Consider the following 117,726-nt stretch of genomic DNA (forward strand, 5'->3'; position numbering starts at 1 on the left):
TACCCATTACTTAGAAAAATCACGGAAACCCTCAATTTGTTGTTTCCCTCTCAAACATGATTGGATTGTGCAGGCGCCACTGATTGAAACAGCCTATCAGCAATCACCTTCAGCTTTCCGCCAAAGTCAACTCTATGGTCAGATTTAGATAAGAGACGAAGCCATAGACGAAACAATGGATGAAGACGCAGCAGGTCCATCCCGGGAACCTGAGGCCCCACTTCTCCAGACTATTTCAATTTTCTGAATAAGTTAATGATAGTTTTTACTTCAAGTGTTTCAATTACAAAATAGTATTTTGTATTTGAAATACGTATTTTAAATACATGTATTAGAAATACTGCCCATCCATGGCAACATGGTGAAAAGATGAAAATGACTTCTCCTAGGTATTAACATTAACATTTTTCATAACTCCATGTCGGACGTTTCTGTACATAAATGTGAGCACTGTGGCAGTAGTAATGCAATATTTAGAAAATGTAGGCCACTGTTGTACTCTTGATACTCAAGTACTTTTAAAAACAAGTACTTCAGTACTTTTAGTTAAGTAGACATTTTACTGTTGTACTTTTACTTGTACTTGAGTAAAATTTAGCAAAGGGTATCTGTACTTGAAGCATGAAGCTGTGTACTCTGTCCGCCTCTGCATATAGATAGAACACACTTTCCAATGGAACATGGAACTGGTAATTTATTTAATTAAAACAGTATCCCATTATTTATGCAAAGCAAATCTTTGCTCACAGATGTGGTCCACTTTTGGAGTCTCTGCAGCCAGCAGCAGTCTTCAGCCATGAGTGGCAGCTGGTGGCAAGAATATTTCCTTCATCCCATCTTTGCTGCTTTCTACTACATACAGGGTGGATACATTTTCTCCTTTTGATAACAACTCTAATGAAAATGTTCATAATGTCTGTATGTAAAGCTGGTTAGTGCATGGTAAATATACAGTGCCTATAAAAAGTATTCAGCCCCATGCTAAAGTTGACTAAAAAGAGGAATTAAAAAATCATCTTTTGTAAATGGATCTTAATGACTTCATTTAAAAAATGAGGAAAAATCCAACCTTTAAGGACACCAATTTTCTTTGTGAATGAATAATGTATCGTAAATAAATAAATGTTCTTCATTAAAATACAGGGTGCATAAGTATTCATACCCCTATGTTAAATTTCCATAGAAGCAGACAGATTTTTATTTTTAAAGGCCATTTATTTCATGGATTCAGGGTACTATACATCCTGATAAAGTTCCCTTGGCCTGGATTAAAATAACCCCACATCATCACATACCCCTCAACATACTGTACCTAGAGATTAGGATGGTTTTTGTTATGTGTAGCAAAATGTTGTGCTATATAAATAGTGACCACTAGGGCGCATCAGTGTTCTGTAATTGGTTGAGTTCTCGTATGTAATAAACCAGTCTAGAAGAAGTGAGTGAACCAGCAAGCGTGTGAGTGTTGCTCTTTGTGCGAATATAGAACTGTCTATATAAAGACAGTAGGAAGCAACATAACAGTTTTATTTCAGTTAGCCTAATAGCTGGTTTGATTTGCATTGAGAGATGATCTTGAAGTGGAAAGTACCCCATGCCAATCGTGAGATATGGTAAAGGGTATGCGATGATGTGGGGTTATTTTAGTTCCAAAGGCCAAGCGAACTTTATCAGGATGTATAATACCCTGGATCCATGAAATGGCCTTTAAAAAAAAAATCTGCCTGCCTCTATGGGAATTCAACATAGGGGCATGAATACTTATGCACTATGTATTATAAGAAGAAGATTTTTTTATTCCTCTTTTAGTCAACTTTAGCATGGGGCTGAAGACTTTTTTATAGGCACTGTATAGGCTAAACTCACCGACGCTTCTTCCCGTTCGAGTCAGACACACTGTCACGGAGATTTGTTCGAAGGATGCCTTTCAGCTGTCGACCCTGTGCATTAGCGACATCAGTACCACTGCTGCTCTGCAGGTTGGTCTGAGGTAGGCCAGCCGAAGATGCGCTCATCGGACAGTCCATTTGGTGCACGGTGGGCTCTTGCTGACGGGACGTGCCCTTGAGAATACCTTTCAGGGGTTTCGATGGTCCAGGGTCATCCATTCCCATGGACAACAGCCTGTCAGAAAGAGAAAATTTTTTTTCGTTTTCTTTTGTTGTTGTTGATGGTTTTTTTTTAACGTTTTATATTAATAAGTAGCCTATGGGTTGATAATTATTTAACTTACCCACACAGTGATTCATTTAGGATTTGTGTAGCTTTATGTCTAGACTGAAATATAGCGTAATAAGCATGTCAAGGCCCAAGCACAGCTAACAATTAGCCGTTGTGACGTTGCCTCATGAGATTATGACGTTATGACCTCTTTGGTTATGAGTCAGAGTAGGCCCGATCTGCTCAGTCTGCTCTGTTTACATAGGCTATTGAGCAAATGTAACCTTTCTGGAAATAACCGCACTCTAGTTTTCACCTGGATTTTCTGCTGGCCTAGGCCTAAATGCAACAAGTTTGCAGTTTAGGTCCATGTAATAGGCTAGTATATCGGTTTATATACTTAACATCAGACCTTATCTAACACAATATGCCACACAACTTCTTAATAGGCCATGGTTCTTTCCTAACTGAGCTATTGCATTTTGTTAGCTGGCTTGCCTGGTTATGTAGACCAGGTTCAGAATGCTGCAGCGCGCCTGCTTTTAATCAGCCAAAGAGGACACGCGACTCTTACTCTCCATTAGATTTCTATAGCAGCTAGAATTAAAATCCTAAATTGAAATCCTATCAAGGCCTATAGGACACTTTAGGCTACATCCACAATCCTCCACTGCGGTTCACTGAGCGTCTGCTCGAACGAATTATAATGTTAAGAGGTCACATTCAACACTCTTTTCCAAGGTTCCTCCTTGTGGAATGAGTCGCCTAGTTTTCTGAGTCCCTGTGGTAGTTTTGGGTCTTTCAAGAGGGGTTTTAAGACAGACTTTTAATGAATTAATATGATTTGTTGTTGATTGATGTTTATTTTATGTTATTGATATTATTGTTATTATTACTGTGTTGCTTAATGTAGGATTACCAACATTTAAAATTAATTAATTCAATTATAAATACATAAATAAATAAATAATTTCTAACTATTGTAATTCTGTAGGTCACTTGGACATAAGCATCTCCTTAATACTATAACCATAATAACCCATGAACTATTTTATTTCTATTTACCATTCTTAGGCCTACTGATATATGGAATACCTATTTGTTTCATAAATACTACCATGATATAGCCTGACAAGCCAGACCCACATTAAAATGTAATTTGCTGCCGCTAGGATGCGTCTAGATTTCTAGGCTAACCATGATACATATTCTTAATAGAAACTATGTCGTCTAAGCAAGACATAAAAAGAGTCAGCCACTAGAGTGCAGCACATAGACAGTAAAAGAAATAACAAGCTCATAGCAATCTCTTACCTCATATCCGTGCGACGCATGTGTCTGATGCTGATGGTTTGAAGCGCAGACATGTGTAACATTGTGATCCTGGTAAAGTAATTACACGTTAGTTTTTTTTTTTTTGCTGCCGTAGTAACTTTTCTTGCAATGTTTTACAATGACATATAAGGGATACAGTACAAGACAGATTCCGACTCTAGTATTTGACATCTTGCTGATGTTTTGTAGCTAAGATAGCGACTATGCTAACCTAAATTACTTGTCAATGGTACTTACTTGCAAACATGTCACAACACAGAGCTTTGTCGTGTATCTAATGTGTACTTGGTGTTCTTAAATAGAGGAGCAAGTGTGATGTATCCTGACCTAATAAGTATGGTAGTCATTAGACTTAAAACTATATATAGAACTATATATAGTTCTATACAGTATATGGTGTAGACACAATATTGTCCGGTACTGACATGGATCGATCTTACTGTAATTGCCCCAAGTTGAGACTTATTTAGGCCTATACTTTTAGTTTTCATGTTAGCTGATTCCTGGAAGATGACAAGGCACCTTACATTCCACTGCGTCTGGAACCTGCAACTCTGTCCGAGAAGTAACCACTTCTAAAAGAGCAGTGAGATGGCTCGGCCACTGTTTGGAGGAGCCTTGTCAGCCACTTTCCCGCCCAGTGCTCAAGATATCAGGTAAGTGTAGCATAATTATATGGTTTTGTGTTACCTCTGCTGACAGATCAGATCAAATTTCTTGTAAATTGGAATCCAATACTCATGACAGTCACATTACTATGGTTAATGATCCTGTTTTTTGCTGATATGACTCCTGTTGATCTGTTTGTGAGAGCAGTGAGCTACGGGAGATCCCAGACAACCAGGAGGTGTTTGCTCATCGGGACACTGACCAGAGCATCATAGTTGAACTGCTGGAGTACCAGAGCCAAGTGGAAAATGAAGATGCAGCAAAGTAATTATTAAAACAAACTATAAAGAATCATTGTTGAGGGGTGATAACTAAGTGACCTAAGCTATTCTAAAATTTGAAATGATCTTTACAGCAAGTTAGGTATATTTCACATCAGTACAAAAGGTTTTGGTTTGTCACCCCAAAACATCAAAAACAGGATGATTCTCCAATCATCATATTATGTTTACTCTTATGTTTAAGACTACCAAGAGGGTTCAGAATTCTATTACTATACATTCATGATGCAAATGTTTGAATTAAAAGCCAATGAAAAGTTATTTAGATAGATAGATAGATAGATAGATAGATAGATACTTTATTGATCCCCAAGGGGAAATTCAAGGTCCCAGTAGCTTAAAGACATCTCACACAACATACACTTACAACATAAACAGTATGATAAAATAACTTAATCCACCTAAATAATATGGATAGTAAAAGATACTAAATCAAAAATCCACATGAATGTACTAAGGGATGTATAGCATGAGACACTTTGACCCTGTGATTCAGTATGCATGTAAGGTGCTCTATGATAGTGTGTGCACCATGGTGGCAGTGCAAATAAGTTCAACAGTGCAAGGATAGAGTCTAGAGACCAGCATTACATATGGCCAATATAAAAGAGTAATGTAGGCATAGTAATGTAAAAACTATAGCAGTGCAATGATAGCAGTGCATATGGGATAAAGTTTAGTAGAAAGTATGAGAGACACAAATCAACAGTCAATATTAGAGGTTTGAAGTAATAGGGTTACAGCCAGCCTCAGTCCAGGCTGGGGGAAGGAGTTGTGCATATGGGCTAATATAGCCAATAGCGCAAGCAGCAAACAGTGGGCCAGTGGACAGTCAGTACCAGAGGTGGGACCAAGTCACTGTTTGGCAAGTCACAAGGAAGTCCCAAGTCTTAGCAGTCAAGTCCAAGTCAAGTCCCAAGTAAATACAGAGAAGGGCAAGTCGAGTCCAAGTCCAAGTCACATCAAAGCCAAGTCGAGTCCAAGTCCAAGTCCCAATCTTTTTCAAGTCCTAAACAAGTCATCAGGTACTCTTCACTTAATAATGCCATTATTAGACTATCGATCATAATTTTAGCACTTACATCTAATCCACAGTATTTTTTTTTATAAATACAGATTAAAACATGTTCAATGTTTCTGTCTTGCAATCTTTTACGACATGCGCATACCTGTGTAATATACACATGTGCATACCTGAGTAATCTGTACAAAACGTATAGCTACATGACACTCAGCACAGCTGCAAATATATATATTGTTTTTCCAAATTGCGGAGCCCTCTGTAAGGATGAGTAATAATTTGACTGATGGCATTTCACTGCGCTATGCCACAGATTTGCCTGCAAACAATTATTATTATTATTATTATTATTATTATTATTATTATTATCGGTATTATATTATTATTAGGCTGTCTGCCAGTGGCGACTCATAAGGGAAGCCAAGGTCAACACTTTTATATTATTTAAAAAATAATAATGACAGTAATTTTGTTTTAAAGTATTAATTTCTTAAGAAATACTACACATTTGATGCTGTTTATCTCATTTGTAAATGGTGCACTGTCACTTTAAGCCCATTTAATTGTGCCACTGTCCACACATTCTCATAATGATCTTTTTTTACCAGCTCCATTCAGCCTATGGCTAGTCCACAAACTCAAAAATTGTTTGTGCCACATGTATAGCACAATATTAACAATGATAAGCATGATATTAAGTTGGCACAAACAGCTTTCATTCCTTTGGAAAGAGAAGCATGTATGACATGACGCTTGCTTGACATTTTCTGTTTGCAATTAAAAGTGAATTAGCCTATGAGCCTGGTAGCCAGTAGCCACCTAGCTACAGTAGCTGAGTGGAATGCGTTTCAATCTACATATCATGTGCTTCATGTAAATAAATTATACAATACTTCAAGACTCACCAGTTCCATTACACAAAGGCAAAGACAACTCTTCATATTCTTGTCCACTTTCCAAATCACAGTGAGTGCAGCTAGTATGTCATAGTGACCTGGATCTCATAGTTTATAACAGTAGGCTAGTGAGAACCGGATAAATTCGCAATCTCCTCTAATCTCGTATTTGTTGCCTTCACGATTTCCTTTTATCATCAACAATGACAAGCCAGCTGGAACCTGCTCGTTTTCTCTCCCTCTCGTGCGTGCTTAGATGCGTTCTCAATTAAATGCAGTAGGCTAGCATAAGTTCAAGTTGGATCTTCATGGAGAGGTCTTGAAAAGTATCATCTTTATGTAACATGCTGTTGGTGCATTTTAACATTAAACATTCTCTAACAAGAGTGCAAATCCGTTTGCAGTAAAGCTACTATTTATTGGCTAAATGTTGGTCCTTCCTCGGTCTCTTGGTGCCCTACACACAGTGCGTAACACGTGTGGGGGTAGCGGCAGCACTGAACTGTGCTCTGACCACTTGTCTCCGCTATTTTTATTTTAATTTTTTTTTAAAGCGTCTCTGGGGTGACTGGTCCACGATCAGGAAATTTAGTTTTTGATTCGAGACATGTCAAGTCATTACAAGTCAAAGAGGCAAAGTCCAAGTCAAGTCTCGAGTGAATAGTATTCAAGTCCAAGTCGAGTCGCAAGTCATGCAGAATTTTATCAAGTCAAGTCTGAAGTCATTAAAATCATGACTCGAGTCTGACTCGAGTCCAAGTCATGTGACTCGAGTCCACATGTCTGGTCAGTACACACACATTGTTATAGGTGGTAGTGGAAATGGTGGAGAGGGTGGAGAGGCAGACAGACTATGCAGAGAAGTCTATCGCTCCTCTTCCCTTGAAGCATTGTAGAGTTGTATGGTCCTTTGGACAAATTCTTCAGTTTGTCAGTTGTGCATGGCAGTGTGCGTAGTCTTGAGCTGATCATGCTCTTCTGCTTTGTGATAGTGCCGTGGAGTGGATGACAGTCATTGTCCAAAATGTTGATTAGTTTGTTGAGGGTACTTTTATCTGATATTGAAGGTATGCACCCGCGACTTCAGCGAGTTCAGCGCCCACGACAGTCCCAGCTTTTCTTACCAGCCTGTCCAGTCGCCCAGCATCCCTCTTCTTAGTGGTTCCTTCCCAGCATACCACAGCATAGAAGAGGATGCTGGCAACAACAGACTGGTAAAACATTCAGAGGAGCTTGCTGCAGACATTAAAAGGGACACCAGCAACGTTTTCGTGTTAATTACTCATCTTCGTAAGTCGGTATATGGTTAAATGACTCATTACAGGGCGAATTAAGCCTCTCTCGCCCGCCCCTACTGCCTGTAGGAAGAATATCCCGCTTGCAAGTTCAGTGTATCGTACCCGCCGACCAAAGCAGGATCAGTTTACATCCTGCATCCACAGCACAGAGGCAGGCTAACGAAACGCTAGCGATTGTTGCAAACGTGTGTATACTGGCAGAGCCGGCGAAAAAGCAGCGAAAACCCTTGACAGAAGATGCAAAGAAAAGGAAAAGAGCTTCAGACCGAGCGAGGGGGAGTTTTGTAGAGAAAAAGCATCAGGCTTGCCTGGTGTCCCTTTAAAAGACCGCAGCCTCCTCAGGAAGTACAGCCAGCTCTGCCCTTCAGTGTTTCCCACAGAATTTAATTCTATTTGTGGTGGTAGGTTTGCAGAATTAACTTGAATGCAACAGTTTTTAACAAATTAGTGTAGCGCGGTTATGATTCTAACCAGATTTAAGCACAATTTATTACAACCTGGAAAATCATTGTGTGGTGGTCAATGTTGATATTGTGGCAGGCCGCCACTACGGTGTTCATTTTAGGACATCCTCAGACTCAGGTGTCAGACTCAGAAAAACATCGGTCATCTTCAGACAAAACAGCCTCAGCGTCAGAAAAACCTGTCATCTTCAGACAAAACTGCCTCAGCGTCAGAAAAACCAGACTCAGGTGTCAGACTCAGAAAAACATCTGTCATTTTCAGACAAAACTGCCTCAGCTTCAGAAAAACTTCTGTCATCTTCAGACAAAACTGCCTCAGCGTAAGAAAAACCTCTGTCATCCTCAGATAAAACTGCTTCAAACCAAACTGCCTCAGAAAAAGTGGAGTCAGGTCTCAGAAAAAACGCTGTCAGAAAAAGTGGAGTCAGGTCTCAGAAAATCAGGTCTCAGAAAAAACGCTGTCAGAAAAAGTGGAGTCAGGTCTCAGAAAATCAGGTCTCAGAAAAAACGCTGTCAGAAAAAGTGGAGTCAGGTCTCAGAAAAAACGCTGTCAGAAAAAGTGGAGTCAGGTCTCAGAAAATCAGGTCTCAGAAAAAACGCTGTCAGAAAAAACAGAGTCAGACGAAAAAGTCTCAAATGAAAAGTTATTGTGACAACAGAAGAAGACGACGGATACAGAACGGTGAGTTTAATATGCTTAATACATTATTCTGTCACTGGCAGGGTAGGAATTTCGCGGCGGCCACGACGGCCGTGGTAGCCCCTTGCGTTGGCCGTGAAGCCCCTTTGAAAATCATAGGTTTACAGGCCACGGTGGCCTTGGTGCCCCCTTCTTTCAATATTCTGCTTTGTGTCCTACTAATAGCGATTTTTATTTAGCCTGCGGCCTGTCAAAATAATCTTAGCATTCACAGCGCAAATTAATTTAGTCTTTTACGCAGTGGAGAAAGTGACATCGCAAGAAAGTGCGTCCAAATTCACCCATTCTTCTCAGTTGAACTACTCGCGAAGTAGCCTATTCATCACACAGACATCACAAGTGATGTCACATGAAAGAGCTTTTTCTCAGCTTTTAAACGATGTTAGCCGATAATTGCTGTGAACGGTTCGCGAGAAAAGTAAATAATGTAATTCAATTTAATCATACATTCTACTGAAGGTTTTGTGTCCATGATCTCCCTAGCCGTTCCAGAGTAATCCAGTTTTGAATTTGCAGTACATTTCGACATGCATTGATGTCTCCAAATTTGGGCTTTAAGTTTTACAATGTGTTTAAATTGTTCCACATGATTTCATAACGGGCCAAATACAAAATAAATGTCACAAATGTCGCCTAGATATTGGTAAATCAGAGGACAGCTGACTAAGAGTTTGTGAAAGCCTGATCACAAAATGCTAAGCATGCATCTAGGCTATTTGAGTTTCTTAAAAATGAGCTGTGCTTAAATTTAAATTGTTCAATACATGATTTCATAGCAGGCCAAATATAAAATAAATGTTATATATAGCCTAGATATCTGTTTTTATTAGATGATCAGATGATTTACAGTTATATGTAATATGTCATGTTTCATGTTTTTGTAATGTTTCATACAATGATGCAGGTCTACTGCAGTGAATATGCTAAATACAACTTCAAACTTGATCATTTTTATAGCCTACTACTGTATAGTTAACTTTGGCCTTGGTGCCCATGTGGCCTTTGTGCCCCCCACCAAATATGCCCAACTGAAGGCCAAGTGGCCTTGCCCCCAGAATGGTGAAATTCCAAGCCTGGTCACTGGCATGTTATATTTGGTGCTTGGTTAGATGTAGAAATTATAAGTAAAGGTAGAAAGTGATCCAATGGTATACACATTGTAGGAAATCCATGGATGTAACTTAGCTAACCTCACTTCGCTAGTAACATTAGCAGCTGCTGTAAGGCACATACCGGAGTAAGCTACGTATACATACAGCAAAATAATTTGTTTTTCGTAGGATTACGGTACATTCAATGAGCTAGGGAAAAGTGGGTTAAACATTTTTCCATCACGAAAGTCCAGAACGACACCTGGACCATTATTTCTTACTTTTGCTAACCGTTTCCCAGTTGTACAGTACCTACCAGTAAGAAACCTGCATCATTATCATCACATCATTATTCCCAAACCCCCATAAAGACAAATGTGCTATGTCATGATGTAATACCATATAATACCATTATGATAATACATGAAATAGCAGGTACCAACAACAAGGCACATTTCTCTAAATAAGTTAAGATAACATCTCATATCAAATGAATTCAACAACGCTGCAGTTATTGTCCCCTGGGGATTACATTTCAAGTACCTGTCTATCTTTATGTCTGTCTATTATTGTTGTGCAATGACAATGACAACTGCTAACGTTTTATAATGGTATTATATGGTATTACATCATGGCATAGCACATTTGTCTTTATTTAATACTTAATACTTTTCTGAGACCTGATTTTCTGAGACCTGACTCCACTTTTTCTGACAGCGTTTTTTCTGAGACCTGACTCCACTTTTTCTGACAGCGTTTTTTCTGAGACCTGATTTTCTGAGACCTGACTCCACTTTTTCTGACAGCGTTTTTTCTGAGACCTGACTCCTTAGAGATGTTTTTCTGAGGCAGTTTGGTTTGAAGCAGTTTTATCTGAGGATGAGAGAGGTTTTTCTTACGCTGAGGCAGTTTTGTCTGAAGATGACAGTTTTTCTGAAGCTGAGGCAGTTTTGTCTGAAAATGACAGATGTTTTTCTGAGTCTGACACCTGAGTCTGGTTTTTCTGACGCTGAGGCAGTTTTGTCTGAAGATGACAGAGGTTTTTCTGACGCTGAGGCAGTTTTGTCTGAAGATGACCGATGTTTTTCTGAGTCTGACACCTGAGTCTGAGGATGTCCTAAAATGAACACCGTACGCCACAAATAAGTCAATGTATGGAAAACACTGCCCTTTCTTGTAGAGTGCTTCAGTGTTGGCTGACCAGTCCAGTTTATTGTCCAGGTGTATCCCCAAATACTCGTAAGTGTTTACCACCTCCACATTGACCCCCTTAATGGAGACTGGCAGCAAAACGGGCTTAGACCTATGGAAATCCACCACCTCCTCTTTGGTCTTAGCAGTGTTGAGTTGTAGGTGATTGAGTTTTCACCATTGCACAAAGTCCTCCACCAGGCTCCTGTTCTCCTCCTCCTGCCTATCCCTGATACACCCCACCATTGCAGTATCGCCCAAAAATGTCTGCATGTGGCATGACTGCTGTTTTGTAGCAGAAGTCAGACATGTACAGTGTGAACAGGACTGGAGAGAGCACAGTTCCATGTGAAGCTCCGGTGCTGCTGATCACAGTGTCAGAGAGGCTCACTTGCGTGTGGCTTTTTTGGGATGGGGATGACTGTCTTAAACAGGGTTGGGACTCTTCCGAGACGGAGACTCAGGTGGAAGATGTGCTTCAGTGGCTCCCCAGTTCAGCGCAGCATAGACCCTGAGCAGCTATGGACACCGTCTGTCAGGGCCTATTTTCTTTGCATTTGTACTGTGTTGGTAATTTTATTGTCAATGCAATGCTCTTACACACTAGATTACATTGCTGCTTCAATCCGGTCACTAATTCATGCATTGCACGGTCTTGCTGTGCGTGCAATACAATGTAACGATTTGTTTTACAGCCGGTTTGCTAAAAAGGCTACATAAAATAATAATGCCCCTCGTGGCTCGACAGAAACGCGACAGCACTTGTTTAAATTGAAATAGGCGAAATTGAGTTACTAAAAAAAGTTTTTATTATTAATTCACATTGACCATACCCAACAAGGGAGAATGAGGGATGTGTTCTAGACCAATGTCCAGACAGCTGCTGCCCTGGTGGCACCCAAAAAGACTACAAACCCCAGGGTTCGCACTAGCAACTCATTCGTACATGGGCGTACGAGACTAATAGAACGGGGCATTATGGGTCTTTCCATTTGTCTTTTTAAGTCGTTTTCCGAGCTGTTTTTGGTTCAAACTTGCAAAGGAAACGCTCAGGGAACGCCCTCTGAAGTTCAAACACGACTCGTCAACTTGATCGAACCCAGAGTACAACGAGTTTGAATTTCCAAGATGGCTGCGCCCATTAATAGTAAATGCGAGCCTTATATGAACTGTTTATTAGCAGTTCTGTTGGATTTGTGGCACATTAAATCAGTCGTAGAAACAACAGTGTCCAACCTCTATCTGTCGCCATGATGCTATGACGTTTGTTTCGGTAAAACACTGTGCAATGCTTCGTTACATACTGGTTGTAACAACTGCTAACAGTAGCCAAATGCTAACACACGGTAGCACAGCTGGTTGACAAACAGAACATAAACAGCTCGTATGACATGACGTCACTGACGAGCTCCGAGTTTGCAAAGACCAATCGAATGGGGCATGAGTCACCTTGTGGGGGAGGGGTGCATCAGCCTTTGATGGTGGGGGTGAGTGTTGCACTGAGAGTGAGGGGGGAGGTGTGGGTTGGGCAGGCAAGCAAGCGAGTCAGCAGAGGGTGGTGGACAGACCACTGCCGCTGGGGCTGGGCAGTTGAACCTGTTGTAGAAATGATACAACTGGTTCGCCTTGTCCAGACCTCCCTCCACAGAGCTCCACAGAATTCATTACAATTAAGTGTCAGTACATTAATGAACATTGAAGAACATAAATGAGAACATAAACATAAAAGCCATTCTACTGCTCTTCATTTTATTCTTACTGTTCTGTTTTCTTTATTTTTTTTATTCTTATGTTAAGTGAGTGTTGTACTTGCAAACCTGGCCAATAAAGCTGATTCTGATAAGACTGTTTCTTTGATATCCCAGGTATCACTTTGAAGATGTGGCGGGAAGCAACAAAGCCTCTGAGCCAGGGACCTGTGAGGTGCGGTCGGTCCAGGCCATCCCCAAGGCAGAGCTGTCGCTGCAGCAGTGCGCTTCCGCCTGGCTCCTGACGGGGGGGCAGCTTGTCTCCAAATTCAACGAGGAAGTGAGTTAGGCTGCAGAGTGCAGACTGTAATGTCTTTTCCCAGTGAAATTGATTGTTAACGGGTGTAGAGCTTTTGTTTGAAGTACTGGAACTGACAAGGGAGTCATTTTGTAAAATGCTATAACAGCAAACAATATGCTGGCGTAGCTTTTGGTAAGGTGAAGTCTTTGATTTTGACAAAAGACTGTTGATATTTGGGCTCCAATATAATTGCACCCCTCTTTTCTGTGCTCCTGGAGCAGCATATTGACTGTCTGCAGTAGTATATTCCTCAGTTCCAGCCACTTTGGAGCAAGGAGGGTGCAGGAACACCTTTTTGAGTTTTGAACGCATACACACAGACTGGATCGCTAGGCCACAATGAGGAACAATCAGCTAAAATTTAACAAAATGTGTGCAAAATATGTTTAACGATAAAAATAAATCTGTTGTAAATCTGTTGTAACTTTAACCTGGCTATGATAACAGGACTGTAAAATGCAATCATTTAAAAGCCAGTATCAACACAGAATATCTCTACTATCACAGACAGTTTGAACTACTTGAACTTGAACTACTGGATGTTTGAACTACCACAACTGAACCAATTCACCGAAATATTTGTACAGTGGAATGCTTAATTACAAAACAATATGATTGAAAATGGTGCATAAGACATTTGAAGCACTTTCTCTTTGAGGCCTGCCTGTTATCTGATTGACCTTGTGTGACCATCTTTAGGCGAAAAACACAGTGAATATCCACATGTGCCTCTTTCGGCTTCCTCAGTTCTCCACAGATGTCCTTGTAACCTTCAATGATCCAGTTATCATCAAGTGAGTGTCTTTCATGTTCTCATTCATTTTTTATGTCACAGTCAGTGAGTTGTTGTTGTAGAGGTGAGCCCTCACAGCTATCTATCTGTGAGGGCCATCCAATATAGAATAGGCATGGGAGTAGACCGTCTACAAGAGTCAAATGAGGGCATTTAAACTTAATTATCATATATCATATCATGGAAAGGAACTTACAGCATCAGTGTCCTCTGAGGAAGACATAGTAGTGTCGAAACATTAGTCAAGTGTTTGCACTGAAATAAAAGACTGCAAGCGATCAGTGTGCTCCAGCTCCCTCTCTTTATCTTAAAGTCTGCTGTCCTACTGAGAAGCACCTGACTGCACAGTTTCCTAAGGATGATGCGTGGAATGCCCTACTTTAATTAGAACTTACAGAATCCTTTGTTTACATTAAGATCCATTTAGAATTTGGTTGCAAAATGGTACCTTTAAGGTTAAGAGTAAAAATGTAGCAGGTCTTTAGTCTAGGGCTGCACAATACGGGATCATTCTGACAGATATTGCAATCAGAAGTGCTCTGCTTCTCATGCACTGGGCATGCTCACCAATCTGATTTTTATCAACACAAGACTGGATTGTGCTCCAGGCTTGCAACATCATTCCCTTACAATGTGTCTATTTTAATATATATATATATATATATCAGGTCAAAGTACAGTGCATACGGAAATGTCATAGCGCTTCACTTTCATAGCTGCAGCTATCGATTATTTTTGTAATCGATTAATCTAGCACTTTATCGATCGATTAATCGCATTTTTTTTTTTTGCATTTTTAAACAACCAAAACAAATAATGCATAACGAAAATGATGTGGCTGTAAAATTATCAAGCAATTGGCACAGAAGTATTTATTCTAACTCCAACATTTGGTTCCAAAACTAAGCCCATTTATTGCAATTTACCCATTTAGTGTTTATAAGTGCCAGTGCCAACAATTAAATAATGTTCAAAATGCTCTCTGTAAAATTGCAGCCTCTTGTGCATGACTGAGCTGGGCGAACAAAGCTGTCCATACTATGTTGTGAAATGCTGAGAGGGAGAAGAAGAGGGAAAGCAATTTAATTTATTAATATGCACAACAAGTTTCATGCTGTAATCTAGCCCTGACATCAAAGTAAATATCTGTACCTATACCTGCAGCATTTACCATTACCATTGTGTGCACGCGTGCGGTGCGTGAGGGAGAGTGAGCAAGACAAGATGAGGGTGCATGCATGTGTGTATGTGAAGGGGTTCTTTTTTTAGGCATACTCTCTTGCAATTGAACGTGAATAAGTTTACTATCTAGTCAAACTGCATCACGGCATCGCTACAAATACAGTATGCGATTAAAATCAGCGAACATCAATGTATAGGCTACGTAGATAGATAGATAGATAGATAGATAGATAGATAGATTGATAGATACTTTATTGATCCTTTATTGATTGTTTCAGCGACGCTTGGTGAAACAGCATGCATTGGATGTTTTCGGTTCAGATACTTGTTCTCTTCCTTTTTGAGTATGTAATGATCCCAAAACTTTAGACATTCTCTGCCATTTATGGACATGAAAAAAAAAAAAAAACACCTAACCTCAAAAAAATTTATACAAAAGGTTTTTCAACTGATTATGATACCTTTAGATGTACTTAATAACATATTAAAAATCTAGTAAAATCTGACCCCAGTAAAGGGGTCATTTTCAAGATGGCGTCCAAGATGGCCACCAGAAGCTAATTTGAGATATCTGAAGCATTAATCAGCCTAGGAAAGTGTTTTTCGTGTTTAATCAGATTTAGAGGTCACTGATTCATATATGTCACACCAAAGTATCAGTTCATAATTTTCAAAGACTTATAATTTTCAAGACAGCGTCCAAGATGGCCACCAGAAGCTAATTTTGGCTATATCTGACGCATTATTCAGCCTAGGAAAGTGTTTTTCGTGTTTAATCAGATTTAGAGGTCACTGATTCATATACGTCAGCCTAAAGTATCAGTTCATCATTTTCAAAGACTTGTCATTTTCAAGATGGCATCCAAGATGGCCACCAGAAGCTAATTTTGGCTATATCTGAAGCATTATTCAGCCTAGGAAAGTGTTTGTCGTGTTTTATCAGATTTAGCGTTCACTGAATCATATATGTCACACTAAAGTATCAGATCATCATTTTCAAAGACTTAGAATTTTCAAGATGGCCACCAGAGGCTAATTTTGGCTATATCTGAAGCATTATTCAGCCTAGGAAAGTGTTTTTCATGTTTTATCAGATTAAAGCGATGGTTCGGAGTAATTTTACCCTAGGGTTCTTTGCACCATGACCCCGAGCCAAACACCCTCCCAGAACCTTTTTTCCCTTGGTCGAGCCCTGGTCGAGTAGCGCCGTCAGAAACGAATGACGTTCTGCAGTCATGATGGAACCAACTTTTATCTCGTAAATTACCCCACTAATAATGCCCTGAATGGTACGAAACTTCTGCAGTAGTACAACTACGACATTTAGTCCAATAACGAGGCATTAGAAAGTTTGTAAGTGCGAAACGTCGATGCAGCGATATAGTAGCAGATAATCAGGCAAGTCTTATTTAAATAAACTCCTGGTGCACTTACAAACTTTCTAATGCCTCGTTATTGGACTAAAGGTCGTAGTTGTACTACTGCAGAAGTTTCGTACCATTCAGGGCATTATTAGTGGGGTGTTTTCTCAGTGTCACCATGCCTTCAAAACCTTTCCCTTCTGTGAAACATATGTCATTCCCGTACCGCTCCCTCAGTTTAGCTTTCAGATACTGATTACCGAATGGAATGGAATCAACCTCAATCAAATACTCTTTCATGTTAGATCCAAGTACAGAGACAGTCAACTGTTCTTAATTGTGTGCATTTCTGCAAGACACTCCGCTGTTTGTGTAGAAGATATGGATTACCTTGCACTGCTGCCTGTGGAACGTGTCAAAATGAACAATGTGACAATCCACACAAGTTCCTTTCAGAGGAGTCAGAGGATGATGAATAATGATATAATAATTATTTCTGATCTACTTATGCATATAGTTTAAGATTCAGTTTAATTAGCTCCCCCCTAATGATAGATGCCAACAATTATTGATCTACACAAATATACAATGCATGCCTATACAGTACATGGGTCACGGTTCATTAAAGTCATAAAACAGCCACTTACTCGCAAACTCTACTCTACATATTGTAAAAGCATATACCCTGTACATAAAATATAACATTAATCAACAAAATAACATTTCCATCTTCCTCCACACCAAGCATAATACATACTCTATTCTGTATAGGCAAATATAGTGTAAAGCCGATACATTTTGGCATATACAGTCCAGGGAAAACAAATGAAACACCCTAAAATATATATTTTCTGAAAGCATATAATCTGTAGATAAGATATAGCACCATTTAAAACATGTCCCATCTTCCTCTATGCCATGAACAATGCATTGCCCTCTATTCTGTATAGGCAAATCTAGTGTAAAGGGGATACATTTTAGCCTATATTGTCCAGGCAAAACAGATTAAACACCCAAAACCATATATTTTCTAAAAGCATATAACCTCTAGATGAGATATAACACCAGTTAAGACATGTCTTATCTTCCTCCATGCATGTACAATACAATGCCCTCTATAATGTATAGGCGAATCTAGTGTAAAGGGGATATATGTTGCCATGTACAGTCCAGGAAAAACAAATTAAACACTCTAAAATATATATTTTCTGAAAGCATATAATCTGTAGATAAAATATAGCACAATTTAAAACATTTCCCATCTTCCTCCGTGAATGCACAATACAAAGCCCTCTATAATGTATAGGCGAATCTAGTGTAAAGGGGATATATGTTGGCATGTACAGTCCAGGAAAAAGAAATTAAACACACTAAAATATATATTTTCTGAAAGCATATAATCTATAGATAAGATATAGCACCATTTAAAACATGTCCCATCTTCCTCCATGAATGCACAATACAATGCTTTCTATTCTGTATAGGCGAATCTAGTGTAAAGCGGATACATTTTAGCCTATATTGTCCAGGCAAAACAGATTAAACACCCCAAACCATATATTTTCTAAAAGCATATAACCTCTAGATGAGATATAACACCAGTTAAGACATGTCTTATCTTCCTCCATGCCATGGAGATGGTTAATAATCCTGTATTGCATTTGCTCTGTATTAAAACGCATTGATTTTAATTTATGGCTGAAAAAGGTAGAGCATTGAAACATTTTCAATTTTAACATTTAAATCCTATTCTTGTTTAATTTGACCATCATTTGATATCAATTTCACCCCTGTAGGCTGAATAGTAATTGAGATATAGCCATTCTAACCTGTTGACAGCCATTTTGGCGGCCATTTTGAAAATGACCCCTTTCCCAAGGTCAGATTTTACTAGATTTTTAGTATGTTATTTAGCATGTCCAACAGTACCAGAATCCACAAAAAAACCTTTTGTATCAATTTTTTTGACGTTGAACCCTATATTGACCCGCCTAATGAGTTCAACGAGTTCTATTACATCAATTTCCGCCATAATGGATTTTAGCGAAAGTGAAACTAAAGCTTCACAGGTCACAAATTTTGTCCGATCGTCACCAAACTTGACACACGGGATCTTCAGACCAAGCTGCAAAAAAATGATCAGCTACATTCTTTATTACAAAACACTCCAAACATTTGCTTTTTTGTGGGGTGTTTTCTGTGTAGATTGATAAGAACAAAAACATTTTAATCCATTTTAAGATGAGTCTGAAACATAACGAAATGTGGAAAAAGTGAAGCGCTGTGAATACTTTCTGTATGCACTGTAGATCATATATATATATGAAAACCTCATTTCCTCCTCCTGGCTGAACTCGGTGTGTGTTTGTGTTTGCCCTCAGCCCTCTCAGCAGCAGTAAAGGTGCCAGTGGAGTGGCTGGGCCGGCTGCAGAGCCCTGGACAGTGCAGGACTTCCAGTGTGTGATGACGTCCTTACAGCTGCTCGACCCTGGAGTATTTGGATAGCTTATCGGGCTGGACGCAAAGCCAAATGTTATGTAAAGACTTTTAGTGTTACTGTGAAGTGGATGTCCTATCAAAGATTGATCTGGAATTAGGGAAAAATTAAAACAAAGGATGACTGAGGTGTTATTCAAATATATTTAGTTTCTAGAGGAATTTTATATTCAACAGTGACACTGTGTGTCAGTTTGAGACAGATGAATTAATGAACTATTAAAAGTGTTGCATAGTTCCTTCTTCCGTCTGCCTGGTTAAAGAATGCAAGTCACATTCACACAGGGGGGTTTCCTGACTTACACAAGTTTGTCCACAATAAACGGCACTGTACCTTGTGACTGACTGGTCAGCCTCATGACTTTTTGACATTGACTAAATTTACATTTATAATTTGAAGTTAGATGATGGTCTGTTCATCTTTTAGTTAGTAGTTAATAACATGTTTGAAAACATTTGATTGTAAAATAAAAAAATGTGCTTGTTTGTTTTGTGTTTTAATTACATTAGGGAAACGGCTTATCGCTTACCCACCAAATGTACCTGAGGAGAATGTGTGCTCATACTGGTTGAAGTGTTGGCTGAATTACTTATATGGTTTGTTAAACATTACCTGACATTTAAACGTGGAAGTAATTAAGAGTGTCCCCGTAAAACCTTTTTTTCTTTGACTTACATGCTTCTTACCACCCTAGACTCATATTCCCATGGGTGTTTCTCTTGAATTGTTTGTGAGTCTGGTAAACATATCAAGTGTGACGGAACATTATTCTTTTCAGGTTGTCATAGAAACCAGGCTCTTTTCATTCATTGTAATGCAACAAGGCCACAGTGTCTATGTAATGTTTAACAGACGCTGAGACACTTGGGCAGAGGATGTTTCAGTACTCCTAACTTTGTTTTCCCTTAACATCTGTATAGTGAATAGACCAAGTCTTTTATTTTAACACAATTTATTGTTGATTCATTTTGGTCAGTTATAAATACCAGTTCAATTAATGCCAATATATCTGCTGTATTTGCAGATTTACAATATCTGTATCAGTACATTTCCTATATCAAGCATCACAAAAAAGCGCTATACTCTGTATCAAAAGTTATTCTAAAGTAAGGCAAAGGGTATATGTTTTCTTTCAGCACAATCCACTTGTCACCTTCAAACCACTGACATGCAAATTATCTCTTAAGGACAAGGACAAAGCAAGTGTCATTAGAAACAACTCTGTACTGTCAACATTGACTATTGTTTCTCAGTCTTACCAATGTAAGACCAGTTTGTCTTTCATTTAAGTTGGGAATGAATATGAAGAGGGCCCCTGCACTGCAAAACACAAAAAAAACAAACGAATGCCGGTATGAGAAGAACCACGACCATTATGTGAGCAATCCTCCCATATGTTTTGGTTGCACTACTAGCTTCCGAAATGGCAAACCTTCGCACTGGTTTTCTAATCTTGAGTCCCATCAACAATCTTTGTAAGAATGACTGTGGAATGTCTAACCAGAGTCATAAGTCAGTAATATGTCTAACCAGAGTCATAAGTCAGTAATATTGAGTAACAGTTTGTTCATAAAGACATTACATCACACCCCTTCCTCTTTCCTTTGCCTCTACTGTATTCAGAAATGTTATTTGCTTACTGTTCCAGTTACATCATGGAATTTGAAAATATTTATTTAAAATATAATACATTTTAAAAACTAAAACTTGTGAAACTATTTGGCATCCCACTGCAAGATAGCATATTTAATGTACACATTTTATAGGTGCTTAAACATTTTAAGCAAAATGATTCATTATTTCCCGTTAGTAATCTGAGAAGATGTAACTTGCTATATATGCATCATGGCCTTGTTGTATGCCTAAAGGACATGCTGTCCCTTTGCATATCAGAAGGTCTATTTAAAAAAACACTCCTCATACCATATACTTCTATTCTCCTGTGGCATACTGTATACACTGGCCTCCTCTTTTAAGTAACTAGCATTGCATCCATTGCAAATGAGACATCTGTTTACCTGAGGGCTTTGTGTGTGAGTAGTTTTGTCCTATCAGGAGTGATCTCTACACTCTCCCTTCCTCCCTCACTTGCTTGCTCGCTCACTCACATACACACTCACACATTTCCCCTTGAGGTACTAACTGTGTTTCTGGTAAACCTTTCGCAGCTCATTCCAGAAGACCAAAGAAAGGATGGTGTGTGGACCGAGGCGGAAGTATGAAGCGCCCAGGCCCTTGTAGAGGCCCGTAACTCCCTCCTTCTTCAGTGTTTTGGAGAAGCAGTCGCTAAAGCCCCGGTACAGTTCGCCCTGTGGATGAGAAGTGCCAGACACTCATGTCATGAATTCCACACGCAATTCACACATAGGAGGTGAGCTTGTGTAACTTGTGTAGCGTTTTCAACGACCATCAGGGTTCCCCCGGGTCATGGAATTTCTGGAATATCATGGAATTTTGGAAAGTCTATTCCAGACATGGGAAGTCAGGGAATTTGATCATTTTTGGGACAAAGTCATGGAATATCAGGGAATTTTGTTGTAGCCGTTTAAAATGTACTTGCCGAAAATAATACATTAATTCAAATATTTCCAGGCAGAATTGGAGTATATCTGATTATTCGCTTTACTGCTTGCTTAAGTAGCCCAAATTTATTTATTCAATGCCCATTTATTCATCTCCCGCTCTAAAGAAGTAAAAGATGGAACACTACGCGGCTGCTCTGAACTCATTGGTTGGTATATTGTACAATTAAAGCGATGGTTCGGAGTAATTTCACCCTAGGGTCCTTTGCACCATGACCCCGAGCCAAACACCCTCCCAGAACCTTTTTTCCCTTGGTCGAACCCTGGTCGAGTAGCGCTGTCAGAAACTAATGACGTTCTGCAGTCGTAATGGAACCAACTTTTATCTCGTAAATTACCCTCGTAAAAAAGCCCGTAAAAGTCCTGGCAGGAAGTGATTACATCAAAGTTTTTTGGTATATCCAGTTTTTAATATTTTTTCCCCCGAAGTGTTTACAACTTAGTGTTAACTAATAATTGTTGCAAACTGGACTACGCACAAAATATTAGTGCATTCCTGGATCTACATCCTTATGCATCCTTCTGCCAGGACTTTTACGGCTTTTTCCAAATCACGGAAGAAACGTTGATGCAGCGGCATAGTAGCAGATAATCAGGCAAGTGTTATTTAAATAAACTTCTGGTGCACTTACAAACTTTCTAATGCCTCGTTATTGGACTAAAGGTCATAGTTGTACTACTGTAGAAGTTTCGTACCATTCAGGGCATTATTAGTGGGGTAATTTACGAGATAAAAGTTGGTTCCATTACGACTGCAGAACGTCATTAGTTTCTGACAGCGCTACTCGACCAGGGTTCGACCAAGGGAAAAAAGGTTCTGGGAGGGTGTTTGGCTCGGGGTGATGGTGCAAAGGACCCTAGGGTGAAATTACTCCGAACCATCGCTTTAATTATATAGTTAGTCATGGAAATTCAGGTTTTTTGTCAGGGAAAAGCCATAGAATTTTACATTTGACTTAGAGTGGAAACCCTGGACCATGTCTTCTTACCTTGCCGAGGTGGTCCACTGGCTGGTTGTAGAGTCGTGTGCTGACCACATCAAATGGAGTCATGGCCATAACCACCGCCACACTACTGACCATTCCAGCGGTTAAGCCTATCAGCCAGCTGCCTTCTGGAAACAGCTTAGAGATAACAAGATCACAGGTTGAGTCTGGGAGACATTTAGCAAGTGAAATCAAAAGTCAAACATTCCTGAATAAGCCAGTATTCCTCTTATGTTGAAATAAGACCACTGAGGGTTTTTTTCTGTTCCTCATTTGCTGTAAGAGAGTGTTATGTAATGTGTGTATTCACATAGGAGTTTCCGGTGGAATTTCTCCATATCTACCTACACAACGTGTGCACTGATAGACATATGCAAATTCCAAGAACTAATCTATATTAAAATCAACTATAGCAGTCAATATCATTAATCTGGAATGCATGTAGAAATGTAACTATTCAACACCATATATAACAATGTATAATTCAACAGTGAAACTTTTAATATTATTCAATCTTATTTCCCTCTGTGGCTTCAGACCCAACCTGTAGATCTGTTACAAGCTCCTTGGAGGAGGAGAAAGTGGAGAGTTGGGCAGCTGAACCCACGCTGACCCTTGGAATAGCAGCACTGGAACCCCTCCACAATCCCATCATGCCATGCTTTTTGTGGATGGCCGCCAGTGCATGAAGCATCCCCTGACACAGTAGCAAGAACACTTGTAAATCTTGGGGTTCGAAATGAAGACTGAAACTTGAAATAAAATAAAAAAACATACAAAATGGCAAACGTAATTAACCCACCCTATGTCTGTGCTGATGCCCAACGGCAATGGAGGACGTTGCCTGGCTCTGTAGATGTGTCTTGACCTAGACACGAGAACATGATCATCTCAGAACCATTAATTGATGCAAATCGACTGAAGCAAGTGCATACAAAGGCACTCCTATTCATTTGGACCCCTAAATTCACTATTGTAAGCATTCGCTTTCCCTTTTCACTCTTGATTCTGGCTCATATTAACAATGTAATGTCGATTGCACCCGTCATTCTGTCAATCAAAACAGATTAGGTTATCACACTAACACGGGTAGTAATCCGTACTAGGAAACATACCCAGCTAAAGCGACATTTTGGACTTACCAGGTAAATCGGGCTGCCCATGTAGGCACCGACGACCCCAGCAATAGCCCCTGCCAATATGCTCTTCACCGCGCTGACCTTGCCGTCAGTTTGAATGTAACCGGCGGATTCGATGATGGCATATGAACCGAGACGCACCCCATTCATAAAGAACTGATATATGAGTCCTGGTACCAAGCCTTTTTGTAATCCCGCAAGTCCATCGACTTTGCCAATTGTGTAGAAGGCATGAAACACATTTCGATAGTAGACCTGGTACGTTCCCCGGCTCTTCAGCTCTCCTTGAAGTTGCATCCGCGTCTTCACTACCTCGAGTGGGTTTGTAAATAAACAAGCCCCACAAGCAGCCATCCCACTCAAAACGAAATCCATGATTAACTATGTTGTTGTAGGGCGCTACAGTTGTCGACAGATGCTATTAATGAATTTAGCCGCGATGCTAACGTTACATTGTTTCATTTGACTGATTTCACCACTCTTGTAAACGTCTGGGGGTGATACAAAAAAGCAAAGGTATTCAGCAAAAGTCCCGTATAAAGTCACTACATTGCATAACGATAATATACAATTCAAAGCCTAGGTACGTCCCTTTACGCCATTCACGACGACAGCGCGTAGGCATCATTGCTTGCACATTATGTCAACGTACGATTCTCCGACCAAACCTGAGGCTTTGCGTCTTATCCAATTAAAATCGAGATGCTGCTCCAACCTTCATCGTGCCCCCTTTGATTGGATATCCAAAACACGGTCTATTTCCACGTGACTTTAGTAACGTTACATATTTGCATCGTGTTTTGAGCTATGGCTACCAACAGATGTATCATGCATTTTTATAACATGACATGAGTGTTAAAAAATAGGACATAGGCCTTTGTATAGTCACTGACATTATTTTTTTTTTTTTAATTGCTCCTTTAAATAAATTAATCAAATGTCTATGATATCATAGGCTACATACGTCTAGCGCACGAAAATGTAGCCTATAGCGAGGTGACTGTAACTTCAGCCTGCATTTGCCTTCGGAAAAACCATGTGATAGGGTTAGCCCAGAGGGCCCTCTTTGTCTTGTGCAGTTCATCCAGTTGTACTTGCTGTGTCAGATAGTCCCCATTGTTATGAAAAGGCTATTCTGAGGGCTGACTGTGAACGTTTAACTTGGATCATGACTCACGAGTTTGGCTCTCAGTTGGTATCCGAGGGGGGTCGGTGGGAAAGGGGAATGCAAGAGCAAGAGCTGCCTGTAAAGCCTATAGGATGTTAATATATTTTCTATTGCTCCATTAAATAACACAATTAAGCAAATATGGATTTAACTCCATTTAACACACAAATAAGCATGTTTAGTAGCCTGGAGAGGTTAACGGTCAACCAGGCTATATATTTAGAAAAGGAGGAGGTCTGAGAATGGTATGAGTGAATGAAACCCACCCTCTCAGTCCTACAGTACAAGGCTCCCTCTGTAATTATACCGCCCCTACGCTATCGCAGCAAGAATAGAACCCCCACCCACCCACATAAGTATCAAAACTGCAGTTCATATGCAAGAAATGCAACATGTTTTACAAGGAAAACTGCATTACACTACACTGCATTTTACTACACAAATGCAATATTTTGGACACAGAAATCCACTGCAGTATAACTGTCCCATAACTCCCATAACCATTTTTTTGGTAGTATGTTGGTCTGAATTTTTATGAGTTTGACGAAGTAGGAATCCCAGATTGGGTGTGATTGGGTTAGGCTGCGGGCAACGCAAAGTCTACCCTCATTACGATATAGAGTTGGAAACACTTCCCAATGGAGAGAGTACCCAGACTCTATCACAAAGTAAAATTAAACGAGTGTGTCTGGTGAAACCAGGCTGGCATCAACCCGGCCCAGGCCATAAGCCCTCGGTTTAGTGTAGCGCCACCTATTGAAAGATGTAATGCAAAAATCTGGAGCTTCAAATTGCAGTGTAGGCTATCGTGTGTGGGGAGAAGGTGTGAATCGCACAAAATTTGACATGTAGAATCATGACAACAACCTTTGGCTGGTTATGTGAAGTTTCAAAATGAATGAAATGTGACATGCTGCATCCCTGCTGCAAAATTTCATTTCATTTCGCCCGTAGGGGTTGCTGCAATTGACATATTTTCCTATCTCAAGACATGCATGTGCCAATATCTTGTGAACATTGATAGTTTTACGAAATTTGACAAGGTAAATCACTATGCACACAGACACATATATATTGCAATCACATATCCAAGGCCATAATTATAATACTTTGAGGGCAAGGATTAAAGTTCTCCGTAGAAAAATAGGAGGGGGGGGGGGGGGGGAGACTATGACCTTTTCTTTTCCTTTTTTAAGGCAACTACAAATATTAGGTCAGATGAATTAATGTGTGTGATGGTAAATGTTTAAAGACCTAATATAGTGCTCTTGAGAACTTTATGTGTGTCAATCAGTGACCGCTCAAGAAGATAGCCTACATCAGCCATGAATTTCGCTAATATTGTACACGCTTACTCATTGGCCTGGGGCGTTTGCTTAAAAAAAAAACACACGTATGGAGGACTAATAACGGTCTAAAAGTTGGATTATAGTGACACAGTCGAGACAGCTGATGAGGTTGGCCAATCCGTTTAACTTTTTTGGATATGATATTGTGAGCTCTATGTGCGAATTTGGAGAAGAAGCGTAGGCTGTGTTCTTTCCCTGCATCAATGTAGACAATTTCTTACTATCACAAACTCTTGTCAGGGGAGGTCATTCATTTTGGGTGTCACCTCTGACTTGAACAGATAGCCTGCTATACCACCCGATGTAGGCTACTATTATTGTTACAGTTTTTAATCAGTGCAACTAACATTATGTGTAAAGCGACGTAATATAAACCGTAGCCTATGCAATTTATTATCCCGTCTGTTAGGCTATTACATGTCCAACAATGTTTTTCACAATTTGCGATGGAAGATAATAATAATATTGTCATCATCGCAAACTGTTTAGTAAGGGGGTCAGTCGTGTTTGTGACACACAGACAGCCTTGTAGCCTAGGCCTATTTAGCTTAGGCCTCACTTTTAACGACAGTAGGTTGTGAGTGTATGTTGACAAAAAATAACCATGCAATTAAAATAGTCAACTTAAAACTTTGCTATAAAATATTGTTAATTTATAGCACAAAACCATAACCAGTAGGCCTACCAGAACTTCGTATATTAGCGTAATTTGTGTGCGTCTATTTGGCAAGGCCACTATAGCTGTCATGGATGCGTTGTTGCTAAAGGAAGGCAGGTGTCAAAAGTTAAAAAAAATAATGGAGATGGGCGGCTGTTGGAAATGGGGGAGAACTAACAAGCCATGGTGTAAAAAAATTAAAGTGCCAGGGGTTTGCTTTTGCGCCGGTTTGCTGCAAGAAAATTGTTTATGGATGCAATAGGGAAACGTTTTAGCACGCCACCAATCAGAAGACCGCCATAAGGTTAACGTTTGTGCACTTCAGGACATCTTCTCTACTTGGTGCAACTAGACACCATGCACGCCAGAGGTAGGCTACGTTTATGGCTGACCGTTTTTGTTTAGAAAGTAGGCTACGCATGTTCTTTCATAGCGCAACACGACCTGTCCCTCACCATATCGCAACCTCTTGTCAACCTTATACAATCTGTTGCTGAAGACGAAAGCGCCCTCTCCAGATTGTCGTTATCAAATCCGCAGACCTCCTGCATGAGCACACACAGTATCGCTGCTCATTGGAAAACTTGAGTTGTCTGTAAAACTCAAAATTACCATGTTTTCATTAAATGCGGATGAGGCAACAAATGGAAATATGATGAGGAAATTGGAAGTCTTGCACACTTGATTTTATAGATGTTACTTGTGTTTAATTGCATATTAACAAAAAAAAAAAAAAATCTCCCTTCACTTTTGGCCTGAAGTAATTAAATAAGAGTGTAAGTTAAAGCCTTTCTACAATATTACTGCAGTAGAAAAGAACAGCAATGGCTAATCAGCAATGGTCAGGGATGGTACTTAAATATATTTTTCTTCATCAGGAAAACTCAATCTCAATCAAGAACACTCTCAATTCGCCTTATTCACATGGCGGCCATTGGCGGCTAAAACGATGCTACAGGGTACACAAACCATAGATTTGTTATGTTCTATGCATTCAACTGTAGGTGGCATTAATTATATAGTAAGTGTACCCTGTAGCCTCCTTTTGGTTTAAACAATGGCCACCGTGTGAATAAGGCGAATACTCCCTTTACTTTGCTGTTTGCATCTTTTTGTACATTAAAAACCAATAGGTTGCGACCGCAAAAGGGGTGCTATCTCTATAGGTAGATATGAGCAATGTATGACTTATGGCCTAAAAAAGGTTCAGTCAAACTATTTTTTTTTTCACTTTAATCCCTGTGAGGGGGACATTTGAACATTCTGTGAAATATACATATGCATACATAAGCAGAGTTTCAACAATTATTGAGCAACCAAGGGGGAGAGCATGTCAGACTTGTGGTTTACAAGGAATTGCAGGAGTAGGGGATGGAGAGAAGTTAAGAAGTGTGATTTTCTTCAGATACATGCAGCACTGTACGGCAGTCATATTATGTTCCTCTATGAGGTACACCAAGCGACTCTCCCACAAATCCCAAGATAAGCTTTCTCCGTATAACCAACCTTCCTGGAGTTCTCACTCACCACTACCCTCCTTTTCCAAAGAAAATGTCACAGCATCACAGTGGTAGAAGCAGAAGCATCTTTAGCCTTTTCCCCCTACATCACTTGGATTGGCTATTATAAACAATATATAGTCACATTTCACACTGGCTATCCCTGGACTGCCCTTTTAGGCTGTTTATAATACCTGCCTGTGTAATTAGTTACACAAGTTTCTCTGCTGACCTTTGCCAGTCTTGATTTTCATTAGGCCAAATACGGCCTGAATGATGAAAATACAGTGAGATCTCCCCCTAGTGGCAGTATTTAGCAATTTACTGTATCAAAGTGTTCCGTACCATTATGTCTTTCCATTACCTGTTTTCCAATGCTGAATTCTATTCTGTATTACTTGGAATAAGGAGTTGCCTGATTATTTCTGCTGATGATTAATTAAACTTTACATAATGCAAACAATGGTTGAACAATACTGTGTATAGCAGTGTTGTTATCATCAATCCATTGCAGGTCTGCATTTACTTTTGCACCAGGCAGGATAAGATAATGAATTAATTTCCATTCCATGTTTGTTTATCCAAAGAGAATGCATGTTTACAGGTGCAAAGAAGTAGTGAAACATAATCTTCCAAAAATATGGACAGAAAACCTTTCTTGGACTAACATGTGTGGGAGTTCTGGTCCACTGGAGGTATGATGCACTGTATGGCCTGTGTCTCAGTCACTGCACTTGCCTTTCAAAACTACTGAGCTGGATGATGACTTCAGGAAACCACTGGGGAAGTCAATTTTCACAATAAGTAGTACTGTGAAACGGTAACACACACCACAGTCTAATCTCTGAAGTCTGAAGAGGACTAGAAGTTCAAGAGGATAAACCACAAGGTAGGAAAACCTCAAATCAATCTGTTGCTGGTTGGAGTCCTTATTGCCAAAACATTAGATGACCTTAAGTTACAATATATGAAGTTGAATCAATAGTATATTTGTGACATCATACTGATAGTAAGGATATTTGGTTGTCTGAAAGATGCTTTCTGTATGCTAGAGCTAGACTTAACATGACACGAAGGAAGATTTAATGTTGACCAGTAATGACAACAAATCTGGTGAATTCGACTGAGGAAATACTATTTTTTTTAAATATTTAGGAGCCATTCTAAAAGGCACACATCCAACTTCTGGACCTGGTGGCTGTGTGATAGACAAGATATGATCGTAAACAAGAACACGTGGATCTGTATTATGAAAAATTATGAAATAAACCAAACTTGATGAGAATAAATTATTTTGTAAAATCATAAATAGCAACACATTGAGCAAAGCCTTTGAGTAATGCCAGAAAGGGGAAACTGTGGGATTTATGGACATCTCGTGCCTCTTGCGCTCTTCCGCAGTTTGGCGCCATTGCCCCCTCACCTCTCTAATCTCACTATGATTTCAGCATCGGCTTGCCTCATGAATTATTTGCCCTGTCCAATCGCGTCTCATTTTACGCTGCCATTATGCCCGGATTCTCTGCTCTCTCACCTACCGTCCTTTCCCTTTTGTCTTCCTCTAATGGACCCACCACACCCCCCTTCTTGCCTTTCTTTTGACCCCATCTCTCCTTCCCCTTCAGTGTACCCCTTCAAGTCCGCTCAGTGTTTTTTTTGTTCTTGCTCTTCGTGTTTGTCATCCTTTTCTTCTTCACTTTTCTCCCCGGATACTCTTCATTCCTTTTCTGGCCCTCGTCGTTAATCTGAAATGTATTCGATGCGGCTTTCCTTTCATCATAATTATTTTCCTAATTACTTCCAGCTTTGACACAGCGCTTTCTTTCGCGTTCTTGGACTCCCCTACCAGCTCACCTTACCTGTTGACCCCTTTCATCTGCCCCGGCAGGATGCTTCCTCTCCGGGCTGTGCCGGGTCAGTTTGGCCCGGAGGTCCGCGAGCCGGGCCTGCGCGCGTGGAGGGTGGAGAAGATGAAGGCCGTGCCTCTTGAGTCGGAGCGGCTGGGGGTGTTCTTCAACGGGGACGCCTACCTGGTGCTGAGCAACCGCGGAGAGGAGGGAGCGGACCTGCACATGTGGATGGGTGTGTAGGGTTCGTTCTGAGACAGAGAAACCGAGAGAGAGAGAGAGAGAGAGAGAGAGAGAGAGAGAGAGAGAAAGAGTGTGTGTCCTAGTGGAGGCTTTGGTTGGAAACAGACTGACTGGATTAGACAGGATTATAAAGCACAATTGAAATTTGGGGGGATTTGTTGGAGTGAGATTAGGCCAAAATCAGATTAAGGCAGTTGCCATACACATTGATAGTTTTTATGAATTATTTTTTGTTGTGCTATTTTTTTACATTTCAAAAATGGCAAGTCAACTGAGTCAAGAGGGCCAGTGTTTTTCCCGAGTTTAATGGCTTTGTTTCAATTTGTGTGTATGTGTGTGAGAGAGAGTGCCAGAGAGAGAGGACAAGAGATTACAGCATTTACAGCACTGCTGGGAAATAACCTCATTGAATATGATGACTATAAGGTTGATTTGTAAGGTCTTGAAGTGGAGATAGAGGGTGAAGGAGATTGAGGATTAGAAGTTCTTTCTTTTTCTCAACATTCTAGTCTAGTATTGGATTTTGGATTTCGACCTCTCCAATATGGCAACTGCAAATACCACTTGTATAACACAGCAGCTGTTCCCCTCCTCAGTTGCCATATAGAAGAGGTGAAAATCGGCTAACTGTTTTCTTGTCAGCCACAGTCTGTAACAGTCTCGCTATGTAAGTTGACACAGTGTTTACACTCGCCAAGTGTGAACGGTATATGCGAAGAACACAGAGACAGACACGGATGTACAGAAGGAGATCCCTGGCTTCTTAGTTACAATATGTAGATAATCATAACTTTATGTCCTTATCCCACCACCACTAACAGGTGAGGTGTGTGTGTGTGTGTGTGTGTGTGTGTGTGTGTGTGTGTGTGTGTGTGTGTGTGTGTGTGTGTGTGTGTGTGTGTGCGTGTATGCGTGAGACTGAAACAAACCCTGACAATGTGTCACCATGATACAAGTTTATTAGCTTGCCAGCGAGTTCAGAGAGTTCAAGAAAGGCTCCAACCAACCATATCCTAACTGCAACCCAACCTTGCCCTTCAGGAGAGAAGTCCTCACGGGATGAGCAGGGGGCGTGTGCCATGCTGGCCATCCAGCTGGACCACTTCCTGGGCGGACACCCAGTCCAGCACCGGCAGGTCCAGGGCTACGAGACACTCGAGTTCATGAGCCTCTTCCCCAACGGAGTCAGCTACAAGGTGAGCTACGCTGACCAAGATAGACTTTATTCTTTGTGTCCTTTTCCGCAGGGGCACATTGATTACATGAAGCCCCAAGGAGAGTAGTAGGCGACCAGCCCTCTACCATGAAGGTGGAAACTAATTGAGCAATGGTGGCAAGCAACCACATGACCGATCTCATGTGGTCTGATTGAATGATCATGACAGTTTGCCTACTGACGATTAAAGTTCTCCAGGAAACAAATTGTTACCCAATATGAATGAGAACAACACCAGAACCAGAACAACAATACTCAGGAACAAAGCCCAGCCTCGTTGCTCCAAAGGTTGCCCTCTGTATCATCAGCTTAAGAGGGACATAGCCTTTTATATTTATATTTGTATAGATATGCGAACATATAATTATGTCATGTTACTGTGTTAGGTCATGCTCTAGGCATGAGGGTGACAAATGTTCATACACTGTTACAGCACCAGACATTCAGAATACTGTCAAGGCCGTTACCAATAGTGATCACATGATAATATAATTCTCAAAATAATCAGATTTACCATCTGCACTCAATTTATTGAAGTCTTACATTACATTTACAGATCTTAAGTCCTATGACAAGTGTCAAGTAAAATGATACACAGTGAATCCTTTTGATGTATCTGCTTGTGTTCTGTTCTGTTTGCAGGAGGGTGGTGTGGAGTCTGGCTTTAGGAGGGCCCAGAGGGCTTCTGGTCTGGTCCACCGTCTCTACCAGGTCAAAGGGAAGCGCAACGTCCGAGCCAAGGAGGTTGAGCTGAGCTGGAAAAGTTTCAACAAAGGGGACTGCTTTGTCTTAGATCTGGGGGAGGTGTGTGTGTGTGTGTGTGTGTGTGTGTGTGTGTGTGTGTGTGTGTGTGTGTGTGTGTGTGTGTGTGTGTGTGTGTGTGTGTGTGTGTGTGTGTGTGTGTGTGTGTGTGTTGAGGCACATGAAAAGGTTTGAATGGGCGAATCTTGGGTGTGAATGGGCGTAATGGGGGTGTGAAGACTCATTGATAGCTGGGGAGATAAGGCTTTGAAAAAGTGTATGATTATGTAATGTATTCATCATGCACCTGTGTGTGTGTGTGTGTGTGTGTGTGTCTTTGTGCACTTGTTCAGACCATTGTATCATGGAGCGGATCAAAGGCAAACATGTTTGAGCGTCAGAAGGTACGGGAAATCGCTGCACTCATACGTGATACGGAGAGAAACAGCAAAGCCCAAATCATCGATGTCAGAGAGGGAGAGGAGCCACTGGAAATGGTTGAGGTCAGAGGTCAACACCAGCAAAAATAAACAGGATAATATTATTGACAGTCACATTACTGACAGACATGTAACTGATACTGACACATTACTGACACAGACACAGACGCTGACACTGATCAATAACTCAAACACATTACTAACACAGACAAATGACCAACACAGATGTTAGTGACACTAACATGTTACAGACACAGATACATTGACACTAAGGTTACTAGAGCATGTAGGCAAGACAATGGACTTCTTCAATTACAGGTTCTTGGACCTATTCCACGTTTGGGAGAGAGTACACCAGAGGATGACACCCACACAGACGTGTTGAACTCAGCCACTTTGTACAAGGTGGGGGGACTCAAATAGCACTGTTGTACTTTCTGCCTCATGATTGAGCGTCTCTAAACTTGTCAGTCATCCTCCAGTCACCTTGGAACCTCTCTCTCTCTATCTCTATCTCTCTCTTTCTTTCTTTTTCTTTCTTTCTCTCTCTCTCTGTCTCGCTTTTTCTCTCTCTCTCTCTCCCTCCACAGGTGTCTGATGCCACAGGATCCATGGCACTGACCATGTTGTCTGACAAAAGCCCTTTTTGTCAAGAGCTGCTAGAAAGAGACGACTGCTTTATACTGGACAATGGCTACAACGGCAAAATATATGTCTGGAAAGGTGTGTGCAGGGATGGGCAAAAATCCATCAAAATGTATTTTAAAATAAAATATCAAATACCCTAATTTTAAGTGTATCAAAATAAACTACTAAATACAGTAGCCACACCATGTATCAAAATAAAATACTGTAATTGAGAGTAAGTACAGTCTATTTGATCTATTCCTTCATCAGTACACTGACTCGATTAAGTGGACAGTGTTTGAGAGCAACAGCTTTACTCTGGCATGCCATAAATCTGCAAATGGTCAACAGATCAACTATGCTGACCTGCCTGTTACATCTTATAGCCTAAATACTGAATCGGAGATGTACTCAAAAAGTCACAACCTAATTTGTCAAGTGGCTCAAACTAACGACCGAACCTGAGAGATACAGAATGTTTGATTAAAGGAGAAATCCGGCGAGTTTTCACATATGTGAAAACTCGCCGGATTTCTCCTTTAATCAAACATTCTGTATCTCTCAGGTTCGGTCGTTAGAGTGAGAGCTATGTGAAAAACCAATATCGAGTTGTTTAAGTCGATAAAGTTCTCAAGAAAAAGCTGATGGTTTTGTGGTAAAGTTCTCAAGAAACTTGAGGTTGGTGCGACGAGAGAGGAAATGTACAGTACAGTGTGTGTGAGCAACCTGCATGATCTTGCAGTGGAGCATCTTCCTGAATCTCAATACTCTGACCACAACAAGTCAGCACCAGTCAGAGGCTACATTAACTGTTTTGCACTTTTATGATGTCATCACATCTACCAAAAGTATTGGTTTTACCCAAAAATATTTGGCAGTATTGTTAAACTACAAAAATACACACCTATGAAGTATTTTGATACAAAATACGAAGGCATTTTCTTCAACTCAATAAAATAAAAATGACAAAATACATATTTTAAATACATTTATCATAAATACTGCCCATCTGGGTGTGTGTGTGTGTGTGTGTCTGTGTGTGTGAAGATCAAGTATGCTTTGCAGTGAGTTTACTTTTGGTGGCTAATGAAATGATTGACTGACCAGCAGGGCATGGAGCCAACTCTGAGGAGAAGATGATGTCTCTGAAAATAGCTGACCAATTTATCCAGCGGATGAGCTATCCCTTGGAAACACAGGTAGGACACAGGTATTTTATATCACTGTTAACTCAGAAAGTAAAAGTAAAACCACATCATGGCATGGCACCACAGATTTTTAGAAAGTCAAACCACAGAAGTTTTGTGCTGACAGTAGCACAGGGCTTAAAGTTCTCAGGCACGGTGACAGCATTTAGGCGTGGACCTGGCCATTTATGATTTTAAAATAGATAACTTCAGACACAGAAATGTTCCTTGCTTTTAAGCCCTGGCAGTCTCCTGTTAAGACTGCGACTGTGTTTGCCTATGATGACATGGGTGTATACCAATGTGGGCATTTCAGTAACAGGTACAACAATTACATACAATCCACACTTTTAAAAAGGCTGCATGCTGATTCAAAAATGTTAAACTTAAAGTATAAAGTTATGGAATAAACCACTAACCATCTAACTCCCATGTGATTTAAAAATGTAAGTGCTCTGTAAAACAAAATGAAATCACATGGGAGCTATATGGTGTGCGGTTCATTCCATGCCTTGAGACATTTCAGTAACAGCCTCCTCTGTAAAGAGTGTACATCTGAACAATGTAAGTTAGTGCCCATATTAAGCTTATGTAGTAATTAGTAATTATGCAAATACTACATACATAATGGAAGAGTCCAGGGTATTCACTGTTTGGGACTACTTCAAGAATCTCCATATAGTACCAATACTTTTGGTAGATGTGATGACATCATAAAAGTGCAAAACAGTTAATAGCCTCTGACTGGTGCTGACTTGTTGTGGTCAGAGTATTGAGATTCAGGAAGATGCTCCACTGCAAGATCATGCAGGTTGCTCACACACACTGTACTGTACATTTCCTCTCTCGCACCAACCTCAAGTTTCTTGAGAACTTTACCACTTAAAGTATAAAGTTATGGAATAAACCACTAACCATCTAACTCCCATGTGATTTAAAAATGTAAGTGCTCTGTAAAACAAAATGAAATCACATGGGAGCTATATGGTGTGCGGTTCATTCCATGCCTTGAGACATTTCAGTAACAGCCTCCTCTGTATAGAGTGTACATCTGAACAATGTAAGTTAGTGCCCATATTAAGCTTATGTAGTAATTAGTAATTATGTAAATACTACATACATAATGGAAGAGTCCAGGGTATTCACTGTTTAGGACTACTTCAAGAATCTCCATATAGTTCTGCTGTTCACTGGGTGCTTGACTAGTATCACTATCTCTGAGTAATCATTCTGTGTTGTTTTTTTATGTCTTTTAATGATTACTTTTTAAACACTTTTAAACTATTGCCCTTTTATACTTTTATGTACCTTTACCTTTGTGTTTTATGTTTTCTTTTTATTCTTTACTTTTTAAACTATTCTTTGACTTTTGTCCTTCAAGCTATTCCTGTTTGCTGCGTTTATGTAAAGCACATTGAATGACCTCTGTGTATGAAATGCGCTGTATAAATAAACGTGACTTGACTTGACTTGACTTGACTATGTTCCACATTCTCCAGTTCTCTCGAAAGTCCTTTTTTACGAACTTCTAGTTAAGCGCTTTTGAGTTACGCACATGGGAGTATTTCCCCCATGAGAGCAAGAACCATTATAATTTCCCAAGAAAAACTCAGACTGCTAAGTGCTGACTAACACCTGTTTTTTCCTTTCTTGTAGGTGGAAATTCTCCCCCAGGGCCGCGAATCAATCCTCTTTAAGCAATTTTTCAAAAACTGGAGTTAAAAAAAACTGGAGTGACATACATACACTGAACTGGAGGGACACAAAATGGAAACTGGAGTGAGAAAAAAACAGATCGATAGTCTAAACTATAGATCTATCAGTGCTAATAGTCTAAACTATAGATCTATCAGTCCCAATAGTCTACTCTAAACTATAGATCTATCAGTGCTAATAGACTATGATAGGCACCACTTTTGTCTATTATTATCTAATCAAAGCCAATAGTTCACAGTTTGTATATTGATGTGTCTCCAACATCTCTGGGGCTTCCTCATGTATTTACTGATGTACAATTAGAAAAATGTTGATAAAACACTGTGGTTGTACTAAAGTATAAGAAATCCATTTACTTCTTCTTGGTTGAGAAACAAGATAAACAGCCTTGGATCCTGATCCCATCATCACCAACAGAATCAATCACCACCATCTTTCTAAACAATACTTTAGCTAAAGCTAGAAAAAACATAATAAAGAATACAAAAGGGAAAATGTCAGAAGTACATTTTCTTAAAGCAGATCATTGATCCTTGGTAAGTAGGCTATCCTGTTTTACTGCATCTCCTGACTTAAGGCCCAAATGTTGGCACCGACTACTGTAGATAGCAACTGTAGACAGAGGGCAGGCTTATTGACCATAAACAGCCTTCCCGTAATTCACTAGAATGACCACGGTGCCAGCAATGCTAAGGTCACAGTTTTAGTTTCCACAGAATTGAAAAAAAAAGTTTTTACTGATGCTGACACTGAGTCAGTTCTCCATAAGTATAAGTATATACAGTACCCTCCAGAATTATTGGCACCTCTGCTAAAGTTGACTAAAAACCGGTATAAAACATAATCTGTTGGTGATTTGTTGTAATCTCACAATGAAAATGTTTTATTTCATATTTAATTTATTTTCAGAAAAAGGAAAATCTCATAAAGAAAGAAATATTTTTAACAAAAACACATTGCTCACAATTATTGGCACCCCTGCTTGTAATACCTTCTTAAGCCTCCCTTTGCCAATAAAACAGCTTGTAATAATTCTCCTATGACACCCCATAAAGTTAGATAATACAAAGCAAGGGATTAAAGACCGTTCGGCTTTACAAAATCTCCCAGATCGTCCAGATTCCTAGGTCCACACTTTTTTTCTCCTCTTTGACTCACTCCACTGTTTTCCCGTGGAGTTTAGATCAGGGGACAGAGATGGCAATGTCAGGCAATGTCAGCAAACAATATTTGTTTTGATCTCGACGTTTGTTTTGGTTCATTGACCTGATGAATGATCCAATTAAGACCAACTTTTAGTGTCTTGACAGAGATTGACAGATATCCTTTTGAAAATGTTCAGTTTTTTTTTGGTGTTCATGATACCATGCACCTTAATTAGGTTCCCAAGGCCTTTGGGAATAAAAACAGCCCCACAATAGCACAGCCCCTCCACCATAATTCTTATTAGGCATGGGGTTCTTTTCAGTATAGCCATTCTTCTATGTACGCCAAAAACACCAGTGTTTCTAGCCAAAGAGCGCAATTTTCATTTCATCTGACAATAGACCACACTTCCAGACAAAGTCATTGTACCATTCGGTAACGACTCATACACACAGTTGTGTTCCGTCAACGCATGCCAGTGGGTGTTCCCGACGGTAGCTATGCAAATGACTTGAAGTATAGACCTTTTCAACAAGAAAAACAAAAACAATGCTTGAACGTTCTATTTTGTTCCCAATCTACTTCCGTTTCATTGAGATAACATATGGAATGTTAAAACGGAAGCCTTGTGGGAACAATTATGATGCTGATAACGGAACTCTCTTGAAACGGTCAATAACCGTAATTTGATTGGCTGGTACCGTCCGTCGATTGGCTTGATTGGCCGGTATCGTCCGTCGGTGCAGCAACAGCTGAACTTCTCAACGCGAGCGACGGGAGCAACGCGACGCAATGGACCCACAATTCAGTTTGGCAACGGATGACGTAAGCCCATGTAAAGTGAACAGGATGCGTCTCCAGCACTGCAACACACGCAACTGTGTATCGCCACATTGGTAAAATGACTGGACATGCCCTCTAAATAATCTGTTATCAGTTTGTGACTTTATTTCCATACCATGGAAAAGAAAGTCATGAACTACTTCTGAAAGTTCACAGACAGTCTGATTAACTTAAATAAATTGAAATTAGGTAGGAAAATGCTTCTGTTAGGTTTTGTATATAAGATTTTTCAGGGGTGCCAATAATTGTGAGCAATGTGCTTTAGTTAAAAATATTTATTTCTTTATGAGATTCTCAAAATAAATTTGCTTCCCTTCAAGGTTGGATTTTCCCTAATATCTTTCATTGTGAGATTACAATAAATCACCAACAGATTGTTTTTTATACCGTTTTTTAGTCAACTTTAGCAGAGATGCCAATAATTCTGGAGGGTACTGTATACTCTTTTGATCCCATGAGGGAAATTCACAGATTGGATTTCTGCATTTATCCCAATCTGTGAATTAGTGAAACACAAACAGCACACAGTGAACACACAGTGAGGTGAAGCACACACTAACCCAGAGCAATGAGCTGCCTGCTACAGCAGCGCTCGGGGAGCAGTGAGGGGTTAGGTGCCTTGCTCAAGGGCACTTCAGCCATGAATGTGGGCATGGGAGAGCAGTGCTTAACCACTTCACCCGCCCACATTGTTCCTACTGGTCGGGGATCAAACCAGCAACCCTTCGGTTACAAGCCCGAAGCCCTAACCAGTAGGCCACGGCTGCCCCCCATAATGTCATCGGCCCCAAATGCGGCAATAATGTTTATGCATTGTTAATACAGTGCTCTTTTAACAAGGCATGTGACATATGTGGACTAACTTTGAAACACAAAGCGCTTTCAGACATACGTGTAAGACCGGAGGTTCTGCGGATGTTAAACGGTGGGGCCGTATATCTGAACGACATAACCGGTCATACATTACACAGACAGGACATTATGAGTCAGTCATCCTCCAGTCACAATTTTTGTGTTTGTGTCAAGCATTAGTTTTGTCTGTGCTATATTTTACAGTCTATGTTTTACACATTGCATTGCATTGCATGTCAAACAAAGTTTTTTCACAATTATGAATTCAGTTAGATGTCAGTAAATCATCATGAGTGTTTCTGACAACATGGCAAAACCTCCAGGCAGGAGAATCTCTACCTGACTCAGGCCTTCCTTGTAACCTCTGTGATGATCCTGATGTGTTATCAGGACCAAATCAATAGATACAGTCACCGTCATGGGTGTGGCATTATCATTTGTGCATGCAAAACAACAATACCGTTATGACTATGGTTTGATAATCAACCAGTCTTTATGATTTATAACAGCGTCTTCATCAATTCTGACCCGATATTTTTTTATTTACTGGACGGCACTCTGAGATACAGAGATCAGACGGAAGCAGTGACCGTTTAAGGGTTCAAAAAATATTTTGTGGTGCTCATATCCAAAAAACAGTTGCAGGATCAAAAAGTATTAACATATACAGCATTAAACAGCAGGGAATGTCTGCTCACTTGCTCCCCTTGCAATTCTTTTATTAGAAGTTTCACCAGCAAAGCTTATAAGGGTTACATAATAATTTAACAATTAGTAACCATAATAATAGAACGGCATTTGGACAGTCTTAAAGGCTTATGTCCTGTTCCAATAACAAACAAACAACCCATAGATAGCCTCCTTGGCAGTTTCAATCCGCTAATCAAAAGACCACCTCTCCACAAGTAAAACTGATTACATAAAGTCATAAAATGTGCTGGTGCTATCTCCCTCTCCCTTTCCAAACCATGATATGGCAATAAAATAAACTACCAACTGATGAACCTTCCTTGTATGAAAGCACAAAGGTTGGTGAGATGACAAACAACACAAAAAGAAAATCGAGCTGACCCAGGAAGACCGGTGTCTTTCCTCGCTGCACCATCTGGAATGCACTGGTCTCTGAGGCTCCTCGTAAAGGTAAGGCATTTAACTACGAAAATATTATGTTCATATAGTTTATAGTATAAGGTTTACATTACAATATACTAAGCTAAAATTATCAAAAAGTTTTATTGTTATTATTATTGTTATTATTATTATTATTATTATTATTATTATTAGTAGTAGCAGTATTAGTAGTAGTAGTAGTAGTAGTAGTAGTAGTAGCAGCAGTAGTAGTAGCAGTAGTAAAGTTAAAGTTGACTGGTATTCAGCAGATGTTTTTATCCAAAGTGACACTAACTCACAATGGCGGGTTGAGGAATCGAACCCGGACTGTATTAGTAGTAGAAGTACTATAACTGCATGTATACATTTTTCATAAAAGTTTATGCTTTAGGCACAGCCTAAATGGTGACACTGGAGTAACACAACAATCATCCACAACGATGAGCACAGTTGAGAAGAAAGTGAAGAAGACCAGTATGTTCTCTTTCATTTTAAAATATATATTTTTTATGTTTTCATATAGTCCTCATTAGGGCTTTAACGATACACCAAACTCACGATTCGGTTTGTATCACGATTTTTGACCCACGGTTCGATACATACCTAGACATTTTATTCATTTGGAACACTCGAGGATTAGAATATTTGAAAACCTGTATAAACTGGACTGATTTTAACACTGAATATACATATACACATATAAATTGTATATTTTGTCCTCTCTAGAGGACCTTTATAAACTGGAATATCTCCCACAACATATATACTACTGAGCTAACTCCTTTTGTTCTCTGAAGAGGAGTTTATAGGACTTTTAAATGGTATCAAATGTATGGGGGTGGGGTTTTGGGAACTTCCTCTTTCTCTGCCTGGAAAATGGCGTCCATCACCATAGATATTAGAAAGCTAGATACTGCATTGGGCCAATGTACACCTTCATTAATGTTGATTTTCTCCCGACTGGAGGGTCATACTGTCACAACATTCTCCTGAAATGGGGAGGAGGGTTTGGAGATCATGATACCGTGTCCGAAATGTACATCCATTGCTCAGAAAAATAAGGCTTTGACAAATTCTGGGAAATTCTTGGATTCTGCCATAGACCTCAATGTTAAAAAGGGAGCCCGATCACTGCATAAATGGGGGATAGTGCCCCCCCCCTCGTGCAGGGCGTGTACTACTGCTACCCTATTTGCATACATTTGCGGGGACAGGAAATGGCCTCTCAGGAAGTATCTTCGTAATCAACCATCTTTGATTGGGCTCCAGAATGTACGTAAATAGCACCGCCATATTGGTGGGGGCAACATTCACTGGAGGCCAATGGAGAAACATGTGACTCTGACTGGAAATCAGACAGGTGTCTCTGATTGCAGGCAAGTGTTGCCCATAGACAGTAAGGTGTTTGCTCCCAGCAATATGGTGGCCGCGTTCACGTATGCCACCTAATATAACTCGACGGACAATGAGGTATCTAGCTTTCTAATATCTATGTCCATCACCACAAGGACATTTTAAGAAAGAGGAAGTTTCCAAAACCCCACCCCCATATAAAAGTCCTGAATGTCCTCTGTAAAGAACAAAATTATTTAGCTCAGTAGTATGCATGGTCTGGGAGATAGTTAAGTGAAGTTGTCCTCTAGAGAGGATAAATGTAACTCTGGTAGTCAGGAGGATATAATAATATACAATAGGCTATTATATAATATTAATAAGAATGGTCTTCTATGGGTCCTTGCTTTCACGATTGTGAATGTTTTATTTGGATTAAATGTGCATGCTGAGTGTCCATTGAGCACGCGTGAGAGAGAGAGAGAGAGAGAGAGAGAGAGAGAGAGGGGGGCAAGTAGAGGGGTTTAAGGTAGCTCTATACTGTTTGGTAAAGTTGCACCCATAGCTCTAGGCCAGTGTTTTTCAACCTTTTTTGTGCCACGGCACACTTTTGACACTTAAAATGTCCCACGGCACACTAACATTCTGTGTGAAGAAAAAATAAACATACTATAGCCTAAAATTTCAAATAATACACAGATATGGCCTTATTATGGCTTCTATGCAAGACCTGCTCAATAAAACAAGCGCCCTCTGTTTCATTTGTAGGTGACTATATCTAATTTAATTGTTGTTATGAACTGGATATGTGATGATTCTGTGAATACTGGATATGGGGCCCCCGTTGTACAATGCCTGCATACCACAAATAGTGCAATCATACAATCAATGAGAGCATGTGGTTATACATTATTTAATGCAACAGTTGCTTTTCTGGACCAGTGAGTGACATTTGGGTAATTTTCTGCGGCACACCTGATGATCTCTCACGGCACACTAGTGTGCCCCGGCACAGTGGTTGAAAAACACTGCTCTAGGCTACAATGAAAGCTACGAAATTATGATTTGTTTATTTATTTTTGACAACGTAGGCCTACCGGTAGTTAAGGCGGGAGATGTGTGTTGTTTAGGCAGCAAGCGCTGCGGGAAACACTGGAAGGGGTGCGATTCTGCCTTCTCACACCGAGTGTTGCGATTTCAATTTCGATACGCATATCGTTACAGCCCTAGTCCTCATACGTTATGGGATCCCTCCATGTGTGTATGTCTAAAATGTGTATGCACGTGTGAATAGAAACCTGAACAGTATATTGGTACCAACATGTTTTTGTGTGTCTATGTCTGCCTCTCTGTGTGTGTGTGTTTGTGTCTACCTCTCTCTCTCGGTGTGTGTGTGTGTGTGTGTGTGTGTGTGTGTGTGTGTGTGTGTGTGTGTGTCTGTGTTTGTGTGTCTATGTGTCTGCCTCTGTGTGTGTGTGTGTGTGTGTGTGTGTGTGTGTGTGTGTGTTTGTTTGTCTATTTGTCTGCCTCTGTGTGTGTGTGTGTGTGTGTGTGTGTGTCAGGACTCCAAGACCTGGAGAACATTGGCCAGAGCAGCTCCACTGGAGCTGTGCACTGGGCACTTCCAGATGAGTCCTTTCATATGCACAGCTCAGCACCCACCAAAATTACCACCCGCAAACCAAAGGTTAATTCGGATAATCTGTCAATAGTTTACGTATTGTTTTTTTATTATTTATGTTTTTGTGTACTTATATCACCCCGTTTGTTACTGTCCTCCTCAGGACCTGAAAGATCTGCGTGGCCTACAGGAATGCACAAAATTTATCATAAACTGGAAGCAACAAGTTGAGAATGTTTGCAAGGTTGGCTATCTTAATCTTATTTAATGCCTTTTTATCATTCTGGTCATAGAAGTGATACAGTTCCCACTGCATGTGTGTAACTTTGTAACACTACAGAATGTTGATGAACTGTTGATGATGTTGATGTCATTCTTACTATTCTAACTCTGTTATTAGTATGTCCATTATAAATTCTCTTAACTAATGCTGATTTAGCCATGATCATTTGTGAGATGAGTCTTTTGTCTTTTTGTTTGATTATTCTTTTACACAGCAGTTTATATGATGGCACCACGTAGCTGTCCAGTCATCACTAGTTTTATGGCACAGGGCAAGAATCTCTGCACTGTTTAGAGCCCAGTCAGAGTAATAGGGAAACGTTGAGTAATCTCAAGTGAGATGAAGTGGGTGAAAACACTGGATAATATAGTGGTGGCATCATATAAACTGCTTTATAAAGTTTATAGTAATAAGTTTAAGTAATAATAAAGACAACAGCTCGTCTCACCACTTATCACAAGTCATCATCTGTTCATTCTGTTGCCTTAGACGACAATGGGAGCCATAACAATCACATGTGTCCTATGATCAGTGGACTATCAAGACAAGGTTCTCATATGCAGTTATCTGGGGAAGAGACCATGATCACAAACCATCTTATAGCCAGTCAAGTTTTTTTGGAAATGGTCATGATGATGATTATGGTATTGGGTGGTCACATTCCTTTGTGTGTGTGTGTGTTCCCGCACATGATCAGAACAGCAGAACGGACAGCAGCAAAGACCAGAAAGACCAACCCAGTAGTCTCGAGCGGAGTCGCAAACTCATTCTAAAATGGGCTGAGCAGCTCAAGACAGTAGATGGGGTAGGCAGCTTCTATCATGCTTATATCACGTTTAATGTCTGTTACTCTTCATGTCTGTTTCAAAGCATACGTAAACCAAAGAAGAAAGTGTAGAACTTGTATATATTTTCATTATTAATATACTGTACAGTACTGTACTGTACTGTAATATACTGTATATGTCTGTGTCGCTGCATTATGATGACATTAGATTAGATTAGATTAGATTAGATTCAACTTTATTGTCATTTAGCAGAGTACAGGTACAGAGCATTATGATGACATCTGACAAGTGGCTGATATTCGTAATAGTCCAATGGTCTGCCTCGTATGTGTGTGTTTCACAGCTGTTCAGTGATGTTAGTGAGGAGAAGAAGGCAACAACACAGAGTGACAACACTGAAGTAGACCAGAGGATCATGGAATGGGCCAAAGAGCTTCAGCGTGTCACCGAGGTACATCTCATGGATATCGCTTGAAAATACTTTTCTCATGATATGGATGTGCTGTATAAATGAATGTGTGTGTGTGTGTGTGTGTGTGTGTGTGTGTGTGTGTGTGTGTGTGTGTGTGTGTGTGTGTGTGTGTGTGTGTGTGTGTGTGTGTGTGTGTGTGTGTGTGAAAAGAGCTGTGGTCTGATGAGAGAGGAGCTTCTCCAGGCTCTGAGACTGCTGGAACTGCGGAAGAAGAAACTGATGATGACCCTGCTCCCCTTCCTGGAATTTATCACCTGGTCGATGCTGAAAGAAGACCGGGTAAGACATGAGCCAGCAAATTCCACTTGACAAACTGCCCAAGGCCATGCAATCACTGTGATTGCTGAAAGTCCTCTCTCAAGAAAGAGCTCTTCCCTACTCCAAACAATAGCACTTGTCAACATCTCAATCGTCTATCGGTTGCATTCAAGAAGGTAGCGGGTCAGATAATAGTATGTGCAAGTACTTTTCTCACCCCATTGCTTTCTGGAGATTTCATCTCACCAAAATTATCTTCATGGTCCCACCTGAGCTTGACTAGATCTATGCAGCACAGTATGAATTAATACAAAGCAACAAACGACAGGCACACTTTTGCATTTTACAAAGTTTGTTTGTTTTGTCCCTCTGTTTCAGGACTCTGTGTCTCAGCTGTGGCTTGCCACCAAACAGCGCACCTGGAAGACAGGTTAAACTCATTAATATCAGTGAAGCTGATCCATTTCAATGTCTCATTAGCAATTAATTTTGGATGTGTGATATCTTATTGTAAAGGTAAGCTATTCATGCTAATTGAGTTTCTCTTCCCAAAACAGAGACACCAAAGTACATCCCAAATTCAGGTATCAGTGTTGACATTTTTACATTATTCTTTCTTAAATATATGGTCATCTTAATGATTTTATTATTTTGATTACATATGAAATTAAATTGTGTAATTCATATTTCCCTTAGTGTGGGATTGGATCTGTAGTGCATCAGGTAGGGTTTCCACTGCTGTTTTCTGTTGTTAGATCATATTTGTCAGATAATATTTGTTGCATGTCTCAACTTTTTAGATTTTATTTTCATACATTTACTCTAGGCTACTAATCAATTAGAGGAGTAACTATTACATATAAATGAAAAGTGTGATCCAATTTTAATGTATAAAACTTGCAACTACACACCCCTGCATTCTGATCTTCCATCTTCCATAATGTAGTGGGTCTGCATGAGTAAGTTATAGTTAGTTGCAAGTATCTTCTCATCTGAGACTGTCAGTAACAGGTTTATACCAGGTCTTGTTATTTAATAGCAACACCTGTATTAATGTATACTGCATGCTGTGCATTGTGACTCATTCATATATCATATGAATAATAGCATAATGAAACACTGATCCTTTGAGATGGTTTTCTTTCACACAGTCAATGTAACGCTGGACACAATGACCAATCACCCATGGCTGATCGTGTCTGATGACCGCAAGAGGGTGCAGGAGGCGCACGCGGAGATAGAAGTGTCCTTCAGCGTACAGCGCTTTGACGGTTGGCCATGTGTACTGGGCTGGGAGGGTATGGTCGTCGGCCGGCACTACTGGGAGGTACAGTTGGCCAACAATGGCTATTGGAGGCTAGGCTTGACCACAGCCTCCTCAAAGCGCCAGGGTCGCTTCACCATGTGCCCTGAGGAGGGCTACTGGACACTGTGGCGAAGCACTCGGCAGTTCTATGCCTGCACTACTCCGGAGACCCCTCTGCCTCAGGAGTTGGTGCCCACCAGAATGGGCATTTACTTGGACTATGACGAAGGTCAGATCTCCTTCTACAACGTGGAGACACGGTCACATATCTTCACATTCAAGGGTACCTTCCGTGAGAAGCTTTACCCCCTCTTCGCACCTCTGGATGGACGTACGCTCATGACTATTTCATCCCCTGAGATAACGTTAATGTAATGCTTTCAAAAGCTTTGCCAACAAAACTAATTTCAATTTATTGTCAACAACTCATCCACTTCCATTTCTGCTCCGCCATCTGAATTATTCTTATGATAAATTATGGTACATTATTTTCACATCAGACTGGTCAGTCTCTACCCTTGAAATGGTGTAACATGACAAAATTCAATGTGAATAAAATGCAATGCTTCAAATTATTCCTGTATCCTTGCATACTATGTGTGACAGGGCAGTTTGATAGGTAAAAAACTATAGGCCTAGTTATCTTATTAAAAGGTATTCTACACCTACCATGTATTTATTGGGGGCCAAGCAGAAAGCAGCAAAGCCATTCATAGCGTTTCTACCTTTTGTTATTGGAAGTCACACAGCAAAACAGCGAAGTTAGCTTAAATATAGATTACAAGGATACTTTTGTCATGCTCAAAATGTTTAATATAAAATATAAAAAAACAGCGCAGTCCAAAGTAAAAAGTGATACAACAGAAGCACTGCCTACATTCACAAAACATTGTACATTTAATAGGCCTATACTGTGAATTTAAAATATTGTAAAAATTAGAAAGGCAGTTCAGCTGTAATTTTCTTGTGAGCAGATACAGACTGGGCTCATGTTATCAATCAGAGTCGCTTTTTTCTCCTTTCACAAGAGGTTTCTTTCCTCTTTTTGGTTCCATGGTGTGGCCATCCCGCTCACGTTTGTTGCCGCCTTTAGAGCTGCTAGAACAGTGACAAGAGATAACAGTTTAGGGATCCCAAACAGATTCTAAAAACATTCTGCTAATAGTGAAGAAAGACACACAGCTGAAGCGTGCTTACCGTCTCTGGCGATATTTCTCTGCATCACTAGGGGGCACCAGGTCATTGAGCTCCAAACCATCATTTATCTTCTTCAGCATTTCATAGCGTTCTCTCCCCCGGACCTGTAAGAATAGCAGTCATTTCAGTACCAGATGCTCCCTGATCAACTGGAACTCACTGAGATTTGCCACCTATAGTACATAAAATGTGCAATTGCTCATAGGACACTCTGCTTTCAAAGTAATGAGGCATGCAGTACACACTGGATGTGAGAAATTACTACAAGAAAGGGAGAGAAAAGGACACTAATTTCAGGAGTTCCGAGTCATCTGTGCAAATGTCTGATTTAATATCACACATTTATTACTACTCTGCATTACATCACAGCCAAAACGCCTCTTCTGCTGCAAATACTGCTGAGCGTAATATCACTGCTATTGATATACTGCAATTTCAATACATTTTTCTACCTACATTTGTGTAGGTAACTTGGAGAGCAAAAATAACAAATTCTGATAATACAGTACATCTAGTTAAAAAAAATAAAAAAAATCTATGGCTGCGATTTTAGGCGTGGGCAACCAAGGGGGGCATCTCTGCTACATCTACTGAGATAAAAGTAAATATATCATAAACACAAAATAAATGTGAATTGAGGACACTTTATAATTCTTTTTTTAGAAAGAGTGTCACCTAGGATGCCAGAAAGGTTAAAACACCATTGCGTGTGTGTGTGTGAGGTATTGATGGGAAGAGCCCATTTAAATAAATTAATTTAAATGAATGAAAAAAGAGCATACAATACCATCACAAAATTGTCCACAATACAATATAATTCAGATTCTTTACATATTTTATGATGCAGCAAATTCTGTGATTTGATTCAGAGATACATCGCAATCTATTTTCTCCTTTCTCCTTCACTTTTGTATACTAGAAGTCTCAGTAGCCATCAGCACAGTAAAGTAAACTAGAAGTCTAGTAATCTAGACTTCCTTTCCCTTCCTTTCTGCTGCCATGCAAAAGAGGAACAAGGTTTTGTACCAACATGTGGAATTTTGAAGCAATGTTATCAGAGTGCATACAAAAATAAAAAATCATGATATTATTTAAATTAATATCCCAATACTTTGCACAGCCTTATTGCCATAATATTGTGGCAAAAAACATGTATTCATTGTTTTTCTCCGACCTCAATAGGAGGTGGGCTACTGGTCAGTGTTTCCCATGTGCTGGTACCTGCAGGTGGAATATCTCCTCCTCGGTGCTGGAACCGGACTTGGCCTTCTTGCTACCCTCTAGGTGTGCAGCCGCCTGAGGCGTCTCCTTCAGACCTGAGGGCAAACACAAGGCATAAGCGAAACGGCTGCCTCTCTGAGCATCCCATTTCCCATGTCACTGCCTCTTACCACTGCACCTAAGCATGATCTGATGTCAAATCTGGGATAATGGGCATAGTTCTGATGATTGCGTTCAGATATGAGCTACCTGACTTTGGTAAAACGACTGCTTAGCTAATGCTGCAAGAAAACACACAACTGCATATAACTAGTGCAACAACCCAAATATTTGTAGTTAAAAACACAACATTCTGAATTCGTCATTCATCAAAGAAAAACAGCATCTTTAATCTTTCGCACTACTTTTGCCTGGTGTCTGGAGTCAAAAACAGGGCCAATGCATACTGCGTTTGGGAGTAGCGGTAATCTTGACGGATGGCTTGGCCTCTTGTATTTTCCTGAAGTTGGTTTCCTCCGTCTTTCGGTCCCGTCCAGGGCAAGCGCACACCCTAACTTCGAAACACCGTCGGCCGAGGACGACTCCCCTGCAGATCAAAAGCAGCACATCAGCGCAGAGAACACATAGTCACAGATGTGGACAGGGGTGAAAGCAGTCAGGGGAAAAACACTGTAAGGTAACATGCAGCTACAAGTGTACTCACTCTTGCGTTTCCAGGGTGACAATTGTCAGAATTGGTCTGCGGTTCATCCCCCCCATACAACTGCTGTTGCACATGTAATTGTAGAGAGTCGTGGTGTATTCACAACCCAGCTGTAAATAAATAAACAAATATAATACTAATATATAATATAATATATAATATATTATATATTATATATAATATAAAATATAATACTAATATAAAATGACTACATAAAATGCACTGGTTAATAACTACTACATTTTTAAGTTTGATAGGGAGTGGAGATTCCACAGTGAAAAGAACTTTTTCTTTTGGGAGGTTTAAAAATAAACCCAGGAAATAGTACATAATAAAAATTAACAAACATAATTCAACAGTATATATTAAAAAGGTTTCACATTTTATGAGACTATTAGCAAGGTTGTATAGAGTTGAGCCACAAATTCACCTGAGGTTGCTCATAGGGTACCACTACACTCTGCCTGCCGGTGTTCGGGTCCTGCTGGTAAACAGCATGCAGATTCCCCTCCACACGGATCAGGTGGCTGGGAGGGGGTTGCCCTGGAGTTCATAGACAGGATAAAGAGCGGTCACATGCCAATTATAACAACATACACACACACACACACAAGGATAGAGTAATGTGTGACGGGAGGCAGTTGGTGAGGTGGTGTGTACCGTCATTGTTTTCTGGGGTCCTCTCGTGATGAGGACATCGCCTGACCACCTCGGCCACGTGCTCGGACTTCTTGTAGACTGCAGTGGCTCTCAGCATCGATCCTGGAGGTGGCAGTGTTTCCACAACCATCTGGATATGGCAGGTCTTTGCCAGCTGGCAGTAAAGCTTATTCAGGTCCGTAGAGTACTGTGGAAAAGGGCCACATATGCATTTACAATTTTTTCACAATGGTTAATTTCCTTAGTCCATTGTCTTAGCTCACCTAGCGGTTTGAAATTCTAAGCAGTCCACCCTAACTGATGTTTGATATATTATACCAGTGGTTCTTAACTAGCCTGGCTTTGGGACCCACAATTTCCCATGTTCATTTAGTCACGACCCATATAATTTTTTAGCGCTCAAGCCAACGGATACGGTGAGCTACATGGTAAAACACACAAAGTGCCTGTAGGCCTACTTGTTTGGAACATGCCGATGTTTGGCATTACATTTGTGAAGTGTTCTCCTGATCTTTCAAAGTACTAGACAGTTCATTTCCTTGTGGCATTTTAGTTTTGATGGTTTCATGCTCTCATGTGCCAGCAATTCACTGCACCCCACACACTGGGTTTCAGTCCCATTTTGTTCTCAATTTAAGTGAATCCATATTATTGTTTTAACCCACAAGGTCCGCGACCAACCCAGAACGGTTCCGCGACCCACTTTTGGGTCCCGGCCCACCAGTTACGAAACACTGTATTATACCATTACCCTCAATATTTCATGCTCAGTTAAACACATTATGAAAGACCACTAGAAATGAACAAGACAGATATGACAAAGAGTCCTTTTACATTCAAATGGAATACTAACTATGTCTAACAGAAAAATGAACAAAAACAACCACTGACAGAGTCAATATAACATATATATTCCAAATGCATATATATTCAAAATACAACTCAGATACAAACTCTTACTACTTTGAATCTAACCCTTTTTCTCTGATGATGATCCATTACCATATAGTCCTCATCAAGATTCCTCTACCCCCGCCGAAGACCATGACAATGTGGTAAAAACTCCACTACAACATCAAGTTATTTTTTCAAGTTCAATTTGAGGTCCCTTAGCACAGATGCATCTCCACAGAAACACTCTAGTTAATATGCTCAGTGATACAGACATGCCCCTCCCCCACTCCACTCTCAGTAGGCATGTCAAGGCATGCCTCACTGCTGACTGCTGATAGAAAACTCGGAGTTCTGGATTGAAAGGAATCAAAAAGTGGATTAATTAGTTAAATATAGTCTTAATTAATCCAGTGCATGTGTATATGTATATATATATATGTGTGTGTGTGTGTGTGTGTGTGTCCTATGAGGATTCCCAAGATCCAACACACACTCACTTATTACAGCAAAGCAACCAAGCACATTAGTGGTGGCATTATCAGTTAAGGCTAACAAATTCAACAACAACAAAAAAGATCATTAAATAAACACATACTAAAAGGGGGGCAGGGCAGAGGGTGGTGTTTCAGTTGTCAGTTATACCGACCATCAGATTCCAATAGGACTACCTTCTCACAGATACGCCTTGACATGTCTTTGGAGAGTTGAGCACCAAATTGGCTAGTAAAAAACAAACAAACAACAAGAACAAAACTAACAACATAGTATTGTTCTGTGTTTACCCCAAAAAACATATTTTTGCAGCACTACTCAGTGAGAACACTCATGTAAAGGTTTATCATATGCTTTTAAATTGACATGATCACTCTCCTATTATTCTTGTGTTGGGATCCAAGAGCCCTACTGCTAAAACACACACAGACAAAGCAGATTGATTCAAGAACTTCAGTCCTTAAATATCTGCACAGGTAGGAGATTACTACTCCTTTTACAATTGGCATAACAGTACGGAGTTTTAAACATTGTATATATATACACAGTACAATGAGTGTCCCCACAAAATGAGTTCATAACGTGGAGTAGCAAAACTAGTGTAAACACTTTTCTTCACTTGATTTCATATTCAGCCACAACATTCTGTCCCTGGGGTGACACTGAAGGATGATTTTGTGGGAAATGAATTGAAACCACACAGCTTCAGCCCATTCAGATGAGGAAGCTTGAAAACCAATGATGACTAGCTAGCCAAACAGTCATGTCTAGCTAACCAAGTCTTTCACAATGTTTTTTGAATGTGCAGCTTTTCTTTACTTCTCTTCGACTATATACATCAAGGACAGCACAGAAGGTGCCTTCAAACCTCAACATAGGGTGTGAATGTCTAGTCACAAATGTGTTTAAAAAAAAATATAGCTAAACTCACAGTGCAGGTCACAGACTTGGCAAAGCTGGACTTTGGGAAGCGAAGCTGGAAGCCATGCACTCCTGGGTAGTCCGTGGTGGTGGGCACTGTGGAACATGGAGGGGCGCCACCACCGTCCGGAGCGGAGAGGTACGGCTCAGAAACATGCAGCTGCTCGAACACCTGCTCGTCAAAATGCGATTCTGATAAATACTACCAGAAACACAAAAACAAACGTTAATCTCAACATGAAGCTTAATTATGACAGAACAACATGAATGTGGCAGTGTTGGGTAATTATCACTGGTAAATGTATGTAAATGTCCACTTACAGATGTTTCCCAGTTCACGTCTGCAGTTGGTTGAACCCTGCAAAATACAAAGTTGAAGTTAGGGAGGCAAATGTACTGACCCATATCAAGTGCAATCAACACTGAAACTTACAGCATGATCTTTCAAAAAAAAAAAACATGTTCTTCCCTCCATTAAAAACTGGTGACTGAAACAATAACACATATGCAACAATGCAAGGAAAATGCAGACAGAAACGTAAGCTCACATTGAGTTCCACAGGTCCTCGAAATCCTGACTGTTCCCCTGATCATTCATTGTGGCCCTTTGCCCTGGTCTATCCCAATAGCTAGGACAGAGGCACCACTCAGAGGAACTAAGAGAGAATGGCAAAGTTGTAAGGTGGCGTGAGAAGATGCTTGAGTTTTCAATATGAAGATGCTTGAGTTTTCAATGTTACCTCAATACATCAAACTACGAGCAAGTTCGTTTAAATGTTGTTTCAAGATTAAAAGTATACTATTCCTGGCGGTTATCGGTCTACGTTACCTGAATCAACACAAGCTAGCCAGCTAATTAGCAAGCCTCACTTGAGACCTATATCTGGGGTTTTGGCCTTTAACCAAAGTTAACGTTACCTTAGAAATTTGTTATGAACTCCACGTGACTTACGGATTACTAAACGCAAGACTACAGTTTTTCGTATTGGTTTTCATACATATATACTTTTTTACAGAATGATATATTACCGTCTCAGTTCTCCAAACCCCACACAGTTGCGGCACTGTTTTTTTCCCCGATGTAAAACGTCGACTCAACGAACGCAGGCGGCTAGATGCGAAATCTCACGCTTCGTTGGGGGATTCCCAGGTGGGAGGTACTTAAGTCACATGACCACAGGCCAGAAGCGAGCGTCACCTGCTTGAAATGAATAAACATTCTACCGAGTCGCGCAGATTTGTGCGACGAGCATGCCTGATCCGCACTTCGCACCATAATTTTCTTTACTCATGTGTCGTTAGCAAAATAATGTTGACAGTGCGTGCACAACACAAGGCCTACCATTTTGACCTTACACATCCCCGTTTCCATTACACCTAGCTTAATATGCAATGTCTGATTTAATAGGCCTATCTAGCAATGAGCGATGTCCAAACTGGCAGGGTAACCTGTAGATAGGGTGAACACCTTGATACTTTGTGGCGAGGTCTCTACCTTGTTTTTCGGTAGGCCTAGGCTATGTCAACGAGGTTGTCAAACAAGTATACCTGAGGTGAGGTCATCCATCCATCACACCATCCAAGCATTTAATTTCCTTAGGTATTGCCACGGTGTTGGATCCACCTCATTCGAAATTATTATAACAAGCTTGTGCACTATACAACTTAACGTAAAAAATAGAATAGGCTACAGGCCTTTACAACAATGGTAACAGCTGTTGGTCGAAAAGATAGTGTGCTCTTTGTTCTTTATATGACTTTATAGTGGAACTCTTTTCAATAGGCCTACATTTCAGTAGCCTATGATATATTTTACAGTTTAGCCAGTGTCTCTAGCTTCATGCTGTGGTGATGTTTTTGAATTATTATTATTTGATTTTTTTTTGCGTTAGAGAGAACGCACCTGACAGCCAACTAGGCTACAGCGCTGAATTTACACGAGGTGTGTGTGTGTGTGTACGCGCGGGTGAGGGTAATTTGCTCGAAAATATGATTTTCAGTCAGACCATAGAGTGGGGGCAATACGCGGGAATTTACGGGATAATCGGAGGATATCAAAATGGTCAGGAAAATTGGACTAGTCAGGCATTTTTGGTAATGAGGATGCTAATCTCACGATTAATGCGGGAAGTGACCTATTCTATCTCTTCTATAAGTCCATAGTGCAACAGCGCATTAAATGATGGGTGCAAGTTATAGGCTCAGACCAAGCAATAACCTAGCCAACAGGTGCATATGAATTTAACATGTTAGGCCAGCCAACAACTTCTCGTCCCCGGTAAATCAGGTTAAAGTGATGCTCGTTTGGTCCTGTCGTTTACTTCGTGATAAATGTCTTAACAAATAAGCTAACAGACCCATCTTTGCTATGCCTCGTTTAAAATTGTAGGCCTATTTCATTAGGATTAGGCTAATTGCGATTAGGCTGTATGAGGCCTGATTGGACGGGATTTTTGATTAGGCTATTGCAAACATGCTGGCAGACATCACATGGATGACTGCAGTTCAACTGGTGTAGGCTATCTTGATTCAGAAAACCTGAAATGGCAACAAGATGAAAAGAACGAAAGCGAAGACATTTGTTTTCGCTGCGTGGAAAGCCAGGAGTTAAAGCATAACGTAAGTATAGGCCTAAAACGTGTTAATATATAGGTTGATGTCTTATTGCTGATCTGTATTCGGCGCTGAACTTTCGTCATCTTGGCCTATATTGGCAATGATGCTGCGTAACTTATGTGTCCCATCGATATAACATTTCTTCTGATCAAATGCATCGTATCATTTATAATTCAGTGAGGCTAGTCTGTATTATTGCAGCGCATGCTGCTTTTACGTCCGCTTTGATAATGTCATGAGGCCTGGGGCATAGGCTATGGGAGCCTACTGCATATCGGCATCGCCTGCATTCGATAAGTATAGAAGCCGAAGCTATTTTATTTTGATTATAAATCTGTTTCAGTTTGCTAAATGTAGGCTAATAATTTATAAGGCCCAATAAAACGACTTGGATTTGTTTGGCATGTGTCCAGCACAAGCTACACTTCATAGCCTAAACATTTCATAACTACACATCATAACATAAGAGTGAAAGTGTGGTTAACCTGTGATCTATGAAGACCGAATTTCAAATCGAAATGACTTGGCAAATGAATGAAAGTCTGACATCAATAGGCCTTCCACAGCTCTACGCACCATCATCACGCGCAAAGCACCATGCTTGGTAAAAGCGTCTGAAAATAAATACAACGATCTAGATAGGCTGTGAAACTTCTTAAAATTAAATTTAACCGAATGGCTTGTTAATTATTAATTGATCTAGGCCTGCATATTCTTCCCATTATAGCATCAAATTCAAATGTTCTAACCGGTTGGTCTGGGTTCACCCAGTCTCCCCATGTATGGCAATGCAAGGAAATATGCCTTGACAATGCATATCTGTGCAGGAATAGAAATAATAATAATTTAAAAAAATGATATGTATGATTAAAGACCTTTCTAAACAAAACTGGTTATACCACACATGTGCAGCCATCTCTCTGATAAAACAAGTTTTATGTCAAAATTCTAAAGGAATTTTGAGATGAATCTTAATCTTCATAGGAAATAAATATATAAAAAATATATTAGAATTGGAATCAGATATTGAAATATTGGAATATTGAAAATATTGGCATGATCTTAGAGATTTTTGAACCAAAGCACATGTTATGTTAGCATGTGGCAGCCACAACTGTCCAAAGTAACTGAAGCCTCAGAATGGATGTCAGGACTGACATAGATTTGAAACAAATGAACAATTAATGGTTATATTGCTTAATTTTCTCTAGTTATTCAAGCTCTGAAGGTTTGAGAAAATATTACATTTCTAAAAGCAAATTTGCAGTGAAAATACATATGTGCAGGCTCGATGGGAGCTCCCAGGAACCGTTACAGCAACACTTATATGCAAAATAACAACAGTTTAATCACTAGTAATCAGGACAGTTAACAAATGACACCTGAAATTGAGTTAGATTGTAAAATGTGAAAGGTATGCATACCAATCACCGATTGTAGTCACCCTAGAATATTATTGAAGCAGATGTTTGCCAATTTCACAAAACAGTATCAAAAAGAAAAGAATATACATTTTCAGATGATTTTAGATTAGATTAGTTGAATTGGCTGCAAGGGAGCATTGAGCAGAGGTGAAACGTCTACAAAAGGCATGTATATCCAAGCAGCCTAAGTTTATAGAGTGTGGACAAAAGCAAAAGTCACAGCAATAGCAATAAAGTCTGCACACCAGATGTATCTCCCAAGCTACATCTGTCTGGACTTTATAACATTAAGCAGAGGTGTCTTTCTCTTTACAATAGCCTAAAACAATAGGCTATAACAATATAATTATTATTCATAATAATAATCATAGTTTAAGGAGGATCATGCCAAAGAAAACCAAAAGAATATAAAACGTTATCACTCTTACCACATTGTGTATGTGTGTATATATATATAAAAATGGTGGTCTGCAGGCTGCAGTATACAGTTTGCATTGCTGACACCATATTGCCCCTCTAAAGATTTTTTGAGAAATCTTAATCTTAGGATTTTCATAAGAAGTTTACTTGAATCGGATATTAAAAATATCGGGATCGAATGATCTTAGATCGGGATGTATGATCTTAGATCTTTCTGAACAAAAGAGGTTTATATCATATCCGGCCATCTCCTTGATAATAGAAGTTGTATGTCATAGTTGTTATGGCTGTGAAATTTCTTCATGCCTAAAATGGCTGTCTGAATACCATTTGTACTGCTGAACCTATATTGCCTTAAGGAATTTTGAGATAAATCTTAATCTTCATGTAGGATCCTCATAAAAGGTTTAATCGGATATTAAAATATTGGAATTGAAAATATTGACATGCATGATCTTAGACCTTTCTGAACCAAAGCACATGTTAAGTTAGCATGTTGCACAAGCCACCACTCTCCAAAGTAACTACAGCCTCAAAATGGATGTCAAGACCAACGCAGATTTGGAAAAAAAAAATGAACAATGAATGGTCATATTGCTTCATTTTCTCTAGTTATTCAAGCTCTGAAGGGTTTGGGAAAATATTACATTTCTAAAAGTGAGCTGTGAGCTATGAGCACCCACCTGTTATTGTCATTGTAGACAGATGAAGCCATATATGATTCAGGCCTGTCAAAATATGGAGAGAAGGACGTTGAAGGAAATGCGTTATCCATACCAATTTCAATGTCTATAGGTGATATTTCTTATTTTTTCTGCTTTTAAGTGTTTTCAGGCGGAAAGGGAGGGCATCGGGCATTTGGGATTTCGGGCATCAAATAAGAATCAAAAACGTCACAAAGGTGGTATTCAAACGTCATGGTCTTGAAATCATCAAACCGAACTATAGTGAGCTTTTTGCTGCATGATACTTATACTTAATAGGATGGTAAAAACGATTGGATGGTTTAAAACATAAGATGGACAGCAGCCAGACCAGAGCAACAAATTTTGTAACAAAAAATAAATCTGGATTGCGGCAGCCTGTGGCTTAATTCATGCAAACCAATAACGAGTAACAAATAATTGTATACAAGCCGAAAGAAAAAGTGTAGATAAACCTACCAGAGACGAGCCCAAAGATACAGTCATCTCTGTCTCCTGGAAGCCAATACATTCATTCATTCGAGGCATTTGGGTACTGGTTTCACTTTCAAACAAAATGACACTAAAATCCATCCATAGTATGGTTTTTCATTATTGATGTACTGTTGACAACAACAATGTAATGTTACTTCTGTCATCTGTGCATTCCACATAGAGAATTTAACGATGTTATAAGAGGGACTTTTTTTTCCCCTCAGAGGGTTTCTCCCTCCCCTCCCTTTCTGAAACTGCAGAGTCAACTTCCGCCTCTGCACAACGGACAGCTGCTATTTCAAATGCAAGACTCCTTCCTATCTATTACAATTCATCCTCTTCTACTGCTGTACTACTACTGTATGGGCTTGATTTGTTTGAATTTCTATACAAAGAAGGCTCTAGTCCTTTCCTGTGTTGATATAGTTAGGTTAGTTAAAGTCCCGCCAAAATTCTCCTGCTTCTCTCCACATCACTGAACCAGTTTGACAAACCCGCTAAACAGAACACCACACCCCCTTCTCTTGGTGAGAGGAGATCAGTTAGAGGGGGGGGAAAGGGAGAATGTTAAACTTGCTTCATGGGTCATTTACTGGATGAATGTGTCTGGAGAGCTACTTATTAAGAACCAAAATGTTTTTTTAGAAAAGATAATTTATGCTTTTTCTTCAGTTCAACCTGAACCAAAGCCATGTTTGATAGAGATATTGAGCTTGACCTAATACATTTTAGAGAGTGAGAAATGTACTTCAACTAACTGGCAGCACAGAGATCTGATGTTGGGTGCCCACACTACACAGGCGTCTGCAGAGTGTTTACCGCCATTTTGTGCACTGAACGGCACACATTAAGTTATTTGAATTAGTGTGTGTGTGTGTGTGTGTGTGTGTGTGTGAGGAAGTGAGTCAGTTTTGACCCTCACTACACTACACCCACACTAAAGAGACTAGATAATACTAACCGAAAGCATGACACTTCTTATTGCTGTCTTCCATGTCTCTGTATCTAAATTCATAAACTTTATACATATTTGCCTTGAGCAAGACGGGTCAGGACAGATATTTATTTAAAGGTGCTGATAGGATATAAGTCATAATGCTAAATGCATAATGTCCATTGATTTGGGGTTGTTTTCTGTGATTCTTGCAAGATGATGTTGATACAAGAACAGCCAATGAAATACAACTTCCATCTGTGCCTGAAGTGACATTGGAGCGTACACTGATTATGATATTCTGGAATACTGTATGCTTGGTCTAAGCCACTTTGTTTGATTAACATTGTTTTTCTTTTTTTGTGAATTCAACAAGTGTCATGGGTTGGAAAAAATGACCTCACCTTTTAGTTTTCCCTGGTGTTTTACCTGAATTCTTTTTGTTGCCACACTCTTTGATTTTGTGATTATCCCAATTTTAATAATTTAACTTGGTCACTAAACTATCTGCTTAAACAGCTCTACTCATTGTCAGTTTTTAAACCTGCAATTAAATGTTGCATATTCTTCCAATAGCAAATAGTCATTTTAAGCAAATAGGGCAACTTCTAGTTGGAAACCAGTTTTTAGTTGTTGTAGTAGTATTTAGTCAGTTGTTGTACTTTGATATTGACTTAGCATAAAAGGCATTGTTCAAAAAGTCAGGTGTCAAAAATAAGATTGAAAACACATTGGATACACAAATGTTTAAGGATTTCTGCATTCTGTACTTGTATCCATGTTGTCACCAGGTGCTTAAGGTCCTGAATAATAGTTGTTGAACAACTTCTTCTAGTCTGGGTTCAGGTATAGCCAGGGTTCCCTCCCATTTTCATTGACATTTTAAAACTTTTCAATAACCCTTAATAAAATATCTACTACTATGACCTTGCAGCAGACAACATTACACAGCTTGGGCTAAATTATTGGATGGAAATTAAAAACTGAGAAAACACCTATGAAACAACATAAATTGCCTTTGTAATTTCCTTATTAAGGAAATAACATTTTATATGAGTTTCCCCTAAACGTTCAATGAATTTGCTGAATTGCAGGACTTTTCCAGGTCTGGAAAAAGGAATTTAAAAAATCACTTTGGAGGGGGACCCCTTGTGTTTAGTGTATGCTGCCGGTACTTGTAAATTAAAGGTGTAGTCAGCGATCATATGCGATTTCAAACCCAATTTTTTGTCACATTCAGCAATCACCTCCTCACGATCCGCTAGCTGCCCATTCTGTGAGTACTGTAAAAAAACTCTGTAGGCAGCCCAGGCTCAGAAAACTGGAAAAAAATGAAGTGGGGGCAGCCTGTCCTCCAAACAAAAACAACCCAGTGAGGAGTTTCTCTGGGAATACTGAAGGGAGGGGTGAGCAGAGTACCGCTGTTTCGTTTGGTCCTTGGTTACTTAAAATATAATGTATGTTGTTTTGGACAAAAGCATCTGCTAATCATTTTAAATATAAACATGAACAAACACAACTTCCTTCACAATTGCTGATCCAAAGTGACCTGCAGTATAGGTAATGTGTGCTCAAGATTAATGTGTCTGGTAATTCATGCCCAATACTTGTTAACAAACCCAAAAATATTTTTCCAAATGAGTACCAAACCACATCAGTTAAATGTATGATTTATTTTTTGAGATACATTTGGCGAAAATAAATTTCATTTTCATGTGATCTCCATAATTAGTAGAAATGTTTCAATATAATTTAAAAAGACCTTGTTACAAACATTTAATTGTATGAAAATATCAGTCCATACATGTAAATGTGTATGTGTGCGTTTCTGTGTCTGTCAGTAACAAAGACTTGCATTTGTGTGAACAAGTTGTGTGCGAGAGTGCTGTGGGTATTAGTGTATAAGTGCATCACGGAGTAAGTAAGGGCATTTGTCATAACATCCAAACACCTGCTGAAGCCCTGAGAAGGGTTTTTCCTTTTCCGTACATTTTTTTTTTCTTATATATTGATTTAAAAAAAAAAATGCAGTTCAACATTTTTTCACTCAATAAAAGCCTATCTGGCTATTTCTCTTAAGAAAAGCAACAGATTTTAAGGTGCACTTCATCAGGCAACCATCACAAGCCCATTTTTAGCATTAGGTATGGTTGTGACTACTATGATTACATCTCAAACAACCAAAAATGACCTGCTTTTGTCATTTTATGTAAAATCATATACCCTGTACATTAACATGAAGAGTAAAAACCACAGAGGGGGGGTTGAGTTCCATGCTCGTGCAGACTGATAATGAAGGTCACCCAGTCCCATGACCTTTTTCAACACAATGACCCTGAGTGGGGAGCTGAACATCCGAGAGCAGGTTTCGCTTGGACCTTGACTCCCATCTCCTTTGCACGAGGCCTTGCGTCTGGGCTTACTTGCCATGGTGGTAGAACCTCTGACCGGACTGGCTGTGAGGGATGTATGCGCCTCGTGGGCCAGGCTGAGGAGAACTCTGAAAGGAAGCCTTTATTGGAGAACAGAGAATAGAAGCTAGGTCAAAAGGGCAACAATGACAGGAAAGCAATTTTTGGCTCCCTTATCACCATTGTCTACAAAGGATGTAATGGATTGAGTCATTCATTTCACTGGTTGGCAGATGATAGATCATAGTCAAGTAAAAAAAAAAAAAACCCAGCTCCATGCCACATCTGCTTCTTTGCTTCCTACAGCCTATTCAGTCATTCCCTTCACTTACTAACAAGTGAATATCTGTAAACGTCAGACTATTCTAGCACCCAGACTCATTCGCTGAGGTAATACGGATTCCTTTTGTGATGAAGTTCAGAATTTTGTGTGAAGTTCAGAAATTCCAGTGTATTGTGGATGGTGGGACTCACAGCATGGCTAGGTTGTGGGGGTGTCCCATGAGAGAAGGCTCCTGGGGAGGCTGGCCTTGGCGGATGAGCATACGGCAGTCCAGTCTGTGTAGATATTAAACCCACAACTATCACTAATGTGTTACAATATTTCAAGAAACTGAATCCTGACGGAACAGAAATATTGATACTTTATTCTTATTGGTGTGATCTACTGTGTTATACACTAAAAAATGCACCAATGCCAACCTTGCCAGATGGAATCTGGACTGCAATGGAGGGGGTAGGCAGCAAACCAGCAGCACTAGCATGGAGAGCCTGAGGAGGCATAGTCCTCAAAGTACTCTAATAACACAAGCACACAGAACATTACCATTATGAAAATATATACAGAATAATGGGCTAAAAGAAGCCCAGTGTTTCAGACGTTGATTTCAAAGGAACAGACTAACACATGTAGTGTAAATTGAATGATCATATTTGCGTCTGTGATGTGGACTCACAGAGTCAGTGAAGCCGGACTGCTGGTTCGCATGCTCCAGCTGTTTCTGTAAAGGAATTGCAGCACTTGGGAAAATACCTTTGTGGAAATAAGAGAGAGACTGCATGACATTCCAGATCACTTAACCATTACATTCCAGTCCTATAAACACCAAACCCGTTTCCCCAAAAAATAGTTGCTAATTTCCCATTGCCAACCAACTAAGTTGCTAACAGGTTAGCAACTATGGTTTTGAGAAATGCACCCCAGGAAGGAAAGTGAAGTGAGTTATGATTGAGTGAGTTTATGAGTTATCATTAGCAATTATCCTATGACTGACTAGGGACGCACCTGGTTGAGAAACAAAGTGACCGTATACTGCATGGCCTTGCTGCTGGTGAGGCAAGTAGGGCATGGTCGGAAATGCCGCAGCGCCTAAAGAGGAACATCGTTGCAACACTTAATGAGTATATAAGACTGCATTCACCTTCAAAAAATATCATGCCTTTTAAAACAAGTCATGTCATGTCAGCCTTGTTTTCACTTCACACCCTCTTAATTGCTTCTGAAATATAGGAACACAGACAGGGACAAGGGACGAAGAAATACACCAACAAACCAAAGCACAGCACACCTCTGAGCTGGGAACTGCTGGCATAGCTGACAGGCACCGGTTGACTGGGGGTGAAGGGGGACGCGTGTTGGGACTGGGCCACACCATAGGGCCCATGGGCTGGCTGGACTCCAGAGTACTGAGCATGCTCTGAGGTCCCCGCACTGAAACCCTGTTGGGATTGGTAGTGTCGGCCCTGTGAGGTCAAGGACATGAGATGAATTCTTCCCCATACACAGACTACAGGGCCACATAAACTACCGCTCAATGATAGGGACTATTCTTAGCTAACACAGTGGTTGCTCAACACTTTTCTGGCGAAGCGGTACAGGAAGGGCCTCTGAGTCATTCTTAGATCACTGCATTCGGACTGAATGGCCTGAGGTTTATAGACCAATAGGGATGCATTAAATATGCATTAAAGCCGACTCATTACAGTGTTACAAATGTCTAAATACGTTTAATGCTTTGTAATGCTTATGCTAGAAACCTTAATATTCAGAGAAAAAAAAAAGCTCTGAAAGAATGTGGGACTTTCCTTGACACTGATGTCATTTCATACTCTGGCTATGGTAACTAATTGGGTAACTTCAAAAGCATTTAGCATCCCAGCTGCCAATAAATGTGTGGGTTTTTTGGCACACGGAGGAGAGACGAAGATGCCAATGGGGATTTTTGTAAGACATAACATATGCCAATGGGGACTTTTGTAAGACATAGCTTTTGAGAACGTCATAAAGAAAAATCAAATAGAGAAAACTCACCGGAATGATAGGAGTCTGAAAGAGCTGCTTACTCCTCTCTCCCAGGAGTGCTCCCGGTCGACCGTGACTCACTGGACTCGCTGGGCGTTTAAACCACAGACATGTGATCACAAAGGAAAAAAATAAACATACGAATGCCCACGAATATGTTTTTGACAGTAACACACCACAGACAAATACATATCTTTAGCTATGATGTGTCTTGCTGGGTGGTCCGCCTACCTTGCATGCTCAAAAGATGCTGTCCTGAGTGGATGGCCATGTTGGGCTGGTATGTGGCTGAAGTTAAAGTGGTCATGTCACTGTATAGAGAAAATACATGGATACAACCCATCAGACTGAAGAATTCTCTGCATTACTGGAACAATTGGGTCCAACAACATATACTCTTAACAGCATAGAACAATGCTTTATGACCTAAATCGCACACTTGGTAAAAATAATATTAAAAATAATAATAATAATAATAACAGACATAAGTTAGCAAAAATTGTCCCAAATTCCAAATGTGTAGCTATATGGTGTAACCATGATATGGTGTAACCGTGATAGCTATTGAAACAGACTAAAAATACTATAATTAAATTAAACAATTATATTGGCACCTTTCTCTTCTTGAAAGCTTGAAACAACAGTTGCCAGAACCACCCTCTTTCACTGTCCTTGAATGTTTGGTAGAATATTTCCACCTATCTACGGTTCTAAAAAAATGCTACCTCTTCAGTGTGTTTTGGGTTTGTTTGTACAGATGAACCAACACATCAGGAAAGCACAACTATAGAAGCTTAGCGGTCACCAGTATTTTTAACACAATATGTGTTTCTAAGGGATTTCACAGACTGACAATTTGACAGACAACCATCACCAGCCGTAGGACAGCCGTGGCCTACTGGTTAGCGCTTCGGACTTGTAACCGTAGGGTTGCCGGTTTGAACCCATGACCAGTAGGCACGGCTGAAGTGCCCTTGAGCAAGGCAACTAACCCTTGATGGTAATTTTGATACCATAGATTTAATAGAGACCCAGTCAGACCAATAGTATGAACAATCAGGAACAGAGTTTATTTACAATGATGCGCATCAAGGGAGAGACAGCATGACTTCACCTAAAGATCCATTAGCTGCTCTAACTAGACAAGGAAATAGTTAGGGTTTAAGTATCCTTCTAGGCTGACAGGAGATGGCGTTGGTCATCCCCTCTCACGTGGACTACACTGAATCAGACTCTGATTAGTGGCAAGCAATCCGGAGCAGAGATAGCTACTGACGCAGCCATGCAGAACAGTGAAACACTGCAGTCATAATATTCCCGCTTATCTCTAATTAGTCACACACAGATGTACACAGGGACAGTACAGATATCATACAGTCATTACATAGAATCATACTTTTAGTATCAAAGTGACCTACTAATGAGAAATGCAGAACATTAAACCACATAAGTGAATATTGGACATAATGTTCTATTCCACTTTCTCTCACCCTTCACTGCTCCCCGAGCGCCGCTGTTGTTGCAGGCAGCTCACTGCGCCAGGATTAGTGTGTGCTTCACCTTACTTTGTGTTCACTGTGTGCTGAGTGTTTTTCACTAATTCATGGATTGGGATAAATGCAGAGACCAAATTTCCCTCACGGGATCAAAAGAGTATATATACTTATACTTATACTTATACCATGCTCACCTCTGCTCTTTTCTTCGTCTCTTTTCCTCTTCATGCAGGACCTTCTTGAGTTGTAGGAAGAGCTGGTGTTTCTCCTCCTGAAGCCCCTGCAGTTTCTCACCCATCTTCATAATCTACAACAGTAGGACATGTCCAGAAGAAATGTAGGAAAAGCCATTTGGAGGCCAAGGTCATTTTGAGATGTCAGTTGCGTTGTCACAGCCACACCTGTTCTTTGGTCTCCTCTAAAGACATCCGCTCCTCCATCTCTTTCTTCCGCTTTCTCTCTTCCTCTTCTTTAAGTTTTTGTTCCATCATCTTGTCCACTTCTTCTTCCTCTGTGGACAGTTTTTAATCAAAATCAAGCATATCAAATATGGATGTAGGCAAAACAAGTCACTCAGCTCATGTTAATCACATGTGATGGAATTGTTCTTGTTGTCTGAAGATATCCTCTATATGATCTATTCCTGGCTCTAGATATATCCTTGAATGCATTTTGAACCATTTAGAGAAGTTAGTACTGACTAGGCTACGTTCACATTTAGCCAGCACAAGCAATAGCATCTGGGGCTTCAAATAAAAACAATTCGCAGTTTCTCCCTGGATTTACGACAGAATGCAGATGCCTCCACTTATCAAAGTGATGTGGTCATTAAAATAAATAAATGTGCAAACCTTGTCGCTTTCTCTCCCTCTCTCTCATTATGTGCTTGTGCAATGCTCGTGCCATTGCATTGGACAATTTGGGCCTCTCCAGAAGAGCTGGCATGATGGTTGGTATTGGAGGGGCCAGCTAGTGAGAGAATACGACGAGAACATTAGATACTACAGCGCCGAACATTATTATTAAAACATTATCTTTAGTTAGCCAGCACAATACTGCTATGGATGCTTATTGACCCACTTCACTAAAAGGGAAATGATGACTACGCAAAAGGGCGCTGGACACTCTAGTAAAGATATTTGAGAAATTAATTCCTTGCTCATTAGTTGTCACAGTAGCGCCCTCCAAAACTCTAGATATTGCTACATCGGTCACATTACTTACTTACCATGTCAAACTCTACAACGACAGTCTACCACTAAGACAGAAATAACTACTGTCAAGAGGCCTAGCACAGAATAGCTACGGCTAGCTAAGAGCCGTCGATAATAGCCAATTCCCTGCTCTGGGTGCAGAAAGAGCTAGCTGGCCAGGCTATTGCCTTGCTTGAACCAGGCAATACTACAGATTACTTCTTATTCAGAACAGTCAAAAATAAAATCTCAAATAGCTATTACTGCCTTGTCAATAACTAACGTTATGTTAGCTTAGCCAGCTAGCTCCATAAAACGACATATCTAACGTTAACAAGCCAACAATATAGTTTTGAACCGATATTCACAAAATCCTCTTTAACGCACTTTTGTCCGTGTCTGAGAAAACTGTGTTGAGCTTGTTTGAAGTTATTTGTCACATTAACTGACAAAAATATAAGGCCCTAAATGTTAGGCAGTCAGCTAACTGTAAAATGAATACACATTCGGTTGTCGCATTTCCGGCGATAAGCGCCAGACGTCGCAAAAATAATACGTGATACCTGCCAGCAAGGCAAACGTCAAAACCATAGACATAACCATCAACTATAGGGAGGGAAAGTAATCTCATCGCCATCTAGTGGTTGCGTTCCTAGAGTTTAGCGGAGGGGATGGGATTTGTTTTTAGAAAAAATATATCTCGGTGCACATTGGGATCTTAATTTAATGCCTTCCATATGTTAGGCACTGGGGTCACCTCTATTGCTTCAAGTGGTCATACCTTATTTTTAGGATCAGTTGAATTGTTTTGAGTTTTTGTCGTAACATGGTGATAACAAACTACAGTTGCATGTGACGTCACAGGTTTGGGCACTTAATCTCTAACTGATCAATACGGCAATTTGCTTAACTGGCTTACATATTTTTGTAATAACGGAAGGTGATGTAAACCGCGTGGTGATAACCTTTATGTCTGGATAACTGGTGTTGTGCTTCTACTCACATGAAGAGCTGGCAGTAAGTGTTAAGTGGCAATGCTAACCAGGCTAATAAACAAACCATGCTACCGTGAGTAACGTCGAAGGGTAAAGTCACGTGGCTTTTTTGTAGTTCGTTTATGAAACAAAAGGAGCAATTTCGATTTTTTTTTTTTAATAAGGCAAAATAGGCTCTGACATTTTCACAGTTAGAAGATTATTACTGTATAGACACTGAAAAATATTTTTGGTGGATAAGATCGCTGATTTGGCTTCACAGTATTTTTTTTGAAATAGGTCTATGGGAGCTGCTCTTCGATAGGAACGCAACCACTTGGGGCGCTGGTTTTCACTTTCCCTCCCTATAGTTGAACCAGTATGAGAAACTACAAGTAGCCTACATTTTCCTCTTTTGATTAGTTTGACACGTTGCATTTCATCTTCTGTAAACACCTACCAGTTTTCTTGTTTATTATTGTTATGGTGCTAGTGGTTAGCTAACGCATTAATAAAAAGTACTTAGGCCTATATAACAGGCTTGCTAATATCAGAGCCCGTCTACGGATTGTACCGAATTTTGGATGCAGTTCCACCAGAGTTCCACTGGGGGCGATCGCCATGAGTGCAGAATGAATGGGAGTCAATGGAGCTAGACAGCTAAATTGGTCTCTTTCACCTGATTGTCGTTGACAAATCTCAGATTTGATTGCAGTTTGTATAACTTCAACATAGGTTATAGGTCAAAAGTTGAATGAACGAGTACTTATGTCCTTTTAATTTCTTACAGGTTGGGTCGATGTTGCACATAACACGCTAGCATTGTGCTAATGAATGACGTCATTGACACATTTGAAAGGCTTTTTAGAACAATTAAGTGACTTTAAAAAATATAATACTCAAGCAAGTGTATTTTCTTTGCCTCCCCTTTCGAATGCAATACTCAAATTACTTGAAAAAAATATATATCCCAAGAAAAGTGGATTTTGAGGGGTACAGCTCCATAGACCTCCATGCATTCTGCACTCGTGGACGAGCTCCCTCATTCTCTGCTAATATGTCAGTGTAGCTTAAGCCTAGGCCTGCTATTTGTAGTCAAATCATTACTTCCATTTTACAGTTTTTCATGGCACTAGGTCAATGTGTTTAAAATGAAGTAAAATCTTAATATGTCACAAATAAAACTCTCATTTGTTGGTCAAGTTTGTATTGGGCAAAAAATAACATCTATGTTTCACATTTGCTTGTAACATAAAACCACTATGTTAAAAACACCCAACATAATTAAAATAGGCAACAAATATTGTGGGTGCAAAGAAATGAACAAAAAAAGGCAAAAAAGAGTAATCTCATCATGAGAAGTCTCATGAACATTCCCCTTTAAAATCACATTTCTATTTAGGTTGCTGTGACAGCTACCTGTTTCTAGTATCCTGATTAATGTATGCATATCAAATTATTAATGTAGTGTATCAGAAGCTAACAGACAGGGTTACAGACAACAATGTGCAGGTGATTAATGCTGTATGAAATTAAAAATATCCATCTGAAGAACAAACATTGAAATAGCCTTCTTATGGTATAAACATGGATAAGAGGCACTGGCATAATATGTTTTAAAATAATTCCTTCTAATTTAAATATTCATTGTAAGTCTTTGATGTTCTCGTTTTTATTGGTATGGTAGTTGACAACATGGGCTGCGTTACATGCTTCTTGTCTGGTCTCCTCCATAGACACTTTCATCACTGTATGCAAAATAGAGAAAAAAGTCCTCTTCATGATGCTCCTGAAACACAAAGAAAAAGGATTACAGAAAAGGAAAGAAACACTGGTATGTTAACATCCATACTCTCTAGAGAGACAGAGAGAGAAAGAGATTCTACCTGATACAGCAACCCCATGGTTGCTGATGTTGGGGGAATGACATTGTTGACAAAGAAGAAAAGGGCATCCTCAGCCCTAAGGTGAATTCTTTTTCTGATCAGGAAGTAGAACTGTCCCACTTCAATTTAAAAAGAGAGACCATATAACATTGTTCAGATTCTTCAAAAAAAAGTATAGTAGCCTACTCCATTATATCCATTAACATTATTTTATGTTATGACTATACAGTTTTGGTTCCCATGAGGAGCTCATTCTATGTAAGTCAAGAGGTGCCGAAGGTATAATAGCACGCCTATACGATAAGGTAAGGCTAAGAAATGTGGACAATTAAATCAACACAATAACCTGTTAAGTCTGATGGTACAAGATACTTCTTTTTGTCAAGGTCCCCGATCCTGGCCTTAGGAGCTTTTTCCACAATCACCTGAAAATAGAAGACAAACAGAAGGCCCAAGCTGATGACAGAATCTATTAATTACGGTAAACCGGTTGATGTCCCATAACATAGCCAAACGACACACCCATGTTATAGCCTAACCAAATGATTATCCCAGGAGCTCGATGTCAGGACTTGAAATAGTAAAATGTTAGTATGGGCATAATAAATGAAAGTAACCTTGAATTGAACCTTCTTGAATTTCCCCATGGGGATCAATAAAGTATCTATCTATCTAACCTATAATACCCTATACTTACTGGCACTCTGTCTGGATACTTCTTCCTAATCTTTTCACCCTCTGATCGCCTCTTCTCAAAAGAGTGTTCTTCCTTGTAGACAAACTTCATTTTTGGACGGAACGGGAGACCTTTAGAAACGTGTAAGTTGTTAAATTTACGTTCACGGTTAGCTAACAAGGCTAATGTTTACTTGCGTGAGCTGGATTTGACGAAGGCGGAAGGGTTTCGAACAACACGGAAGAGGTGTTCTAGGTTAGCCTGTTACAAAAACCCCACTTTAGCGTAAGCGTAACAAAAATACCACTTTATTATGACGTTTGAAGAAAAGCCGCATTCAGTTATTGCATTTGCGTAAATAAATTTCAACCTAGTATTGTCCCTATGATCATTTAAGTAGATATATCCTCGAACAAGAGCCCAGTTTCACTGTAGTCCGTCCCGCCCCGTTATTTCCGCCAATCCAATTGGAACGCGTTTGTTGGCAGCTGTGTCCTAGAAACAAATGCACGTGCATACCCTAAAATTGCGTGTGGATGCGAACTTTACACAAGGGAATAAATAAACGAAATTTTTTACTGGAAGTAATTACAATTACTAGGTTATTATTCGGTAGTGTTTTCAGTGAATGTTCGCCCTTTGTGAACTGTTGCTTCATGGTTCAAATTTAGCTATCTGTTGCGAAATCACTCAGAAGATAACTCCTAGAGATAACTCTACTGCAAACCTTAGGCTATTGATCATGTCAGCAATATTCATATGGCCAGGGATGGATTACTGCATGGGCCTACCGGGCCCGGGGTCAGGGGGCCCTGAAGCCCAAGCCTTATGGAATCATTGCCTCAATATCAACAAATCAGGATGTAGGCTATGAATCTGATTGGATTTAGTATTGGCCATCCCCAAAATGCACCAGAATACAGGAAAACACATCACATATTAAGGGGGCCCTTAATACATCTGGGCCCAGGGGCCCGAAAGTTCATAATCCGTCCATGCATATGGCCATGATGATGTGATGTCAAGCCACCAAAATACGAGTCATTGAGATAGGTTAGAATGAGTGTAGGCTATCACTTATCAACAAACACCTGTAGCTGTCCATTCTGTGGGTTCATACAGGGAATTTCTAATCTCTGGTGTGCACTAAAAAAAAGTCTCTGGGTCTCTAAATGGGAAACGGAAGCTCGACCAAACCATATCAACATTATATGGCAACGGGTTGTCTGAATGACATATAGGTAGAAACAAGACAGGGTTGTGAATAGCATGGGTAGGGGTGACAACATAATAAACTCAATAAATATATTTTGCTGCATGCTCTTTGAGCATGTTTGCTTTTATTTTAATGGTTTTCTTACACACTCACCCATATGCATTTACTGCCTACTAGTCACAGTGGATAGGTAAGGTTAATAAAATATTTGAACTCAAAAATTGTATTATTTTATTTGTTTATTTTTTTGGTCGATTCCTGGGGAGAGAACAGAAATCTTTTACAACAGTAAAAATAGTCTTTAATTTTTTCCCCTTACAAATTATTCTTCTTAGATTCTGCCCAAGTGAGATCTCAATAAAAATCAATATCATAGGATAAATAGTTGATATTGCTAATAACTCATTCATTGAGATTTGAACCACAGCTCGTCACTATGGACAACAACAAAAAAAATCTATATTTTAAAAATACTTAATGGCTCATCACATTCCAGTGATGGGGACCAATGACATGACTTTACCTGAGCATGGTAGTCAGCAAGGCTGAGGACAGAAAGGGACCAGAGCTGGGTATGGTGTAAAACCTGGACTAGTACAGATCTGGGGTGAAATAAGTGCCCTGACAGTGACAGGGGAAAGACCATTTAGCCACAGTTGTTTCTTCTGTATTAAAAAGAAAGAAACTAAAACAAAAAAAATGCTGAAACACAAACACTCTCGCACAAATACTCAACATGCACACTCAGAATCCCAGGACTGTAAGGCAAAGTTTCCATTTTGGACAATAGAAAAAAAAATCATCATAGATGCAGGCCTCTCTGCCCCATTGGTAAGAGTCCATAAGAGTCTCTAAAATCGTTATCCTTCCCCATTCCTCAAACTCTTTGCACGCCACTTCCTCAGCAGAAGTGGTATGGAGACGAAGGGCTGACGGCTTCAGTAGTGGATGAAGGGCCTATGGGGCTAACGAACGGCAGCAAGAGGTGTTTTCACAAAACCGGCTCGGAAAGAAGGCAGGCCCCAGTGGACAGAATCACCACAGTCGATGCTGGTGTAAGTTTCGACTGAGGACGGATCGGACGTCCGACGTAAACCTGGAAGAAACGGCACAACCAAATTATTGGCAACATTTCTAATATAACTTCTTCAATAAGGGTATCATGAGTTCTGTGTAGCTTTAGTTTAGGAAGCAAAACTGAATTTTACAGGACTTACTAGAAGCTATAAAACATTCTTCAGATTTTACAATTGAGGTGCCTTGGATATGTATTCATGCCAGACCAAGATCAAACCCCAGACCAGTCATGATCAAACCAGACCAAGACCAAAACAGCCAAAACACCTTCAGCCTAGACAAGGCTGCAAGAGAAGAAAACTGACAGAAGAGTTTACACTTGAAAAGGATGTGATGTTACTTGCCTTAGTGCATCCAACATCGGCAACAAATTTAAAAGTGCAGTGTCGCTAGGATCACTGAACCACGACTTGATTGGTATTGCATTGTCTGCAAAAAGAAACAAGGTGCATTCAATATGGTGGTGAAATATTGGTTAGTCTCAAAAAAATTGAATATTGTGGAAAAGTTCACCCCCCCCTAATTTATTTCAAAAAGTAAATCTTTCATATATTCTAGATTCATTATATTTAAAGTGAAATATTTGTTTTAATCTTGATGATCACAGCTTACAGCTAATGAAAACCAAAAATGAGTATCTCAAAATATTAAAATAAAGGGATTATGATACAGAAATGTTGACCTTTTGAAAAGAAATTAACTAATCTGAAATAGTTCATTTATCCACTCAATACTGGTCGGGCTACTTTTGCACAAATTACTGCATCAATGTGGTGCAGTATGGAGGCAATCAGCTGTGGCACAGCTGAGATGTTATGGAAGCCGAGGTTGCTTAAATTGCGGCCAGTCGTCTCTATTGTTGGGTCTGCCCCTCATTTTCCTCTTGAAAATATCCCATAGATTTTCTATGGCGTTCAGGTCAGACAAGTTGTCTGGCCAATCAAGCACAGTAATACCATGGTAAGCAAACCAGTTACTAGCAGTTTTGGCCTTGTGGGTAGGTGCCAAGTACTGCTGGAAAAGGAAATCAGCATCTCCATAAAGCTTGTCAACAGGTGGAAGCACAAAGTTCTCTAAAATCTCCTGGTAGAAGGCTGCATTGACTCTGGATCTTGGATCACTGACTGTGGAAACATCAAACTGGACTTCAAGCAACTTGGATTCTGTGCCTCTCCACTTTTCCTTTAGACTTTTGGGACCTTGATTGGACCCTGATATCCTAATGAAATGCAAAATTTGTTTTTATGTGAAAAGAGGAATGGTCCAGTTCTGTCTCTCCTTCTTTCAGGTAAGTTCCACCAAGTTCTTGAATGGACTATGCTTGACAAAAAATGGCTTGAAATATTTCTCTATCTAATGAGTCTAAAATATATGAAAGATCCACTTTTTGAAATGAACTTTTCCACGATATTCTAATTTCTTAAGACCCCACCTGTAATAGTCGGCAGAAAGGTTCTGAAAGGTTACCGCCCCACGTTGGGGGAAGGCATGCTAACAGCACACAATGGGAGTCAATGGGCACAATCGCTAGCAGATACACTTTATACCTTTGTTTTAAATTCAGATGATGTTCAGTTTGTTTCTGAACACAATGGTTTAAAGGAATTGCGTTTACTTACCTAATTCACTCTCGATTTCCCAATCCAACGACAAATTTATCTGGAAGCTCATATTCGATGGTAGCTTCATTAGCTTGCTAACTAGCTAATTTTATATTGTTAGTGTAACATAACCAACTAGTACACATTAATTGTTAAAACTATTCCCACAGACGTTCTAGGGAATGTACATTCATGTGCGAATAAATTGAGATGTAACTTATGAGTATATTGTTGTGCCATTTATTGATGTTTATTTGATCTTTTTTGAGGTGTTTTCTGTACTCACACTGGTGTACCTCCATTAGATTATATTCAATCGAATCGAACACGATCCCCCATGGAGGCGTTTCAGCCATGGTAACTGGGGGCGGTAACCACCATTATGACTAGATGCCGACTGTATGCATCTCATTCAAAATAATTGAACTTTCAAATTGTAACACTCCCCCCTATTCTTGTGTCTTTGATAATCTGACAAAAGCCCTTTCATTTAAAGACACAAAATGTCCCAAAGACACTCACCTGGGTGGCTGCGATACGCTCCAGGAGAGTTATCCAGTATGACTATACTGGACAGGTCATTATGTACCACCGACAGGTCCTTAATATAGCTACCTAGATCCAACGTGCAGTGCTAAAAAAAGGTAGATGACAAAGTAAGTCACAAAGTTAAAACACTCAGCAGGGGTATATAATAGAGTGAGATAAAATGACAGATGTGTTTATTTTTTTACTTATGATATGATATTAGATCCGGGAGTGATACACCTATGGTGAGCATACCTGTCTGTAGTATCTGCGCCTCAGAATGTCCTTATTATTATCCAATTTATCGGCCACAGCTGAGCCGTAGATTTCCATACTAGCTGTGAACACCACCAACTCATACCATTGGCTTACCTGAGGGAACAGGATCACATACATGTAATCAACCCCCATTAGGAAGCTAAACCAAAACAATTGTCATGCCAGAGTAAATTGCACTACCAATCCAGAGCACAATCTACATAAGGGAATACTGATTTCTATAAATTATAAACACATATTTAACATATTCATTCAAGAGTCACTGTGCCCTACAGTACTGATTTTATCTTAACACTAAGATATTGATTAATCATCATTAACACATTAGTGCCCAATTACCATAAACTGCCACCATCCAAACTATCATTCATTCATTTAATTAATCACTCACTGTTTATTCAGGAAAGACTGACTGAGCATCAAGCTCAATTACAGCAATGCCCTAGAGTTCACATTCATAAAATAAAGATATAGCAACCACAACGACAGCAATAACTTGACTGACAAAAATGATAGGCCTGTGGTAAATAACACTGTATATTCTGTATAGCAAAGCACTTTTACATTTTAGTCACTTCTCAGTCAAGCCAGCTATTTGTCTCACTCCACAAATACCCAGCAACCAAATTTACATAGAAGCTAGAACATAAATACATTAAAAACTCACCACTTCTAAAAAGAAGTCCACGTGTGGTCGTTTATGGACAAAAAACCTTACTGGATGTTTGTCTATTACCACCTAAAGGCGGGGAAATGACAAGTAAAAAGGCAAATTTAGACAATTCAGAACATTTGTGTGAACACTTGCATTATTATGTGCCAGATTCTGTTATGTTATGCATGAACTTTTGGCATAATGCAAAGAACCATCTCCATCAGGTTGAAAATATGTTCTGGGCAGTTTGGGAACTGCTCATGTATGTGATCAGTCTGTTTAAAAACTTTTTCAAAATTAAATCTAAAATTGGTTAAAATCGAGGATCTACCAGTTCTTGGATTTACATGCTGCATAACACCAAACAACATGTGAACAGTAGACCTATCCATGGGTTTCATCAGATCCCTTCCACAGGTGTATTTATCAAGCACCATGCAGTCTGCATTCATAATCTAGGTGCTTGATTTTATACACCTGTGGAAAGGGACCTGATGAAACCCATGCATACATCATGTCAAAACAACACATTGTGGCATATATATATATATCTCTCAGTAAAACAAATATGGGTCAGTTTTGCATACACACAGCTATATTCTTACAATCTGTTTATGGTTCCAAATGGGTACTAATTCAAGAAATAAATGTAACTGACTCTGGCTGGCATAATAATAACAACAAGGGTGGAGGATGTTTATAATAATTTAACACCACCCTTGGCATTGCATTGGAAAGCACAGCCTTTGGTGTAACCGACTGTGGCCATGTGCCGTCTGTGGGCAGTGATAAACTAGGTACCTCTATACCAGTGGTTCAGTTCGGTCTCCTTGTTGAAACTGCTTCCCTCATATCTATCGCACATGGCCTCACGGTTTTAGTTAAATATGCACTTACTGCTGACCATTCCTATAAGTCTGTGCGCTCTTCTCATTTTTGAGCCATATTTGCTTTGACAGTGGGTAGAAACGGTGAGAATTTTAAATTGGAATCGCAAACTGACTCTTCAAAACATTCAACTCTCTCTTTAAGAATGGCCGAATGACACAAGTTTCATGTATTCTACTTGTTTTGTCATGTTGGCCACTTTGATGTTTACTAACAACTAACCATGCTTCCACTAAACATGCTACAAGATTTTTTGTTTGAAACAGTATAAAATTAACAATAAACAGCAAATACAACTTGTTGAATCAAGGGTACATATGATCTGTTTTGAGCTACAACATTAATGCAAAGCAATTTAAACAATATAACTGTGAATGTATGTAACAGTGGATTTGTTGATTCTAAAACTGCACAATGAATAAGAGCAGGCCAAACCTTAAGGATAAAGTCTGGTGGTGTGCCAGGTCGGACTGTAGGTCTCAAAACCCCATCATGGTGGGAGTGGATCAACGTCTCGTCCAGATCCAGCACCAGGATTTTACGTTTGACAGCATCTGAAGAAACAAGACCACAAACATCAATGGTGGCATATTCCAAGATAGCATTGGTATGCATAGAACATGTTTCACACTACAAAAACTGTTACTTACTCAGTCTATTCCTGGACACAGGTGAGAGAGGTAATATGTCATAGCGCACTGTTTGATACTGAATTATCTGTGTGAAATAAATGACACAAATAGCATAGGATGAGTAGAGGAATCAGTGATTGTAAAGGTTGTTCACCATTACAGAAGTCAAAGCTATTCATTAAATGATTGTTAAAATACCAAGTCAACCCATCAGCTAGCCTTTCTTTGCAATGTTTGAATCTTTCAAGCTTGGTTTTCCTCATGTGTGCATCTCAGAAGGATATGCCATGTTCAAAATGTGCCTGTCTGTATTTTAACGTCTGTTGACCCCATAAGTGTGAGCATTGTTCATATTACTAGTGTAAGATATCAGTGTCAAGTGCAGAATGAAGCACTGTGTGCAAAGAACATCCTTGCCCCCCACACCAGCCCTAACTGACACTATTTATAGCCCCTCCCACAGCTGTCAAAAGCTGTCAAACATGGAACTGTAGATCAGGGTGACTTCAGTATAGTCATAAGTCTTTTAAGGGCTTCTTCACACTTGCTGACATACACATCATTAAAAACACACCTGCATTATTTGGATATGACCACAAGCATGCTTTTCTTTGGGACATACAACAAATAACACATTCACATTTGTTAAAGAGCTGTAAACAATATCAACTTCACAATTTATAAGCTTACATGAAGTGTGAAACTTCAGCACACAAACACAAACTTTTTCAATCTATGTTGTGTTTTAACAACTTGGACTGACCCCACAAGAGATCAATTAGTAGGGATTACAGTGTTTACACTTGGCAGGACCACAAGACATTGCCCAAGTTCAAGTCGTCCTTACATAAATAACAATAATAATAATAATACAAAAAACATTTGAAGGTCATAATGGACTGTTTGTCTCAGTAGATCTTATGAAAACAGGTGTGCACAACATGGGATCATGAAACTCCGTTACTTATACATTAAAATGTCCACATATTAATTTAAAAAATAAGCCCTGATTGAGGTATCAGAAAAATTCACAGAAGTTTTGAATTTATTTAAAAAATAAGCTTATAATTTATTGTAGTATCAATAACAAAACTCTACATTATGAGTTTGTTTTCATTATCATTTTAATTAAAATGTAATTACAATTACATTTTAACTTACTCTTTCACTTTGAACCTGATATTATCAGGTCAAAAGTCTAGGGTTCAACTGTGTGAGGCTTTGGAGAGCATCATAAACATTTACATAACTGTTTCTCTTCATCATGTGACTCACAAATTACAGCTCCTCAAATGACGGCTGCGGTAGTAAATCGTATTTAAGAAAATTTTTTGGAGTTGATAAGAAGTGCATGGAGTAATTAACTACACATCTTACTTTGAAGGAAAGGGCTGATGTAGTAATAAAGGCCTATTTATTGGCATAAAGTCATTCTCATGTCTTCCCTGTTAGATTAAAAAAAAGTCAATTAAAAGCCAATTAGTTATGATAAACTAGGCAAAAGGTGGGCTAAACATCATAATTTTAACAGGTGTGATTGCAACAGTAACAAAGCAACGGATACTAACCGTTCTTAAGTGCTTCCTGAGTATGTACAAAATGAAACCCCATATTCTGGACGCCACTCCAAGAAAAGTCCTAATCCCGAGTAAACACTGACGAGTTTTCAGCATGTTGATACGTCAAGATCGATGCGGCAACCTCCAAGTGTATAATCCAAAATTGGTCCACAAACTTGGTAGTCCAGGTCCAAACGACTTTGATAAAGCTGAGAGTCCAGCTTCAGCTAGCTACAGTAGTAGCCAGCTAAAAGCTAGCCACTTCCCTCCAGAATCCGCTGCTTGTACGTCGACTCTTTATATTAACAGTTATAACCCAGTTATTGGGTCGACCTGTTTTCACCTTGAAGAACTCGCTCTACAACAACTAACGTTACACCTAACACAAAATAAAAGCCCCGACTAAACGGGCAAAAAGCTATGAGTTGGTTTTGTCAAGAAGACATACTTGGCGTTCACGGATAACCTGTAGCAAGGCTGTCTTGTGGAGTTTGGAGTAAAGGTTTCGGACAATAACTAGCCAAGTTGCTGCTTCAATTGAAACCTGTACTAAGCATTGGCAAGTGCACTTGGTATTGTACCCTTGAACATCTGATTATTTGAGACCATTTTAAAAAACCACACAGAAAGTCACAGTGGACGCCGTCAAAATAGCTTCCAAGCCGGAACCGTAATGAGGGCCGCCATCGGTATAATAGTCGTCACTTCCGTGAAAGTCCCAGAGCTACATGGTCTCGTCCTCGCGGTAGTTGATGAGAAACAAATATAAACACTATTGGGGGGATTAATTCTCTGGGGGAATACAAAGTAAGAATTCCAACTATGTTGTCTGAAAAAAAGTAGGTTAGTCATCTGTCGAACACTTCCATGGAAGCTATCATAAATGTGGAGAAAACTAAATAAATGCTGCATTTCACATATTTTTTCACGTTAAGATTGTATGCAGCATGGGTTTTACCATAGGGTTTTACATAATTTATTGATAAATAAATATCCTGTCTGCCTGTTCACGCACGTGGTCGCGGGCAACTACACAAAATGTGACGTCAGCAGGATTTCCACACCAGATTGTCTCGTCGCGCGCAGTCTGAAGTGTTGCTACTAGTGCTAGATGGTTAGCCAGGTTCCCAAGTATTGGTGAAACGTTACGAGGATAAGGACTTCTGTTCTGCAGTGTATTTAATGTAACCGTGCCTGTTGTTTTGGTCATAAAGACCTCGAAGGATGTTATCATTAGTGCGGTGGATGGGAAAGCAGGGTAGTAAAATAGCAGACGTTAACGTTAACGAAGCTATATTAGTTGGCTAACTTTATTCTGGCGGGTGGTTTGCATTGGAAACGTTTTTAACGTTAGATCATTTCACCTCGTTTGGTTGGGACGAGATTTTGTTCAAAGCAACGGGACTTTTTGGACATTTTGACGGTTTGCAGATCCTGAACATCATGCATGGGGTAATGGCTGGCCATCAAGGTAACGTTAACGTTGAACATGAAAGATGATTCTTTGCTTTTCGCTGTTGTTTGATTATTTGTCAAATAATTGCATTGTCCGAACTATTAACGTCCGAACTATAACTTATTTTACGAAAGCTAAAAAGGGATCTTATCATTTGCTTAAGTCTGCTGTTAAGTGTGGTTAACCTAACGTTCACGTTGCCTCAGTGGCTGGCTAATTTTACGTTAGCCGGCTAGCTTTAACGTTAACGTTATTTCTATGCTAAATAGAAGTAACGTAACGTTTACCATAACGTGTCGTTGTGCAAATGGGTACATTTATGATGATTTTCAAACTTATTAGACTAACTTTATGCTTTATAATTGGTCATACCACAAGTAACGTTATTCATCCAATGGAACACTTCAGTTTCACCGATGGCTGTTGCTAGCTTGATATCATTGATAGCTAACATCAATGCTAAGTGAAATGTAGCACTAGTGTAAACTTTAACTGTTTCTCTATCACACGACGGTGATTAACGTCAACGTTAATCTTAAGTTGATTGTTATCAAAGTCTCTTGGGGTCTTCGTTGTCCCAACTAACGTTAGGAGTGGACCAAGGAAGTTGTAACGCAGTAACGCTAGCAGCTAACGTTAACGTGCGTAACGTTATACGTTGGCTCACGGCAACACCCATTTAGCTGCTAAATTAATGTTATAACCTAACGTGAAGTAAACGTTAGAACTCAAATATGTAACAGTGATGCAGAAACAACTTTAACTAACGTGAACATTAACTTACTCGAGTAAATGGTTAATGTTAGTGTTAACGGTGTTTCACTTATGTAATGCTCAAAGGCTTAACATTGCTAGTAAATTGTAGAATTCTAAGCATGGTATCCTCCAACTTCTCAACTATTTGATTTGCTAGATTCTAACGTTAAATGCTGAGATTTCTAACTCGAGACACCAGGTCAGATTTTGTAGAGTAGCATTACTGCAATTTCTTTACATTCTCTCTTTGATAAACGTTACATTGCTTAGCTTATGAGCTGAGCTTAACCGTACCATTTTCTGACCTTACCAAACCCCTCATTCGTATCCAGCCTAATATGTAGCTTTTGAAGATCGAGGCTAGGCTAACACTAACAAAGCATACTAGTGTTTTTTTAGTTTTTCGGAGATCCCCGTGATGACGTGGGCGTGACTGACAGAGGATGATCGCTTTTTTGTAAAACGATTTTGTTTTCTCTTCTTTAGGTGCGGGTCGGAAATGCAAATCAGAGTCTTTTGTGGTGAGTTGCCTGTGTGGTGTTCATAGAAGACTCATTGTCAAGCAACACATATATTGTACACATCTAATCCATTATGTTGTCTCCATCTTACAGCGGTGGACAGTAACTAAGTTCATTTACTTGATTACTGTACTTAAGTATGCTTTTTTAGTATCTGTAACTTGTGACTTTTACTCCACTAAGTTTGAAAGACAAATACTATACTTTTGACTCCACTACATTTGAAATATGAGCATGAAGTACTTATCACTTTTAACCACATTTGATTCTGTGTGTGATAATGTGATATAGTATACCATGTTGAAGTTCATTTTTTCAATAGTTCAATTTGAACTTGGCAGAATTGGCTGTGGTCATGATGGTGACAACATATTCTTTATCAGAACATCCTCCATGTACATGGGCAGACTGGCCATCTGGCATACCGGGCATTTTCCCGGTGGGCCGACGCACCTTTTGGGCCGATAGAACAGGCTACAGTATATCAGCGGCCCATTGGTTACTTTTCTATATTGACACTCGGAAATGTAGCCTATTGAATAATTTGAAATGATACTTTGAATTCAAGCAAAAACTCTTCTTTAATAATTGCTTGTATAGCCTACTTGAATATGGAGATCATGTGCTCTATGGCTATCTCTCATCGGTCAGAGTGATAGCCAATGAGGCCTACATCACTTTCAGTGCTCCATGACAGTTGAAAATTAGGGCTGTCAATCGATTAAAAAAATGTATCTAATTAATTACATATTCTGTGATTAATTAATCTAAATTAATCACATATATTATTTTTGCTGTGAAAGTATTTTAAATATTTAAATTCAAATGAATCATTGAAAATTCAGCATTGACATTAAAGTTCAAAAACTCTTTTATTATTATTTTCACTGTTCAAATAATGGCCATAATAATCTATGATATGACCTAATATGCTGAGGAAATAAATTCAACAGTGCTTCGGGAAGAAGTTTTTTTTTTGCACATACAGGCATTTCAGGCCACAGATATAACCTAGGGGACACAATGAAAATAAATTAACACTCCCCTCAATGTCAACACTTATTTATTTGCATTGATGTGCAACTATAGAGTTGATGAACTCCGGTGATATGCAAATTCCTTGCTGCAGACATTGCAGAGGACTTTATTTTCAACACCATCAGGCCATTTTTTAAAAGTAAATGTTCTAATCAATGATCCAGGCAGCACGTTTTCTTCTCTCTCCTTCATTTTACAGTCTAATTTTTACTGACTAGAACGGCTCGGGGTCAAAGGTCATACGGAATCGATTAATCTGCACTAATTTTTTTAGTCAGTTATTTTTTCTCAAATTAATTAATCGAAATTAATCAGTTATTTTGACAGCCCTATTGAAAATATATGCATATTTAAGGGCAATGCAAGGATTTTGTATTTAATTAGGTGTGCCCGACCAATTTGAGGGCCGCTTGGGCCAAATATGCCAGGGCCGATTTTTGATCCCAGTCCGCCCCTATCCATGTAGCCTGGGAGAACCCAGACAAACCTGTTAGCAATTGGAGATTTGAGAAGTTGTCAATTTGTCAAATTGTGAAATTGGAATGAAATTAGACCATCACCTGACATTGACCACATAGATCTTTAGCCTACATCAGAATCAGCTTTATTGGCCAGGTTTGCGTAAACAAACAAGGAATTTGACTCCGGTTAATCTTTGGTCTCAAAGTACAACACTCACTTAACATATAAGATTAAAAGAATAAAACTCATTAAATGATGAATAAATGACTCATAATTGAGTTATCTGGTTTTTTATTCGGCGCTGGAAATGTTTTAGATTTGTGAACAGAGAATGAATAATATGCCGAATCAGATGGCAATGTACCATATTACAGTTACATTTTGTTGCAGTTGTATGATGTGACAACTGATGGGGACAAAAAGGAATTAATTAGAAACTGTTTTCCTGATCAGAATCCAGAGAGAAGGAAAAGGACTGTTGAAGACTTCAACAAATTCTGCAGTTTTGTCCTTGCCTACTCTGGATATATGCCCTCATCTAAAGAAGTGAGTTGTGAGGCATAAAATTGCATTGTGAGAAGTTTTAAAGGATGGCAGTAATCTGCTGTAGCAATTATTTATTTGGTGTTTTAATATGTTTTTTGAGTTAAGCAATGTTCAATGATGTTTTTTATTTTATTTGTATTATTATTATTTTAGGAAAGTGTATGGGCTTCAAACTCAAAATCTGCCAGCGCAAATCTCCCAGGAGAGAAGGACCATACAGATGTGCACACAATCCACACATTCATTCAGAAGTCTCAAAGTAACGGGGACATGAACAGCTTCCATCTTCAGCACTCTGAAGGCGCCTCAGCAAAAAAGATGCACCTGGATGACTCTCGGCTTTTGGACTGCCCTCGTGTAGATACTGAACATAAGGGGGACTGGAAACCGATTTCACCTGGGATTGTAAGCAACAATGAAGGGCACGATTCTTGTGTTTTGTTAGAAAAAAGGGCGCGCATCAAGCACAGCAAGAAGCATAAAGGGGCCAAAGCAAGTCCAAAGAAGATCAATGGTTCAGTCAAAGTTGAAGGAGACTCCTTTCAAATGGGTAATGTGTCTATGTCACGTGACACACGGGAGCAAGACTGTGTTGGATCCATTGGAATAATGCTCAAGGATGAGCATCAAAGGGAAGCAGATTTGAGTTCCAGTGAGGGTGAAACGTGGATTGCAGATGAAGACATCATGGTGGAGTCAGGTAAGTGTCTGCATCTGCAAAGTGGCCATTAAGGAATGAAACCTGTTAAGAATAATGGCATTACTGCCAGAAGTAATTCATGTTCTGCATGCACAGACGAGTAACTGTGCTGATGTGCCCTATTAAATATTGTGACAAAGCAAACTTAAAAACTGAGAATTGATGTGTGTGCGTGCATTTTGTGGAATTACATAGCTAAACTATCTGATTTATTTATTTATCACAGGTGATGACTCGTGGGACTTGATTACCTGTTACTGTGGAAAGCCCTTTGCTGGTAGGCCTATGATTGAGTGTAACCAATGTGGTGTGTGGGTGCACCTGTCATGTGCCAAAATTAAAAAATCCAATGTACCTGACATATTCTACTGTCACAAGTGCAGGAACTGCCCACTTGATAGGAAATCCATGCCCAGGAAGGATCACTGAAGACTTGGGTCACTGCTGCAGACTATGTTATCTTTCATTTGATGTATACAGTTCCTCAGCAGGAGAAACTAACAGTAACAAGTTCCTTGTTTTAATGTTATTTTTAAAGATCGGACACAGTCCTGACCTAGAGACATGGGAAGTTGGTAGGCATAAGCATATGTTTTGGTTATCATTTTGGGCACCATACAAAGAAGGGGATGCTGATAAAATGCCGGAGCATTTTCTTTTTGCAGTTAGCCAAAGTTGTATTATTAAATTGCTCTGTATTTCCAGAATAATTTGGATTTACTTGCAACAGTGGTGAGTCCCACTCTGCAAAGTTAAGTAAATTTCTCTATTCAGTAAAGCCTGCCATCTACATGAATCCAGTGATCTCTCAATACTGCCCTTTTTGCAGTCAGATTTTCTATTCAGATATTCTTTACTTATTTATTTATTTTTCTAAATGAATTGTATGGTGTTTACCTTTGTGGTTCACTATACTGCATTATGGAATGTACTTTGAGTCATACCTGTACTAAGGCCCTATGGAGCTATCTGTTTTTATTGTAACTGAAATGATGCAGACCTGACTAAAAGTCAGGTGTTGTGCTGGATGGATATACTGAATATTTTGGTATGACTTGGGAATGGCAATTTTGTTGATTGATTAGAAAGAGCAATTGGTTGGTTCTATGAATTAATATGTTTATTCATTTTTTTTACTACTAGTACTAAAAAAGTACTAGTAGTACTATCTAGTACTAAAGAATATTTGTTCCCCTTTTGAAATGTATACAATGGCTTTGACTCCAATTTCAGTGTGAGAAGTCTGTAAATATACCCTAGTGGATGGTGATAGTTGTGTGGTTCTCAGTATAGCCATGCCAAAGTGAATAAAAGGTTTACAGCTGTAAAAATGTTTCCCCTTGAAGATTTCTTTGAAATTTAGAGTGTGCCCTTTCTCTATTTACGCAGACTTTATTAAAGGGAATTGCCAACAGTTCGTAGCGTTGTGACGTGATGCACAGGGATTACCCAAAGGCAGAAACCTCAATAAACAACTGCCTAAACATATTTTCACACATTTTTGGTGTTGTCAAGTTTAACAATAGGTCACAGGTGCTGTCACGTTCCTTTTATTAGCATTATAAACCCTTAAAGTCTCTCCACGGATATCCGTGAAGTCTTTTGAGGGTTCAGGGCTCAGCCTTTGTTGCTGCTGGTTAGTCAGAGTGCTTTGAGAGACCTCTAGTGGTCATCCAACATATTCATCAGAATGTTTCAGAGAAATATCTGAAAAATGTAAAGAAACATCTGATTACATCTCAGAGTTTCAAAGAGATTTATTCATCACATATTTATATTAGTATATAACAAGCAGTGAAAAGTAAGTCTGGTTAGCTTCATGACCGTAAAGTAGAAATAATGAAGTAAACAGATAAGATTAAAAGCAGAAGGTAATAATAAATTATTAAAAATAATAGAATAAAGTTCTATTATTTCTATTCATGGAACTATTAAAGTTCTATTCATGGAATTAAAGTAAAGTACCATGAATAATAATGATAATAAATAAATAAATAAATTATAATAATGTTATTAAAATGGGATGGAGTCCATGGTATTCATAAGAGTTGGCATGTCCATGTTGAAGAGTCTAATGGCCTGAGGGAAATAGCTTTTCCTTAGTCTCAGTTTTGGACATTTAATATATTTCTACACTCTAAAGTCATTGCTTTCCTCTAAGGACAGTAAGTAATGCTTAAGTTACTACTTTGCGACAGATATGTTTGCATCACATATCCTGCTTGCAGCAATTTGTGAGAGTCCATATTATGTGGTTATTTTTGCATATGACTTCTCAAATCATACTTTTAAGTTACATTTGTTTGTTCATAGTTCCTTGTTAGACTGAAATATCTCGTATGGTCCTCTTATAATAAATATCTGAAAACCTAACTTTTCCACTATTGCCTGAATTCTGCCAACCAATGTTCAGTGATGGCTCATTAGTATATGGTGTAGTGATCACTCTCTTAATACTTCTGTAGTTGAATATTCTTGTCTTTAGGAATGATGCCCTTGCGCTCATATCTCAGTGGAAAACCCACTTCAGATAATGGAAAGGTAGGTTTCTTTACTTAAGCACACACCTCTTCAACCACAGGAGCATGCGCATTGCAGTTAACTACAGGTATATGAGCCATATGCTGTCCTCTGCTTTAGTCAAATAGCGTCAAGCAAATGCTTCATTAACTCCCAGTGTGGGTTGCCAGTACAAAGAGATCACCGTTTACCAGATCGGGTGAGTATAGGTCTATTACTATGACTCCTTTAAGGACGATCACAAACATTGACATAACTACAGAGACAACTTGAAGGCAGAGTATGAATACTGTGTAGGCTTACATCTTTTTTTTTGCGGCACTTTAGTTCTGATGAGTGTCAATGTCCGATGGATCTTTTGTTTACATTACGTAAACATGATACCCTTATGCCAACCTTAAGTTTACCTTCAGATAATCTCTTAAAATTGTAAAACTAACCTCAGGAATTGTTTATAAGTATATTTGTAAACTTTATTCACACCAGCCTAATTTGTTTATCAGATTAATGATTGACTCCTTGTGTGTGAAATGGGGAGCTGTAAAGCAAATTGCACCTGCTCACGTCATCCCTCCAAATATGTTTCCATTGGAGAGCCTTAAAGCTTATGATCATGTCATATGCTTATCTGTAAGATATGGCTACTGCCACCATTTCCCTCCATGGTCGTGGCTACATTGATTAATGTAATTTCACCATCAACATCTGTTTTTGTAGGCTACATGATGGCTTTTCACCCAGTAGGAGTACCACCAGGTTTAGAATATCTTACTCAAGTGAGTATGGTCATTTATGCTCATCTTCTTTCGTTATGCCAGAACATGGTGTTAACATTGTTGTTTACAGATATCAGGTAGCATTCAGGGCAGGACCAATCATACACACCCATAATATATGACATATGTACACAGTCTTAACAGCCTTTTGTGTTACAGATTGACCAGCTCTTGGTTCACCAGAAAGTGGAGCTCTTGGAGGGTGTGTACTTTACTCTGGCCTTTCCGTTTATGGTTAGACAGAAGAAAATATAAATACCTCTTGCTATTGGTTTGGGACCATCCACAACGGCTGATCAACAACAATCAAGCCTAATAATACATGATACAAGAGCAGTGCACAGTAGGCTTAAGACAGACACATCACGTGCCATAGGCTGACCCGCAATCCTAATTTATAACCACATTTTATTGGCTGTCCTGTCTGTTTCTGTGTTTACTGTTTTACGCTTTATTTTCATCGTCAAATGTAATCTTTGTTTCTCCAGCTTTTCTTGGTTGTGAGACCAAAAACAAGTATGAGATCAAGAACAGCATGGGCCAAAAGATCTTCAGTGCCAAGGAGGACACAAACTGCTGCAACAGGAACTGTTGTGGCCCGATGAGGCCCTTTGACCTTCTGATCAAAGATCACAATGACCGGGAAGTCATCCATTTGATCAGACCTTACCGGTGTGCGTCCTGCTGCTGCCCCTGCTGTCTTCAAGAGGTACACCAAGATACACTCATTTATTTATTTATTAACGTCATAGATTAGGGGTTGGGAATCGAGAATCAAGTATCAAGTAGAAATGACTCCAGATTTTCAAATCCATCGGAATCACGCGCCTACATTATTAGTGTGCTTTTTCTGAAGCAGGTTTTCTGTGCCTAAACAAAGGTGTTACAGTTAGGTTATATATTTGCTTAACAGTAGGCTTGAACACAACACCAAACAGTTTGCATTTGCAAAATTGAACAAGCTGAGGACTAAACAAATATAGGCTGCAAGGCATACAGGTTTATTTTATAAGAATATTTTTTAAAGACAAATTGTTACCAATCAGTTTTGTAATTCTTTTCCACATTATATGCTTTTAAAAAGGGATCATTACATATTATTTCTTAAATGTTCAGATGTTATTTGGCATACATTTTACACTATATTCAGACTAAGAGATAATAACAACTGTGTAGATGCTGGAAAGGACTACCTTTTCCACACAGGAAAAGATAATTGATAAGAATCGGACCGATAAGCAGAATCGACAATGGCATCAATATGGATATAATCCTATCAATTCCCATCCCTAGTACAGATACTGTTTAGACACGTGACACATGTCACACCCAGTTAAGCATTTTGTTAAAATCATACTGTAATGTAATTTAATGTAATGTAAAGTCATTCCCCTCATTTGTTAGCAATACGCTTGAACACTATTTCATAGAGAGTACGTAAATATACTATCATTTTCTCTACACACCAAGATAGAGGTCCAGTCACCACCAGGAACTACAATTGGCTATGTGGTCCAGGATTGGCACATGTTCTTACCCAAACTGTCAGTCCTGGGGCCTTCGAAGGAAAACCTGATGAAAATAGAGGGACCATGCTGTGCCATTAGCTGCTGTGGGGATGTAGACTTTGTGGTACGTTTGAGTAAAAAAATGATACTAGAGTATACATTTTTCGTATTAAACTCATAAGGGTCATCCTTTGTCAAATCAGATAAGGTTGTTACTGCACTGTCTCAGATTTTGTTGTCTATATCAAGAATGGGTCCCAAAACCAAGGTCTGTAAAATATTTCTGTTCAAATCGTATGTCCTCTTATTATTTTCAGCCCTTGAAATTACCTGTTTTACAGCCTGAAAATTATCAGCCCCACATTATCTGGGAAGTAATGTTTGGACATCAATATAATGAAAAGTATTATTCATAGGCAAGTCAGAATCATTGTTTTGCTTCAGGGTCAAGAATGAAAAACGCCTAGGTATACAATGTAACCAAGTAAGTATATTCATGTATGAATGAAGCATGGTACATCATTGCCACTTACATGAAACGACTATAAACTGAACTGTTCCCACGTTGATTTTCGAGTTCCTACTACCATTTAAGTCCTATGAACATTACCAAAAAAAATGCAATCACATCTTGTTTTATCCTTAATATTTTCATGTGCATTTGTTGCACAGACTTCAAATATTGGCTCAACATGAATAAAGTATTGTATTTGCTGACAAAGTAATGATTGGTGTCAAAAAAATGACCTTCAATATCACCAGTATTGCATTTTGTTCCATAGCTAGGGCCTTATATAAAACTAATGGGCATGCAGTACAAACTTTTAGCAGTCAAGGCATACTGAAAACAGTCTGTCTTTCACCCTACAAAGTTTAGGCAGGCTAGGATTAATAATTTTAAAGATATTAATGCATAAACATTGAAATTTAACATAAATATTTTACAGGTCTTAGTTTTGGGACCTAAATATTAGGTAGACAAACTTATGAGCAAAATCTGAGATAGTGCAGCGACCATTATCCTGGATTTTGTCTGATTTGACACGGAATGACCCATAAATGTTTTCTGAAGATAATACAATGAGTTTTTTGTTATGCACTATCCTTTGTATCAGATTATATGTTGTTTTACAAGAAGGTTCCTCAAAGTGGACATGTGCTTGTCTCTGGTTGGTCTTCTTCCTCATAGCTAAAAGGTAAGGATGACCAAGCCATTGGGAAGATTAGTAAACAATGGAGTGGACTGGTGAAGGAGGCGTTCACTGATGCAGACAACTTCGGAATCACATTTCCCCTCGACCTCGACGTAAAAGTGAAGGCTGTGTTGCTTGGGGCTTGTTTTCTACTCGTAAGTATACGTAAAGTGCATATTCATGGATCATGGTATATTCGTTTACAGGTAATACTGAGACCTTTTCCTCCAGATGTTTGTTAAAAATGATGGTTGCATTTAATCATTGTTGGTCATTGTTTTCTCTTCACTTGAAAGGATTTCATGTTTTTCGAGTATACGAGGGACAGTGGACAGCGATGCAGTGTCTTTGGGTGAAGCCACACAGAAGTGGCGCCAGAGCAGGGGTGTCCCTCTCTGGCTCTTGAAAGACGCAACTCTTCCAAGGATACCTCGCTTAGCGCTTCTGACAACCTGACACACCTTATGCGCACTTGCCATGCTCTGCCCTCTCTTCCCTCCTCTACCTCCCTCCTCTCCACCTCCCTCTCTCTCCTCTATCTCCTTCTACCATTTTCTCCACCTACCACACTTTGACTAGTACTTATAATGTAGGCACTCCTATTCTCAGTACTAGTATTGACAGATACAGTGGTAATTCCTAGCTACGGTCTCCTCTACACTGTAGCTTATGTTATCCTATTGCTGTAAGGATAAAAGTGTCTGCCAAATGAATGAATGTTAATGTGGAAGAAATCCTATATTTGTTGTGCACTGGTGAAAGCGTTGCTAAAAATTTTCTAATACAAATTTCTTTGGTAATAATATGTGCTTTATTTTTTATATAAAGACAACAAATGTTATGCAGTACCAGTTTAGTTTTGTTTATACAATCTTGATTATTAATGTGTGAATATTTGATCTCTGTTCTGATGACCTTTTTTGTACTGGTAAACTTAAAATCAGCTCATTAATGTTGATAACTTGACAACTTGTTAAATGATTAAACTTGGTCTTTGTGAGTGGCAACAAGGATGCAATGTCAGCCTGTCCTTTACTGCAAGGCAAAGAGGGCCCAACAGACTTTTAAGTTAAACAGCTTACCGGTACTTTGTTTTCTGATTATTACCGAAAATTATAACCTATATCTTGAAATGGCCATAACTGTATATTTTGTAATTTGAGTAAGCATATACCAAAGCAATAATGTTTTTCTGAAGTTCACCAAAAAACTAAAAAGACCAACAGATATGTACACTGTGGGCATAAAGTGTTTTATTCTTATATTAAGAATATAAATAGATAAACCTGCTATTTAGATATTTCAGTATACCTCCTCTGCTCAAGACAATGTGTAGTAGATAGACCTGCTGTACGCTTATAAAATCATGTGTGTGAACACAGATGTCTCTTTGGAAATGTCTCTATGGAGACTAACAGGGCAAAGGTTACGGATCCCTGTGTTCTTTTATTATGACATTATCCAGCCTGGATACACATTCTGGTGGTGGTTTGTGTGTTTGTAAAGCTGACCTAGAGTAAAAGGCTAATATCCTTTGGAGATATTGGTGCCAGATATCTGAAACAAAAAAGCATTCTAGCCTCGATTTTTCAGTGTCAGTGACTCTGACTGTGCAGAAAACCTGAGAGTTTTTTCTTTTCCAAATGAGTCAAGAGTACGTGGGAATAGTGCTACTTTACGGATAAGACATTTCAGGCAAAATAAAAAGAGAAACGAGCGGCGATGGTTACTTTTCCTCCCACTCACACCAGAATCACTGAGTTGCCTTCTGTGCTCAGGGTGAATGTAGTTGTCTGGTAGATGAGATGGGGCTGCTCTCCAATGTGGCAGGGTCCCATATCCCTTTCCACAACTGCAACACAGCCCACAAAGTAATGGTGGAAAACCTCTCTCTCTCTGTTTTTGTGTGTGATTCTCTTTGTTGTACCTCTACTTTTGTTAGACTGAATAGTAAATAAGGTAATAATTTGTTTCCAAACGTATATAGCACTGACAGTCATCATGCATATTTCAATATGAAGCGCATAGTCTGTTTAGCCTGTAAAAAAAGACAGTATACATAAAATCAGCCTCTGTAGAATCACTGTTTTGGTGCCAGGATTACAGGGTCAAGCTGACCTGTGACCTACTTTGTACTTTGTCCTATCTGTTTAATAAGCTAAACAGCAGTGCCCTTGCCATCCACTTTCAACAGAACCATTCAAATACACATTCATCCCAAGTGTACCTCATGCATTTATTTCTTGAGCTTACTGTGGCACGCCTACTGTGTTAAACAAGGCTGTGTAGAATTTCTATATCTGGCCACAAGGTGGACTACCAGCTCTGTCTGACTGAATGTTTCACTATAACTTTTGGGCAGTGGGTTGCTTATATGCAACAAAGGGGATTTGGCTTGACCTCCTGCCTCTTGAGCTCTGCTGTCCTTAACTAAATTAATTTGATACCTTAATGTGTTGAATGTTTAACAGTTAAAGGAATATACTTGTGGCAATAAACAAGAGATGAACAGTGATCAAAGACACAATTGAATGTATAGATGTGTATTGAATTGAATGTATAGATGTGCTGGATCTCTGAGATCTACAAGTGTTACAAGATAAAAGTTATAACCATCAGCAGTGTCTCATTTGCTGAACTGAATAGTTCATCTTTAAATGGATACTGCATGACAATAAACAAGCTCAACAAGTGTACAAGTGAATTTTAAGTAGTATTTGTTTTTAATCTGGAAAAAAAGACAATTGGGTCATTCAGTGTCAAATCAGACAAGGTTGTTGCAGCAGCGTCTCATTTTGTTCAAATCTCAAGAATGGCAGTAGAAGGCCTGTAAAATATCTCTGTTCAAATCTGTCTTCATGTTATTTTCAGCCCTTAAAATTACATCAGTTTTACAGCTTGAAAATCACATTATCTGGGAAGCAATGTTTGGGCATTAATATCATGACAAGTATTATTCATAGGCAGCCCAATTTTGTATGGCATTCTCATTGATTTTCTAGAAGACCCTAGATTGGACAAAAGTGCAAAAAGAGTGACTTTATGGGTAGTAGACTTGAAGATTTTAAGGATTAAACAAAGGGAGTTTGTGTTTTTATGTCATTTTCACAGGATGAAAATGGTACGTGGGGTATCTACTAGGCACTTGAAAATCTGTGTGAAAGTAGTTCAGTGTATGGGCATTATGTGCCTATGTTGCCTAGTGCCTATGTTGTACTATAGATAAATAAAGAGTCAAAATCATTGTTCTGCCTCAGGGACAAGAATAAAAAGGTATACAATGTAACCAAGTAATTGTATTTATGTATGAATGAAACATGGTACATCATTGGCACTTTCAAAATTACTATAAACTGAGCTATTCCCATGTTAACTACCCCACACACCATTTTAGTCCTATGAAAATTACCAAAAAATGTTATCACCATGTTTCATCCTTAATATCTTCATGTTAATTTGTTGCAGAGACCTAAAATACTGGCTCAACATTAATAAAGTATTGTATTTGCACACAAAATAATTATTAGTGTCATGTGGATACAAAAAAATGAGTTTAGAAGACCCTCAATGTCACCAGTTTTGCATTTTGCTCCACATCTAGGGCCTTATATAAAACTAATGACCATGCAGTGCAAACTCTTAACAGTCCAATCATACTGAGAACATGTCTGTCTTCCACCCTACAACGTTTAGGCAGGCTGGGAATAATAATTTTCAAGATATGAATGCTCAAACATGGCCTTCAAAATAAGGTCTTTCTGATGGTGTAAAAATGATACAAAATCAAGGGTGAAAAAATGTATGAAAGCATTGGAATTTATCAAAAATATCTTACAGGTCTTATCTTATAGGTAGACAAACTTTGAGCAAAATCTGAGATGGTGTAGCAACCATTTTCCTGGATTTGGTCTGATTTGACACGGAATGACCCAATTGAAAAAATAAAAAACAAGCATGTGCACAGTTAAGTACACACTGAAAAACATGCTTGAAGGTAAACTATAACCCTCACCAATGGTTCAAAACTAGTGCCAAAAAAGCGGTGACGACACCCTGAAACAAAACAACATTGAACATCGTTTAACTGCCACAAACAAGGCAGCGATGTATTGTAAGTCTTTGTGTACCAAAGTAAGTTTGACAGAACTTTTGAGTTGAACTATTTGTGTAAAAGATAGGCTTCAGTAAAGATGACATAATTGTTACTTTAAGTGCTACATTTTAGACCTGAATGCAAGTAGGGAAGTGTCTATCTTCTTGCCATCTTGCAGAGAATTTTGTTATCCTCTTTGTATAATCAAACACAGGTGAAGTTTTATATGTGTGGTCACATTTTGGGACTGGGACTCATTTCCAGTAAGCATCCTGCCTGTCATTCCCTGTTCTCTCTCCATCCTTTGGCCTCGCTACAGAAATCAACCGTTCTAATCTGGCTGGAACCGATTCTCCTTTCACATTTGTGGCGTGTTCTCAATGCCCGGTTTTTCTCGCACCATGTAGGTGGCCCCAAACTTTGCTCGCTTCCTCAGCCGAGCCGCTCCAACCCCCCCCCCCCCTTTAGCCCCATAGCCCCCTGCCCCCCAGCTCTTCTGCAGCAGTTCAGTTTTTGCGGGGCAGGGTGATTGTGCTACTGGGGGGTTGGGGGGGTGATCGTAAAGGGCCTGCCTGCAACGCTGCGGCCAGTGATGGATGGCTGGGAGAGCCCAGGACCCATTTACATGAGAAGAGCGGCCAGAGTGGGACTGAATAGAGGGGCTTTCAATCTACTTGTCATTGAAAAGCTTAAGAACTTTCTCCTCCAACCAACAACCCCCCACCTCTCTCTCTGTTTCTCTCTCGCTTGCTCGCTCATTCTCCCTGTGTTTTTCGCTGTCCCCCAACTCTCCTCCATCTCTTCCCCTCCCTCTGTTCATCGTGCTTTATATTCCTCCAACCTCCTCACTTCATTTTCCTTTTCTTTTATTCCCCACCATCCAATCTGTCATTCTCAATCCGCTTGTCTCTTATGGGTATGATGTTTGGCTCTTTCATACTCACTCCTCTTTCTCCTTTTCCCCCAGCGGCCCCACTTAAATTTTGATTTGATTGTCGACACAACGCCAGGAGACATCAATGTGTTTCCTCTCTTTATTCCTTTGCTTTTGCTCATAATGAGACTGATCCCATACATGAGAATGACCCATGCACAATAGCAATGGCACACTCCATATTCAGGTCCTATACGAACTAAGGTTAATTGCATAATAAGTGAGGAACAATGAGTCACACGGTGGAATGAGCCAATATTGACACAGTACAGTCGAATTGTAATGTTATTCTTACAATTAATGCATGACCTTTAGATGGATCTTGTAGACTTGAGCTGAAGGCTTCATCCACTCTTTTGTAATACGGCCTTTGTGATATAGACATATCATTTTATTTCCATCCATTTGTCTTGCACATTGTAGTATCAAAATATTTCTAGATTTGGGCATATTTAAACTTACCCCCCCTTGATATGATTGTTATCATGTAAGTGGAAAAAGGGGGGGGGGGGGGTATGACATCCCCACGATCCTCTATTCCATTTAGCCTTGTTTGATTTAATAATTTTGAGTGATATTTCATTTGTGTGGCTGAATTCAGAAGGATGTCTTTAGCCTACTCAAAACACCATCCTGGAAAATGTCACCCCTAACAACTTTCTTAAAGACCAACTGCAGACCCTTATTTTGGGTGCTATTTAGTTCAAACCAAGCCTAATCCTCAGAGACTATAGCCCCAGTGTTAGTGAAGGACTTATTTAATGTTTCACCATGTCATGCTATTTAAAGACTCTAAATATGCCTTAGTCTTTCACCCTGACAGCCTCACTTCTAATGAGCCGAGGTGTACTTAAGACTCATTCAGACAGTATAGTTTAATATGGGCGCGCTGCGAAAAGTATTGTGTAAAAGAGACGCTTTAAAATATGCAGATGCTGGCCCGGCTCCCCGGGAGGGCCAGGCTCACGGATGGGCGGCCGTTGTCTCTGCTGTGCATGCAGACACCTTTACCACAATGAACGTGTGAAGTGACGACCATAGATACTAATGGGTCTCACTCGACTGGGCGCTAAGGAGGGGCGGTTCACACCTGCGCTCATTACAGTAGCAGGACACAGGGGGAGGGAAAGCATGCCACTCTCACAACGTGCTGAGTATTTGCAGCTTATGTGTTTTTCTTCTTTAACCTACCGTCACCCCTACTCTGTCAAGTCATATATATATGGACAAAAGTGGACAATGTTGCAGTGTGGTGGACCAGATTGTTCCAATAGCACAAATAAAAGCTAATAAGCATAACAAACAACATACTTCCATAACTGTGATTTGACCTGTGAATACCAAAAAAAATCTGAGGTATTAACATGACTTGTTTGTCATGGTGGCTTGGTGGCATGGTTATCATTAGAGAAAGATGTATCTACCATAAAATAAAAAGTTATTCTTGACTAACATTAAAACCTATTATTTTTATGTACTTTGATTTGTTTAGCCAATGTTTAAGTACATATGTGTTTTTATATCACATTCCTGTGCATACTACAATTCAGTTTGCAACTTGTTGATTAATTTTGAACTATATTGGTTAGAATGCCTCTTGTTCCAAAGGACATCTTTATGTAAGATCTTTATGTTGGACCTAAGGATATTTTTTATTTTGCGAAACTTCGTAGGCCTTGGTTTTGCTGTAAAATCTGTGTTTTGGTATTAAATATGTTTAGGTAATATGAAGAGTTAACAATTTTATAGTGTCAGTTTTGTTAATTGTATTTTTGACCTAAATACTTGCTTATTTACAAGGGACGGAAACTTTCTAACCCCCCACCCCTCTACTCCCCCCCCCCCCCCCTACACTGGTCCCTCCGATTCGCTGAAGGGCTTTCTAATTCACCGCACCCCTTCTTTAGTCATGCAAATGACCTTGCTGGCAAGGAGGCAGTTAGGAGCGGACGGGACTGTGATGACACACTAGAATCCGAGCACCTTTTGAGCAAGAAGTTGGCAGCGACAGTCTGAGAGCTACTGAGGCATTGCGTTAATTTAGAGCAAACAGGATCTGAGGATTAACTTCAACTCATCCCTAGACACAGGATGTGTGGTAGATGATAAAAAGTTTCTTCTGGGTAGTCAGTGCACAGGTCTAGAGGTACATAGGTCTGCCGTGCTTGTAGTTTAAACACTTTTTAACACATTTTTTTGGAGTGACATTGCCTTCTCTTTGAGGTGTAGCCATGTACAGCATGATGGAGCATGACCTGAAGTCCTCTGTGCAGTCCCACCAGACTGGCCCAGGTATGCCACCTGTGAACGGGCCCATGCATGGGGTCAGCAACGGGGGGAACAAACAAGGAGCGGCCAACCAGGCCAATGTGGACCCCATGGACAAGATCAAGCGGCCCATGAACGCCTTCATGGTCTGGTCCCGGGGCCAGCGGCGTAAAATGGCCCAGGAGAACCCTAAGATGCACAACTCGGAGATCAGCAAGCGCCTGGGTGCCGAGTGGAAGCTGCTGACCGACGCCGAGAAGCGGCCGTTCATCGACGAGGCCAAGCGGCTGCGTGCACTCCACATGAAGGAGTACCCCGACTACAAGTACAAACCCCGCCGCAAGACCAAGGCCGTGCTCAAGAAGGACAACCCGGCCGCCAAGTACCCGCTGTCGGCCGGCAACCTGTTAGCTGCAGCGGCTGTCCAGGGACCCGGGGGAAGTCCAAGGATGGACAGCTATGGCTGGGGGCACACAGGAGGGTATGCGGGCATGCAGAGTGACGCACTTGGGTATGGCCAGCAGCCGTATCGCTATGACCTCTCAGCCCTGCAGTATCCGTCAGCAATGACCACTGCTCAGACATACATGAACGGTGCCAACTCCTACAGGTAATTTTCCATCAAACCTTCTTGCCTTACCCTCTCCAGGAGATCATTAGGATCTAATGGGATTTAAAAATTTGTTAGGATCAAATATGATTTAAAAAGATTAGGCACTATTATATGACAGAATCATTCACCATAGTTCCATAATAGACATCTAAAGGAATAATATTGACATTGTAACTATGCTGCTGTTCCTGTTCTTTGTGTTAATGATACAACAGTTGTCCTGGTTGTGAGTGTTTACATTACAAGTAAATTGAGTTTACTTTGATGCAACAATTATCTCTGATGATATAAGGCTGTTGATCAACTTCATTACCAAGTTGATTTCCCCTGAACAGTCAAGTGGGAAAATTACATCATAGCTTGCAGTATATATTTCAGTGTACGGTTGAGGTTAGATAACACACTGGGCAAAATTTAAAACGTAAGCATAGTAAGACGTATTTAAATTCATTGCATCCAGACATGCATATGGTCTCACCACAAAGCCCCAACTAATCCAACTTTCTTAAATGTAAGATTCCTGAGCTAGTGTATGAACTTGTGTGAGCATGTGAATAACTGTTCTCCCTCCCTTTTCTCCCTCAGCTCCATGTCCTATGGCAGCAGTCCCCAGCAGCCCAGCCCAGTGATGTCTATGGTGAAGCCTGAACCCATGTCACATTCCCCAACTGGCGCCCCAAACCACCAGCGGGGGCCCCTTCAGGGCGACTTGAGGGACATGATCAGCATGTATATCCCAAACGGGGACACCAGCGACACGGCCGTCCAGAGGGGCTACCCCAACCTCCAGCAACACTACGTGGGGGGAACGCCACCCCTCACTCACATCTGACCAGCGCAGCGCAGGTATCCTCTCCCGATAACGAGAGGCCTCCAGCACAGACCGGTCATGTGACTGTGTGACTTGTCATGTGGTTTCGGACGAGGTGCATCGCTCTCCCGCTTGTGGTCTGGGGAAACCGGCGGTTGGTTTCTGGCCTCAGGCTGCTTTGGGGTGCCCGCCTTTGTTGTCACTATAAGACAAAAGAGACATGTTTGCTGCAAGGCTATGATGCTTTGTTTGGCCAAATGCTGTGGATTTTAAATCCAAGTGTGTATGATAGTTTTATGTCATTGTGACAGTGTTACCGTTAGTCCTGACAGGTGACTTGTCCTGATAACGTTATATTGGATGGCAAAGCTAAGAAAGTTGACATTCTTAGTTGCCGAAAAGAATCTGTGTTCACTCACCATCACATTCCCAAATAGTTTTTTTTTAATCAATGTTTTGAGTAATGTGAATTGTGACTGAGCAGAGTTCCTTATCTTTTTCTATCTAAGATAAAGAGATAGTCAGGAACTCCCTGTCCTCCTCAATAGTGAGGAACTTTGAAAGAGGAACTTCAAGAATGTTCATCAGAGGGCATGATTGTTGATATGTAAACTGTTATTATAGGTGGCAATTCAACGAGATTGAGAATGTTGAATCCTATCAGTGTCTTCCCATGTTAGGGTCTACAAACTGCTGTACATAAAAATTTAAATCCAGTGTAATATGAAATTTGCAAGATGTTGGCAATATAGTGCAAGCTTCTCAATTATGTAAATATGTTTTTCATAGCGTGTTCAAATGTGTTGGTGAAAACCCCGTGTGAATGAGATTGTACTGTGTATAATTTTGTTTTACTCACCCTTATACTAAGGGTACCTATTGCATTGTGTAACTTGAAAGTGTTAAATGGGGAAAACAACAAAGTAATAAAGAATTTTATTATTTTTGTAATACTTGTGCACAAAGTTTTTTTTTAAATTATCTTACAAATAAATGATAACACTGTAACTTCCTACCACAAAGGATGTTAATTAAATGTGGTAGTGTGGAGATAAAGCTATAAGAGCCTAAAAGACAGAATAACTCTGTTAAAAGTAGATAAACAATCTGGAAACAACCTCTATGCCTAATGGATCATGATGATAGGCTATGTTTACATTTTCAATAACGTGAACAGAATTAGTGGGTCTATTTGCGCTCAGCTTGTCTCTCCCTCTCCTGTCTGTCAATCTTTACGAATAGTCGTATTCAATATTGACTGTAATTGGTCTTTAAATAAGAATAGTCCGTTTCCCTCACTCTACTTTTCCGCTGCTTTAGCGAGGGAGACGTAGGCTGAAGAAGATTTGCGATTGTGGCTTGGACATGCGACCCCTTCTCCTCACCTCGCGAGAAAGTCCGATTAAAAGCTGATAGAAAGTTAGGAAGATCAAAACACAGAAGTCGTATACTTCTCTGTTTTGTCTAGGCCTACCCAGTTTTTTTCCCTTGAAGAGAGAGCGAGTGCCTGTCCAGATAGTAATTGGCCGTTTCGAAGACGCATTGTCCTGCGCTTTTGAGCACGCAGGTGCACATAGTAAAACCGCGTAGTTCTCAGCGCCTCTTATGGTCGCCTTTGTTCTCCTTTCTTTCGGAGTCCCGCTGGGCAGAAAATTAGCGTTGCATAGAGTGCTTCGTCTCCCCACTCTCTTCGGCTTAACCCTTTCTCTGCCCCCCGCTATTCTCATGGAAATTGTCCAGTGAGGACCGGCTAATCGAGGGGCAAGAGGAGGGGAGGGGATGGGAAGAAAGTAAGAAGCTTTGAAAGGGGGAGGGAGTTATAAACACAAGCATTCATATAAGGTAGGCTATATGACCATAAATATAGCCTACAGAGCTAATCCGTTAATTATAGCCCTACTGCAAGAAACTACTGTCTTAATAAAGCTGTGGGTTAGCCCATAATTAAAGTTATAGAGTTGATATGTGGTTATTTGATCATCAAGGCACATTATTGGCATATAGTCATTTTCTCTAGTAATGAGAGAAAATAGACTTGATAAAAAATAACTCACTACAATTAGGTTAAACATGGCTTTTAAGCCTAATTGTGAAATAGTCATGCAAAGCCTATTATTGCAGATTAAAAGTCACATAGCTGTTTGTTATAGGCTATTATTTCAAATTATGTTGTTTAAGCATTAACCATGAGTGACTATCTAATGTGTGACTACCTAACATTATCCAGGTTTTTTTCTTCAGCCCCCACCCCCCTTCTGCAGGGGGGTGTCTATGTGGGGAGGAGGGGGTCAGATTTTTTCGCTGAAAGTATCAACTCTCTTAGCAACAAGCCTAGGCCTCCACAGGTTGTTACCTTGGAAACAAACCCCCAGCTAACTCAAAACTGAGAAGATTTTGCACTGCTGAAGGTCTTTTTTTAAGATTATCAAAATCAGGATAAACTCCAAATTTCAGATGTAACAAAATTATTCTAATCATTATAATCTGAGATGTAGCCTAATTATTTAATGGACGCCAACCATTTATAATTTTAAAGAGCATTGACTAAATATAAAAAAATTACCAAAAAAAAAAACTGTTAACATTCATAGCCTACCTGGGACCTTGTTCATATTTAGCGTAGGCCTATAAACCCAGAAGAATATTCTATTAAATACCTAACCATGGGTTCTATTGAGTATTGTCTCAATTTATGTCAATACTGTCTATTGTCATAGACCTTCTTTCCATCATTTGCTTAAGCAGGAAGTTCAAATATGACAGCAGTACCATGCATAGACAGTCCCATTCTCAGCTCTGTGTATGCACAAGTGTCTGTATGTGCATGTGTGTGAATGTGCCTGTGTGTGTTTGTGTGTGGGAGGGGGGTGGGGGGTGTTGTCTACAGCAGCAAACTGAGTGATGTATGGGAAGGAGTGGGCGGCCTGTGCTTCTAGAAAGGGTGCCACGCTCCAATGCAATGTCACAACTGGGGGCTCCATACCTCAACACAGCTGTCCAGCAGACCAGGACAAAAGAGCTGGGCTGTGCAGCCCATCAGGGCTGACAGACAGGCTTCCATTTACATTGTGTGTGTGTGTGTGAGAGAGAGAGATATGTGGAACTTTAGAAAAGAAACATTTAGTTCAAGAACGTTTTGTAGGGTTAAAGAAGGTAGAAAGGGCAAAAACGTGAAGTGTTTTAGAACAAAAACACCGCATATGAATGCAGATATGACATCATCTTTTAAAAAACCTTTTGGTATTTGTGCCTTTAACATATTGGATTTTATCAAATGCCATACTTGGTGTTATTTTAGTCTTTTTTGGAATAGGGATGTCAGCATTTTGGGGTATTTGAGTGTTGTTAAATATTTAAGACTGCAGATACATTTCAACTGTAATGTTTTGAGTAAACAGTTTCAGAATTAGAATCAGCTTTATTGGCCAGGTTTGCGTAAACAAACAAGGAATTTGACTCCGGTTAATGTTTGCTCTCAAAGTACAACACTCACGTAACATATAAGAATAAATAAAAATAAAAAAAATTAAAGAATAAAAACAGAACAGTAAGAATAGAATGAAGGGCAGTAGAATAGAATATGGCTATGTAAAAGAATAAATACAGTATGTACATTTGCAAATAAATAGACACTAAGGTGGTATAGGGTAATTCAATTGTCCATAAGAGTACGGCTGGGGATGACCGCCTCCTTGTAGTCCCTGTCAAGTTTGCAATGTCGTGGACAACTCAGCAGGCACAAGCAAGATGCAATATACATTGAAAAGAGGGTGGAAATAGTGCAATATCAGTATAGACTGATTAAGTATAAATATAGTATTAAGTATATTAATTTTGTCAGTGCTTTGCCATTAGAGGTCTCTTGACATCTACCTAGCAGGTTCAGTCCGAGTCACATCACACACGTCACACTTGCTCACAAACAATCACTAGCAAACTCACCACACAATTTGTCCCCAATCCCTGAACAGGTTCATCAACTCCACACCTACTCTGCTCCCAAAACCCTGTGGTCTCGTAGGGAATAAAAAAAAAGCTACATTAACATCATTAAAAATGTAAAATTGTACTTAATGTACTTAAAGCTAAAAAAATCATTCCTACCCATGTGCCTACTTAACTAATTAGCTCTGTGAGGAACTGTATGAGTGACCATGTGCATGTGTATAGGACAGTATCCTCACAGCAGGTCGGTGGCAGGACTTAGGGCCAGGCTGGGATTATGTTATTGATTGCCAGCAGATGTTGCCCTAAGATCAGAGGGCCCCTGCCTGCTCCCGTGAAGCCCTGCTGTCTGTCTCTTCTCTGCCTCAGCAGCAGCTCAGCAGCGGAGGAGAGAGCAAGTCATGTGCACAGGCACACATAGACGGATGAGAACCTCTTTAACATTTACATGCTTCAGTGTTTACTTAAGTAATGGACTAGTTTTATTGACCTATCTCTGACTCAATGTTACATCTGTCCCAAACCATTCATACACCATTCGCAAAGACTTTGTCATGAATCTGTACATGGCAAAGTCTTTGCAAGTGTGTATAAACGGTTTCATGTGAAAATGTATTACAGTTTTTCTCAGTCGCTTTGGTGCTTTTCTCAGATTAGAATTAAAATTCTCATAACTATTAGTTCAACCTCCACAACATTTAGTCATTTGTGCACATCATAGTAGCTATTTCTCCTTCCTCTGAACAAATTGCAAATGCTTTTGAACATGTATCAGTTGCTTTGTCATGTCAGTCAAAATGAACTATACTTATGGATGCTGAATAGTCGTTCCCAATAAAACTAATAGTCTTCATTTCATTGCTTCAGCCATTACATACAAAATTGGTGAACTAGTTTTCAAATTCTGTCACAATGCTGTAGAATTGCAAAGAGCATACAGTAAAACTGTGAAACGTACATATTCAGTGTTGTACTCACTTACTCCCATAACTACAGCAATTTGTAACTTTACTGTAGTTTTCAAATGGCTGTACAAGTAGTCTTGAGCATTTCCAGGTAGTGTCACCGTCACCGAGTTCTGACCTTTTTTTGCATGGGAAAACACTGAGAGTATAAACTGTCGTAATGAAAACATGACAAAGCCATTTGACTATCTTGTTCATAAACGATGGTGTCAAGACTTCTCATTTTGATGACACTGGCAGTTTCATTGACATAAATACTTGCTTTTGAGGAATGGACTATCCATTTTGAGCAAGTGACGTGCTTTTGAAGGTTATCCACTAGGTTTTGCAGTTGGCACTAATTGTTTTGAGAAATGCACTAACTGCTGTGCAAATGTTAATAGTGATGTGAGAAAAGCACCAAAGCGACTGAGAAAAACTGTAAAGTAAAATAGTTGAGGACAGATGGGTCGCTGTGTGAGGGTGCATGATGAGACGTGAGAGAGTGGAAAGAGTGAGGCAGACATCAGATAAGGCTGGGCAAGGTAGATAAGGACACACGCACACACACACACATGCACGCATTGCGGTTCAAGCATTTCAGCTAATCTACCCAGCTGCGGATATACAGCTCGACATCAAGGTGAGACCTCCCAGGAGGAGGTTGTAGCAACGCAGAGGTAAAGACTATAAACATCCTCTTGTTTTTTCCATTCAGTACATAACGTCATAGCTATCAGGTCAAAGGATAGTGGGCAGTACTAGACTACTTGCCATATTACGAACCTAGTGTTCTTACAGTTTTTCTCAGTCGCTTTGGTGCTTTTTTCAGATCAGAATTAAAATTCTCATAACTATTAGTTCAACCTCCACAACATTTAGTCATTTGTGCACATCATAGTAGCAATTTCTCCTTCCTCTGAACAAATTGCAAATGCTTTTGGACATGTATCAGTTGCTTTCATACAATTCTCTGCTGTTTTTTAACATTATCATTTGCTTATGTCATGTCGGTCAAAATGAACTATACTTATGGATGCTGAATAGTCATTCCCAATAAAACTAATAGTCTTCATTTCATTGCTTGAGTCATTACATACAAAATTGTTGAACTAGTTATCAAATTCTGTCACAATGCTGTGGAATTGCAAAGAGCATACAGTAAAAATGTACGTATTCAGTGTCTTGTACTCACTTACTCCCCTAACTACAGCAATGTGTAACTTTACTGTAGTTTTCAAATGGCTGTACAAGTACTGTATAGTGCTGTCTTGAGCATGTTCAGGTAGTGTCACTGAGTTCTGACCTTTTTTTTGCATTGGAAAACACTGAGAGAACTGTCATAATGAAAACATGACAAAGCCATTTGACTATCTTGTTCATAAACGATGGTGTCAAGACTTCTCATTTTGATGACACTGACAGTTTCATTGACATGAATATCTGCTTTTGAGGAATGGACTATCCATTTTGAGCAAGTGACGTGCTTTTGCAGGTCATCCACTAGGTTTTGCAGTTTGCACTAATTGTTTTGAGAAATGCACTAACTGCTGTGCAAATGTTAATAGTGATGTAAGAATAGCACCAAAGCGACTGAGAAAAACTGTAATTATCAAGCAGCAATTAACCATGAGGTCATTATGATAGATAGATAGATAGATAGATAGATAGATAGATAGATACTTTATTGATCCCCAAGGGGAAATTCAACTATTAACAGGAAGTTAAGAAAACAACCATTAATGCATATTTGATCAATTTCATTTATTTATATTTTTCTGTAGAACAGCCTAAGGTGACAACATTGTGTTCAATTTTGTAAACTAGATGTCACACAAATATTCAGGAATGATAAAATAGAACTAGATGTACCGCAAAGTGGTAAAAAATATGACTGCTGCTCAGTCTTGCACACTCTCTCCGCAAAAATAAATCACGCTTGTATCCTAGCACTTACCACCCGTCTTGAACTGACACTCAACTGTTTAAAAACAGCACTCACTGATGCACTTATTCTTACTGTACTCTACCGTTTTTAAATTGTCTTAAAATTGTGAGAGAATTGCTTTAAACCTTAAACTGTTACCATGTTGTAAGTCGCTTTGGTTAAAAATGTGTCAGCCAAATGTAATGTAATGTAATGCTTGTAAATGTTTCTGTATTTACTGTACTTGAAGTAGGATATGGATTCACTTAAATTAAGACAAAATGGGACAGAAACCCCAGTGTGCATTGTTCACTGAATTGCTGGTACATAAGAGAAAATGCCACATGGAAGCAAAGCACCACCGTCAAAGGCAAACCTGTCGAGTACTTTGAAAGGTGACATCAGGAGTTGAAGACTTCACAAATGTAATACCAAACACCAGCATGTTCCAGACAAGTAGGCCTACAGGCACATTGCGAGTCTTAACATGTAGCTCACCGTATCCGTTGGCTTGATCGCTAAAAAAATATATGGGTTGCGACTTCATGAACATGGGAAATTGTGGGTCCCAAAGCCATACCAGGAACCACTGTCCTACTCCATCCCCTACTTTTGCTACTTTTCTGTATGTAAATGAGAGTGTGCATGTGTATGTTTGCTTTTGTGTATATGCGTGCTTCTCTGTGTTTTCGCTTGTGAGTGTGTGTGTGGGGGTAATGGGATGTGTGTGTGTGTGTGTGTATGTATGTATGTCTGCTTGCCTGCATGTGTGTGTGTGTGTATGTTGGCTTGTGAATGTGTGTGTGGGGGTAATGGTGTGTGTGTGTGTGTGTGTGTGTGTGTGTGTGTGTGTGTGTGTGTGTATGTCTGCTTGACTGCATGTGTGTGTGTGTGTATGTTTGCTTGTAAATGTGTGTGTGGGGGTAATGGTGTGTGTGTGTGTGTGTCTGCTTGCCTGCTTGCGTGTGATATGGGATGGGCTGACATGGCCCCTGGAGGCCAACATACAAAAACAAATTGGTCATCCTAGGCCCTACCGGTTCTCAAGATATTCACAGAAAACTGTGTCTGGCCATCTACAGGCCAGTTGGTGTACAGACACTAAATGTTATATTATTGTTATATATTTAGTAGACTGTAGATATTCACAGAAAACTGTGTCCACCCTACCCTCCTTTCGGGGGGGGGTCCAGTCCGACGGGGGGCGACAGATCAAAATGAAAAACAATGGTTCCGTGTCAGCCTTGTGGGGCTACATGCACCAAGTTTTGTGCACACCGGTCTTTCAGTGTCCTGGGAATCGTTGAAACAAGATTACTGAAAAAATGACTGAACCTTCGCTGCGCGGCGGTCATAATAAAGCCCACTTATAAGACAATAAATGTAGATAAGAGTAGCTCTGATCTCATGTATGACTAACTGACAGACTGTGCTCCAAAAATTGAGACGTACGATACTCTTATGACAAAAAAAAAACAACAGAAAAACATTTCTTTGCTAATGATTTCTCAACATGTTGAGTACATCACATAATGAAGCACTGCTGCTCTCTAGGGGTTGTTTAGTAGAAGAGCATGTAGTGGTATGTCCTCTCTGCTTATACAAAGTCCTTTTAGGCAAGTCCCTCCACTCAGCGGCCATATTGCAACGCTTTTTGGGTACTCATCGGGCATCCTATTCGGCAGAAATGCGCGTACGCAAGGCTTCACGACACCAACCGTGCTTCAGCGGCGAGTTCACAACACATGATTGGCACGATGACTGCACAACACAGCACATAATTGGCTCAATGTAGTCACATCACACCACATGATTGGCTCAATGTATACACATGTTGACATTTTGGCGAGGAAGGGGTGGGATATGTGTAGACAACGGCCATATTGGCGTTACAAACTTAACCCCATGCATTTCTATGGAGGATTTTTTGAGTGCTGTGTCTCCTCATTAGAAAGTCTCTGGCTTATATGTCTTGAATTATCTGTTACATCATTATCAAAATAATGGGTTTTTTTTTAACTAACAAACTAAACCAGTAACTTTATTTTGTTCAGAGCAACACTTTCACATTCACACTACAAAGAAGAAAATAGACACATATGGCTCCATCAGCCGTGAAAGCTCAAAGGTTATAACTGCTACATTGTGGTTTTCTGTTTGTTTTTTTCAAACAAAGACTAGGTCTTCCCTGAGATGCAATACATTTCACATTATTCCTATTTCCTTCTTATTAATGTGAAATACAGTTATACCAGTAACTGATTCTACTGTAAAAAAAAAAGAAAAAAGAAAAACTCTGGACTGCTTGTGTTGAGATTTTCACATGCAGGGTGGGGTTCAATAAAAGGCTTGGATTGTACCAAGTACTGCCTTAATAACACTGCTACTAGGGTAATGTCCTTTGGAATGCAATAAGAGCAGTGTTTGGGTTGGACTGAGGTATGAGGGTTGGGTGATTTCAGCCATTATGAAGTTACCCGTAACATCTACTCAGCTTTCTCTTTTCCAGGGCGGGAGGCATTCCGGTACTGAAACATCTGGGCCACCAAGACTCCGCTGCATAAACATGCCAGAACATGGGTCAGAGTGGACAGCGAGTGTCCGGTTTCCTACAGAGAGACAGAGATAGAGAGAGAAAGGGAGAGTCAGGTGTGTGTATGTGTGAAACTGAGTGTGTGTGTGTGTGTGTGTGTGTGTGTGACTAAGTGTGTGTGTGTGTGTGTTCATGTGCACTTGTGAGTGAGTGTGAGTGTGTGCCTGTGTGTGTGCTTGTGAGTGAATGAGTGTGAGAATTCACTTTGTCGAAGCCACAGAGCTATCGGCTTTCATCAAAACATGCTTTGTTTGAGGGTACTTGGTTAACCATTTAGGATGACTGCACTGTTTGTCAGCGACTGTCTACTGCTACACAGATAAAACTGTCAGTGCAGTTGACTCATCTCTCTCATGGGTTAACTGGAATGCAAGAGCACACATGCAATCTTTTGTGTTTTTTACATATTGCACAAGAGTCTGAATGACTTCCTACTGATTATCAGGAGGAATGAATCACACATCGGCTGCACTAGAAATCATTAGTCCAGACAGAGGAGTGTGTGTCTTGGGATAGGCCGCCTCCCATGCACCAGAGGTCACCTGAGTCCAGTACCAGAGACATACACACCTGCAGAGAGACGAAGATGCGCGCCAGGGAGCCGAAGAACACCAGGCAGAGGGACACAGCAGAGAGCTGGCCTGTGTGTTTGCTCAGGTAATTACAGCCTATCTGGATGAGCTGCACACATGACCACACATACAGAGTAATGAAAAGTCACCCCCTTAGCCAAACATTTAACTCACACATGGACACAAACTACAGCATTCCTTCCAAGGGTTAGGGTTACATCTGACGAGGTTCTTTTTGTGAGGACGTACCCTGCTAGCAATGACGGCCAGCACAACCGACTCCTGCATCAAAGCTATGGCTTTTCTGGGAACCAATGGGGATGTCAGGAGATACATAAAAGTGCTATAAACCACAAGGAACAGTAACCCTGTAAGTAGAGAGCAAAGCATGAATAACATCTTTATATTTTCACAGTGTTGTGTTATTTACTTTATTCAACTGGTATAAGAAGATAAATAGAGAGCATGATAGAGAGAGAGAAAGAGAAGGAGAGAGAGGAGAAGTAGAGAGAGAATGAGAGAGAGGAGAGAATCATCCTGTTTTCATGCAGCCAATAAACGCTTTCGAATCAGTTTATTGGGAATAAACCGAAAATGCGTGTGTCTTGTAAACACCTTATTCTGATTGAAATAAACTGAAAAAGGCCATATTCGGTTTACTAATAAACTGTTCGCCCACCCTAGCATATGCCTGTTTTAAACAAAATATTGGGTCATGAAAACACCTTGCTATGTAAAAAGGAATATCCTCAAAATGTGACATTCTACTTGCTTGTAAACAGGTTAAATGGAATATTGACATAAACGGAATTTGGGCAATAAACTGATTCAAAACCGTTTATTCCCGGCATGAAAACGTGATGATTGAGAGAGAGAAGGAGACAGAGAGAGGAATCGAGAAGGAGAGAGAGAGAGAGAGAGTCTGTGTGTGTGTGTGTGGATATGTGAGATGAACATCCACACCAGATGCTTGCCACCAAACCACATTCATGCTAAAAAAGTGTTTCTGTTTTTTTTTCCTCACTCAAAGAGACCCCATCAATGTGTCCCAATTAAAAAACCCACACTCACACAAAGAGAATGGAAAACAACGCATACCTCTCACAATTTGTCCATTATAATGAAGAATGAGGAAATTGAGGAACATGACCTGGGTCAGTATAAACAGGCTCTCTCCCCAGGCTCTGTGTAAACAGAGAATATAAATCTACAGAGAATATAAATCTTTAAATATAAACCTCCTCCACAAACCACAGCATTGCATAACATTTTTGGAGCAGGATTTCAACACACTGTCTCATAAAATGTCTTTGTTTTTACCCAATAGGGAAGCCTTGGGCTATACAGTATACCACATAGCCAGAGACGGAATAAAGGCTGAGCACAGCGGAGGCCAGACTCAGTCCCTCTGCACTTCCTGCCCTCAGAACCTTCCAGATCTGGGGCAGCTGAGCTATGTAGAGGAGAGACATGTTACATGATGGAAGAGGACAGTAAGAGAGAGAGAGAGAGAGAGAGAGAGAAAAGGATGGGGGAACAGAGCTATCTTACCAAGAACAGTGCCTACCATGATCCAAAGACCCATGACTTTGCTCAGGGTGATCCTCAAACATGGCCCTAAACAGATACAAAACAAGGCTTCATTCCAACACACACACCTATGATAAGTGTATCTTAATATTATGCTGTATTCAAACCTGATTAAGGAAGGTTCTTATGAACCTTGGATGCACATTTTATTAGGTTCACTGAAGCTGAAAACGTATATCTGTTTAGTGAAGAATATACCCCAACTATCCTAATTTTCAAATCTCCTCAGACATTAAAATGTAAACTATGATGCACAGCTGCATAATACACAGTCCTCAGCAAAGGACATCAGACAGTATGTCCCATATCTCCTCATCTATTCAAATGTTGTCAGATGGAGGACAACTGCACATTGTGCACCCCTCGGAATAATTTACTGCTTTATTGCCTGATGTCGCTGCGCTGTGAAAACACCACTACGATATTGTGCAGACCTCACCATGAGCAAAGTTGAAGTGAAGAAAAAATTCGTCGTAACACTTCTCTGGCATGAAGAATGTCAGAAGGAATTCTTTCAAAAATGGCATTTGCTCTGTCTCCGCCATGACTTATGTAGAAAAGAAGTTCGTTTCTGTGGTAAATTCCTTTAAGCTATTCCTGCGAAGGCAAGCCCATGCAAATCCTTAAGCAATGCAGGTTGTTTTGACCATCTGGACGATTCGGATAGTGCTTTTTGCATACACATTCATGCAACTAGAAGCCACAACCAGATTTTAGAAAGCTTAAAAATATCATGAAATGAATGATGGCATTAAAACAATAGGCTATGCATGGTAAAAGAACCCCGCTTTTGCCATGATATCTTTATGGCATTGAGTCTAACAAGTATTTACAAACTTTCATGCGGAGACCTACCGTGGTCTTGTAATCGTTCATAGTCCACGTTGGCCTACTCAGGAAGGGGGTGGGTGCTCTTTGTACGCTAGACAACCCCACATTCCTTTTGGGAGATCATGCCAGATGCGCATTTGATGTATTCTCTAAAGTGGGCGGAAAACATGGCGTAAAATCCGGGGACGGCCAATTGCATAAAATCTAGTTAAATTCATAGACCTGCAAAAGTGGGGCTACACATAAAGGTCACAAAAACAGTAACTCATATTAACGGATTATAATGATCAAATTTCCAATTGTGCATGCAGGCCTTCTAATTTGGTCAAATAAAATGAAATTTACAGAAGCAACATGGCTTAGCCAACAGCCGAACCAGGCCTACACCTCCGTTGTTTATGGGGGAAAGAAGCCTGTGTGAAGACCCCATACAGTATTCAGTATTGCCACCATTACAATTTAAGGTGTAGTTAGGGTTCAACCCCAAATGAGGGACACTTTCAGCCCCCCCCCAACAAAAAAATCCCATCTGTTTTATTCAGATGATAACAATGACAAAGTAATATTGTTTGCCGATGAAAATAAATATATTAAAAATAATATACTACCGATTTGATGCGGTTTAACCTATTTATAAATGGTGCACTGTCACTTTAAGAACATTGTCTAATGTCTACACATTCATAAGATTTTGCCAGCTCCGTTCAAATACTGGATTTCTATGTCACGAAAACATGCGTGCGCAACTAACAGGCAGAAAGCACCATAGAACAGCATAGAGCAGTGCTCTTCATGAAAAAAATAAAATTCGTTTTTGTGCTGAAAACTGCATCAATTCAAAATCACGATGGTTAAAGAATGTTCAATATGTTCAATATCCCTAACGGAATGATGTTTTCGCCAAAATTGTCAAAATACGATATTAATAATGCAAATGAACGGCAAACTCTGAAATATAGCCTGAAATAAGATGTTATCATTGAGACAACAGGGGTATACAAAAATTCCGATTGTAGCTTACAGCAGTCGACTATTTAAGTTAAGTTTGTAACTGTTGTGGACGGCCACCAAGCGTCTTCTGCCCCATGCGCGCGCATCTATTTTGTTGGTAAACGGGAAACCCGTGTATTGCTAGTCCACAAACTCTAGCATTATTTGTGCCACATTTATAGCACAATATTAACAATGATGAGCATACTATTAAGTTGGTATAAACAACCTTCGTTCCTTTGGAAATAGAAGCATGTATGACATGATGCTATCTAGATATTTTCTGTTTGCTATCTGAGTGGAATGTGTTTCAATTGGCATATCATGTGCTTCACGTAAATGCTTAGCATTCGCGCCTCTCCGAGAGTGAGGTATCCAGACTCCTGACATGTAGCCGTCCTACCACATGCTCGTTGGACCCTATACCTACGAGCCTACTTCAGTCCATCAGCCCGACCATCGCACCAGCTATCACATATTTGATCAATGCCTTGCTAACCTCTGGCACATTTCCAACAGCGTTCAAAACGGCCCGAGTAACACCTTTACTTAAGAAAACTTCTCTCAACCCTGCTCAAGTCGAGAACTACCGCCCTGTCTCACTCCTGCCTTTCCTACACAAATTAAGGCATTGAACGAGCAGTCTCCAAACAGGTCTCTGGCTTCCTTTCACAAAACAACCTTCTGGATCCAAATCAGTCTAGGTTCAAAAGCGCTCACTCTACCGAAACGGCTCTGCTGTCTGTAACAGAAGCCTTAAAGGAAGCCAGGGCGACCGCTTGGTCATCAGTACTCATTATGCTTGACTTATTGGCTGCCTTTGACACGGTTAATCACAGCATCCTTCTCTCTATACTCTCTAACATGGGAATCTCTAGGTTTGAATCCTACCTCACAGGACGCTCGTTTAACGTATCATGGCTTGGACAGCTATCTGCACCTCACCATCTCACCACAGGGGTCCCCCAGGGCTCAGTGCTGGGCCCCCTTCTCTTTGCTATCTACACCACCTCCTTGGGACAGATTATCTGTTCGCATGGCTTCTCATACCACTGCTATGCAGACGACACACAGCTCTATCTGTCCTTTCCACCTGATGACCCCTTGGTTTCAGCACGGATCTCCGATTGCCTCTCAGACATAGCTAGAATAGAATAGAATAGAATAGAATATACTTTATTGTCATGCCTGCATGAAAATTGTCTTTGGTCTCACTGATAGGAATAGTACTACATGGATGAAGGCACACCACCTCCAGCTGAACCTCTCAAAAACTGAACTGCTGGTCCTCCCAGCTAAACCTACCATACACCACGACATCAACATCAAATTTGACTCCCTGTCTGTTTCACCTACCAGGACTGCAAGAAATCTAGTAGTTGTTCTCGACAACCAACTAACATTCTCAGATCATGTTGCCCCAGTCGCCAGGTCGTGCCGTTTCGCACTCTACAACATACGGAAAATAAGGACTTACTTGACTCAAGATGCTACCCAACTCTTGGTTCAGGCAATAGTCATCTCACGACTTGACTACTGCAATGCCCTCCTGACAGGTCTCCCAGCCTGCACAGTGAAACCCCTTCAGATGATCCAGAACGCCTGGTCTACAACCAACCCGAAAGGGCACATGTTAGGGCCTAGGAGTCTACTGTTCTGCTCCCACCTACTTGAATGCCCTCATACAGACATACGCTACATCCAGACCGTTGCGCTCCTCAGACAAACAACGTCTAGCTCTACCACCGGTACACTCAGGCAAATCCAAACTTTTCTCATCTTTTCTCATCTGTTGTTCCTCGTTGGTGGAACACACTGCCAGTTCCTACAAGAAAGCAGAGACATACCTACTACCTTCTACATACTTACTTTGGGGGCATTGGCCTACTGGTTAGCGCTTCGGACTTGTAACCGGAGGGTTGCCAGTTCGAACCCGGGATTAGTGTGTGTGCTTCAACTCACTGTGTGTTGAGTGTGTTTCACTAATTCACGGATTGGGATAAATGCAGAGACCAAATTTCCCTCACGGGATCAAAAGAGTATATATACGTATACTTACTTATACATCCCTCTCCATTTTCAAAAAACTCCTGAAGACCCAGCTCCTCTCCTCTCATAGCACCACTTACAACAAGTCTTGCTGATCCTAGCACTTACCACCTGTCTTGAACTGACACAAAACTGTTTAAAAACAGCACTCACTGATGCACTTACTCTTACTGTAGCCTACTCTACCGTTTTTAAATTGTCCTAAAATTGTTGAGAGAATTGCTTTAAAACTTAAATTGTTTACCATGTTGTTAGTCGCTTTGGTTAAAAATGCGTCAGCCAAATGTAATGTAATGCTTAGTTTAAAGCAACACCAAAGAACTTTCCCTCTGTCACACGCCCGCTATTTCTTTATCCAGCACCGGCTTTGCAAATAACGATGTCCACAGACAAGGTAGAATATTTTGCATGACTTATAAAAGTACGATGTATTGCGACATCAGATGCAAGTCAAATTTGTAGTTTCTTATGTCTCATTCCATCGAACTACAGATCCGCTACCCCAGGGGTCTCAAACTCAAATGAGCTGGGGGCCAATTCTGCCAACGTCATCTGATTGGAGGGCCGGCTATTTCTGACAATGTTCTTTTTTTCAAATACCACACAAAACTGCAAACAGAAAGTGCAAGTGTTTTTATCTAGTTTTAGACACCTCTGCTAGCAACCTTAGCTTATAAATAAAATAATGATAAAATAAATATTAATACAAATTATAAAACAAATGAAAAGCATAAAAACAGGTATGTGTGTGTTTCACACCAAATAAAAATATTTTCCTCTCATAACTTTTTTAAACCTGGCAAACTATAGGCGTCAGGGTTAAGAAAGCAACACCATTGGATTTTTATATCAAAATTTCAAAAGGCCATGGATTGAAAGTGGTCAGAGATAAAGTCCTACTGTAAATCTTTGAGTAAAACAAAAGTTTATGAAGGGGGTAAATTTACCCATCTAATTTGCCACTGGATGGCAAGCACCTCGAATTATGAACCTTTCAGTAAATACTGGATGAACATATTTGAGCAGGTTTACTTTCCTTTTTTCATATTACCCACATAACAAATTAACAGGAAAACACCTAAGATGTATACCAACACCTAAGATGTATATGGTTTCTAAACCACAAGGCCTACAATAAAGTATTCTGGTCAAATCAGTTCCTATCGCGGGTAATCTGAGTACCCAGAAGTTCGCATCATATTGCGGGTGACTTTGTAGTTTAGAGCCCTATTTCTACTAGCCCTGCTGTCTGTACCACGTCCATTACGGACACTATCATCACGATTACCACTGCAACTTCCAAGCTATGTTGCAGAGGGTCGAAATAAGCATGGTATGCTTAGTGGACACCGTCGTATACACGCAGAGGCACCTCCATTCAATAGACGATCGATCATAATCTCCAAAAGGATATTCTCCTTCAGAATAGGTGAATAACATAGCCTAACTAAGACTTCATCACACGTAAACGTTTTTCAACATTTGGTGTAGGCCTATATTTCTGCTTAATTTCTGCTTCAATTTATGCAACACTATGGTCTGCATCGCTTCCGCGTCATTACAAATGCACGTCTTTGTGTTTCTCGCGTGTAATACAAGTATTTCCTGAAAACGTTGCGCAACGATTTTGGATTTGAATGAAGCTCTGGATGTCTAGCACATAGTGGAGCAGAGTACAAATGAGATTTGTCACCGTACTTGGAACTATCGTCTATTTTAATCAGTATCGTTGTTTGTCGCAATTAAAAATAGTCTCAAGGGCCGGATTACATTATTATTTTGACATACGTCGCGGGCCATAATTGGGCCGGACGCGGGCCGGGTGTTTGAGACCCCTGCGCTACCCGATCTGGCAAACTTACATAGTGCGGTTATAGCCGATAGAGGGCTGCGAAGCGAATGTAGAATTGCCGTTCACCCTGTTACGAGTTGATGAACCACGGAAACGATTTTGGAAACATTATTTTAAGGTACAAAAAAACTCTTTGAAGACTTCAAGGCTCACCAATTCCTTTACAGTCCAAATCACAGTGCGTGCAGCCTGTCAGTGCCCTCTCACATTTTATAATTGGTCAGTAGTGGGAACCGGGATAACTGCGCAATCTCCTCTAGCGTTGTTTTTGTTGTCCTCGTGATTTCCTTTTAAAAGTTTCTCATATTAAAAAGGATAAATCAATTATCAACAATGACAAGCCAGCTGGAACCTGCTGCGCGCTCAGACGCGTTTCCAATTAAAACTAGATGGTACATAGCGGTACAAAATATGACCGCCGCTCAGTCCTGTACATCCATTCCGCGAAAATAAATCATATTAATGAATTTGTCTCCATCTTCTACTCCATCCCCCACTCTTGAAACTTTTGTGTATGCTTGTTTGGCACACAAAGTAGCCTACTGGCGCTGCAAAGGTGAATTTGTTTCTGGGCCGAAACATTTGTAGCATTGTTATAAAACCTTTAAAATCTCTAAACAATCACAAGTAGGGCAGTTCATCACAGTCCTTCCATTGCAACTAGACTGATGAAAGGTAGACCTGTAGGCTACATTGTATTTGGGAAAAGCAGAAGGAAGCAGCATAATGTATTCATTTATTTATTATTAAACAAAACAATCCCTGTCAATTCCATGCAGTTTTCAACAGCTATCAAGAAGAGAGGTCATGTCACGGATTTTTGTGAATGTTTCTTCTACATTCAAGTTTAGTCATGTAGTTCATATGATATTCAGCTTTATTGTCAATGCACAAATGAAATACCAGTAGTCTAAAACAAAATGCCGTTTTACCCAGTGGAGCAAATAACTGACATGTCCAAAAGGGCCTTCATGAAATGCGTTGCGAGACTGTTCATACACATTTTAACGGGCAAAGTTGAAGAGCTACTGTCCGTTATTGTTTGTGCAAATAATATGCTGATTCATGTTCCCTTGCATTTTGCAACTATGAGGTCCATGGTTAGTCTGGCTTTCGCCAGACCAAGCTCAATCTTTTGACGCAATCTTTTGATTTTCACCCAGCCTAGTCCATGCTAGGCGCCCGATAGAAATATTGTTTAATTTTGCGATTGAGATATCCACGCACTGGCGCCCCCCCCTGCGACGTGTTCGCCCCCCGGTTTCAGAGCTATTGTAAATGCAAAAATGCATAGAGGGAGTTATGACAAAACTGTGACTGTTAACAAACATAAGGTAGGCCCTATGCTAGGCCTATTACACAACACAAATTGTCACTAGCCTATGCTGGCGACCCAAATAAAATCTCCTTTGGAACCAATGGCTTACACCTTACAGTATCAAGCTGCCACCTCTTGCCGAAAAGTTATGCATATCAGTAGTAATACATTTCAAGTAGCTGTGTGAATCACCGAAAGGGCGAATGAAGTGGACACTTCTAAATGGAACCCAACCCACTGTACAGTGGCTCAAGGTCTGTGGCTAAAGCAGCCATAATGAAAGCGTTATCATTGTTTGGATACTTCACACACACGTGTTTTTTAATCGCATATACTACAACTACCAAGCTGGAATCAAAGCACATCGACTCCCCTCTCACACAAACACGCACTTCCCACACAGCAAAAGGACTCCGCGGCGGATCCGCCGCGGATGTATGACGGCCTCCGGAACGGACCCGCGAAACGGACCCGTATCGGAGTCCAGATG

At 39.9% G+C, this 117,726-nt stretch overlaps 12 protein-coding genes across 28 annotated transcripts; 6 read left to right on the forward strand and 6 right to left on the reverse strand.

The window, feature by feature from the left end:
• The first annotated feature begins 3,474 nt into the window (after positions 1–3,474).
• Positions 3,475–19,325, forward strand: rangrf (RAN guanine nucleotide release factor). 5 transcript variants are annotated; one of them, XM_076274300.1, is made up of 6 exons: positions 3,475–3,546; positions 3,980–4,151; positions 4,312–4,428; positions 12,972–13,134; positions 13,855–13,949; positions 18,873–19,325. In XM_076274300.1, the coding sequence occupies exons 2-6, from the start codon at positions 4,087–4,089 to the stop codon at positions 18,994–18,996; spliced, it is 564 nt and encodes a 187-aa protein (XP_076130415.1). In that variant the 5' UTR covers positions 3,475–3,546; positions 3,980–4,086; the 3' UTR covers positions 18,997–19,325. The 5 variants fall into 5 exon arrangements, with proteins under 5 accessions (XP_076130415.1, XP_076130418.1, XP_076130416.1 ...); XM_076274303.1 differs by having other exon boundaries at positions 3,487–3,546; positions 4,080–4,151; XM_076274301.1 differs by having other exon boundaries at positions 3,490–3,561.
• A 598-nt stretch (positions 19,326–19,923) lies between these two features.
• On the reverse strand, positions 19,924–24,455 carry slc25a35 (solute carrier family 25 member 35). The gene is made up of 5 exons (XM_076274366.1): positions 23,699–24,455; positions 23,359–23,424; positions 23,101–23,253; positions 22,560–22,694; positions 19,924–21,297 (listed from the first exon to the last, which is right to left on the reverse strand). Exons 1-5 carry the CDS (start codon positions 24,068–24,070, stop codon positions 21,127–21,129), a joined length of 897 nt encoding a protein of 298 aa, XP_076130481.1. The 5' UTR covers positions 24,071–24,455; the 3' UTR covers positions 19,924–21,126.
• Positions 24,456–28,764: 4,309 nt separating this feature from the next.
• LOC143111444 (macrophage-capping protein-like) lies at positions 28,765–36,723 on the forward strand. 3 transcript variants are annotated; one of them, XM_076273684.1, is made up of 9 exons: positions 28,765–29,258; positions 30,258–30,451; positions 31,501–31,655; positions 32,318–32,419; positions 32,770–32,919; positions 33,175–33,261; positions 33,447–33,579; positions 34,591–34,682; positions 36,327–36,723. In XM_076273684.1, the coding sequence occupies exons 2-9, from the start codon at positions 30,259–30,261 to the stop codon at positions 36,390–36,392; spliced, it is 978 nt and encodes a 325-aa protein (XP_076129799.1). In that variant the 5' UTR covers positions 28,765–29,258; position 30,258; the 3' UTR covers positions 36,393–36,723. The 3 variants fall into 3 exon arrangements, with proteins under 3 accessions (XP_076129799.1, XP_076129797.1, XP_076129798.1); XM_076273682.1 differs by having other exon boundaries at positions 28,769–29,258; positions 32,318–32,479; XM_076273683.1 differs by having other exon boundaries at positions 28,771–29,258; positions 32,318–32,479; positions 34,594–34,682.
• Positions 36,724–39,879: 3,156 nt separating this feature from the next.
• LOC143111420 (uncharacterized) lies at positions 39,880–46,869 on the forward strand. The gene is made up of 11 exons (XM_076273657.1): positions 39,880–40,367; positions 40,729–40,811; positions 43,232–43,356; positions 43,454–43,534; positions 44,271–44,378; positions 44,705–44,812; positions 44,984–45,112; positions 45,470–45,521; positions 45,649–45,675; positions 45,788–45,814; positions 46,243–46,869. The coding sequence occupies exons 2-11, from the start codon at positions 40,778–40,780 to the stop codon at positions 46,770–46,772; spliced, it is 1,221 nt and encodes a 406-aa protein (XP_076129772.1). The 5' UTR covers positions 39,880–40,367; positions 40,729–40,777; the 3' UTR covers positions 46,773–46,869.
• Positions 46,870–47,185: 316 nt separating this feature from the next.
• tp53 (tumor protein p53) lies at positions 47,186–58,275 on the reverse strand. 5 transcript variants are annotated; one of them, XM_076273653.1, is made up of 12 exons: positions 58,109–58,275; positions 57,629–57,673; positions 53,034–53,141; positions 52,807–52,843; positions 52,496–52,687; positions 50,179–50,365; positions 49,949–50,061; positions 49,519–49,628; positions 49,262–49,401; positions 48,816–48,910; positions 47,595–47,698; positions 47,186–47,492 (listed from the first exon to the last, which is right to left on the reverse strand). In XM_076273653.1, exons 2-12 carry the CDS (start codon positions 57,658–57,660, stop codon positions 47,393–47,395), a joined length of 1,218 nt encoding a protein of 405 aa, XP_076129768.1. In that variant the 5' UTR covers positions 57,661–57,673; positions 58,109–58,275; the 3' UTR covers positions 47,186–47,392. The 5 variants fall into 5 exon arrangements, with proteins under 5 accessions (XP_076129768.1, XP_076129771.1, XP_076129770.1 ...); XM_076273652.1 differs by having other exon boundaries at positions 47,190–47,495; positions 58,109–58,270; XM_076273654.1 differs by lacking the exons at positions 57,629–57,673; positions 58,109–58,275 and adding an exon at positions 53,515–53,606 and having other exon boundaries at positions 47,190–47,495.
• A 2,436-nt stretch (positions 58,276–60,711) lies between these two features.
• Positions 60,712–66,969, reverse strand: gps2 (G protein pathway suppressor 2). 3 transcript variants are annotated; one of them, XM_076274364.1, is made up of 12 exons: positions 66,847–66,969; positions 66,118–66,235; positions 65,668–65,777; positions 65,461–65,573; positions 64,002–64,081; positions 63,780–63,859; positions 63,022–63,211; positions 62,754–62,837; positions 62,425–62,501; positions 62,171–62,266; positions 61,943–62,026; positions 60,712–61,569 (listed from the first exon to the last, which is right to left on the reverse strand). In XM_076274364.1, exons 2-12 carry the CDS (start codon positions 66,209–66,211, stop codon positions 61,477–61,479), a joined length of 1,101 nt encoding a protein of 366 aa, XP_076130479.1. In that variant the 5' UTR covers positions 66,212–66,235; positions 66,847–66,969; the 3' UTR covers positions 60,712–61,476. The 3 variants fall into 3 exon arrangements, with proteins under 3 accessions (XP_076130479.1, XP_076130478.1, XP_076130477.1); XM_076274363.1 differs by having other exon boundaries at positions 63,037–63,211; positions 66,495–66,969; XM_076274362.1 differs by having other exon boundaries at positions 66,495–66,969.
• Positions 66,970–68,623: 1,654 nt separating this feature from the next.
• On the reverse strand, positions 68,624–70,453 carry LOC143112020 (gamma-aminobutyric acid receptor-associated protein-like). Its single transcript, XM_076274267.1, has 4 exons — positions 70,017–70,453; positions 69,666–69,744; positions 69,320–69,438; positions 68,624–69,222 (listed from the first exon to the last, which is right to left on the reverse strand). The coding sequence occupies exons 1-4, from the start codon at positions 70,104–70,106 to the stop codon at positions 69,139–69,141; spliced, it is 372 nt and encodes a 123-aa protein (XP_076130382.1). The 5' UTR covers positions 70,107–70,453; the 3' UTR covers positions 68,624–69,138.
• A 969-nt stretch (positions 70,454–71,422) lies between these two features.
• On the reverse strand, positions 71,423–79,342 carry LOC143112915 (CTD nuclear envelope phosphatase 1A). 4 transcript variants are annotated; one of them, XM_076275335.1, is made up of 9 exons: positions 78,440–79,342; positions 76,890–76,956; positions 76,675–76,793; positions 75,364–75,435; positions 74,673–74,789; positions 74,412–74,523; positions 74,176–74,250; positions 72,633–72,717; positions 71,425–72,307 (listed from the first exon to the last, which is right to left on the reverse strand). In XM_076275335.1, exons 1-9 carry the CDS (start codon positions 78,542–78,544, stop codon positions 72,247–72,249), a joined length of 813 nt encoding a protein of 270 aa, XP_076131450.1. In that variant the 5' UTR covers positions 78,545–79,342; the 3' UTR covers positions 71,425–72,246. The 4 variants fall into 4 exon arrangements, 3 of the variants coding, with proteins under 3 accessions (XP_076131450.1, XP_076131453.1, XP_076131452.1); XR_012984810.1 differs by lacking the exons at positions 72,633–72,717; positions 74,176–74,250 and adding an exon at positions 72,429–72,572 and having other exon boundaries at positions 71,423–72,307; positions 78,440–79,341; XM_076275338.1 differs by lacking the exon at positions 74,176–74,250 and having other exon boundaries at positions 78,440–78,550.
• Positions 79,343–79,431: 89 nt separating this feature from the next.
• LOC143112914 (PHD finger protein 23B-like) lies at positions 79,432–85,455 on the forward strand. Its single transcript, XM_076275334.1, has 5 exons — positions 79,432–79,901; positions 81,129–81,163; positions 83,117–83,209; positions 83,363–83,909; positions 84,136–85,455. The coding sequence occupies exons 1-5, from the start codon at positions 79,874–79,876 to the stop codon at positions 84,336–84,338; spliced, it is 906 nt and encodes a 301-aa protein (XP_076131449.1). The 5' UTR covers positions 79,432–79,873; the 3' UTR covers positions 84,339–85,455.
• A 1,698-nt stretch (positions 85,456–87,153) lies between these two features.
• On the forward strand, positions 87,154–90,866 carry plscr3a (phospholipid scramblase 3a). Its single transcript, XM_076274039.1, has 6 exons — positions 87,154–87,205; positions 87,365–87,407; positions 87,694–87,914; positions 88,676–88,837; positions 89,903–90,061; positions 90,203–90,866. Exons 1-6 carry the CDS (start codon positions 87,155–87,157, stop codon positions 90,260–90,262), a joined length of 696 nt encoding a protein of 231 aa, XP_076130154.1. The 5' UTR covers position 87,154; the 3' UTR covers positions 90,263–90,866.
• A 6,046-nt stretch (positions 90,867–96,912) lies between these two features.
• On the forward strand, positions 96,913–99,535 carry LOC143111352 (transcription factor Sox-19a-like). Its single transcript, XM_076273574.1, has 2 exons — positions 96,913–97,811; positions 98,400–99,535. The coding sequence occupies exons 1-2, from the start codon at positions 97,165–97,167 to the stop codon at positions 98,644–98,646; spliced, it is 894 nt and encodes a 297-aa protein (XP_076129689.1). The 5' UTR covers positions 96,913–97,164; the 3' UTR covers positions 98,647–99,535.
• Positions 99,536–105,187: 5,652 nt separating this feature from the next.
• Positions 105,188–111,130, reverse strand: LOC143112238 (mannose-P-dolichol utilization defect 1 protein-like). Of its 2 annotated transcripts, XM_076274490.1 has the most exons (8): positions 111,052–111,130; positions 110,636–110,793; positions 110,158–110,223; positions 109,927–110,059; positions 109,705–109,790; positions 108,856–108,974; positions 108,605–108,715; positions 105,188–108,050 (listed from the first exon to the last, which is right to left on the reverse strand). In XM_076274490.1, the coding sequence occupies exons 2-8, from the start codon at positions 110,739–110,741 to the stop codon at positions 107,928–107,930; spliced, it is 744 nt and encodes a 247-aa protein (XP_076130605.1). In that variant the 5' UTR covers positions 110,742–110,793; positions 111,052–111,130; the 3' UTR covers positions 105,188–107,927. The 2 variants fall into 2 exon arrangements, with proteins under 2 accessions (XP_076130605.1, XP_076130606.1); XM_076274491.1 differs by lacking the exon at positions 110,636–110,793 and having other exon boundaries at positions 111,052–111,111.
• Between the last annotated feature and the right edge of the window lie 6,596 nt (positions 111,131–117,726).

The sequence above is a fragment of the Alosa pseudoharengus genome, unplaced genomic scaffold (genome assembly GCF_046254945.1).
Source record: "Alosa pseudoharengus isolate Yale_2024_CS ecotype anadromous, Long Island Sound unplaced genomic scaffold, YU_APseudo_1.1 YU_APseudo_1.1_scf_8, whole genome shotgun sequence".
NCBI lineage: Eukaryota > Metazoa > Chordata > Actinopteri > Clupeiformes > Clupeidae > Alosa > Alosa pseudoharengus.

Bases quoted from the DNA above. Each gene is read 5' to 3' on its own strand.
- LOC143111352 (XM_076273574.1), top strand. From the start codon at position 97,165: ATGTACAGCATGATGGAGCATGACCTGAAGTCCTCTGTGCAGTCCCAC. The intron at 97,812-98,399 runs GTAATTTTCCAT...TTTCTCCCTCAG, and splicing joins AACGGTGCCAACTCCTACAG to CTCCATGTCCTATGGCAGCA.
- LOC143112020 (XM_076274267.1), bottom strand. From the start codon at position 70,106: ATGAAGTTTGTCTACAAGGAAGAACACTCTTTTGAGAAGAGGCGATCA. The intron at 69,745-70,016 runs GTAAGTATAGGG...TTCTATTTTCAG, and splicing joins AGTATCCAGACAGAGTGCCA to GTGATTGTGGAAAAAGCTCC. The intron at 69,223-69,319 runs GTAGAATCTCTT...TTTGTGTTTCAG, and splicing joins CCATGGGGTTGCTGTATCAG to GAGCATCATGAAGAGGACTT.
- LOC143111444 (XM_076273682.1), top strand. From the start codon at position 30,259: ATGCTTCCTCTCCGGGCTGTGCCGGGTCAGTTTGGCCCGGAGGTCCGC. The intron at 32,480-32,769 runs GTGTGTGTGTGT...GCACTTGTTCAG, and splicing joins TTGTCTTAGATCTGGGGGAG to ACCATTGTATCATGGAGCGG. The intron at 32,920-33,174 runs GTCAGAGGTCAA...CTTCAATTACAG, and splicing joins AGCCACTGGAAATGGTTGAG to GTTCTTGGACCTATTCCACG.
- plscr3a (XM_076274039.1), top strand. From the start codon at position 87,155: ATGGCTTTTCACCCAGTAGGAGTACCACCAGGTTTAGAATATCTTACT. The intron at 87,408-87,693 runs GTGTGTACTTTA...TTGTTTCTCCAG, and splicing joins GAAAGTGGAGCTCTTGGAGG to CTTTTCTTGGTTGTGAGACC. The intron at 90,062-90,202 runs GTAAGTATACGT...TTCACTTGAAAG, and splicing joins TTGGGGCTTGTTTTCTACTC to GATTTCATGTTTTTCGAGTA.
- LOC143112915 (XM_076275335.1), bottom strand. From the start codon at position 78,544: ATGCTGAAAACTCGTCAGTGTTTACTCGGGATTAGGACTTTTCTTGGA. The intron at 76,794-76,889 runs GTAAGTAACAGT...TTGTTTCTTCAG, and splicing joins TGTGTCCAGGAATAGACTGA to ATGCTGTCAAACGTAAAATC. The intron at 75,436-76,674 runs GTTTGGCCTGCT...CCCCGCCTTTAG, and splicing joins CACCAGACTTTATCCTTAAG to GTGGTAATAGACAAACATCC.
- slc25a35 (XM_076274366.1), bottom strand. From the start codon at position 24,070: ATGGATTTCGTTTTGAGTGGGATGGCTGCTTGTGGGGCTTGTTTATTT. The intron at 23,254-23,358 runs GTGGGTTAATTA...CTACTGTGTCAG, and splicing joins GGCATCAGCACAGACATAGG to GGGATGCTTCATGCACTGGC. The intron at 22,695-23,100 runs GTTGGGTCTGAA...GTTATCTCTAAG, and splicing joins AGCTTGTAACAGATCTACAG to CTGTTTCCAGAAGGCAGCTG.
- LOC143112914 (XM_076275334.1), top strand. From the start codon at position 79,874: ATGCATGGGGTAATGGCTGGCCATCAAG. The intron at 79,902-81,128 runs GTAACGTTAACG...TCTCTTCTTTAG, and splicing joins GGTAATGGCTGGCCATCAAG to GTGCGGGTCGGAAATGCAAA. The intron at 83,910-84,135 runs GTAAGTGTCTGC...TATTTATCACAG, and splicing joins AGACATCATGGTGGAGTCAG to GTGATGACTCGTGGGACTTG.
- LOC143111420 (XM_076273657.1), top strand. From the start codon at position 40,778: ATGAGCACAGTTGAGAAGAAAGTGAAGAAGACCA. The intron at 44,379-44,704 runs GTAGGCAGCTTC...TGTGTTTCACAG, and splicing joins AGCTCAAGACAGTAGATGGG to CTGTTCAGTGATGTTAGTGA. The intron at 45,815-46,242 runs GTAGGGTTTCCA...TCTTTCACACAG, and splicing joins TTGGATCTGTAGTGCATCAG to TCAATGTAACGCTGGACACA.
- tp53 (XM_076273652.1), bottom strand. From the start codon at position 57,660: ATGGCTTCATCTGTCTACAATGACAATAACAG. The intron at 47,699-48,815 runs GTACCAGCACAT...CTATTCTTACAG, and splicing joins AGGAGATATTCCACCTGCAG to GTCCGGGGGAGAGAACGCTA. The intron at 47,496-47,594 runs GTAAGCACGCTT...TCACTGTTCTAG, and splicing joins GAGAAATATCGCCAGAGACG to CAGCTCTAAAGGCGGCAACA.
- LOC143112238 (XM_076274490.1), bottom strand. From the start codon at position 110,741: ATGGCGGAGACAGAGCAAATGCCATTTTTGAAAGAATTCCTTCTGACA. The intron at 110,224-110,635 runs GTGAGGTCTGCA...GTATCTGTTTAG, and splicing joins TCACTTCAACTTTGCTCATG to GGCCATGTTTGAGGATCACC. The intron at 110,060-110,157 runs GTAAGATAGCTC...TCCTCTACATAG, and splicing joins CATGGTAGGCACTGTTCTTG to CTCAGCTGCCCCAGATCTGG.
- rangrf (XM_076274300.1), top strand. From the start codon at position 4,087: ATGGCTCGGCCACTGTTTGGAGGAGCCTTGTCAGCCACTTTCCCGCCC. The intron at 4,152-4,311 runs GTAAGTGTAGCA...TTGTGAGAGCAG, and splicing joins CCCAGTGCTCAAGATATCAG to TGAGCTACGGGAGATCCCAG. The intron at 13,135-13,854 runs GTGAGTTAGGCT...GACCATCTTTAG, and splicing joins TCTCCAAATTCAACGAGGAA to GCGAAAAACACAGTGAATAT.
- gps2 (XM_076274362.1), bottom strand. The intron at 65,778-66,117 runs GTTTGCACATTT...AACTGTCCACAG, and splicing joins GAGGGAGAGAAAGCGACAAG to AGGAAGAAGAAGTGGACAAG. The intron at 62,267-62,424 runs GTGAGTCCACAT...TTGTGTTATTAG, and splicing joins AGTCCGGCTTCACTGACTCT to AGTACTTTGAGGACTATGCC.